Raw genomic sequence first — 144,179 nt, forward strand, 5'->3', positions numbered from 1 at the left:
TTTCATGAATTTTGAATTCAATTTATAAGGATTTATCTTCCAGTGTTTTATTTTTAGAAACTGCATTTGATGTCTAGAATGAACTTCATGAGCGGTTCTCCCAATCTAATGCATTGTGCATCTATCAAATCTAGTTTGATATAATTAACCACAAATAACATCAATCATCCATTGCCGTTTATTTTACGAAGCTCAAAGGGTTGTGGGATGAGTTAGCTTCATATATCCCATATCTGACTTGCGCTTGTAGAGCAATGAAGGCAGTTCAAGACATGCAACAAAGCGATTGATTTATACAATTTTTTATAGAGCTTAATGATAACTATAGCTCTATTCGAAACCGGATTCTCTTAATGGAATCAATTTCATTTGTCTTGAAGGCATATGCTATTATCATTCAAGAAGAGAGGCAAAGAGAGATGCGAGTACTTCCTTCGTAATCCAATGAACACGGCATATTGGCTGCCATAATTGAGCGTAAGGACGATAAAGGCATGAATCCAATGTTTTTTCAACCAAAACCACATCCAAATCGTCCAAGACCCAAATGTGTTCATTGCAGCAAATTGGGTCACATCAACGCTCGATGTTATCAACTTCATGGTTATCCAAATTCAACCAACAATGACAATACAAGTGCAAGGGTGAATCCGGCTACATCAAGTGAAGGGGTTGTCATACCTCAGATTACACATGAACAATACAAACATCTCATAACTCTTATATCACAAGGTAAACTTTAATCACAAGTCAACCTAGCAGGTAAAACTTTAGCCTATTTTTCTTGCTCTCCTTATTGGATAGTAGATATTGGGGCCACCGATCACATAGTTTCTAGTTTAAACTTGTTACATGACCCATTATTTGCCCACCAATAGGATTACCCACCGGATTATCTGTTACAGTCACCCACATTGGTAGTGCAAACATCAACTCACAAATATGCCTAATTGATGTCTTATGTGTCCCTAGCTTCAAACACAATTTGATATCCATTAGCAAATTGACAAAAGATTTACAATGTGATATTTTTTTCACCAATGAATCATGTATTTTTTAGGGCCGTCACTCAAAGCGGACGATTGGAGTGGGTAAAATGTGAAATGACCTTTATATGCTTGAAATCAAGAGTGGAGTTGCTCTCTCTAATTCCAGTTCTGCACATCTTTGGCATTATCATCTTGGACATACTTCGCATTCTCGTTTTTAGTGTCTTGTTGATTCTAATAAAGTAAATTCTTGCAAGTTCGATGAAATGTTTTCAATTTGTACTTTGGCTAAACAATCGTGTCTTCCATTTTCAAATAGTGTCATTAACTTTACATCAGTTTTTTAACTCATTCATATTGATTTATGAGGAGAATATCAAACTCCATTATTATCTGGTGCACATTACTTTCTAACAATTGTAGATGATTACTCTTGCTCAACTTGGGTTTACCTAATGCGTTATAAGTCTTAAACCTTTTTCCTTATCCAATTTTTTTTTGCCATGATCAAAACTCAATTTAAAATCCAAATCTAAAAGGTTAGGAGTGATAATGGGAGTGAATTTTTTCCAATGAAATGCATGCATATTTTCGCAGTCAGGGTATTTTTCATCAACATAGCTACGTGTATACCCCCAACAAAATGGAGTGGTCGAATGCAAAAAACAAGATCTTCTCTATATGGCTCAGGCCTTGCGTTTTCAAGCAAATCTCTCTATCAAATTTTAAAAGAATGTACCATAACTACCGCATATCTCGTAAACTGTGTCCCTAGCAAAGCCCTTAATGGACAAAGTCCTCATGATCTTTTGTTCCACAAAAGTCTTAAATTAAAACACCTCAAGGTTTTTTGGGTGTTTATGCTATGCTCACAATAAAAACAACTCTCACAAATTTGATAGTAGAGCGAGGAAGTGCATTTTCATTGGATATCTACATGGTCAAGCTGCATATCATTTGTATGACCTTGAGTCTCATGTTATCTTCACCATCAGAGACATGATATTTCATGAACATGTCTTTCCATTCCAACCTACTACGTATGCACTACCTAATGATGGAGATGTTGTTTTTACCCATTACTTTCTTTGATTCCACACCAAATGGTCCACTTTCAATCCAAGAAACTGATACTGCCACTTAGGACGTCATTACACCAGATTCTCTAAATCAAAGCATTTTGAGTTCACATGATTATCCCAATTCATATGAATCTATTCCTACCTTTCCAGTCAATCTAACTCCTTCTGGTTTGACCCAGTCAAAACCACCTATTTTCGTTCCAAGCAGATGATCCTCTAAAGAGAGAACTCAACCTACTCATTTCAAAGATTATAAATGCTACCCTGCATTTTTCTTACCCACATCGGACGCTTAGAGTGTCAACCAGAAAGGTACAAGGTATCCACTTACTCATTACCTCACATATAAAAAAATTTCTCCATCTCACCGTGCTTTCCTCTGAGCCATTAACAAAAACCCCGAACCTCAGACCTTTGCCCAAGCTATAGGTTATGCTCATTGGCAGAAAGCGATGGCAGCCAAAATTCTAGCCCTCAATGACAATCAAACTTGGTTGGGTACACGTCTTCCACTAGGTAAATGTCTTATCGATTAATAATGGGTTTACAAAGTTAAATACAAATCTGATGGGACCATTGAGCCTTATAAAACACGTTTTGTTGCAAAAGGATATATACAGAAAGTAGGCCTTGACTACCATGAAACTTTTGTCCCCATGAATAACTAGTCATTGTTTGGTGCCTATTAGCAATAGCCGTCGTCAAGAATTGGGTTATTTATCAATTTGATGTCAATAATGCATTTTTACATAGAGACCTTGATAAAGAAATTTACATAAATTTGCCTCCTAGTTTTTTCCGATAGGGAGAGCAGCGAGTTTGTCAGCTCAACAAATCCCTTTATGGCCTCAAATAGTCATCTCAAAATTGGTTTGCAATTTTTTTGAGTTTTCTTAAAGGGTTTGGTTTTACTCAGTCTAAAGTTGGCTATTTATTGTTTTCTTGCTTCACAAAGCATGAATGTATATTTGCTCTCGTATATGTCGATGATATTATCATTGCTGGAGACGCCAATGCTAAAAACGATCAACTAAAGGTCCTTCTAAATAATACATTTTGCATCAAGGACCTAAGAGTACTCAAATATATTTTGAGAATCGAAGTGGCAAGATCTAGCAAGGGCATTTTCTTATCACAACATAAATACACATTGGACATAATTAGAGATCATGGCTATTTGGGGGCCAAGCCATCGGATTTTCCCATGGAGCAACATATGAAACTCAATTCAGAGGAAGGGGAACCATTGAATAATCCAAGCTATTATCGTTGACTAGTGAGTCAGCTGAGATATCTTAGCATAACACAACTTGATATAGCCTATTGCGTCAATACCTTAAGCCAGTTTATGCATACACCAAGGAGGTCATATCTTGATATTGCACAAAGGCTTTTGCGGTATCGCAAGTTCACTCCTGGCTAAGGCATACTATCGTTATCCGACAACAAGCTCCAATTATACATTTGTTGTGAATTAGATTGAGCATCATGCTCAGAAACACCAAGATCTACCTTGGGTTATTAACACCATGTTGGGAAGGAGTCCAATATTTTGGAAACCAAAAAAGTAGACAACTGTATCAAGATCGTCAGCTGAGGCAGAATACAGATCGATAGCACTTGCTAGTTGTGAGTTAACGTGGTTGAAATATTTATTGACTGACTTAGGAATCAAGCATCCTCAACCCATGTTAATGTTTTGTCAAGCAGCATTACATATTGCAGCAAATTTGGTGTCCCACGAGTGTACTAAGCACATAGAGATTGACTTCCATGTCATAAGGGAAAAAATTCAGAGTGGCTCAATCAAAACTCAATTTGTTCCCACAAGCCTACAATGTGCAGCTATATATGTTTACCAAGCCTTTGGGACGAGATCAGTTCCTTCAGCTTAAGTGTAAGTTGAGCATCATTAATCCTCACGCTCCAACTTGATGGGGAGCATGTTAGAGATAAACCTAATCAGTGACATATGAGTTAGATGATCTTATCAAGATCTCACCGAATTGTTTAAGATCGGTTATGCATAAAGTTATGGATAAACCAAAAGTTCAGCAACAACGTGGTTGCCATTTTGGTTAAGATTCTAATATAAACCAAATTTGGAAATGTCAGCTAGATTTGTTTGTTGTAAAAGGAAAATGTAAAAATCGTTAATTGTGAGCTATCCCAAAATCATGGGATTTTTGATAAGCACAAACTAGTTTTCCTCTTGTATAAAACATTGTAAGATTCAATGTGCAAATATAATTTTTTCACTCACTGAAGTTTTATCTTTTTTTTGTCCTAAATTTCTAATTGTCATTTTAACATACGCAAGGACAACACATTCCCTTCTTAGAGGATTTGGATGGGCATCGTATGCATGATACCTCTAGTATCTTGCAGGCAGCCGCACGTTTTTTTTTTCAAGACCTCTTCACTCAACAATCGGTAGATCTCAATGATTTTCAAGGCATTGATAAGCCATCCATTACATTTCAAGAAAACTTACATCTATTGGCCTCTATAACTCCGGACGAAGTCTACCAGGCTATTTTTTATATCAATCCTCATAGTGCACCAAGTTCAAATGGTTTTAATGTTGCTTTCTTTCCGGCCTTCTGGGATATCTTGGCACCTAAGGTTAGTAATATACTCAAGCATATTAACACTACTCATATAGTGTTGGTACCTAAAGAAGATTATGCTTCTTGTTGATTTTTGACCCATTAATGTCATATACAAAATTATTTCTGGTTATGGTTGCTCACATGAGAGACATCCTACAACTATTTATATCACATATGAAAAATGATTGTATTGTACAACAAAAGACACGTTTTCTGAAATGCCTTGAAACTTTTCAAATCATCTGCTGTCTAAAATCGTAAATATTATTATTTTTATTTTAGCCTTCACACCTATCATTTTTTGTGTGAATTTCCTCCATTTGTGAATTTCTTTCGTAATCACCCAAAACACCTTAGCCACACATATTTTATGCGAATTTAGTAAATTTTTTATGCAAGGTAACTCAACTATTTGTGAGGTTTCTTGGTTTGACTTAAAAAAAATTTTACAGCATTTTTATGTGTATTTCTAAATTTTTTATGCAAAGTAACTCAGGTATTTGTTATATTTGCTATGTTTCTCAATTTGAGTTTAAAAGAAATTTTGCAGATATTTTATGCAAATTTAGGGATTTTTTTATGTGAAGTGTGAGCTAAAAACCCAATCGCCTACAATATATCAAAATTTTAACCCTCATAAAATCATATATTTATGTTACAAAAATACGATTCAGCAATCAACTTACTATTTTAACCACGCCCAACACATTCATGAGGTTAGATTTGGTCAAAACAATTTTCCACTTTGAGTTTCAACTAGGGGATTTCTTACCCACGAAGGTACCAAATGCTTTCTCATATATATATATATATATATACACACACACACACACACACATTTGGTCAAGTTGTTATTGCAAATAATTTTTTCTCATATGTTTACTTTTTTGTTATTTTTTCATGAAACTCACCTTACAAATGTGATATGCATGTTTAGGTCAGTGGGAATCAACTCTCTTAGTTTGTCCAATTATGATGTGCAGACACAATTTTGTGAGCCTTGAAAAATAACAACCTATAATATGTGATATTTTCTTGACTCATAAAATCATATTTTTTTATTGAAAAAAACATGATTCGAGAGTTGATATCTACTACTTGGATATATTTAAGATGTTTCGAGGTTAGAGTTTAAAAGAAAGTTTGCTTGCACTTATTTTATGCTAATTTCGTAAATTTTTATGTGAAGTAACTCAACTATTTGTGAGGTTTGTAAAGAAGAGTTTGTAGCACATTCTTTTTTATCAAAAGAGAATGACTTGAGTTTCTTTTCTTAAGTTACCTCACAAATATGTGAGAGATTTGAAAGTTTGAGTTTAAAAGAAAGTTCGCTCGCACATATTTTATGTGAATTTAGTAATTTTTTTATGCGAGGTAACTCAACTATTTCTGAGTTTTTGTGGTTCGAGTTTAAAATAAAGTTCCCTCACACTTATTTTATGTGAATTTCATAAATTTTTTATGCGAGTTAACTCAAGTATTTGTGAGGTTTGTCAGTTCGATTTAAAAAATAAATTTGCAGATTTTTTATGTGAGGTAACTTAAGCCAGGAAACTCAGATCATTTCCTTTTGACAAGAAATAATGCGCTACAAACTCTTCCCTACAAACCCCGCAAACACTTGAGTTACCTCGCATAAATTTTTTTTATGAAATTTACATAAAATAAGTGTGAGTGAACTTTCTTTTAAACTCGAACCTCCAAACATCGCAAATTCACTTAAAAAAAGTTTAAATTTGCATAAAAAATCTATGAAATTTATTTTAAACTTAAACTGAGAAGCATAGAAAATATCGTAAATACCTGAGTTACTTCGCATAAAAATTCCTAAATTTGCATAAAATATCTGCAAAATTTCTTTTAAACTCGAACCGAAAAACATAGCAAATACCTAAGTTACTTCACATAAAAAAGATGTGATTTTTTTTTTTAAACTCAAATAGAGAATCCTCACAAATAGTTGAGTTACCTCGCATAAAATTTTTACTAAATTCTCATAAAATATATATGGCTAAGGTGTTTCCGGTGAAAACAGAGAAAATTCGCATATGAAGAAAATTTGCACCAAAAATGATAAGTATGAAGGATAAAATGGTCCTAAAAATAACAGTATTTATGATTTTGGACAACAAACAAATTTGAAAAGATTGAAGGCATTTCAAGAAACGTGTCATTTTTATTATACACTACGATCATTTTTTTATCACATAATCAAAGAGTCTTTCTCAAAGGATGCAACATCCATGAAAGTATCCTTATTGCACATGAATTGGTTGACACCATGGAACATTCCTCGTCTCCTAGTTTTTTATTGAAAACAGATTTTTTGAAGGCCTACAACAAGATTGATTGGAGATTTTTGCAGAGGTCGATGGAATTTTTTGGCTTTCATCCTCTATGGATCCATAGAGTAATGTTGTGTGTGTTTACTGCTAGGTTTACTGTTTTGATTAATGGACAACCTGGCAAAATGTTCTCGTCCACCAGAGGCATTAGACAAGGTGATCATCATTCACTGTATCTTTTCTTAATTATGTTGGAAAGGCTTTCTAGTGAACTTCAACTCACATAAAGCTCCAAATACTTTGTTCCAGTAACCATTGGCTCATTTAAATGGAGTCATAGTTTTTTGTTTTTTATCAAGGATAACGGGCAGTCTGTATGCAATTTTGTTCAGATAATGTATGACTTTCAAGCTAAGCAAAGTCTAGACTTCAAGTTATCCATGCTAAATTGTTGATTCTTCCTTTTGAAGGTTGATAAGAAGAGGATTCAGATTTCCCATCAGCTTATCAATTGGGAGAATGGTATTATTTCTATTTGGTACCTCGGTGTACCTATTTTCACAAGTAAACTTTATTTTTCTCTTTGCTCTCCATTATTGGATAAATTTCAATCTGCACTATCATCCTGGAGTGGTAATCTCCTCTCTATGGCGGGTAGGATTATTCTCATTAAAGTGGTATTCATCTACTTGCATGGGACTTTGTGTGTAAACCTCACTCTAAAGGTGGGTTCACTCTTAAAAGACTACAAGATGTTAATATTGCCTTATTGGCTAAATTTGCCAGCAATCTTGCTACTGGTTTGGACAATCTCTGGTGTCATCTAATGCAAGTGAAATATTTGTCTCCCACATCTCTATGGGCTCCTACCACTCGGTTGCAATGCTCGCACATATGGCGCAACATTAAATCGGGCATCAACATCATTAAAACTCATGCCAAATGGCAAATTGGTCATGGTCATACTGTTGAATTATGGTTTGATCCTTGGCTTGGTGCTTACACATTGGTTGGTGTTTTAGACACTCCTTTATCATCTATTGGCTACAAGCATCTTCTTTTTATTTTTGTTTAAGAGGCAATTGCCACTTTGCCTCTTCTTAGACAACTTATTGAGAGATATAGAGAGAGGAACAAAGATTTGCATATAGTTTTTAATGATTTGGAGAAGGCATATGATAGAGTACCTAAGGACGTTCTCTGGTGGACAATGATGAAGAAAGGTGTTTCTCTCAAATACATTAGTATAATTAAAGATATGTATGAAGGAGTAGTAACCAATGTTCGCACTTGTAGAGGAGTGACAACCAATTTTCCTATAACGGTTGGGTTACATCAAGGATCTTCTTTAAGCCCTTTCCTATTTGCTATAGTGATAGATGAGCTTACGAGATCAATTCAAGAAAATGTGTTGTGGTGTATGTTGTTTGCTGATGATATTGTTTTGATTGATGAGTCTAGAGCTGGGGTTAATGCTAAGTTAGAATTATGGAGACAGACATTGGAAGCAAGAGGTTTTAAGTTGAGTAAGAGTAAGACAGAATACATGGAATGTCGATTTAGTAAGCAACGAAGTAGTGATGGGAGTGTAGTGAAGCTTGGTGAGCACGAAATACCGGTGGATGATTCTTTCAAATATTTGGGATCTATCATTCAAAAGTATGGAGAAATTGATGGAGATGTAAATCATAGGATAAAGGTTGGGTGGATGAAATGGAAAAGTGCAACTGAAGTGTTGTGCAATCATAGAATGCCATTGCGGTTGAAGGGAAAGTTTTATAGGACGACTATTAGGCCCGCTTTATTATATGGTACAGAATGTTGGGCTGCCAAGAGACATCATATTCAAAAAATGAGTGTAGCTGAGATGTGTATGATTAGATGGATGTGTGGAAATACAATAAAAGATAAGATTCAGAACGAAGAGATACGTAAGAAGGTAGGCGTTGCACCCATTGAAAATAAGATGAGAGAGAATCGTTTACGGTGGTTTGGACATATTCGGCGAAGGCCTAATGATGCTTCAGTTAGAAGGATAGAGAAATGGAAAAATATATTAGTTAAAAGAGGTCGGGGTAGGCCTAGGAAGACTTGGATGAAGATGATAGGAAAGGATGTGAATGCTTTGAACCTCACCGAGGACATGGCATTGAATATAAATGATTGGAGGAGAAGAATTCATGTGGAAGACCCAGAATGATTTTCTTTTTTGGTTCATATCGCCGACCCCAATTGTTTTGGGATGAAGGCGTAGTTGTTGTTGTTATTGTTGTTGAGGCAGTTGCCACTTTGCCTCAAAGTGTTCTAGACTTCCCTTACATTTCATTGCAGGACAGGATTAAGATCATCAATTCCATTCATCCAAACATTTCATTCTCCAACCAACCGGATGTGCTCAACTGGAAAGGCTCAATTCAGAACACTACTAAGCTAGCTTGGAATCAGGTGCGTGCTAAAGGAGACCATTTTGATTTCAGTTCTCTCATATGGCTCTCGGGACATAGTCCGTGTGCGGCGCTTACCCTCATGTTGACCTTAAGCAATAAGTTCGTAACTCGACATCGTCTTCAGTTAATTGGAATTGCCTTAGCAAACCTATGCTGCTTATGCCAATCTCAGGAAGAATCGCAAGACTATCTCTTTACATCCTATGTGATGGTTCCTCCTATTTAGTTCCAAATAGCTCAATTTTTTGGCAAACAATGGCATGATTCTCATGTTTCTTACTCATTTTAAGCAGTTGGTCCCGATACAAGTTTCATGAAAAGCACATATCTATGTGTTGGTTAATTTCTTTTCAAATAACTGTCAGATTTATTTGGGATTATCATAACAGTATTCTCTTTGATAATTGTCACTCTTCCTCTTTGAGGTTTCAGATTGATTCTTTAAATGCAGTCTGTGAGATAATCCTTTCCATTTTAGGCCACAACACAATGTTAATTTTTTCAGAGGTGGGTCTTTGCTAATCGATGGACTCCGCCTAACCCCAGATGGCTATCACTTTCCATTTACTCTTACTCTATGTCACTGACAGGTTAGGTTTGTTATTCGTGACTCCTCTGCACGATCTCTGCTAATAGGTTGGACAACTTCCTCAGGTCCTACTATTAAGGATGAATTACAAGCTTGGCCGTCAATTTTGCAGCACATTTCTCATTCTGAGCAAATCCTGTTAAGAGTTATCAAGTTTGGATAGGGTAAGTTTTATAAATTCGTTGCTTGAGGACCACTTCTCACTCTATCTTGCAGTGGGTTCTTTCGCCAATTCCATCCGGTCAAGAGGGTGAAGTGCAGATATGCATCTACATTGAGCAATTACACCTCTTATAGGTTGGCTAAGATGGCTTCCTCGGGTGTTAATAGGATTTGGAAGGACAAACCACCGGAGTGATTCCCGTATTAGCTTTTCATTTCTTTTGTACCTGGTCGGGCTCTGCCTAACCCCAGCTTGCTTATAAAAAAAATCAAATTCTAGTAGGTTGCTATGAAGATATAGCCAGCCACTCCTTCAAAGAAATATTTGTTTCATAGTTCTGTTGAAAGATCCAGCAAACAAAGCCAAATAGGTCATCAATGTTTCCTCTTGTTTCAACTCCATAACTGGTTGCTACAGAAAAACCAAGAGTGTGGCCAGCAACATGCCAAACGCTGGCATTTGCAAGTTCACACTGTTGAACCTTGCAAGAAGTGTTCAATCTGTGTGTGTGTGCGCACGAGAGAGAGAGAGAGAGAGAGAGAGAGAGAGAGAGAGAGAGAGAGAGAGAGAGAGAGAGAGAGAGAGAGACGAACTATAACCATCAACATTACGAAACGAAAACAGGTTCAACCAACATTGAACCTACCGGGAAACCAAACACGGGCCCAAGACATGCCAAGGAGCCCCAAAAAAGGAAAAAAAAGAAAAGGAGAGATGCAAGGAGAAAAGGAAGAAAGAAACAAGAAGCAAATACAGTTAGGCGACAAGCATCACCCAGGATCATGAATGGTCCCTGGAGGCAGATGGTGTTGCAGATCAGGGATGTTGATGCGGAGAATGGCGTATACGTCCGCCAAAATAAGGTTCACCATGTTGTTGAACACTGCCGGAATATGCCGAAAAATAGCGTTGTTGCGAGTCATTCATACGGCCCACCATGACGAGAGAAGCCAAGTTCGCCAAATAATACGCCATTTGTTGCAATGACGAACTGGTTGAGGACCCCACAACAAATCATTGGCGAACGATTCCTGACGTACGCTGACCCCCGGCTTATTCCAAGTCACCTTAAAGATGTTTTGAAAAACAGAGCACTCCCAAAAAAGGTGAAAGGCAGATTCTTCAGCCACCTCACACAACACACATTTACTCGGCAGATGAAATCCGATGGATTTGAGGAAGTTGTCAGTCTGCACCCGATTGTGTAAGATTAGCCAAGCCAGGAAACATGATCTCGGAGTGGGACCCTTGCCCCAGATCAGGTTCGTCGAAAACCGGTCCACCCCCGACAGAAGGAGAGCGAGGTAGCCTTCTTTAGAGCGGAAATATCCGTTCGGAGCAAGGTTACGACCAAAAAACAGAGACTGCGATTCAACATTTCCATTATGAGACAGAACTGCAGACCATGCTTGGATCCAGAGAGAGAGAGAGAGAGAGAGATTATTTGTATTGTTGGATTTGAAAACCAACCTCAACCATCACCTATCATATGAAAGACAAAAGTAGCTTTTTTCCCCAATAACTCCTTCCATTGATACTTGCTCAAATGCCATTCCGCTTCCACAAACACCAGCATGAGACTGCATGTCTAATTTTTACGATCTATTATTCTCGTATAATCATTGTGTAATATGACAAGGGCACCTTTTTTTCTTTTGTTTTTTTCTTCTCCCAAAATACACAACCTTTTTCTTTTGAAAATAGAAATAGGTTATTTCAAAGAACAGCATAAACCCAAAAGAAATAAAATCAGTTACAATGAACTAGTCAATATAAATTCAGGGTCAAACTACACGAGCCAATTATATAAATGCCACCTTTTTCTTATTAAACTTAAAAACAACACATTTTCTCTGATTCTAACTGCACAAGAACTCCATTATAAACCCATACCATCTCTTCCAAAATGTTAAAGTCACCAAATTTGAAATAGTCGTCATTCAAAACCACTCCCCGCTTCTCTATATATTCGCTCCACTCTTTCACATATCCATGCACAAAATTAGTTGTTTCAAGCAGTGTTGTGAGAGGCGTAAGCCTCAGTACCTGAAGCATACGCCTCAGAGGCGAAGCGCACGTTCAAGGTACTGAGGCATTACAGTGAGGCGTTTACCACTTTGTGCTTTTTGTAACATTCAGATTATTCGTGCATCATCCATATTTTCTTGTTAAAGCAAATATTTTTGCGATATGCACTTGCTGATGTACGAATAAGATGAAATAGCATAACATGGAGGAAATTCACGAGCTAGCTGATTTATGTATTGCATCTGTTCTTACAGCCAACAATCCTGTGAGTTCAGTTTAATTTTCCAGCTATTTTCTTTACACTTTGTAGTGGTACTGTGATTGTGAAATTGGTGTGACCTTTTTTATTGGCAGCAAACCATATTTTAAGAATTCTGCCATAACCTTTGCTGTTTGAATGATTTTAAATGTATTTTGAAATTATACACCTTCTTGCATTGACAATTTGCTTCAGAACCATGCATATCATGGATCTGTTGTAGTATTGAATGGGTGTCAGCAAGTATCACTTATTGTGAATGCCATCTTTCTGTTATAGAACACTTTTTACCTTGTATATCGTTTTTCTTTTCTCCTCACATGCCCTGCTTGTGCTTGTAATCATCTTTCTTGAGGTTTGGATGAGTTATATCTAGATACAGCCTTAACAGTTCATGTCCTATAATAGAAGGCCACTCTGCATGTTGGCGTAATGTTTCTTATCATCTCAATGTTTTCATTGAACCATCAGACATGGAATAAATAATTTGAACTGATTCTCTGTTGGGACTCTGATCAAAGCACTGCATCAGAGCCATAAGTAATCTAGATGATGAGAAACCCCAGAAAGGACAACCAATTACTCATGAATGGAGTTGTGCGTAGAAATGAGAGTTTGATTAATATGTTATTGTTGGAAGTCGATAAGATTGAAAAAGCTGGACTTAACAAAAAAATATTGCCAACTTAATCTTCATGCCAAATGACCTTATAGATCACCAATCGAGGTCGCGGAGCTATTGATGCCATGCACGCCAAGTGTTTGATGGTATGTGTGAGAGGACAGTGGTCTTGAAGCTTATTTTATTATTTTGATCATGAAGCTTACGCTCCAACCTTACGCTCCAACGCCTCGCATTTAACAACCTTGGTTTCAAGATCTCTCTCTCTCAAAGGTTGCACTAGGTATAATTATGGTAAAAAGTATTAAATGATAGTAACGTTAGACTTGCATTGCAGTTTTGCCAAAACTTGATGTGCTCAAGGAATTTAGCAGTCATGTCTACTTACAATCTGATACAAAAGCCCAACCATTTTCCCAAGCAACAGATCAAGGACCCACAAATCACTGTATAAGCATTTTGTTCTGTGACCAAGTTTTTAAGGTAACAGCCTTTCTTTTTTACGTGGAAATTCCTAGTACGCTTGCCCTCGCCTTGCCTCTCTTCCTTCTTGTTTGAGTGCAGCAAAACAGAAAGGAAAATGAAACAGAAGCAAGAATAAGCCGGAGTAAATATTTACACCTGAAGAGAAACACGATATGCCATTTTCCATTTAAATTTTGGGTGTTAGATTATACAATAGGATGTTCTGTTTGTAGCAAAATCCAGATATATGACAGATGTATTATCTTTGGTTCTCAAAGTTCTTGCTTCTCTCAACACTAATTTAGCTATCATCTCTGCTATATTCCCTTGATCTGCTACACCATACTTTTCTCTCCACTGCACACAGCACGCCAAAAAATTCCATTTAGATACAGTAACGGCACTTCAAAATTTTGAGGGAGATAACTTACCTCAAGAACAAGCTGATTTGCTTTCTTCATGCCAAGAACATCCCAAAGGCCATCACTGCAATTTTTTTCATATACATAAAACGGAAAAAATAGAATGAGACCATGACATTGATGAATGGGAGAACAATGCTTGCAGCCATTAACCAAACTTGAAACTGAAACATTGTACAGCAGACACATGGTGCAACTTGCTCTAATTGGGTCACACAAGTCCCTGATATTCCAAGTCGGACTTGGATGCATCAGGTCCTTTAGATGGACAAAACCAATGCTGTAAAACTGAAATCAACAGGAGTCGATGGCAAACTAATTCTTGTCAAATCAGCAAAAAAACTGTGGAAATCAGAGGGGATCAGTTTTACCTTATAAACAAGAAATTCAACGTCAGGGCATGGCATTTAACTTTCTAGAAAAGAAAAGTTTTGCAGTGTAGAAAACCACAGCAAATAACAATGAGGATTAGACGAAAACCATGAATGTTTAATCCCATATGTAATAAAATAAACCGATAAAGACATAGATGGCACTAGCTTTTGGGCACAATACCAAGATTGGCTGCAAATTAGAAAATATGATAAATCTCACCAATTGATTTTTTTCTTGATGGCTTTGCCTTTTTGTCGCCTGAAAAATTAGGTGCCTTAGCCAAAACCACTTTTCTAAGTTATCGCCTGAAAAAATCAGATGCCTTGATTGGAAAAATCAGATACTATGTAAGTTTTTGCCTGAAAAATCAGGCGCCATGTAAGTTCTCAACTAAAAAAATTAGGTGCCATGATTTCAAACACGGCGCTTGATTTTTCATGTGACAAAAGGGCAAAACTATCAAGAAAAAAGTAAATTGGACAGATGTGTCATTTTCTTGTTCACAGCCAGTTACGGTATTGTGCCAAAAGTTAATGCCATCTACGTCAATGTCCATAAAATAAACATTGAAACATCTCCTAGGAACAAACTGGTCTGTCTATGGAAAGGATTATCTATACTCTCTTTTTCTTATTAGCCCTTTAAGGAGGGCTCTAGGAGATGATTTGCCTCTTATATTTTAAACAGAGGGGTTTTTCTCCAGAACCATCACAGATTTCCGTTTTCCCATGTCCGTATGCTTCTTTCTTTCTGGAAACTGAGGGTGATAAAATATCTATAACTGTGAACCCTTTCAACATTTTGTATACTTATCTTTTTTATTATTTTATTAATTCAAGAAAATTGGTAAAATCAGGCAAGGTGGGACAATTTACTGGATCATAGTGATTTTCATAAAACCCGATAATTTAATTTAATTTAATTTAATTTAATTGGATCAGCTCTTATGACATACTAGATCAACTACATCATGCTGATCCAACTCAACTTTTACAATATTGGACAAAACGGAATATAGAACAAATTACACAAAACAAATCTAAGATGAAACTTAATGATGTGACCACATGCAATAATCACCTTGCTAAGAGGACAAAGGCCCTGCTCACTCTAGTTATGTGCACAACCTGACTTATGTATGGTGATGAACTAAAGCGCAAGTCTTGTTCTTTTAGAAACTTGTCTCCAAGCATCCGTGCTACATTTAGACCTGCAAACAAGTTGTGAAAAAGAAAAGGCAAAACTTAGAAAACCCACGAATTTAGAAATCATAACATAAAGATGAATAAGAGTCATCACCACAAAGCCGTGTTTCACCGTCTCTCAATGGGCCTCCCATTTTTGCCAAACGAATCCTTTCAGACTCACTTGTTACCCGGTGATCCTCTGTCATATGAACCTGCTTTCCGTCAATGCTGTCACATTGAAACAAATCAAAATTGGATATATGGCACCGAGGTTTCCCTAACTACAGTTATTGCAACAATCAAAGGATAAAAAGTTAACAAAAACAATAATGTACCAAAAAATGAGTCTAAAAGGAGAAAAAGTAATGTACCACAAGATAATATACTACCCACACATCTAATTGTATTCATATAAAATTTTACAATAAAATCCATCATATCTTCCTAAAACTAGTAATGTGCTGGAGCTTTGCACCAAACTAAGAGAGGGAGAGAAAGGGGGGGTCTCACTTATCATATTTGATTAACTTTTTTATTATTTTCTTATATGTGGACTTGATTTAATGTGATGTGCCAATTCACCAAGTCATCTTGCCTATGCCACCCAATCAAGTCTAACTGATTCAAGACAAAATTCTGAGGTTGCCAACTTTGTTGGTTCATCTTTAGTAGATCTCATCAATTTTGAGGGATACTTTGCTTTTATGACGGACTAAACTCATTCACACAATTTAAATTGCATGTGACAAAGTAAACATATATCAGCAAAAATTCTGTCACATGCAAGAACCCAGTGTGAATCACAATCACATAAAACAAGTTGTCACGATGAGGCTGAGATTTGTTAGGAGATTACTGCTTAGAGTTAAGGAGTTTTAATTGCAAATAGTTGAATATTAGGAAATTTACAAGTTGTTTAATGAAGTCAAGAATTTGGAGCATGCAAATTCCAACTTAATTGGCTGAAATTTTATGATTAAAAGAAAAGTAACACCTTTCTCATAAAAACCAAGTCTTGAGTGCATAAAATGATCTTAAATCTTCAAGAACATAAAGGACTCCACAGGAAATTTAAAACTTTATTTATTGATAAAATTAAATTAGCTGCATCCACAAACACTCTTCGATCAAATAAGAAACCTGGTGAATAAAGGAACTATAATCTCCTATTTCTTAATGAAGAAAATGGTACAACTTTAATTAACAATAGCAAAACTCAAATTGAACAACTACCAAAAAATATCATGTTACAACAAAAAATTTAAACTAAATATTCGACTCCTAATGTAATAGAATTTTATCACTCTGATATTCCTAAAAATTTGAACAAAACTCTTTGCATGGAAATTATTCCTAAGGCAGTCACTGAAATACAAATCTTTTTTTTTTAATTTCATACTACTGTTATGAACTTGAAAAGTGGCATCCAAGTGCACACTAGAAGATGTCATAAAATTTCCAAATGCTGGCAGTAACTGATACCATACCTTGGACTGGTTCTTCTTAGTTCTGCATTTCCATGGCTTGCTTGGATTAGGCTGTGGTATCCAGCCTTGCTGCCAACTCAGTCTTTGTGGTTTTTGACAATCAAATTAGCAAGCCTGGAACTGTTGCAACACACTTTGATAGCAATGGGTTCTTCAATGACCAGTTTAATAGCATGTCAATAGTAGTAGGGATAAGCCTGATGAATAAGCTGTTTGGTCCATACAAAATAACAACAGTGGTTCCAGTACATGCAGAAGAGTGCAGAGGGCAGCTGTGCATGTTGCTGACCCACATGTGCTATGGAGAGAGAGAGAGAGAGAGAGAGAGAGAGAGAGAGGCTTTAGGATGTGAAGGAGGTTGTTTTAAGAAGTGGCTTACATGGAAAATGGACAAAGATAGAGATAGCCCCATGTTATGGAGGTGGTTCTCTTAACAAGAAAAAGAACAATTTTAAGGGTTAGTACATGAGAAGAGGGGAAGAGAGAGAGAGAGAAGGGGTGAGGAGTTATGTAGTATGGGCTCTATTATTTGGTGAGAAAACTTGGTTTGGAACAAAGAAAAGAATCACCTAGACATCTTAGGTTTGGAGTCTGAACAAGATTATTGCTCCTTTCTATAGAGTAGAGATAAGTTTGATCAGGGATCAAAGATGTAGTTACCAAAGTTGGAAGGAAAGCAAGAATTGGAATCAGGCAGCCATGGATTTGAGTTAGAAGAAGATTCTGTGACGTGATGAGGAAGCAATGGTAAGAAGTTTTAGGATATGGACATCATAATCTGTAAGTTATAATAGGAAATCATTGGTTCATTTTGTTTGAAAGAATACATGGAAATGTATGTGCAACATTGAAACAATAATGCACAATATTTGAGAATAGCATTTAGGAGTAAAATGTGTTTAAAATAATAATAGAAACTTATGTGACAGTTATCACATATTCTGTAAGGCCTATTAACACATCTGAATAAACATGTAGAATATAGGTAATACTTTCTATTATTCATGAGTCTAATAAGTTATTACTTTAAGGTTGTTTTGAACAATGGTTACATGTAGATAATATTTTGTTGGATTATATGGATATGGATGCAGGAATGGGACATGATGTGAATACCATCAGTATGACATTGCAGATCTCAAAGATTAGGATACAGGGAAATAGCTTTGCACATACGTGTGTTTGTGTACCCTAAAGCAATAAAACATTAATATCATCTAAAGTGAAAACTCTTGAACATCATTCCTTTTTTTCTTGGATAACAGGGGAAAAACTGCCTCGCTCACCGAGTTCATTGGCATAAAACCCAAGGTCCACCTTGCCCACTAGGGAGCACACCCAGCTTTGATCTTGCATCAAAGGATGCACACCATGGGTTTCAAACTCATGATGACTGGTCAACTTGGTGACTTTCACGGGTTCCCCCTACCAAATGAGTGGAGCCCTCATGGGCACAATAATTCCAAATCACTACAATTGAAAACATCGAATAGCAAAACTATGTTGAAATTGAAATGTAATGTAATTGATGACAAATGTTAAAGAAAAGTAATGCAACTGAATGAAAAATAAGTAATCAATATTACAAAAGGAAATAGATAAAGTTAATGACACAATGTCGATTGTGTACAACACTAGTTTCACTGTGTCCATGAAGTGTCACGGTGTATCTGAGTGCAATGTCCTGACAACACGGGATACATATGCTAATAAGAAGCTCTCAGAGGAGCTAATGTTTCCTATTTCCAAAAATCAAGATTGATTAAATCCATTTCCCAAAAAATTGATTTGTTAAATCCAAAATCACTATTCTTAGGAATCACAATCACCAATGGCAAGAATCCTGATTCTTCATTGCTCCCTAGTCCCTACTCATTTTTGAGTGGGACATTTCTTGCTTTTAAATTGATTTTTATAGAAAGTATGATTCCCACCTATGTAAAATGGGTAATTCTACTAGCCCCTTGTACTTATGTTGTACCTGCATTGGTACTTGGGTACTTCAGTGATGGGTCAACTGAGTTTTGGACTTGGCTCAACCCATTTATCCATGTCATGATCCAATCAACATGTAGATAACACTGGGGTCAAAAGAAAACAATGTCAACTTTATATTTTTTATTATTAATTGTTAGTTAATTATATATCTTTAACATGTTTTATACCTTTAGTTCATATTCACAGTCTACAACTTCATGTATAGAGCATTTTGTAAAATATAAAACAGGTGTACAATTTGCTATGTTATATATATATATATATATATATATATATATATATATATATATATATATATATATATATATATATATATATATATATATATATATATATATATATATATATATATATAACCGTACCCCTGTACCCATCCTTTTAGAAAATCCTGTTTGTACACATGTCATGCCCTGTACCCGCAGCCGTACCTATGTGATATAGCTTCCCACAATATAAGCAATTCTGATAACAGTGATCAGGATATCAAAGTGACAGCTAAATCGAGGTACAAGTTACATTTAAAATGTAACGGAAAAAAAATTTGTTTTGATTCGGGTCGAATCCGGACCCGACCCAGACCACCGCCTCTCGCTGTCTTTTAAGACAGGGAGGCAGGCGGGAGGAGCGTTATGAAACCCCCTCTCGCCCTCTCGTCTCCTCCCGACTCTCTCTCTCGCTCATCCACCGTCACCGACGCCGGAGACTCTCGACAGCCCGTCGCCACCGACATCGGCGACCCCCCCTTTCTTTCTGGCGAGCTCCTCTTCGGCGAGCTTCCTCCGAAAACCCCCTGGTACGCCACTGTTTCCTCTTTTCCCTCTCAGTCTCTTCTCTCTCCCCCCCTCACCTCCCTGTGCCCCCTTTTAGCAGGGGAGGGGCACGACACCCCTCCCTGCTCTTCGTTATGGTAGGGGAGGGGGATGAGCCTCCTCCCTTCTTCCGTTACGGTAGGGGAGGGGCCGAGCCCCTCCTCCCTGTTCTCTGCTATGGCAGGGGAGGGGCCGAGCCCCTCCTCCCTACCCCTTTTAGTTGTGCCAGCAGGGGCCATCGGCCCTTGCCTTTCTGCAAGTAGGGGCCATCGTCCCCTGCCTTTTTGTTTGCCAGCAGGGGTCGATGACCCCCTGCCCTTTGTGCGCGAGCCTATATCCTTGGCCGACAGGCCCGAGAAATCTTTGGAAGCTACATCGTGATGGGGACAAATCATTACAATTGTTGGTCTCCAACGAGGAATTCCTAGTAAACGTGAGTCATCTGCTCGCATTGACTACATCCCTCTTTTTGGCAGCAAGGATCATTTGGCCTTGCCCCATCCCTTTTTTCGAGTCAATTGGGACGGTTGGCCCCAGCCCTATGTATCGAAGAAGTCGAGTCTTTGCCTTGCTTTTGCTTTTGTCTGTGTTTGCATGTTAATATCGGATATTTGCAGCTATGACGGATCACACTCGCGCTCCGCGACCAGAGCCGTCAATCGTGTACGTCAGCAAGCTCGTAACCCTCCAAGGTAGGGGAAGATTGCACGGAAGACTTGGATAATTGAATTAAGTTCAATTAAGCTAAAAATGATCATTGAATGAATATATATATACAAATATATATATTTATACGAGTATGCACTTCACTCAAAGATGCGGTTTCGCAATCCTTGCTCTTTACCTTCTATCAGTTTTTACTTGTCGTCACGCATCGCGTCGAGATTTAGCGTTGCACTTCTGCTTACTGCATTTACCTTGCAGTCGCGCTCTGCGCCTAGGCTCTTGCTTTTGCATATGTGTTGGTATTGCCTTGCTATTGCAGATGACGTGCAGGTTATTGCTCTTTGCGTATGCCTTAAAGGCATCCTCGTGGAGGATGCAAGGGGCATTTACCACTCTCCCTCTTGCGACAAGAGTTTAGTCGGGAGCGAGCGACACATCCTCGTCTAAGGAGAGGGATACCTCGCAAGGATCCTGGCTCTTAGTGTACGCAGTCCTGCAGAGTCGACTTGAGATTTAGGGAGTTGCGCAAAAGCATCAAAGACTGCTCCAAATCGAAGCATTTGGAAGGAAGTGACTGGCTGGTTCTGCTCGCCTTTTTGGCATATCTCGTGTGATCCCGAATTGGGGGTTCGAGCGAACTTCTTAGCGGGTATTCTGTTGAGAAACTTGTATCTCGTCTATCAAGACCGGTATCGAGTCATGCAATACATGTAGATGCCTCGATAGCGGATGTGATTCGAGATAATCACATGCATAATGTTGGCATAAGGTACTGTTGTTTCAAAAGATAAAGTAAAGTAGATAAACTTTACATCTTTGTGAAACACACCTGTTGAGGCTTCCATTGAGGAGTTATACCCCCTTTATCCTAGAGTACTTGTAGTCGTGCACGACACGTCTGGTACTGCGATGATCGGATGAGACGGTCGTGCGACCTCGAACAGTGCTAAATGCACAATGCTGTAATCACATAAATGGCCTCACATTCGCCTTCACAGGCAAGATGCTCGAGTGATTTGAAGACCACAACATAGGATGGGTCGTTAGTTAAGCAACCCCTAACGCACCCATTCGCTTCTGGTTGTTCTATCATGAGAGATGACAGAGCCGTACAAAAACTCCAATGGACAGGTTGTTAACAACCACCCTACGGGCAATGATCCGGCTTCCCCAGTCATTGGAGTTAGGGGAAAAGGGCTACAATAGTTAGCTTAACAATTCTACAGAAGTTGGATGCATCCGTGGCACTGCTTTTCAGCCTCTAGGGAATCCTCTCTCGGCTAAAGTCGTCCCCTTTAGAGCGGACTCAACTAGCTATTCGGGTTATTGAAAATACATAGAATAACAAACGCCCGAACTAGTCTCAGTTGTTTCTACGTTTTGCCTGCGCGTACCCGCATGCCAGTAATATTGGAACATGAAGTCTGTTCACATTGGTTGTTGGGTCGTGAGATTCGCTTGCACTACTGATTCGCTTGCACTACTGACTCGCTTGCACTACTGATTTGCTTGCACTACTGACTCGCTTGCACTACTGATTCGTTTGCACTACTGACTCGCTTACACTACTGATTCTCTTGGACTACTGACTCGCTTGCACTACTTATTCGCTTGCACTACTAGTTTTTCGCGAAACTAACCCATTCTATGGGTACAGGTGATGATCAGGTACACCACAGGCGATGGCGCGATGGCAAGATAGCTCCAAGACGTCCTTCTTCCTGCTCTTAGCTCGCGTCCTGTTGTTTGGGGTTTTGTAACGGATTTTCCTTGGGATATCCGAATTTTGTACTATTTGGAGAACTTAAATGAAAGTGGTTTTTTTTTTGCAAGTAGCATGGGTTGTGCGTTTTGGTTCTTTTAGCTAACGCACCCAAAGTTGTCAGCTTGCCTTTCTGAAATTAACAAAAGTATAGTCTTCCGCTGATTTCGTAAACCATCTCTGAGATGAAGAGTTTCCTTTTTAGTCTCTTGTCTGTTTTTTTGAAAGGTTTGCAATTTTGAAATTTTGGGGCGTTACAACTTGGTATCAGAGTTAAGGGAAGCAAGGATTCTTGACTATTGAGCATCTGCATCGCGCTGTGAGTATACTTTTCCTCTTGCTTAGTAGGTGCACTTTGCATTGTTAAGTTAAGTGGCTTGACACGTTTAGGTGCACTTTGCATTGTTAAGTTAAGTGGCTTGACACGTTTTGCTTATGTACCATCATTGCTGGGGTTACATAAACTACTCATGTTAAACATGAATAGTACTTATGTTTTTGCTTGTTTCGAGCTTCCTAAAATTTCTAATTATTGGTATTCCTTGTTTACTCCGAGGATGGCAAGGAACTCGAACGAAGGGTCTGCTGACGAATGGTCAGATCAGCGGGGATTGGTGATGGATTCCCTAGGTTCACTGGCAGCGGCTATGCGAGACCAGATTCGTTCCCAAAGGGAACCAGCGCCCGTTCTTGAGCCGATCCCGCATACCGCAGTGACGTATGAGAAATTTCTAAAGCTTGACCCCCCGACCTTCGACGGCAAGCCCGACCCAGACATGGCCGATAACTGGGTGAAGGAGGTGGAACGAGTGTTCGAGGTCTTGTCAGTGCCCGATGACAAGAAGACGCTATTCGGGACCTTCAGGCTGAAGGGGAATGCCCGCAGTTGGTGGGAAATGGCCCGGGGTGTGCAGTTTTCGGGAATTTCGCCCATTCCTTGGGAAGCTTTCAGAAAGGCTTTCTTGGAGAACTACTTCCCGCCTCACGCGAGGGAGAAAAAGAAGGTGGAGTTCTTAGAGCTCTGCCAGGGCAATTCGAGTTTGACGGATTACATCGCCAAATTCCAGAGTTTGAAACCCTACTGCCCCAACCTGTTTGCGGATGATTGTGAGCGAGCAGGAAAGTTTGTTCGGGGGCTGAAGGAGGGACTCATGCATCGGGTCCTAACGAGCATGCCCTCGACCTTCTTTGCGGCAGTTGCTGCCGCCACCATTCTGAGTGAAGTCTGGGAGCGCACTAAGAGTACTCAGAGCAGGAGGCCACCCGCTACGGGTGGTGAGCCGAAGACACCTTCCGACGACCCAGGCAAACGACTGTTCCTTCTTGTAAAGAGCGAAGGAGGAAGGAAACAATATCCTCCTTCGAAGCGTCAGCGGCCACAGGGCAACCCTCCAGCCAGGCAGCAGGCTGGCAACGTATGCCCCAGATGCCAGCGATCTCACTTTGGGCAGGCGTGCCCGCTCGATACAGGCGGATGCCTGTATTGTGGCAAGATGGGCCACTACGTCCGTGATTGCCGCAAAAAGGCGGCTGGCGATTCCAGGCAGACCAGCGGAGCACCTTTGCTCCCTCGGCCACCACAGCCGCAACAGCAGTATCAGACGCCACAACCGCAGGCAAGCGGTCAACGGAGGGCGCCGGGACGCGTCTACTCAGCCAAGGCTGAGCAGTTGACCAAGGGCGACCTAGTGCAAGGTACCCTTTTTGTCGCCAACCAAACGGCTTTTGTGCTTTTTGATTATGGTGCCACACACTCTTTTATTTCGGTAAATTTTGCCGAGTTTTTGCACATACCTGTAAAACCCTTGCATAATACCCTTGAAGTGTATAACCCGATTGAGAAAAACACCATTTGTGCGGCCTACGTACCAGAGTTGGACGTAGTCTTGACAGATCGGCATTTACGGGCTTGTGCTATCCTGCTAGTGATGACAGAATTTGACGTCATCCTAGGCATGGATTGGCTGCACAAGTATCATGCCAAGATTTTCTGCCGAGATAGCAGGATTGTCTTATCTCCACCAGGAATGCCCAAGATGGAATTCAAGATCGTGAAACCCGTTCGGGCGAGCAAGTTGATTTCGTCGCTGAAGGGGCGCAGAGCTACCTGAGGAAGGGATGCACTGCCTTTTTGGTCAGTGTCATCCAGTCTGAGCCGATGCGAGTCTCGATGGGAGACTTGGAGATTGTTCGAGATTTTCCAGACGTCTTCCCGGAGGAACTGCCAGGCCTTCCTCCACCTCGCGAGGTGCAGTTCAGCATCGAGTTGATGTCGGATACTGCGCCAATTTCTAAGGCTCCATATCGGATGGCGTCAGCCGAGCTCGGAGAGCTCAAGAAGCAGTTGCAGGAGTTGATGGATCAGGGATTCATTCGCCCCAGTGTCTCGCCCTAGGGAGCTCCCGTCTTATTCGTGAAAAAGAAGGACGGATCATTGCGGTTGTGCATCAATTATCGAATGCTTAACCAGGCGACAATAAAGAATAAGTACTCGTTGCCACACATCGAGGATTTGTTCGATCAGTTGCAAAGGGCCAAGATCTTCTCAAAGATCGACCTTAGATCTAGGTACCATCAACTCAGAATTAAGGGAGATGATATCTCCAAGACGGCCTTCCGGACCAGGTATGGGCATTACGAATTTACGGCCATTCCCTTTGGACTCACTAACGCTCCTGCAGTGTTCATGGATCTCATGAATAGGGTGTTCAAACCCTTCTTGGACACCTTTGTGATTGTGTTCATCGACGACATCTTGGTGTATTCAGATAGCTGGGAGCAACATCGTGAGCACTTGAGAGTTATTCTCGAAACCTTGCTAAAGAAGCGTTTGTTCGCTAAGTACTCTAAGTGCGAGTTTTGGCTCGAAGAGATCATGTTTTTGGGACATGTCATCTCCAAGGAAGGTGTGTCCGTGGATCCAGCGAAAGTCGAGGTTGTACTCAGTTGGCAACAGCCGAGGAATGTTCGCGACATTCGAAGTTTTCTTGGATTAGCTAGGTATTACCGAAGATTTATCCAGGACTTTTCTAAGATCTCTCTACCCTTGACGCAGCTCCTGAAGAAAGAAGCTAAGTTCGTGTGGGACGACATGTGCGAGAGCAGTTTTCAGATGTTGAAGGAACGTCTTACGACTGCTCCTATTTTGGCCTTACCTTCGGGTCAAGGCGGCTTCCTGATTTACACTGACGCTTCTGGGACAGGCTTGGGTTGCGTCTTAATGCAGAACGATAGAGTGATCGCCTATGCATCGCGCCAACTTAAAATACATGAAAAGAATTATCTGACTCATGATTTGGATTTAGCAGCGGTGGTTTTCGCATTGAAGATATGGCGGCACTATTTGTATGGGGAGCGGTTCGAGGCTTTTACAGATCATAAGAGCCTAAAATATTTGTTCTAGCAGAAGAAGCTGAATATGAGGCAACGACATTGGCTGAAATTCCTCAAAGATTACGACTTTACCTTGTCCTACCACCCAGGAAAAGTGAACGTTGTGGCCGACGCTCTGAGCCGCAAGTCTCCCAGCGTTTCCGTTAATTTGTTATTTGCGGGGTGGAAGCTGATCGAGGATCTGATATCGTGGGAACCGTTTGCGGTCACTCCAGTTTCGATCAGTCTTTCCAGCATGGTAGATCAACCTGAGCTATTGTCAAAGATCTTTGTTAGTCAGAAGATCGATGATCAGTACGAAAAGCTGAAGGCTCTAGCGCAACGGGCCGATACCTCCTTCCGACTGAGTGAGGAAGGAGGTGTATGGCGTAAGGATCGTCTCTGGGTGCCAGAAGATCCTATTTTGAGAGATGAGATTCTCGTTGAGGCCCACAAGTCCAAGTACACGATTCACCCGGGCGGCACAAAGATGTTCAAAGATTTGCAGCGTAGTTATTGGTGGAGTGGAATGAAGCGGGACATAGCCGAGTATGTTTCGAAGTGCTTGACTTGCCAACAGGTTAAGATCGAGCACCAGCGACCAGGCGGAGTGATGCAGCAGATGGCGATTCCACAATGGAAGTGGGAGGACATCACGATGAACTTCATCGTCGGTTTGACGAGGACGCGGAGGAAACACGATGCGATTTGGGTGATCGTGGATCGACTCACTAAATCGGCGCATTTCCTCCCTATACGGCTCAGTCAGTCACTGGACAGCTTGACAAACCTCTATGTCAGGGAGGTTGTGAGATTGCACGGTGTTCCTGTGTCAATCATCTCCGATCGTGACCCGAGGTTCACCTCCAGGTTTTGGGGGCAGCTGCAGTTGGCCTTAGGCACAAAGCTAAAATTCAGCATTGCCTTCCACCCTCAGACCGATGGACAATCTAAACGCACGATTCAGACTTTGGAGGACATGCTGCGAGCGTGCATGTTAGACTGGAATGGAGAATGGGACTCTCATACCGGGTTGGCAGAATTCGCGTACAATAATAGTTATCATGCGAGTATCGGTATGGCCTCGTACAAAGCCTTGTACGGGAAGCCATGTCGATCACCTGGTTACTGGGATGAGGTTGGTGAACGGATGCTAGATGCACCTATAGTGCTACAGCACTATACTCAGCAAGTGCAGATGATCAGGGAACGTCTACGTACCGCGTAAAGTCGGCAGAAGTGTTACGTCGATCGTCGATGTAGAGAGCTCGTGTTCTCAACGGGAGATATGGTTTTTGTTAAGGTATCTCCTACAAAGAGCGTTTTTCGGTTCGGGAAGAAGGGAAAACTGAGTCCGCGATTCGTCGGACATTTTGAGATGCAGGATTGGATCGGCGAGATGGCTTACCGCGTTGCGCTGCCTCCTCAGTACGCTCAGATCCACAACGTATTTCACGTATCTATGCTGAGAAGATACATTCACGACCCATCGCACATCATTCATTATGATGATGTGGATATCCAAAAAGACTTGACGTTCGAGGAAAGACCAGTGGCAATCGTTGATCGTCGAGACCAAGTGCTCAGATCGAAGACGATTTCTCTTGTAAAGGTACGTTGGCAATACCATGGAATTAATGAATGTACATGGGAGCCTGAGTCTGATATCAGGGATAAATACCCTGACTTGTATTTTGACCAATATATGCAATAGAAATTTCGCGAACGAAATTATTTTAAGGAGGGTAGGATGTAACGAAAAAAAAATTTGTTTTGATTCGGGTCGGATCCGGACCCGACCCAGACCACCGCCTATCGCTGTCTTTTAAGACAGGGAGGCAGGCGGGAGGAGGGTTACGAAACCCCCTCACCGCCTCTCGCCCTCTCGTCTCTTCCCGACTCACTCTCTCGCTCATCCACCGTCACCGACGCCGGCGACTCTCGACAGCCCACCGCCACCGACATCGGCGACCCCCCCTTTCTTTCCGACGAGCTCCTCTTCGGCGAGCTTCCTCCGAAAACCCCTTGGTACGCCACTGTTTCCTCTTTTCCCCTATTTTCCCTCTAAGTCTCTTCTCTCTCTCCCCCTCACCTCTTTGTGTGGCCACGGGAGGGGTCAAACCCCCTCCCTGTGCCCCCTTTTAGCAGGGGAGGGGCACGACACCCCTCCCTGCTCTCTGTTATGGTAGGGGAAGGGGTTGAGCCTCCTCACTTCTTCTGTTACGGTAGGGGAGGGGCTGATCCCCTCCACCCTGTTCTCCGCTATGGCAGGGGAGGGGCCGAGCCCCTCCTCCCTGCCCCTTTTAGTTGTGCCAGCAGGGGCCATCGGCCCCTGCCTTTTTATTTGCCAGCAGGGGCCGATGGCCCCCTGCCCTTTGTGCGCGAGCCTATACCCTTGGCCGACATGCCCGAGAAATCTTTGGAAGCTACATCGTGATGGGGACAGATCATTACAATCGTTGGTCTCCAACGAGGAATTCCTAGTAAACGTGAGTCATCTGCTCGCATTGACTACATCCCTCTTTTTGGCAGCAAGGGTCATTTGGCCCTGCCCCATCCCTTTTTTCGAGTCAATTGGGACGATTGGCCCCAGCCCTATGTATCGGAGAAGTCGAGTCTTTGCCTTGCTTTTGCTTTTGTCTGTGTTTGCATGTTAATATCACATATTTGCAGCTACGACGGATCCCACTCGCGCTCCGCGACCCGAGCCGTCAATCGTGTACGTCCGCAGACGTCAGCAAGCTCGTAACCCTCCAAGGTAGGGGAAGATTGCACGGAAGACTTGGATAATTGAATTAAGTTCAATTAAGCTAAAAAACGACCATTGAATGAATATATATATACAAATATATATATTTATACGAGTATGTACTTCACTCAAGGATGCGGTTTCGCAATCCTTGCTCTTTACATTCTATCAGTTTTTACTTGCCGTCACGCATTGCGTCGAGATTTAGCGTTGCACTTCTGCTTACTGCATTTACCTTGTCGTCGCGCTCTGCGCCTAGGCTCTTGCTTTTGCATATGTGTTGGTATTGCCTTGCTATTGCAGATGACGTGCAGGTTATTGCTCTTTGCGTATGCCTTAAAGGCATCCTCGTGGAGGATGCAAGGGGCATTTACCACTCTCCCTCTTGCGACAAGAGTTTAGTCGGGAGCGAGCGACACATCCTCGTCTAAGGCGAGGGATACCTCGCAAGGATCCTGGCTCTTAGTGTACGCAATCCTGCAGAGTCGACTTGAGATTTAGGGAGTTGCGCAAAAGCATCAAAGACTGCTCCAAATCGAAGCATTTGGAAGGAAGTGACTGGCTGGTTCTGCTCGCCTTTTTGGCATATCTCGTGTGATCCCGAATTGGGGGTTCGAGCGAACTTCTTAGCGGGTATTCTGTTGAGAAACTTGTATCTCGTCTATCAAGACCGGTATCGAGTCATGCAATACATGTAGATGCCTCGATAGCGGATGTGATTCGAGATAATCACATGCATAATGTTGGCATAAGGTACTGTTGTTTCAAAAGATAAAGTAAAGTAGATAAACTTTACATCTTTGTGAAACACACCTGTTGAGGCTTCCATTGAGGAGTTATACCCCCTTTATCCTAGAGTACTTGTAGTCGTGCACGACACGTCTGGTACTGCGATGATCGGATGAGACGGTCGTGCGACCTCGAACAGTGCTAAATGCACAATGCTGTAATCACATAAATGGCCTCACATTCGTCTTCACAGGCATGATGCTCAAGTGGTTTGAAGACCACAACATAGGATGGGTCGTTAGTTAAGCAACCCCTAACGCACCCATTCGCTTCTGGTTATTCTGTCAAGGGAGATGACAGAGGGATATAAAAACTCTAATAGACAGGTTGTTAACAACCACCCTACGGGCAATGATCCGACTTCCCCAGTCATTGGAGTTAGGGAAAAAGGGCTACAATAGTTAGCTCAACACTTCTGCAGAAGTTGGATGCATCCGTGGCACTACTTTTCAGCCTCTGGGGAATCCTCTCTCGGCTAAAGCTGTCCCCTTTGGAGCAGACTTAACTAGTTATTCGGGTTATTGAAAATACATAGAATAACAGACGCCCGAACTAGTCTCAGTTGTTTCTACGTTTTGCCTGCGCGTACCCGCAAGCCAGTAATATTGGAACATAAAGTCTGTTCACATTGGTTGTTGGGTCGTGAGATTCGCTTGCACTACCGATTCGCTTGCACTACTGACTCGCTTGCACTACTTATTCGCTTGCACTACTGATTCGCTTGCACTACTTATTCGCTTGCACTACTGACTCGCTTGCACTACTGATTCGCTTGCACTACTGACTTGCTTGCACTACTTATTCGCTTGCACTACTTGTTTGCTTGCAGTACTAGTTTTTCGCGAAACTAATACATTCTATGGGTACAGGTGATGATTAACTACACCACAGGCGATGGCAAGATGACTCCAAGACGTCCTTCTTCCTGCTCTTAGCTCGCGTCCTATCGTTTGGGGTTTTGTAACGGATTTTCCTTGGGATATCCGAATTTTGTACTATTTGGAGAACTTCTTAAATGAAAGTGGTTTTTTTTCCAAGTGTTTGCAAGTAGCATGGGTTGTGCGTTTTGGTTCTTTTAGCTAACGCGCCCAAAGTTGTCAGCTTGTCTTTCTGAAATTAACAAAAGTATAGTCTTCCGCTGATTTCGTAAACCATCTCTGAGATGAAGAGTTTCCTTCTTAGTCTCTTGTCTGTTTTTCTGAAAGGTTTGCAAGTTTGAAATTTTGGGGCATTACGTAAAAGGTTCACATTTATGACAGAAACCACTATATGCATATTATCTGATTAACATGGCCTTGTGACATCTCGTTGTAAACCAAAGGGTTAGGATTATTTTCTACCCCACATAAGTCACTATCATGACAAAATGCTAAATATGCCTATATTACCTTTAAGAAATAACAGCCATATATATTCCAAAACATCCCAAAATTTATTGGCCTATCTCAAGGATCATCATTCATCAAAGCATTACCAAAGAGAATTATCATGACCATCAAACAGATAAAAGAGGCCAAACCATTACAGAATGTCAATTGGGAATCAGCTATATAAGTCCTTGCACTAACTAACAATATGAAAACAGAACTGGCCAAAGAAAATGGATCACTTACTTGAACATGCAAGCTGAATCACCAACATTTGCACATTGTGCAAAGAAGCCTTCGTGTAAGTCAGACCAAACCAAGAGGACAGTTGCACAACAACCCTGCCAAAAGAAATCCCATAACAATTAGAAGGGTGTAAATTATACAGGACAACAAAATAAAAATAATTAGGGCAATAAGATTAAATAAGTTGAAGAGATTTTAAGAGAAAACCTTAAACATGATTTGATTTTTGGTACAAAAATAATGGATACTAATATATTTAACTGCACATGTCATTGAAAGGGTCTCCAGTACTAAAATCTACGGCACATCCTGATGACACTTTTACGAAAAGGCAATTTTGACAAGTTCATGTTTGAAAACAATTCACTTAAAATTTTAAGCTAAAATGTATATGAAATGGTGTTTGGATAACAAAAATCTTGCACCACTGTGGAGGAGAAAAAACCATGCTTTCCTGCAGTCACTTCTCTAGTAAACAGTTTTAGAAACCTATGTCACATGGGTGCATCAAGGGGCCTCACACACCCATGTTTGGTGTGGCAGGTGTGGGTGCTGGTAGGGGTGGGCATCGGCCCGGCCCGGGTCCATTTAGAGCTCAGTCTGCCGGGCTTTAAGTGTGGCCCGGCCCGGAGATGGCCTGGCCTGTTTATTAACGGGCTGGGTTTTGGCCAGTTTCTTAACGGGCTCAGTTTTGAAAAGCAGTCCATGGCCCAGCCCATTGGCCCAACGGAACAATGTGAAGCGGGTCGGATCCAGCCTGGCCTGACCCAAATTCATTTGTAAATAGCAGTAATTAACAAGTTCTCAACATTCCATGTACCCAACTAATTATCTTTCTAGTTTCCATAAAATTAATGCAACTAATTAGGTAAATAATAATAGTTATTGAGTTACTACTATGCAATAGTTAATTTTAAAAAAATTATATTATTAAAAAATAAAAAAAAATAAAAACTCAGGCCCATCGGGCCAGGCTGGTAGCCCGCAGGCTGGCCCCACATATATAACAGGCCCGGTTTCAGCCCAGTACCTAGTGGGCCCGGGCCTAAAATCTTGGCCCAAACCCAGCCCATTGCAGGCCGGGTAGGCTTGGCCCATCGCCTGGCCCGTTGCCCACCCCTGGTGCTGGTACCACCCACGCACCAGGTGTGAGGTGGGCCAGGTCTGGTCACGACCCAAACCAAAACTTTTTTTAAGTTTCTTACAGTTTTTTTCTTTCTTTCTGTTATTTCCTTCATTTCATATATATATATATATGGGGGAAGGAACCCTCTAGTTGGAACTCAGTGGGAAGTTGTTTTGACCAAATCTAACCCCATGGATGTGTTTAGCATGGCCAAAATAGTAGGAATCAAGTATAAAACATTAAGCATATAAGACACAAGGAAGAAAGGTCAATCATAAGATACATATACAAAATCAAGTGGTGTCTGGTTATCAAATATTAGATTGCTATGGGGGAGGACAGGGGTTAGGTGCTGCAACAAATGCACTTGATTAGCATAAAGATAAATAAGCCAAAATAACCTCATTAACTTAACTGCTTTATAGCAATAACTAAATAAAGGTTTTAAAGACATCTAAGCATTGGCTTTTTGAGAGCAAAAAGAAAAAAATGTTTAAAAGACCTTACTTTAATTAAGGTGGGACCACAAATGCACTACTTAAAAAGAGATGGTAGTACAAATATGAAAATATTGAAGAACCAACAACACAGTCTGACTAATGCACTAAAAGAGGAATTATGGCCATGCATCAGTAAGCCACGTTGTAATGAGAAAGCATGTGCCAAACTTTAGTCTAATCACTTTTTCTAAGCCTCTTGTCCAATCTTTCTCATCTGGTCTTTCTTCTTTAATAAAAGAGTTCTTCATACCAAAGTGAACATATGAATAAAGACAAGGAAACATAAAGTGCTCACCAATTATGGCCAGCAAGAAGATGTATCCACCATCAGAGAACATCCCTCATACAACTACTCAATCAAAAGTCATATTGTAGTCCTCACTCAAGTTAGAAATTGAGACCAAAGATGTCAGAATCTCCACAAATGTCAGTCAAGATGCTCATGTCAACAATAACATGCCAAAGGCATCATTTAACCAAGATTGATTACATTAACCCACAATACAAAGTTGATCGCAACTTTCTTCCATCAAATCAATGAATGAAGCACTACCATACACAATAGATTCCTCATGGATCCCTTTGTTTTTCATCACAGACCTCTTTATGAACATCCATTCCCATGGTTTGCTTCAGTTTGTTTCTACAGAACATTGATTTCTCATTTTCTGTACGCTTGCTTTCCAATGCACCGCTATCTTTTTTCATAACTTTGCTGCATATATATTTCTTGTGAGGCATCTAACTTGGGGTCAGACACCTAATTCTAAGATGAAGCAGCTTGGTTTTAAGATAAACTTCCATAGATGAATGGTTGGCCAGTAAAATTTTGTATGCTGTTAGCATGGTTCCCAAAGCTAGCTGCAGGATTAAATCAGTGTTGTATCATACGATATGGTACGATACGTATCGTTACTTTTGAGTTTTGCGATACAATACACACTCGTAACCCTATATTGTGATGTATCCTACGATACAGGGTGTATCGTACAATACACCTTTTGTGCACTTAAAAAAGGCCAAAAATTACTTTTTCATTTTGGATTTTAAATACCTTTTGAGGACCGACTTCTCCATTTGTCTAGAGGTCATTAGAAATGCATTTTCACCATTTTTCACTCAAATAAATGAGTTCAGGTAAACAAAAAAGTGCATTTTCACCATTTTTTCACTCAAGAAAATGGGTTAAGGTAAAAAATCTTTATTACAAGTAAAATTACAAAGCTACTATCCAAAAAGTTAGATCCACAAAAATTAAAGATTTATATCAAGGTAGAAATCAGGCTCCACACTCCTCCAACAAAGATGCTGTAAAACCCATGTTTTGAAAAGAAAAAAACCGGACCCGGGTCGGATCCAGATCCGACCCGGATCCAAACATGATACCCCCCTCCGTGCATATTTAAAGCACGGAGAGGGGAAGGGTTTCTCAATAGAAACCCTACCCCCTCTCCCGCAACTCTCTCTCTGCTCTCCTCTCACCTCGCCTGATCCTCTCTCCGGCTCTCACCTTCTTTCCGGCCAACAGACCTCTGGTGAGCTCCCTCCGGTGAGCTCCTGTTCGATGAACCCTCTCACCTGCAGTTCCCTCTCTCGTCTGCTGACACCGACGAGCTCGGTCCCTCTCGTTGGCCCCTTCAGGTAAACCCTAACCCCTCTCTTTCCCTCGGTGTCTTCTTCTTCTTCGTTCCCCTTTTCTCTTCTTCGGCAGGATGGCAGGGGTGACGCTCCCCTGTCGTTTGTATTAGGTCGGTCAGCAGGGGCTAAAGCCCCTGCCTGACATCTTTCGGCAAGCCGGCAGGGGTGATGACCCCTGTCACCTGCGTTTAGTCGGTCGACAGAGGTTTTAGCCCCTGCCTTTAGTATTCCAGCAGGTCGGCAGAAGCGACACCCCCTGCCGCCTATGATAAGGCCTGCTTTCTCAAGATATAGGGAGGGGCTCGGCCCCCTCCCTGTTTCCCTTTTTTCGCAAGGGACTGTCTCCCTGTTGTGCGAGATACAGGGGAGGGGCTCAGCTCCCTCCTTGTTTCCCTTTTTCGCCGGGGAGGGGTCGAGCCCCCTCCCTCTTTCCTTTTACGCCGGGGAGGGGCTGAGCCCCTCCCTGTCTCCTTATGGTATGGGTTGCGAGGGAGGGACTCGACCCCCTCCCTGTTTCTCCTTTTTGCAAGGGAGGGGTTGAGCCCTGCTCTTGTTAGGGCCCGGGGTCGGGTTCGGCTCATCAGCTGAGCCCACCCTTCACCTTTGGCCGTTGCAGGCAGGGTTGGGCCCGGTTTGACTGTCGAGCCCACCTGCTTTATCTTTCAAGTTGGTTTCATATATTTATGCTTTACTCTTTTGCAGCTTACACGATAAATCTCGCTCGCCCCCCGCGGCCCGAGCCCTTCGTTACATGCGCTCGAAGGCAGGCGCAACCCCGAGACTCCCCAAGGTAGGGAAAAGTTGCACAATGGACTTTGGATGAACTGAACTAAGCTAAAACATTTAAAAATAAAAATTAAAACAATTAAATATATATATAGATATATATTTATAGAAGTATGCTTTTTAACTCAAGGACACAGTTTTGCGATCCTTGTCTTTTCCATTATGACATTTACTTTGCCGTCGCGCTCTATTGCAAAGGCTACTGCTTTATGTCATTTACTTTGTTGTCGCGCTTTAGTGCACTGGCTACTGCTTTATGTCATTTACTTCACCACCGCGCTTTACTGCACAGGTTATTTGCTTTACACATTTACATGCTTACGCATTTATTTAGCCAAAGTACGATTTCGTACTTCGTGCATTGCTTACGCATTTTTGCACCTGATGCATAGTTTCGCACAACAAGGATTGCTTGCGTCTAGCATTCGCACTGGATTGTACTCAGGCTCACGTATTGCTGACTTGCACTTTCGTAAGTACAACCTTGAGTGTATTCCGTTTCACCCATTGTTTTAAAAGATACAAGTCACACTTATGCATTTCAATTATCTAAAAAGGGAATTCCTAGAGTGAGCCTGCTTTCCCAAATGCGTAGTTGCAAAGCAGACTTGAGAGTCTTTCCTGTCGCAGATAGCAACCAAGCATCTCAAATTGTTGTATTTGGGAGAAGTCTTTTTACTACGGTTGTGTATTAACCCCAATGAGGGGCATGAGCAAGTATTTGAACGGGATTCTGTCGAGAACCCAGTATCAAGCCATATGCAGTATATGGGTACTATGATAAATGGATGAGAGATTCACGACAATCTCGTACCGTGCGAATAGCACAAGAGTTGTATTTCTATTTCGAAAGATAAAATATGCCAAAAAAGAGTTTTTGGCATTGCATCACTTCTTTTACGAAATAATGTTGTTCTTTTGGAGAAACTCATACCCCTGTCTTCGTAGTCGTACTTTTAGACATGTACGATATGTTTGGACTACAATGAGTAAGGTGAGAGGTTTGTGGTCACCTCGATACGTGCATTGGCACATTATTGTAACTATGTAATGTTGATGTTCGCCTACACAGGCAAGAGGCTCATGTCGGTCTAAAGGACTTGAGCATGTCAAGTCAAACTAAATAATTGTTGCATCAAGTTGGGGTTTCTTCTGAGAAACCAATACCCCTTTCATCATAGTCGTGCTTTTAGACAGGCACGGCATGTTTATACTACGATGATTGGATGAGAGGTTCGTGTAACCTCAAAGCGAGCAAATGAAAATTTGTAGAAATCAGATACATAGTGATGTTTCGCCTTCACGGGCAAGATGCTCGTGTTGGTTTAAAGAACCAGAGCATGTTAAATGTAAATTAAAATGATTTCATCGTTTCTTTTACAACACATTAAAGTTAGGGTTTCTTTATGAGAAACATGTACCCCTCTCATCGTGGCTGAACTTTTTGACATGTAGGACACGGTAGTACTACGATGTTTGGATGAGACGGTTATGCGATCTCGAATTGTGCTACTGGCACAATGTTGCAATCACATAAATAGTGATGTTTCGCCTTTACAGGCAAGATGATTGTATTGGTCTAAAGGACGAGAGCATGTCAAATGTAAACTAGAATGATTACACCGTTTATTTTTGCATCCCATTAATGTTGGAGTTTCTATTGAGAAATTCGTACCCCTCTCATCGTAGTCATACTTTTAAACAGGTAATGGTTGTACTTTTGAACAGATATGTTGCATACTGCAATGAGTAGGATGAGAGGTCTATAATCACCTCGAACGTGCAATGGCACATGAATGAAATCACATAACGATGATATTTCGCCTTCACAGGCAAGATGCTCGAGTGGGTCGAAAGACCAGAGCATATAGAATAGGTCTTCAGTTAACTAACATCTGACGTAACTATTCAACCTGTTGTTTTCATCAAGAGAGAAGAGGGATTGGTACAAAACTTCGATGGACAGGTTGTTAACAACCACCCCTCGGGCAAATGACTCGGCGTCTCCAGTCATCGGAGTTAAGGGACAGGACTACCAAAAATTATCCTAGGTGGTAGATTCCATAGACTTCTTCAGAAGTAGGATGCATCCGTTGTCTACGTATGTCTTTGGGGAATCCTCTCTCGATCACTGGTTGTCCCCTTAGGAGCGGACTCAGCTAGCTACCCGGGGTATCTAAAATACATGGCATAATAAACCCTCGGATTAGACTCTGTTGTTTCTACGTGTCGTGCCTTGTACGTACCCGCAAGGCCAACTAATATCGAAACAAAAATTATGTGGTTCACATTACTTGTTGGTTGAGCACTGTGCGTTGATTATCTGTTAATGCTAGTTATAGCATTTCGCGTGCTCTGATTATCTGTTAATGCTAGTTGTAGCATTTTTCTGTGGTGATTAAACTGTTAATACTAGTTGTAGCTTTTCTCCTGTACTGATAAATTGTTAAATGCTATGTCACAGGGATTCGACTAGCAGGGTGCCGCACCCGCGTCGACGCGACTCGACGCGGGTGCGGGTGCGGTCAAATGATCCTGGGTGCGTTGACCGCACCCAGGATCATTTAAGTCCATTTTTTTTTGGATTTTTTTTTTAAAAAAAAATTGCCCTATCACCTATGCTGCGAATTTTTTTAAAAAAAAAAACTGTTGACAGCATCTGTCTGTCAGCTGGCTGACAGCAGCTGTCAGCTGCTATTCTTTTTTTTTAAAAGCAGCTCTGTCAGCTGGCTGACAGCAGCTGGATTCTTTTTTTTAAAAAGCAGCTCTGTCAGCTAGCTGACAGCAGCTGTCTGTCAGCTGCTGACAGCTGCTCTATTTTTTTAAAAAAAAAGCAGCAGACAGCTGCTTTTTTAAAAAAAAAATTGATTCGTAAGGGAGGGGAACCCCGATCCCCTATATATATATATATATATATATATATATATATATATATATATATATATATATATATATATATATATATATATATATATATATATATATTGACATTTTTGCCCCTGCCGCACCCCCGCACCCGCACCCGCACCCGCACCCGCGCCCGCACCCGCACCCATGTGACATAGGTTAAATGTTAGTTTTACCATTTCTCGTGCGTTGATTAATTGTTGATGCTAGTAGTAGTTTTTCACTTGTTTAAACTGCTAAGCATGATAGAATAAAATGTAAGTACTTAATTTTGTTCTATATTGTCTCACTTGTGCACCTACCATTTTTTCGTGAAACTGACCCATTTTATGGGCATTGGTGATGATTGGGTCTGTACATGATGCGATGGCATGATGAAATCAAGATGAGACTCTTTCCCTAACATTTCGCTCCTGAGGACGGTTTGATAAATTTGCAAAAAATGCATTTCAGAATCTATTTGGTTTATTAAATATACGGAGTTTCAAATCTGTTGCAAAAGAAAGTTTGCGCTGTAATGCGCCCATGGTCCATTGACTTGCTATTTCAAATACCATTTTTTCGGTGAATTACTATTTAAAAACTCTGATAAACGAATGATTACAAAGCTTTCAAACTTTTCATAAAAAGTTATAAGTCCTGGATTTTGGGGCGTTACAGATGGTATCAGATGATCCAGCATGGCAATGAGGCACTCAAGTAATGAGTGAAAACCGATTAAAAATCGAGTGCAATTATTGCCATAATATTTTGTTTATGTAATATGAAAGCATGAGTCTTGTGGCATGTTCTTAATTGCAAGATATTTAATATTTTGCATTGTTCTTGTGAAATAATTGTTGTTTCATGATGTCTTATGTAGCTCATAGAGACAAATGCTTCGTATGTGATTTTATGATTGTATTTTGTGCAATTCATCATTGTTTCATGTGATATAACTTATTTTGATTTTTTTTTTCTTGATCTTTTTGAAAAAAAATTACAAATTTATGATATTTTACTATACGATATAATACGGTCTTAATTTGGGCCCGACCAGTACGGGTAACAATACAATACTTACAACCTTGGATTAAATTATGCAACCAGTGTAGGAACAGAGGGAAAGCATGCAGTACTTATGATGTCATATAAATGGATTAAGAATACCATCCACCTCCATGAGTTAGAACAGCACCTTGCATAAAGGAGTTGAGCCTCAACATTCTGCATATCTCTGAGGTGAGTCCTTAAATGACCATTTGATTCAAGATTGGGGCTTTCATAGTAAATATCAGCTTAGGTTATGACTTTATGTCCCCTTGTCCATATTGTAAGAAAGAATAAAGTAATAATAGTAACAGATATTCTCCACTGCTACTCAAGGCCTTGATTTCCCATGTCTCCCTTCTCTGTACATACAGTCAGTATGTATTGATTCGTTGTTCAGTTTTCTGTTCATCATACTCATACTATGCTTTTCTACTTAGTTGATACAGGAGTGCCTCGTCAATGAGCCAATTCAATTTCCTTAGACATTTACAAGGACATAAGAATATCCTGATAGCCCCATGTTCATCAAAATCTAACAAACAGTTATTCCGACAGAACTCACACTTCTAAGTGAATTTTTTTTTAGAGAACACTCCTAAGTGAATTTATGTCCTACTTTAATATTGAAAAGGCATTAGAAATATGAAGTGAGAAAAAACCTCATATTGATGATCCATAGCAGCTTCTGTTTGATAAAATGCATCTCTAAGAACCTCTGAAGCATCATTGTAGGAAAGGACATGCTCTCTTCTTTCAGGAATTGCCAAAATGCTGGCAACCATCTTGGGTAGCATCCTGGAAAAGCACACTCGAATAATAACTGAAAATGGCTAACAATATCTGTTAAACCAAGGCATAAACCACACTAAGAAAGGCAAGAAAGTTACATATCAGTCAATAAGAAAAATGAAGAATGTTGCAAAAAGTATTGAGAAATAGAACTCCAAGATACACTTAATTGCTCAGCATGTTTCAAGAACGCACAAAAATTTCAGGTATAACACCAAAGTTTTGCAACCATTTCATTGGTAAACTTCCATTAATAAGCTCCAAGCCAATTTAAGATGCTATTTACACCCAAGTTTTGCAGCCACTCTTCATCTCTCCATTAATGGTCTAGGTTGAACCAAATCCAAGTAAATTATATTTACCACCTCCTCCAGAAAAGCTCATAAATTCCAAAAATTTTCCTTTTTAACATTGAGAGTGAATTTGTCCAGATATTTTTGAAGGGTGAATACGCCACTCAACATCTCATAGCACACTATGGGAACTTTGAGTTATCAACAAGTGCTTGTCATTCTTATTCAGATAATGTCAATAGTTTTTTATATCATGCCCACAAATTCTGCAATGTGGGAAATATGGATAACATTATATACGCTGACATTTCGGTAGGCAAAAGCCCACACCCGCAAAAAAATCTGATAAAACCATTAACTTGGGCTGAAGCCTTTACCACAATGTTTGCCTCAGAGTTACCAGTCGAGGAAGCGGGAGCGGAAAGCGATACGGGAAGCGAGGCACTTTCAAAATTTTAGGAAGCGGGAAGCGTGGGATGACTTAGAAGAAAATTATGAACCGTCTCGGAAGCGACCTAGGAAGCGAACCGGAAGAGAGGGGGAAGCGAAAAAAATAAAATAAATAAATAAATGGGGAAGCGTGGGGGAAGCGCATCCCATTTATGGGAAGCGTGCTTCCCTGCACGTTTTGGAAGTGCAATGTTTCGCGCTTCCCCATGCGCCTAGGCACTTTCGGTAGCTCTGGTTTGCATGTATTATTGTGACATCTTCTACGACCATGTGATTACCAATTAGACACATTCAGAACCTCATGGGATTCTCTATTACTATTGGTCTTATTTGATGGTCGAAGATGAAAAGAAGTCGTTATTGGGTCTTGGACCAAAGTCGGGTCTGTGTAGGACCAAACCCGACTTCTGTACTGGATCGGATCAAGATCCAAACATAGAGTGTTATAATTCTTATTGTTATTAGAGGGTATTTTTGTACCCTAAAATTATGTATTAGTTAAATACTCATACCCGAAAACACGTTGGACCCTTTTAATGTGTTATTTTTCTGCAGCCTCTTCTCCCAATATCATGTTTCTTCTTTCTTGCACAGGTGAACGTGGAGATCATCGTATTTTAACATGGTATCAGAGCAGTGTTAAAGTTGGGTCTGGGATTGTTTTTCCAGAAGGAATGACCAAGGAGATGATCTGAGTTTTTCAAGTCAAGAAAACATCTCCACTTCAACCCCGATTTTTGCGTCTTCTTCCTCCTTTTTGTTTCAGTTCTGGTAAGAACGTCATCTCCTTTTTTCTCTTCTTCGGATTTAATTAGACGTCAACATCTCCTTCTTCTCTTCTCTTATCTCTAAAAGTTCAGAATCAGCTAATCTATTCCAAAAAAAAAGTTGCCGCCTATCTAAACTCCTTTTCTTAACCAAAAGGGATTCTCGTTTTGGGTCTCTCAACGTGAAGAGATGTCGATCAGTTCTATACAGTCGACCCAAATACTCTACTTGCTGAAATTAATGTTTGTGGTATTTCAGTCTGCATAATCCTTTATCTCGAAATATTCATATTCCTGTTTTCACGTTTTTTACTTAATCTGGAACCAATTTTATGTTGATATTCAGTCTTCTATTGTCAATCTGAATATTCTACTCTCTGAAATTAATATTTCTATTGTCTCAGTCTGCATATCCTTTATCTCTGAAATTAATATTCGGTCTTGAAGTATTCATATTCATGTTTCACGTTTTTCACTTAATCTGGAACTTATTCAATGTTGATATTCAGTTTTTTGATAAGTTTTTTTTTTTCTGATCATACCCGAATATAATATATCTGTCATACTACCAAAAAAAAGAGAACAGAATATTCGAGTGACTGATTTCTTTGTGAGTTAAAATTTGGTCCAGAAATTTTTCTTTCTTCTTTCCTTTTCACAATCCTTTCAAATGGACTCAACTTTCCCACAGTCAGGCCTTTCTTCTAATTTTCTTAGCCAATTGGTCTCTGAAAAGCTGAATAATTCCAACTTCTTGACCTGGAAAGGCAGATTGTTCATTTTATAAGGAGTCAGGATCTCTCTGGTCATCTGGATTGATCAGTCTCACCCCCTCCAGAGTTCACTTCGCAGGAAAAGAAGGACGATAAAGGGGCGCAATCTATTATTTTTCTCAAAAATCCAGATTATGTTGCTTGGGTGAAAAGAGATCAAGCATTAGTGGCATACATCACTTCAACACTCTCACAGGAAGTTCTTGTAGCCATTCTCGATGATTGTTCAGCCAAAGAGCTATGGGACAAGCTAGTTCAGACATATTCGTAGATATCTGAAGCGAGAATCGTGTTTCTCAAGCGAGAATTTCAAATGTTGAAGAAAGATTCGAAGTCTATTATGGAGTACTTGAATAAAATGAAAGGAATCACAGATCAGCTGGCTATTGTGGGATGTCTCGTCAGTGATAAAGACAAGGTGCAATAGACCTTGAGTGGATTGGGGCCGGACTATCATGTTCTGGCGACGTCCTTGTTGTGTCGCACAAAGCTTCTAAAATTTGAAGATCTTCGTGCAAAGCTACTATAGTATGAAATGACCCTGAAAGGGTTTTCTGAGGACACCCATATGCATTCAGGAACTCAAGATGTGCTAGCCACGGGGCTAACTTATGGTAGAGGTAAAGGAAGAAATTCTTTTCGAGGAAGGGGAGGACAAGGGAGAAATGCTTTTGAGGGTCATGGTCTACTTCCGACGCACAATATACAGGGACAAAAGCCCATTCTTACTTGCTTCATATGCAATAAGAAAGGGCATATTAAAGCAAATTGTTGGTTCAACCCTCAAAATAAGGGGAAAACCTTATTAACAGAGGCTAAGAGGGATGGAGAAGTAAAGGAGTTGCTATTGGCAGCCTTGACAGGCTTGAATATGAAACAAAATGATAAAGGTATTTGGTACGTAGACTCCGGAGCAGCGACCCATGTCTCGGGTGATGCAGGTAAGCTCTTGAATCTTACTCCTTATGTTGGTAAGAATAGTATAGTCACAAGAGATGGTTCTCATCACTCCATCTCACATATTGGAAATGCCATTATACCCATGTCCAAGTCTCCTCTTAATCTTTCGAACGTTATTCATGCTCCTAATATTCAGAAGAACATTGTTTCTGTCTCAAAACGTGTTGATGATGTTAATGCCTCAGTTGAATTTACTATCGCTTCTGTTTATGTCAAGGATCTTCGCACAAGACATTCGCTGAGGGAAAGAGACGAGGCAATATGTACATCTTCCAAGAAGATCCCTCCTCTGTTCATTCTGCCTGTTCATCCTTGAAGCCTCATCAGCATCCATCATTTGTTTCTTCTGAATATGTCTTTGTCATTTCTGAATGTAATAATAAGCCAACTCTTTGGCATAGTCGTTTGGGTCATTGTGGTAATCATTTTATTGAAAAACTTATCTTGAATAATTTCATTCCTAAGTCCAGTCTGAGTCCAGAAGTCAGTGATATAAAGTGTCCTAGTTGTCATTTATGTAAGAGTCGTGTTTTGCCTTTCAATTCAATTAATAAGAGAACTTCAAGGCCCTTTGAGGTCATATGTTCTGATGTCTGGGGTCCTGCCCCAATTGCTTCTGTTTCTGGTAGTAAATATTACCATATTTTCATTGATAGTTATTCATGCTATACTTAGATATTTTTTATGAAACACAAATCAGAAGTTTTTGGATTGTTTCAAAATTTTCATTCATTTGTCAGAAATCATTTCTCTACAAACATTCTCAATTTTCAATGTGATGGAGGAGGTGAATTCTCTTCTAGTGGTTTTGTTAGTTTCCTTCAACATAATGGGATAAAGAGAATAGTGCATGGCCCACATACACATCAACAAAATGGGATTACTGAGAGGAAGCATCAAGATATTGTTGAGAGTGCAATGAGCATGATGCACGAAAGTAATCTCCCTATCACCCTATGGACAGAAGCTTTTCACTCCATAGTCCATGTGATAAATCGACTGCCCATGACCATTTTAGAAAATAGGTCACTATTTTTCTCCCTATTTGGCGTTCATCCCGACTATCATGAATTACGTGTGTTTGAATCTGTTTGCTATGTTCACGTTGACGGCTCATTGAGACATAAGTTTCAGGACAAAGCCTTAAAGTGCAGGTTTTTGGAATATGCTGAAGACTATAAGGGGTATAGGTGCTATGATCCATTGAGCAAATGTGTCAAAATTTCGAGAAATGTCATTTTTGACGAGATGAATTTTGACAATCAACCTGCTAATCCAAGTCTTCATGTTGCTAATCCAAGTCCCAGTGTTGAGGAGTACTATCCATGGCTAAATTCAGAACTCTTCTCCAATACTAGGGATGATTGACCTAAAGGTTGCAATCAGAAAGAGATATATGAGGAATCAGCAGATGCATCCCAACCAGAAGAGGTTACCACACAAAACTTGGAGACAGTAAGGTATAAGGGTGTTGTCTACACCCGGCGAGAGAAAGAGACCACATCCATCCCTTGCACAGATATTGGTCCTTCTACTTTTGCTCCACAAATGTTGGCCATCAGAAGATCCACCCGGACCCGACATCCGCTTGACAGGTGGGTAAGCTATAAAAATTTTTCCTTGGATTTTCAACTGTTCCTAACGTCCATAAATAAAGAGGATGAGCCTCTCACATTTTATCAAGCTGTGAGTTCTAGAAGATGGATCGAAGCGATGAATGAAGAAATGGAAGCCTTACATGAATGTGGTACATGAGAAGTTGTGCCTAGACTACTAAATAGAAATGTGGTTGAGTCGAAGTGGGTTAACAAGATAAAATATAAACCAGATGGAAGCATTGAAAGGTATAAAGCTAGACTTGTAGCCAAAGGGTTCACACAAGAACAAGGACAGGACTTTGATGAAACTTTCAGTCCTGTTGTTAAGATGGGGACCATTTGTATTGTGTTGAGTCTAACCATTGAACATGGATGGGCATTGAGCCAACTAGATGTAAAAAAATATTTTTTTACATGGAGACCTAAAAGAGAAAGTTTATATGGAACAACCCATTGGGTATGCACAACAAGATGCCAATCAGTATGTATGTAAGTTGAAAAGAACACTCTATGGTTTGAAACAAGCTTCTTGGTCATGGTTCGAGAGTTTTTCACTGGAAATACAGAAGCACGGTTTCTCTCGGTCTCTTCTAGATCACTCATTATTCATCCACAATGAACGAGATGTCACCACTCTTCTATTGATATACGTAGATGATATTATTATCACAAGGAACTGCAGATATCATATTGAGGAAGTAAAGAAGTTATTAAATCAGAGATTCAAAATGAAAAATCTGGGAGATCTGCGATATTTTCTTGGGGTGGAAGTTGATAAGACGTGTGATGCACTTACTTTTACTCAACACAAATACACAATGGATATTCTTAGTAGGGCATGCATGAAAGATTGTAAGCCATTGGCAACTCCAAGTATCATCCATCAGAAACTGAGTTCTAAAGAAGGGGATTTATATGGGGATCCCACTAGGTATTGTAGCATAGTTGGCATTTTGCAATACCTGATTTTTACTAGACCCGACATAGTGTATTCGGTTAATTAGGTATCTCAATTTATGCATGAACCTCATACACCGCACATGGAGGCAGTTAAGCAAATACTACGGTATCTAAAGGGTACAGTTGGCGATGGGCTGGTGTATAGGAAAAGTGAATCAAATCAAGGTGGTCATGAAATCATTATTTATGTTGATGCTGATTGGGCGGGGTGACCCAGATGAACGACGGTCAGTATCTGGTTATTGTAGTTTCATTGGATCGAACATGGTCTCTTTGAGTAGTAGAAAGCAAAAGGTGGTTGCTAAGTCGAGTACAGAGGCTGAATACAGATCGATGGTTGTTGCCACTGCTGAGGCTACATGGATAAGATATCTCCTAACAGAGATGGGAGAACTGATTGTTCGATCACTTCTGTTGTGTGATAATCAAAGTGCCATCAATATGTCCTTTAATCCCATCTATCATAGTCGAGCAAAGCATATTGAGATAGATCAGCATTTTGTCAAGAAAAAAGTTGATGAAAAGGAGATTGAGCCTATGTTTGTGTGAACTGATGAGCAAGTTGCGGATATTTTCACCAAAGGGCTGACAAAGGACAGATTCTGGTTTTTGAAAGGCAAGTTGTTCATGGTCCAAGACCATGCACAACTTGAGGGAGGCTGAAAAGAAGTCGTTATTGGGTCTTGGACTCAAGTCGGCTCTGTGTAGGACCAGACCCGACTTCTGTACTGGATCGGATTAAGATCCAAACATAGAGTGTTGTAATTTTGTTTGTTATTAGAGGGTATTTTTGTACCCTAAAATTATGTATTAGTTAAATACTCATACCCTAATACAATGAAAACACGTGGACCCTTTTAACGTGTTATTTTTCTGCAGCCTCTTCTCCCAATATTGTTTTTCTTCTTTCTTGCACAGGTGAACATGGAGATCATCGTATTTTAACAGAAGAAACATAGCTTCTAATGAAGAAGAATAGGATGTGAAACATCAAATGTGGGCAAAAATTCCTTCAACATGATGCATACTACAACTTTGTCGAACTCTAGATCATTAAGAACTATAGCCACTAGAACTGAATCAAGCACAAACGCACAGTATGTTCAACGACAACAAATTGTTTAGAGACAATAGTAATTCTGCCCAACTGATAATCAAACACATCATGTTGACCAATAAGGTTGTATCCTTGAGTAAAATGAATACTTTGTTTTTTTCCATGGAATGAAATAATAAGAGCCTAACTTACTTGGGATAAGTTGTGTGTTAAAATTTGTTGTATATATATATATATATATATATATCAGGGGTATTTTGGTTTTTCCATATGGTGTAATAGGCACAGCCCAGTAGGGGCTGAATAGTCTTTTATTTTCTTTTTTATATTTCTGTATTTTTTGTTTTTTTTTATTCCAGCCAATATGACTGTTGGAACCATCCAACTAGCTGTTGGACTGTTCCAATGGTCATAAATATAACCGTTGGAGGCAGTCCAACAACAAATTGGACTGCCTCCCTTAATGCCCATCTTGGCTCTATAAATAGAGCTCTTCTCCTCATTGTAAGATATGTTTTTTACAAGCATTTTGATGATTATATAAATCCTTTATTTTTATATTATGATCCTTGTGTGATCTATGATCTTGTGTTTGTCTCCTTAGTGAAATTGTATTTGACCCAATAGTGGTCTTTAGTGTGTTTGTGATCTCTTGTAGCCCTTAGTGGCATGTTATTGTGATTATTAATCATTTCATTTCACTGTGAACAAAAGAAGCCATTAAACCAGTAAAAGTTTGATAACTCAGGCTTTGTATAAAGATTATTGGAAGTAAAAACAAGTACGCCTAATTTAGTATTACGAAAAGAAAAGTCAAGAATCTGTGTTAGTAAGTTATGGATAAATGGGGTAGATATCAGATCTAATGCAACGGTCACGTCCACACTTGATACAATATTTAGGTTGTCAGAACTGAATTATAAAACAAGAGTTCCCTACAAAGAAATTAAATCAACTGGACTCTACTTAGTCAACCAATCCAAGTCTGACTCCACTAGTCCAACGTCTATGATCTTTAAAAGAATCCCCAAAGGAAGAGAACCAGAGTTGCAGATTATGGTATTTATAGCACAATAAAAAGCACAAATCAGAGCTGGACAAGAAAGAACTAACTGGCTTGCAGCTTTGCTTGCTGCTGATCCCCCGTGCCCATCAAAGATACCAAAAAGTCCAAACTGCATTGCTTAAAAATATAGTAAGTATATAGGCATAACATGAAGAAAATATCTAATATGGCATAAGCATACCTGCTCAACCCCGGGTAGAGGCCATTCACAATAGCTTACATCTTCCATGGAAAGCTTCTTTCCACCTCTTCGCAAAGCCATGGGATCAGATGCCATACCTACTCCAAAGGGAACAGGTTGCATGCTGTTTTCAGAAATACGAACCTGGCAACAGTAAAAGCGAATTAAAATCTTATGAAGCAATCATAAAACATTAAAATTGGTGTAAAAAAAAATCATATATTTAGGAACCAAGTAAAGAGCTAAGTACATCTAAATCACAACTCTTGCCAGGATAACATTGTTGTAATACAACCAGAAAAGGGATATCCAAACATCTAGGCCATAGTTGCCAAATAAGAAATCAGAATCAAGAACCAAGACAGGAAGTGGAAGAGAGAAGCCACAATTTTTTTAAGATCATAGAAAATGAGAAGTTTTTTATTGAGGATTTTCTAAATAAAAAATAAATTGAAATTGGATTTTTTTTTGAAAAAAGAGATTATCAAAAGTATCATGACAACGTCATGATGTTATTATTGTATCTTCATTTTCGAGTTTTTTCAATTTATCATGACAATTGAAACTTTTGGTTTTCGAAAAATAGTCTATGAAAATGTGATACATTAAAAAAAAGTGATTAAATTTGATAAAAAGAAAAAAAATCAACAAAAAAGAGAAAAAGATCATTCTGAAAATTAGCTAACATGAACATTGATAAATGTCTTGAGCTATGTAACATGGACTCTTCTAACAAGACACCGCACCCGCGTCGCACCCGCACCCATGCGAGTGTGACACTTGGACACAGCTTCCTTTGTGTCAAGTGAAGTCAACCACACTGAGGTCTATTGCTGTCCAAAAGTAGATTCAGTTAACCCTAACCAAGTCCAGTTTTATCTATATTACACACACACACACACACACACACACACATATATATATATATATACATATATATCCGCACTTCCGCACCAGTGGTGTTATTTTTTATTGATGAGGAATAGCAATTGTAGATTGTTAATTTGATTTATTGCATGAATTTACGCATGATGAATTGATGATATGATAATTGTTTTTATTTCATTAGTGTTAACTTAAAACTATTAAAAATTATATATATATACCCTCCTTTCACCCCCGCACCCAAGTTTTTCTAAAATACCGCATCTGCACCCGTATCCGCACCCGCACCTAATGTGACATAGGTCTTGATCTATTAAGTGCACTTACATGCTTACATTATAAAGCAGTATTGGATACCATATATGATGGAAATGTTGGGCATGGCAAAAGGGCTGCACCTTACAATGTTTTATGAGCTTGTTACTTGTATGGAATTATTGATCATATCGAAAGGGCATCCATAGGGAGGTATGCAACAAGAAGATTGCAAATAGAGCACAAAAGTTTTCTTTTCGAAAACTAACCAGCTTAGACAAAGAAGTTTAAGTTCTAAAGATGAGGTTGCATCTATCTTTCCTATCGTGCACAAATGGGTGGCTATTCATTACCATGCATTTATTAAGGTATTGTAAGAGATAATGGGGGTGAATTCATATCACACCATCTGACAAAGTATCTTAATCAACATGTGATTGAGCATCAAACTACTTGTCCCAATACTCAACCAAATGGGGTAACTAAAAGAAAAAATAGGCATTTGCTTGAAGTTGCTTGAACCCTGTTGATAGGAAAGAATGCTCCCAAGAATTATTGGAGTGATGCCCTTTTCACTGCAGTGTATCTTATTAATAAGTTTCCTAGCAATATTCTCCAATCTTTGACCAAAAGTCAAAAAATTTCATGTTGTCCCTAGGGTATTTGCTTGTACATGTTATGTTTACATCTTTCTCCAATTCAAGGACAAATTTGGCCCAAGAACAATTAAATGTATTTTCCTAGGGAATACTCCTAACTAAAAATGGTACAAGTGTTATGACCCAGTCAATAAAAAATGATATATCACTATATATGTGATCTTTTTTCAAGAGAAGACCCCATTTTCTTGGTGAGGGGAGTTAATTGAGGGGGAGGTTGAGTCTATTCCATGTTTGCCCTTGTTCCTGATGATACTAATGTGATGTTCCCAAAGAAATCTTTAGGGGAGCCTCATCTGAACCCACAGGAGTTCAACTTTGCCAGGATGGCATCATTAGACAAATTCTGACTCAATTATGCCTCAAAAAGAGGATTCTCATTGGTGTCTTGTTGTATGTGCAGTTCAAATGAGGAATCAACATGAAACTTGATGTGGTCTGTTCCACATTCACATATCAGTTGAACCCTGCTTGATCTGACTGGGACACAAGTTCTCGGAAAGTCACATTCATCAGACATGCTATAGTAGCCCCATGGGCAAAGCTTAAAGAGACGTGGGAATTGGTCTACATGTGGTGGCAATTCTTAAATTCATTAACCTCTATTATTTGTATTTATTTTGTTTTTTAGTGCTTCTTGCCTCTCTTTTTCCACAGTGACACCTCATCAGTCATCACTGTGTTTTTTTCTATTAATAAAATTTGATCTTCTCTTCAAAAATTAACAGTAAATCCAAGTTGAAAATTGATATGTAATAATAGACAAAGTTTAAAAGAAAAACCATGCAAGTAAACATAAAATAAACAGTTGAGATTATACAAAGAAATAGATGAAGTTAGGGACACAGTGTAGTGTGTGTGACTGTATCCATAAAGTATCATGCATAGTCACAAATATCGGTATCCGATATATTTCGGCGAAGCTATCTCTCACAATATTATAGGTTTGGTGATAAATCTAAAAAAAAACTCAGGGAAATCACAAAAATAAGTAAGAAAATATCATATGTTTAGATAATGAAATACATATATAATAAAAGAAATAAGTAAAAAAATGCAAAATAAAGAAGAAAAATAATTTAAGATGTAGAATATAAATAAAAACAGTAATTTTAATTGATAATGTCGTGATATATTGAAATTGGCAATATTTTCAAAATATTGCAATATTTTACCTATAATATCGTTCGCTGAAAATACAGTGATAATATTTTGAAAATATCGACGATATCTGTGACAGAAGTATCATGGTGTGTTCAATGTCATATTCAGTGTCGTCTCATGTCGATAGGGGAAACCATGCTAAGTGTTTGCGTGAAATAGCAGGCAATACTTTATATTAGTAAAAAAACGTAAGAGATGAGGCGGTTGATGTTCCATAGCATTCCTTGACCTTATTCTCTTCAGTGAACTTGAGGGAAATGCAATAAAAATTGTCCAAGTGGCTCATAGACCTAAGTTCTTAATGAAGGGAGTAATTTGACCTTTTCAAATCTCATAATTGGATGATATTATTTTTTCAAGGAGAAACTGATAAAGAAAGGAATTCATAGGGTTGAAATAGCAAAATTGCCCATGGATAAATGACAAGAAGGCAATCAAGTTGAGAGAGTAAGAAAATAGAAAATAGGCAGAAACTAGCAATACTAACATAAGTTTGAATGAGACAAACAAAGGGAGAAAGGTCACCTTTTTTTTAGTCAGTCAAAATGTCCGATCTTGAGACAGGTCTGACCGCTATTGGGGAAAGTTTGTTGTCAAAATGCAGATCAGACAAGTCCCACATCAGCCAAGGCTTGCTGATGTCAGCAACAGGGGGTCCGTTCTAGGACAAAACCACACATAAACTCAAAGATCTAATGAAGTTAAACAAGCAGATTTTAGAAAACAACATTGCTGACAAGCCTGACAACAACCTTTATGGTTGAAGGTGTTTACTCTTGATTCTAGACACAGATCTGTTCCCACTGAGGCCGAGTTTAATAAAAAAGAAAGGAACCAGTAAAAAACAAAGGAAAAGAGAAAAAAAAAAGACAATAAGAAAGATTAGGAAAGGAGATGATCAGATCTAATATCCCAGATCTGTTACCACTGAGTCTGAGTAACAAAGAAACAAAGGATCAAGAGAGAAAATAAAGAAAAGAGAGACAAGGAAAGAAGAGACAATCAGATCTGATGTTCCAGATATGTTATTATTGCTGGGGCTGAATTTAACAAAGAGAGGAAAGAAAGTAACAAGAAAGAAAAGAAATGAAGAAGAAAGAAGAGGAAAGAAGAATCAAGGGACTTATGTAGAAGATAAAAACACTAAGAAGATGTTTTAACAGTCGAGATAAAGGAAAAAATGACTAACAATAGACAAGGGATCTATCTCACAAGAATTACTCTGATCTAAGGCTCAGATGCCATCAAAGAAATAAAGAGAATAGAGAAAAATAAGCTCCATGCATATGGTGAAGGAAACAGCCATCTTACTCTAGATTAGAGATGGGATCCCATCTATTAGAGTATTTCTTCAATTAGGAAACATCACAAAATAATATACTCTTATGCTACAATCACAAACAGTTAATTTAAAGAACTTTCATTAATGAATACTCTAAAAAGACAATTATGCACCTGGAGATGCCACTTAAAGGAAATGAGAACCTCCAACAATGTTCTCCATGTCACCAAAGTGGATACACAAAAGAGCTATAATAAGATCCACTAAAACACCAAGATGAACACACAAAGAACCATAAATAGGCTCATACACAAAACCCACTCAATGGGCACACAAGGAACACTCACAAATAAAAAAATATTGTTTTATTCAAATGAAATCCATGCAAGAAGCATTACATTAGTAAGGAGGCTTCACCCCTTTATATACACATTCCAAAGCCGTTGGGCCCTCCCAACGTCCCTTAAGTTGACTAGTCAACCTTCGTTGACTAGTTGGAATCAAACCAAAAAAGGAAATAAAAGGTAAAAACTTAAACTAACCTAGTTACTTATTTATGTATAAGTACATATACATATATATACATATATTTTTAACTTCCCCTCAAACTCACAGATGGATAACTGAAAGTTTGTCTAAGAGAAAGTGAAATCTAGGAGCAGCGAGAGGTTTTGTAAAGAAATCCGTCAACTAATATTCGGAAGTAACATATAGAAGATCGATAGTGCCACGTAGATACTCCTCTCGAACATAGTGACAGTCCATCTCAATATGCTTGGTACGTTCATAAAAAGTCCAGTTGTTGGCAATGTAGATGAAACTTTTGTTGTCACAATACATTCTGGATGCCCTTTTAATCTGGACTCCCATGTCAGCCAGCAATCTTCTTAGTCAGACCACTTCTATAGTGGTTATAGTCATGGCTCGGTATTCAGATTTAGTTAAAAAAATAGAGATCTTTTGTTGATTCTTATATCTCCATGAAATCAACGAGTCACATAAAAGCACACAAAAACCAGTTGTTAAGTGTCGGTTGTTGGGATCACCTCCCCAATCAACATCAATATAAACAATTAAATCTAATAATGAAGAAGCAGACAAGAAAAGTCTTTAAAAAATAAAAGTTTTAATATATCTAATAATACGCAAAATTGCTCTCATATGAATAGTAGTGAGTGCATGTAAAATTGGCTGGATGTGTGAACTGCATGCGCAACGTCAGGTCTTATAATTGGGAGATATGACAATGCCCTGACAAGTCTGTATGATGTTAGATTTTCAAGTGGTTCTCCATCATCAATCTTTATTTTAACATTTATAACTTCAGGAGTGTCAACCTTCTTATCATCTGAAATACCCCGGCAATAATATCCAATGCAAATTTAGATTGAGTCAGCAAGTAACCTCTATTAGAATAAGCAATTTTTATACCAAGAAAAAAATTTAAAAGCCCCAAATCAGTCATTTCAAAATGTGTTTTGAGAAGTCTTTTAATGTTTTCAACTCTCTGTTTGTTGCCTCCTGTGATGATCATATCGTCCACATAAAGAAAGAGAATAATAACACCTACATCAAAAATCTTAACAAACAAGGTTTTGTCAATTAAACAAGATTGAAATCCAACATCAAGTATAATTTGACTAGACCTGTTATACCAAGCCATTGAAGCTTGTTTATGGTCATACAGAGCCTTATCTAAACGAAGAGTCTTTCCCTTAGGAATAAGTATATCATGCGGTGCCTCCATATAGACTTCTTCAACCAATTTTTCATTGAGAAATGCATTCTTAACATTCATTTGGTATATAGGTCATTTCTTCACAGAGGCAAGGGCTACTAAGGTCTAAATATGGTCATTCTACCAAAAGGAGCAAAGGTTTCCTCAATCTATTTCATACTCTTGTGAATATCCCTTGGCAACTAATATGGCTTTGTATCTTTCAAGAGTTTCATCACTCTTGGTTTTAACCTTATATACGCATCGACAATCTATAGGTTTCTTTCTTGGGGGAATGTCTTGGGCAATCCAAGTATTCGCCTTTTCTAAGGCATCTAATTTCACTCCTATAGCTTTTACACACTCAGGATATTATTTTGCTTCAGCATAGTTGGAAGGTTCTATATATGAATGTATTAATGCAATATAGGCTTGACCCTTAGGTGAAAATGACTCATAGGACACAAATTTTTCAGGGATTATTTATACTTCAAATGACCTTCTGGTTTGTATTCTATCAGTTTTTCATCATTGGTATATTTTTCAAGAGCACATGGATGTTCAGAATTACCACGCTTGGAATATTAAATACACTCTTGATCTTTATGAGATTGTTCTTCACTCATCACATCATTTTTAACTTCCTGATCTTCATCAAATTCACAATCACCAATCTTTGAAATTAAATCCAACAAAAAAATACTTAATTAGTTCCTTAGTTTTCTTATTTTCTAAAAAACTTTCTTTTTCTAAAAAAATATATTCATTGAAGCGTATAGCCTTTTAGTTTTAAAGTCAAAATATTTGTAGCCTTTTTTATTATTTGCATATCCTAAAAAGATATAAAGAATAGCACGAGGAGAGAGTTTGTCATTTTTGTCAGTAAAAACAAAACACTTACATCCAAAAACTCTCAATCTAGAGTAATCTGGGACTTGTTTAAAAAGTTTTTCAATACAAGATACGTTTTTTAAAGAAGAATATGGCATTTTATTAATAAGATAAATTGCAGTTAATGTGGCTTCAACCGAAAAATCTTTAGGTACTTGATTTGTAATAAGTAAAGTTCTTGTTGTTTATATAATATGCATATGCTTCCTTTTAGCTAAACCATTTTGTTGAGGGGTATAAAGACAAGATTTTTTATTTGTGATACTATATAGGTCTAGGTAATCTTTAAATTCTTTTGATAAAAACTCTCCCCCTGAATCAGTGCGAAAGATGAAAATATCATTCTTGAATTGGTTTTTGACTAAATTATGAAATATTTGAAAATGTGAGAAAACTTCATACTTATGTATAAGAAAATAAATCCAAGTGTATTTCGTGAAATCATCCACAAAGATTACATAATACATAAAAGCATTCTTTGATATAACAGGTGTGTTGGTCCTCATACATCTGAATGTATTAACTTAAGTGGTTGGAAAGAAACAAAGGTTCTTTCTTGAAATGGTAATCTCTTCATTTTACCAAGAATACAATTTTCACATGTAAAATTTTTAAAATTACAAAAAAAAAGTCATCTTTAGAAAAAACTGAATCTTTGATATAATAGGATGGCCAAGTTTCTTATACCATAGATCCAAATCCAATTTTTTAACATTGCAATAAAATATATTCTTGGGTATTTTCAAAAAATCCATGTACTACAAGCATCATTCTCTATGGTCTTCCCTAATCAATTTCCCTGACTAGCGATCCTGCACTCAACAACCACGAGAGGAAAAGAAAACATTACATCCATGCTGAGATAAATGAGAAACAGATAAAATGTTTAAGTTCAATTTAGGAATATATCTAATTTTTACAATACAAAATCGTTTTGAATTTTGAGATTTTTTTTCAAAATTTTCTATTCCTTTTATCTCAAAAGATGTTCCATCAACAGTGAAAACATTTGACCCACTTGAGTTATGACATTCGGATAGCATATCACCATTTGGTGTCATATGAAAAGAGGTATTTGAGTCAAAAAGCCAAAGAGATTTACCGGGATCAGAGAAACCAAAAGAAGAGACCGCGACTCTAGTAGATAAGGAAGGTCCTTTGAGTAGAGGTTGAAGAGCCTCCACTAATCATGTCAAGGACATGTTTCCAATAGATGGATCACTTGACTATTGTAGAGGTCCAACATATGGTTTCTTCAATTTTGGATAATATATTTTCACATATCCCGGTTCACGACAATAGTAGCAAATAACTTTCCTTCTTTCATACCCATAATCTTGCTTCTCATCATTTGGCCTTCTATAGTGTGGTGGTTTGTAGGTACAAACATAATTTTTTGGTTTAAATACGGCTAGAACAGAGTCATCATAACTTTTAGAGATATGCCATTTAAGCCTATTCTCCTCCATACTTAATTTTTCTATAGTATCTTCTATTGAAGGGACTTTCCCTCGACAAAGGAGAGCGGATTTGGTGGATTCAAACTCCGATCTCAACCCATTAACAAATTAGTAAAAATGTTTCGCGTCTATTTGATTTTGGTAGAGTTTTATGTCTTCCAGACAATGCCACTTTTGTTCAAGAAGAGCCAACTCCTCCCATAATTCAGGCAAACCATTATAGTATTTTTTAATGTTTTTGCCTCCTTGAATCATATTTTGTATCTTATCTTCCAAGTTGCACACATACGCAATATCCATAAAAAAATACATTCTCTTAAAATAATCTTATGCATTGTTTGCATGTTCGAATTTAGCAAGACTTGAACACTTCTTAATGTCGACTATACTAATGTAATATTGTGTGTTTTTCTACTATATTAAATTTTGAGATTTCAAAAAAATTAGCTAAGTGTTATAGTAAAATTAATAAATCCTTGATTTCAGGTGGCGTCAGTTGAGTCTGGATTTGGCCCAGGTCTAATTTACAAGACCTAAACAAGCTAATTAAGATGTGGTGAAACATTTTATTTTTGACCTTTAAAATCGAGCAAAATTCAGGTAATATATCATTAGATGTATCTCGAAATTCTGAAAACATTGATATTTTGTTTTTGTTTTTTTAATTCAAGCTACAGTTGGCCCAAAAATCGCATTTTTTCAAAAATGACCCGCCTTGATGTGACCGGTTCTGGATTGAATCGGATCTGATCCGTATGATCCAAGTTAATATGGATCTGAACTCAGTCCAAGACCCATATTAATTAGGATTGGGTCCAGACTGGGATCCATATGGGTATTGGATATAGATTTGGATCTTGGATCCGAATGCAAATCCAAAATCCAATTCCAACCAATTTAAAGTTTTAAATTTAATATAAAGGTTAAATTGAATGAAATTTGAAGTTAAAAAAACTCCCAGAGGGGTGAGAGACCCTATTAAACTTTTTGAAAATTTATTATTTAATAATTAATAATTAATTAATTGATTAATTATTAAAAATTAATTCATTCCCAAAATTTATTTTTGGTATGGCAGAGTTCTACATTTGTGGTACTCTAACTAATATGTAGGGATTCTAGAAGAGCCCACATGTAGTAAAACCAATAAAGTAATAAATTTGTTAAAAAGTGGAAAATAGGTTAGAGATAGAGTTCTACACCCGTAGAACTCTATTTCCAAGCCAAATGAGTGAGAAACTCGAGAAGGGACGTCACCCTCTCTCTAGAAGGCAAAATAAATAAATAAATAAATAAATAAAAATTATAAAAGGGTCTAACTCGACCCTCTCTAGATTTTGTTTTCTAGAGAGAGAGAGAGGGAGAGAGAGAGAAGAAAGAAAAAAAAAAAGAGAGGAAAATTAAATGAAAGAAAGAAGGAGATCTCCTTCCGTTCAGATCGTCCGACGTATACTTCCAGTTCTTTTCCGCTTCTCAACGAAGGTACGGGTTCCTCTCTTGATTCGAATGGGGAGAGAAATAGCCTAAATTAGGTTTATGTGATGTTTTTGGTGAAAAATTGATTCTTTTTATGAGTATATATATATATATATATATATATATATATATATCTTGAAATACACGATTTCGAGTATATATGTATAGGTATATACAGATTTATCTTTTTCCTAAAAGTGTGATTCTCATTATATATGCGTGGTGTTGGAAATCATTAATCTGGAGGTTTTTAAAAATCTATATGTGTTCTAATGTTATTGTTAAGTGCATCTACGGATTTCTCTCTAAGTCTTTACGGGAAAGACTAATTAAAAAACTGATTTATGTAAGGGTTTGAGGAAGAAGGGAAATCTGGTTGCAAAACAACATAGATAATGTTGATTTTATCATATTTATGTATTTATATATATGTAGATCGATTTTCCTATGTGCGCAAATCTGGAAATATATGTAAATATATTTTCAGATTTGTCTATACCCATGGTTTTAATTTTTTTTATTATGAAAAAAAAGTATATAATGAAAGAAGCATGTAAATAGATTTCTTTTTGGTACCTCGGTTATGTAGATGGGTATGAAATCTATCATTACCGAGTGTGTATATATATACACATGTGCACAGGTCTATGTCACATGGGTGCGGGTACGAGTACGGGTGCGACACGGGTACGGAGCAATTTCAAAAAATTTGGACACGAGGACACGGCTATAAATATGTATATATATTTTTTTTAATATATATATATATATATATAACAATAATAAGACTCGGTCAAAGTTGTGCCCATTAGGGGACACGACTATATATATAACAATAATAAGACTCAGCTATATATATATATATAGTTAAAAATATATATATAAAAAGATCAATTTTTTTTAGTTTTTATACGTCTTTTGCCCTAAAAATTGATAAAAATAGACTCGTTCAAAGTTGACCGAGTCCAAAATGTACCCTGGTGCATTGACAGAGTCCGACACTTGGTTGAACGTGTTTGCCCCGTGTCCGAAGCCGCACCCGTGTCGGGGCGTGTTGACGCGGGTGCGTCGACCTTATAGCCGAGTCTGTGTGACTTAAGCACAGGTTTATTTTATGAAGAATGATTTCCTCTTTGTATCAAAATCTGATTTTTCTCTTTGTATACCTATCGTTTTTTTTTGTATATGCATAGCAAGAGTACAAAATAAAGTTATGTACATGTTCTTAGGTTCGGATTTGCCACGTGTACATACGGACAGATCTAGACAGATTTTTCCGACAGTACCAGTGGACAGATCTGTCTGAATATACATATGGACAAATCTGCCGATTTTCACAGATGTGCAGATCTGGTCCAGATCTGCTGATTTTTAAACCGTTAGCATACTGCTTAAAACTGCCATCAAAATATTTTTTCTTTACACGCTGAAAATTGTTGGTTGTTGACAAATTGGGGTTCCGATTTTCTATAAAAATGTATATGCAGTTTCGGTTTAAAGAAGCATGTTCGGGTTTAATGAATATGCAGTTTTTGATGTTTATCATGTATCATTTCCATTAAGGAAACATGTTCACATTTGAATGCATATGCAGTTTCTGTTTAAGGGAGCAAGTTCGGATTTAAAACATATGCAATTTTGATGTTTATCATGTATCATTTCCATTAAGGAAACATGTTCAGATTTAAATGCATATGCAGTTTCTGTTTATCAGGTATCGTAAGCATGTTCAGATTTAATGCATATGCAGTTTCTGATTTTTATCATGTAATTTTTTTTAATATGTTCAGATCTGTCAAGCATTACATACATATACAGTATTGATTCAAACCTGCTCTATGCACATGCAGATCTGAACCTATCTGTCGTGTTGCACGTTGTGGACAGATCTGTCCAGGCCACTGCGGGCCTATTGATTATGTGAATCAGTTTAAAGAGAGAAAAAATGAGTTTGTGAGATCGAAGCTTGACTTGGCCATTACACTTATATGTGTAAGGCCTGTCCAGATGTTGGCATAATAGTGGTTCAGTTGGCTGTTATGCCGAGAATGGAAATAACCCAAAAGTCAGATTAGGCCATTAATGCCGATTTGATCAAGATCAGTGTCTTTTGGTCATAAACCGACCCCTGTGTGGGTCTAGAAGAGGCTATTCATGTTTGTTTTCCAGCAATGAGATGAATGTTATTAGGTTGTTCGAGGGTGTCCTATGGGCAGGCATCGAAACAATCTTGAAATTTTGATTTTTGATCTATGTTAGCATTATGTCAGAGAAATTTTTTGTATGTTGTCCTGATTAGACTGAATATTAATTTGTTCATATTGCTGTCATATGATCTATTATCATGTTGTTAAACGTGGTATATGAAGGGTTGTTGTAGGATAGGGTAGTGTTGCACACTTATGTGCAAGACTGTCCGCTGTCCACTGCTTTAGCTGCATGCTTATGCATGAGGAACATGTCAATATCATGCTAGTGTTGTCATGTGTATAGGGGCAGCATAACTTTGGCAAGGTAATTATGTTCTGGATCCCGAGTATGCTCGAATTGGCAAAAATGTTTATTGTTTACATATGCTCATGAAATTGAATATTATGTTCGCATAAATATGTATATCATGAACATGTAATTTTTGAAGTCATATTAATATTGCATTAACATGATCATGTGCATGTTTGGATATTATGCATGAGATGAATCATGAAAGAAAAATGCATGTTGCAAGCAAGTGTTCATATGCATACGCAAATTGCTTTACATTTACATTCTTGTTGTGTATGAATGAATGTGCATTGTGGACATGTTTGAATAATTGTGTGTGATAGAAATCGAGGTTCCCGGTTTCATACACAAGAGCAGACACCGAATGGGAGAGAGAAAAGAAAGCTGCAGAATTTTCCCAATAGCCGACTGTGGTATTGGGCTTCCCATTAAATACATGATGTTACAATTACTAGTGTACGAAAATACCCATCATACAACAAATGTAAATTACAATATGTCATTAGTGCCTTTAATGAACATGTGCTAATTAGAGTGTTAATTGGATGAACTCAAATTGGGTTTGGATAAGATCCAAACTCATTCGTGAATACACGCTTCTTTTCATCCTCCCTCAAGTTGTACATGGTTTTGAACCATGAACAACTTGCCTTTCAACATCCAGAATCGGTCCTTGATAAGCCCTTTGGTAAACAAGTCAGCAACTTGACCAGTAGTCCGAACAAATTCTGGTTCAATTTCCTTCTCTTCAACTTTTTGTCTTACAAAATGTTAATCAATTTCAATATGCTTGGCACGGTTGTGGTAGATAAGATTGAATGACATGTTGATGGCACTTTGATTGTCACATAGGAGAATACATTTAGATATTGATTCTCCTACTTCTGTCAACAAATGTCTAATCCATGTTACTTCAACTGTAGCAGCTTCCATTGATCTGTATTCAGCTTCTGTGTTTGATCTGGCAATATCCCTTTGTTTTCTACTGCTCCAAGAGACAAGATTTAGGCCAACGAAAATACAGTATCCTGACACTGACCTACGCTCATTTGGATCTCCCGCCCAGTCTGCATCTGTGTAAACAAGAAGTTCATGCATGTTATGTTCATTCATACTCTTTTTATACAAAAGATCATCCCCAATAGTTCCCTTCAAATATCGAAGAATACGTTTAACAGCTTCCATATGTCCAATCCGCGATTTATGCATGAACTGAGATACCTAATTGACTGAATAGACAATTTCAGGGCGAGTAAAAGTGAGATATTGAAGCATCCCCACTATCCTGCGATATCCTGTAGGATCCTCATACAAATCGCCATTTCTGGAACTGAGTTTCTGATGAAGTACACTGGGTGTGCTTAGAGATTTGCAATCTTTCATACCTGCTTTGCTGAGAACATCAATGGTATACTTATGTTGAGTAAGTGTCATGCCTTCAATAGTTCTGTCAACTTCTACTCCAAGAAAATATCGCAGTTTACCAAGGTCTTTCATCTTGAACCTGTGGTTCAGGAGTTCTTTGACCTGCTCAATGTGTTCAACAGAGTTACCTGTAATGATTATGTCATCTACATATATCAATAATAAGGTAATTGTGTTGTTACATTTGAATATGAAAAGTGAATGATCAAGAAGCGAACGACTAAAACCATATTTCTCTATTTCAAGAGAAAAACTGTCAAACCAAGATCGAGAGGCTTGCTTCAAACCATATATAGCTCTCTTTAATCGACACACATATTCTCTGGAGTTCCCTTCTGCATACCCAGTGGGTTGTTTCATGTACATTTCTTCCTTTAGAGTTCCATGTAAAAATGCATTTTTTACATCCAGTTGACTAATAATCCACTGATGTTCAATAGCCAATGATAGTATGATTCGAATAGTACTCATTTTCACAACCGGACTGAAGGTCTCATCGTAATCTTGTCCTTGCTCCTGGGTGAATCCCTTCGCAACTAACCTAGCCTTATATCACTCAATATTACCATCCGGCTTATACTTTATTTTGTACACCCACTTGGACCCAACTACATTTCGATCATGTGGTCTGGGAACAATCTCCCAAGTGCCACATTCATGAAGAGCCTCTATTTCTTCATTCATAGCTTTAATCCATCGCTTAGAATTTGCTACTTGATAGAAAGTCGTGGGCTGATCTTCCTTACCTAGAGAGGTTACGAAGAGTTGAAAATCCATAGTGAAATTCTCATAACTTACCCATCTATCAATAGGATGTCGGGGTCGAGTGGATCTTCTGGAAGCAGAAGAAGAATTCATCTCTTGATTAGAATTAGAAAGAATCTCCTTCTCACGTCGAGAGTAAACAATGCCTTTATACCTTTCGGGAGGCAAGAGTAGATCGGAAATGACACTTTCCTGAGTCGTATGTACAACATCAGACATGTTTCCCTCATCTCTTTTATTACATTCTGAAGGACAAACATCATTAACACTAGAGAAGAGGTCAGAGTTCAACCAGGGGTGATAAACTTTAATTTCAGGAAGGGTGTCAACCTTGTGATCAAAATTCAATTCATCAAATACAGCATTCCTGGATATTTTGATACGCTTGCTCACGGGATCATAGCATCTGTACCCTTTATAATCATCAGCATACCCCACAAATCTGCACTTCAAGGCCTTATCTTGAAATTTGTATCGCATTGAACTGTCAACATGAACATAACATACACACCCGAATACTCGCAAATCATGATAATTTGGATGAACACCATATAAGGAAAGGTAGGGTGATTTGTTTTTCAAGATATTCATGGGCAATCGATTTATGATATGAACGGTTGAATGAAAGGCCTCTGTCCAGAAGGTAACTGGAAGGTTACTATCATGCATCATGCTCATGACACTCTCGACAATATGGCGATGCTTGCGTTCAACAATCCCATTTTGTTGAGGTGTATGAGGACAAGACACCTACCTACGTATTCCATTTGTCTGGAGAAACTTAATAAAGTCATTTGAGGAGAATTCACCCCCTCCATCACATTGGAAACAAAGGATATTATCCGAGAATTGATTTTGAACAAAGAAATGAAAATTCTGAAATAACTTGAATGTTTCAGACTTACATTTCATAAAGAAGATCCATGTATACCGAGAATAGCTATCAACAAAAATGAGGTAATACCTGATGCCAGACATGGAGGAAACTGGAGCGGACCCCAGACATCAGAACAAACAATTTCAAAAGGCTTTGAAGTTCTTTTATTAATAGAATGAAATGGAAGGACATGACTCTTACATTGAAGACAACTAGAATATTTCTTATCATCGACATTTAAATTTAGACTTGACTTGGGAATAAGACTGCTAGAAACAAGCTTTTCAATAAAACGACTACTACATTGACCCAAACGACCATGCCAAAGATTTGGCTTATTACACTCAAAAAGGCTAAAAACATTTTTAGAAGATGATGATGTGAGCTTCAAAGTAGAAGGATTCTCTTGAAACACGTACATATTCCCTTGTCGCTTTCCTTCAGCGAACGTTTTCCTCGTGTGGAGATCCTTGACATGAACAGAAAAAGGAGTAAACCCAACTAAGGCATTGATGTCATCAACAAGCTTAGAGACAGAAACAATATTTTTCTTGATATTCGGAGCATAAATGACATTTGAAAGAGCAAGGGAAGAAGTAGACATAGGTATGAGTATGACAGAGTTTCCAATGTGAGAAATACGATGGTGAGACCCATCTCCAGTGACTATACTATTTTTACCAGCATAGGGAACACAAGTTAGGAGCCTACCAACATCACCAGTGACATGAGTGGTTGCACCAGAATCGACATACCAAGTGCCCTGATCATTTTGCTTTAAGTTCAATTCAGCTAGAGCAGAGAGTAACAACTCCTTGACTGCGTCATTGTTATTCAATTTATCTGACCCCTTGCTTGACTTTGGCCGTTTACCTTTATTTTGAGGATTGAACCAACAATTTACTTTGATATGCCCCATTTTATTGCATAGAAAACAGGTCGGTATTGGTCTTTGCCTTTGCCCACTGGGAGGAATATTAGGTGTAGGTAATATTCCACGACTTGTCAATTTCTTTCTTGACTCCCTCTATCTCGAAAATCATATCTACCACTTCCTCGCCCATATGCAACTCCTATATACAATTCTCGAAGAACTGAAAGATCTAGGAAAAATCCTTCTAGATTTATGTTTAAGGAAGTATATCCAACTATACCTTGAAAAATCATCCACATAAATAACATAATATGAAAAACCGCCCTTAGACACAACGGGTGCCGGTCCCCATACATCCGAATGCACAATTTCGAAAGGTTTGGTTGAAAACATAGTTCTTTGTCCAAAAGGTAAGCTTCTCATTTTACCAAGAATGCAATCATTACAATTGAAATTGTCTTTACATAAGGTTTTAGCAAAATGTAAATACGAAAGCTTGACAATATTTGGATGCCCAAGGCGTTTATGCCAAACATTTATATCCTTATGTTGGGCAACATTACAAAAAGAGGTTTTTGGAATTTGAAGAAACTCCATGAGATAAAGATCTCCCTTCCTAGAGCCTTCCCCAATCAACTTCCCGGACCGACGATCCTGTATCCAACATTTATTTGATGAAAATTTGATATCACACCCATGATCCGATAGTTGAGAGACGGAAAGCAAATTTAAATTTAGTTTTGGCATAAATCTAACTTTTGGAATAAAAAAACCTTGTCTTTCAAAATCACCAATTCATTTTATTTCAAGAGAAGCCCCATCCGCGGTGGAGACAAAAGAGGCTGACAAATTTTTTGAGTATTTAGAAAGTGAAAAAACATTTGGAGTCATATGAAAGGATGCACCCGAGTCTAAGAGCCAAAGAGTCTTACCGGGAGGAGAGAAGGTGGTCATGGCGGCTCCGGAAACGGATCCCTTGAGGAGTTGTTGAAGAGATTCTATGATTTGATTGAGAGCCAAAGTAGCATGATTGGAAGTAGAAGGACCTTCCTCCTTGGTTGATTGGAAAGTAGTAGACATAGCCACCATCTTCTTCCATTTAGAGCATACCGGTTTAATGTGACCCGGTTCTTTGCAAAAATGGCATATGATCTTACTATAATCTCTCCTTCCATAATGCCCACCATTTTCTCTTCCTCCTTGATTTTTGTTAAAATGAGGGGGTTTATAGATTTTAACATTATTCCCCGGTCTTGAGACGGCATAAGCACCCTCATCCTCATCTTTAGAGGGGACGGTCAACACACTTAGATTGGTTTTATTCATTCCCAATCTAGTTTCTTCTCCACTTAATTTGGTAAGCACATCTTCCAACGGAGGGGAAGAGAAAGAAGACAAGAGAGAGGATCTAGTTTGTTCAAACTCGGGTCTAAACCCATTTAAAAAATTGAAGAAATGATCTTCTAATTGTTTGGCTCTCAATTCAATAGCCTCACCACTCCATTTAGGTTCTTGGAGGGCAAGCTCATCCCAAATAGTGGATAACTCGGCGAAATACTCTCTAACGGACATTTCTCCTTGTTGAAGGGTTAAGGTCTTCTTTTGGAGATAGTATTTATGGGACAAATCTCTTGAAGTATACATTCTTTCAAGATATTCCCATACTTGACATGCCTTTTTGAACTTTAGAATATTGGCATTAATTTTGGTCTCAACCGAAGAGAAGAACCATGAGAGTATTTTGTAGTTTTTCATTTCCCATTCTTCATGCTTCTTATTGTAATCTTCAAAAGCCTTTTCTCTTTCTTCTCCCTCAAGAACCTTGATCTCCCCTTTGTCAAGGGTAGTAATTTTTGGTACGGGGTTCGGGAATAGTTCCTTGAACATATCCCCCCCAAAGACCCTTTCCTTTTATATGGGCCTCCATATTCCCGGCCCATACATGATAATTCGTTCCATTCAATTTGAAGCCAAGAGAGAAGTGAGAATCCTTTTCGCCCATTAGAGAGGATACAAAGAGAAATAAATGCGTACCACAATGCGAAATGAGTCCCTTCTTGATGTAGGAAGCTTCCAAAATATAGAATGAAGAGCCGAGTCTTCACTTCAACCACCACAACTTAATGGCACGCTTTACGAGGTATTCCAACGAAGAGAAAAAAGAGCACGATCTTCTTTTCCTTTAAGCCTAGCTCTGATACCATGTGAAAATATCTCAAAAAGAGATAAAGTGTACGATAAGCACAACACCACCAATGTGCACAAATGCACAAGAACACTTAGAACAAATGTACACAAAGGTACAATAAAGAAACTCAAATGCACAAAGGCATACAAAATATAAAGAATTTTATTGAGAAGCTTGGAGAACAAAAGCTCCAAGAAGTGAGTATTACAAAGGGGGAACTCCCCTATTTATAATGAGAAAGGAAGCCTTGGAGGGGCTCCACTAGCTGTTGGAGCCCCTCCAACGGTTAGAATTCTAACCGTTGGAGAGGCTCAACAGCTAGTGTTGAGCCCTCCAAGTTGACTTTGAGTCAACACAAAAAAAAGACAAAAAATGAAAAAGAAAAAAGAAAAAGAATAAAAGTGAAAAAGCAAAAAGAATTACAGCATATTTATAATTATGAATATGCGCAAAAGGTGAATGACTAAAATACCCTTGCGGGTTTTACAAGAAAAGAAAAGAAACAAAAAGAAACATACATATTTACATATATATATAAAGATAGATACATATACATATATACGTGACATATATATATATATATGTATCTCTCTTTATATATATATATGTAAATATTTACATAAAGAGAGATACATTTTAACAAACAGTGTGTGCTCCACCTTGAGAATGAGTATCTTCAAAAAATCCCTTTAGGGTCATCTCATACTGCAAAAACTTGGCACAAAGAACTTCAAAAGCAGGTAACTCTGACAAACACAATAAGGAAGTAACCATCATATGATAATCCGATCCCAGCCCATCAAAGTTTGTTGCACCATATCTTTGTCACTAATTGCGCATCCCACGATGGCCAGCCGATCTATAATGGTCTTCATTTTGTTCAAGTACTCCATGATGGTCATAGAGTCCTTTCTTAACATTTTAAACTCTTCAAAAATAATATTCTGGCCTGAGAAACTTGAGAATATGTCTGAACCAATCGATGTCATAATTGCATTGCAGAGCAGTCATCTGGAATTGCCACAAGCACTTCCTGTGATATAGGCAACCAGCGCCTGATCTCGCTTCATCCAGGATACGTATTCTGGATTTCTGACATAGGTAATAGAAAGATCTTCCTTACCATTCTTTGCTTGTGATATGAACTCTGGAGGAACAGGAACAGAGCCATCCAGATGTCCAGAAAGGTCCTGACTTCTTATGAATGAAATGATTTATCGCTTCCAAGTTAGAAAATTGGAATTGTTCAGTTTCTCAGACACGAGTTGACTAACAAAGTTTGAGGAAAGACCAGACTGAGAGTGAGGAAATGAGTCTATATTCTATCAAAACCAAAAATATAAGAAGAGATAAGAATTAAGAAAATGACTTTACGACAAGGACCCAATTGCGGTTGAAATCTAATGAAAATCAGAACAGAAACTTAATATCAGAAATTATGCTACCAGTTGTTTTTTTTTTTACTATTTAAATGATAAAACTGAGGCAGAAAACCAGAACTATGCACCAAGAACTTGGTCCGAATTAGAATTTGATCAAAGAGACACGTTACTTTAAAATTAACGTGTGTAATTTCAGAATATGAGGGAATATGGACTTATGACTCTGGGATATAAACAGACAGTGTGAAACAGAGAAGAAGATAGAGAAAGATCAACTAATGTAATATTAGTTAATCAGGACAGACCTGGGATCACTCTAAGATCTGAACATGATATGCAGTCAACTTGTAAAAAATATTTGATGTGACCCTATTGAAGCCTTCGAATCACACAAAGATCAAATGATGTGAATCCGATCTTGCGTGAGTATTTGTGTTGTTAACATATAAGATCACGTGCAGCGACAAGTCAAAAGGGAAACAAAAATATGATAACGTGAAGAAAATAGAGAGGAAACAGTGAAACAGAAATATGTAGAGAAACAGGTAGGCTAATGAGAGAAGGTTGTTCAGCAAACAGTGAAACAGAAATATGTAGAGAAACAGTTAGGCTAATAATAGAAGGAAGAATACTTTATTTTAAAGGATTTGATTGATTCGTTTTGAAGGTAGTAGAGATGATTTGAAGGCAAGAAAGTGGGAAGAGGCTTTACCGGATGAAGGAAGAAGATCCTTAAGCTTGGATCTATTGCTCTGATATCATGATAGAAATCGAGGTTCCCTGTTTCATACACAAGAGCAGACACCGAATGGGAGAGAGAAAAGAAAGCTGCAGAATTTTCCCAATAGCCGACTGTGGTATTGGGTTTCCCATTAAATACATGTTGTTACAATTACTAGGGTACGAAAATACCCATCATACAACAAATGTAAATTACAATATGCCATTAGTGCCTTTAATGAACGTGTGCTAATTAGAGTGCTAATTGGATGAACTCAAATTGGGTTTGGATCATGGTTGCCAGTTGAGGAAGCGGGAGCGGGAAGCGATACGGGAAGCGGGAGCGGGAAGCGAGGCACTTTCAAAATTTTAGGAAGCGGGGAAGCGTGGGACCACTTAGGAGCGATTCGGGAAGCGTCTCGGAAGCGACCTAGGAAGCGACCCAGGAAGCGTCTCGGAAGCGAGGGGGAAGCGAAAAAAATAAAAATAAAAAATAAAAAATACAAAAAAATTGAAAAAACAGGGGAAGCGAGGGGGAAGCGTGGGGGAAGCGTGGGGGAAGCGAGGGGGAAGCGTGGGGGAAGCGTTGGGGAAGCGTGGGGGAAGCGCGCTTCCCATTAAAGGGAAGCGCGTCCCCCATTAAAGGGAAACGCGTCCCCCATTAAAGGGAAGCGCGCTTCCCAAAAAAGGGGGACGCTTCCCCCACGCTTCGGAAGCGCGACGTTTCGCGCTTCCGAAGCGCGCTTCCCCTTTTAGCTAGGCGCTTCCGGTAACTCTGGTTTGGATGGGTTTGGATAAGATCCAAACCCATTCGTGAATACACACTTCTTTTCAGTGTGGTTATATGTTCACTGAGGATTTTTGCATGAGATGCATCGATGGTCAGATGTGAACCACTGTAGGCCATGTGAAACACAAGCATGTGTTGCTCTAAGATTTGTTATATGCATTGCAAAATTCATTTTGAAATTATTGGCCTTTTCAATTAATTACACTGTTAAATATTGTAATGGGCTAAGGTCCCGTGTAGTGTTTTGCATGTTGATTTGCAAAACGATTCTTTTGTAAAGAAATTGATTTTTGATAAAAGGATAAAAGAGATAAACAGTGTAATTAATGTTTTTCTTCCTGGATGTGCCTTACACAATGTGAGAATCCTGGATGACGGTTTTAAAGAAACTGTGCGGATACTAAAACTCTTTGTGTGATTCTATGTCACATGGGTGCGGGTGCGGGGATTCGGCACTTCCAAAAAACCCGAGTGCGGGGGTGCGGCAGGGGCAAAAATGTCAATATATATATAGGGGGTCGGGGTTCCCCTCCCTTACGAATCGATTTTTTTTTTAAAAAAGCAGTTGTCTGCTGCTTTTTTTAAAAAAAAATCAAGCGGCTGCTGTCAGCCAGCTGACAGAGCTGCTTTTTAAAAAAAAAGAATCGAGCAGCTGACAGCTGCTGTCACAGCTGTTGTCAACAGATATTTTTTTTAAAAAAAAAAGTCGCAGCATAGGGCAAAAATTTTTTAAAAAAAAAATCCAAAAAAAAAAAAATGGACTTAAATGATCCTGGGTGCGGTCAACGCACCCAGGATCGGGTTGACCGCACCCGGTACCGCACCCGCACCCGCGTCGAGTCGCGTCGACGCGGGTGCGGCACCCTGCTGACTGAATCCCTGTGACATAGGTGTGATTGTGCCCCTCAACCCGGTATGGTGGTTTGCCTCCCCGAACATAGTTTTAGAGAGTTTTTTGTCACTTTGTCTAGGGTTGCTATTGTAGACACGGCTCTTGTTATTGGTATACCAAGAAAGTGGCATCTGTGAATGTTGATTTTCCTAGTGACCCGACATTAGATGTTGATTTCTAATGTTCGGATGGATGGTGTTGATTCCTGATATCAGTCGAGAAACGAGTGTGGAACTCAGTAATAAAATACAACTTGTATGTAAGCTACAATTGAGAACTTATCTTGAACTTCGAGAATTTTTTGTGTCTGTTTTGAGTATCTGCGATTTTTAAAGAAAAGTAAAACTAAACTTATAATATTTAATAGGGACATGCATGCAAAAGAGAACTTTGATAATAACTTAATAAGTTGTTCATGCATGTGCATTGAAATCATGCATATTTACTATTATGCATTAGTTCATGCATTCTTACTTGTTCTATTTCATGTGAGATATTGTTATTGTATGATAGTTACTTTTAAATATGCTTGAATGGTAATTGAATTATGAGATTGTTGTAGTTATGTTCTTCTGAAAACTTGCATGAATTTGATTTATGTTTTTTCCTGCCTATTTGGATTTTTAGAAGAATTTATACAAAGAATCTTTGATTCTTACTCGGTACTTCTTATGTTTTTCACATGGTCTGAAACTCAATGATGAGGGCGACTGCTACAGGGAACCTATGAGACTGCATGACTATTCTGATATTTTTGGACAATGTGGCTCCATGGTTTTAGACATTAATTTAATTCTATTCTTAAACTTTAATTATTAATTAATAAAGTTAGTTAGCTGATTGTTGGTTCAATGTAGAGATCCTTTGTGGTTTGAAAGTTGTTAAGCCTGTGAGGCCCCGGATCCTTAGGTTTTGGTTTTCACAATTATTTTAAAAAAAATCACTTTTCAATGGGGATGAGTTAGGGTCGTTACAACTAATGAGCCAAGACATAATCTTGACATGTCTTATTCTCCATTTCTTCCACTTTTTCTCATAAGTGGTCATTGCCTTATTTTTCTCAACCTCCTTAAGAGGTACCTCTTTTTCACCTTCTACTTTAGTCAGGATTAGTTTGCATTTCGGATCGGTCTTATCTACTAATCCCCACAACCCTTTTTCCTATATGAGGTGCTTCATAATTGAAGCCTATGTTACATTGTTTGAATCATTGAGCTTGATGGGTTTTATGATGATATTTTCATTGTCATCCATTTTATAAGGGGTAAAGATTAAAAAAATAGAGAAGAGAGAAAATATAGAAGAGACAACAAGAACAATGATGGAAAACGCGAGCACTCAACCATGCAAAGGCCACTTATCAAGAGCACAAACACTCCTTTTCCACGTAAGCACCACCAACCTATTTCTTGAAAACAATCACAATTATACCTCACTTGAATAAAATTTGCAATAGAGATTCGACACTTTCAAATTTGGAGTGGCACACTTCCCAATGTAACAAAAACAATTTCAGCTTGATCACCAAGTTTTGATACCATGTAAGGAAATGAGAACCTCCAACAATGTTTTCCAAGTCACCAAAGTGGATACACAAAAGAGCTACAATAAGATCCACAAAAACACTAAGATGAACAAACAAAGAACCATAAATAGGCTCACACACAAAACCCACTCAATGGGCACACAAGAAACACTCGCAAATAAAAAAACATTGTTTTATTCAAATGGAATCCATGCAAGAAGCATTACATTAGTGAGGGGGCTTAACCCCTTTATATACACATTCCAAAGAGCCTCCAAAGAAATGTTGGGAGAGGCTTCCCAACATCCCTTAAGTTTGACTAGTCAACCTTTGTTTACTAGTTGGAATCAAAACAAAAAAGAAGAAAAAGGTAAAAACCTAAACTAACCTAGTTATATATATACATATATTTTTAACAGCCACTTCTCATCATCATGAGCTTCTAGGTTACTTGAAAAGCTTCCAACTCCAAGTTACTCTTTAACACAAAAGTGAACAAAGCTGATGGACTTTTCTTTTAAGGTTATCGCCGTTTGAATATTTTATAATAGATTATTATTAATGATAAATATTACTGCCCAGGATGACAAGAAAAAGAAACACCTTACATGTACATGAATCTACAAGGACTCATACAAGCAATCAGATAATATACATGGATCAAGTAGAATGTGCTTAAAGTAAGACCAGAACGGAACATCAAATCATATTAAGCAGAATAAAAACCAAGTGTTCAGATGGTCATGAAAATAAAAGAAAGAAAATGTGATCTTTATCATCAAAACATGGTAGGAGAACCTGGAACAAGAGTTTGGTAGCATGTCATTTCCATACAGTAAACTAATGGTATAAAAAAGGTCAAGGATTAAATGCTAATTTGCAAATTGTGGAATTGCCAAAAAGATCAACTCACAAGCAATTTTGATGTAGTGCCAAGAGTTATTACATCCCCATTTGCAAGTCCAACTGGTTCACTCCAATGCCTTAGTTCGGAATCTAGGACGTTGATAGCACATGAATTTAAGATTGTTCCATTCAGACTTCCCATATCTAATAGTTCCCATTTCGATTTCTGTCAGGCAGAATTCAGATGCAATTTAGGAAACTGAGCAACTAACTAATTCCCGAGGGATTTGAGCAGTTATTTATAGATATACAAGTTTACAAGGGCGCTCACATTTGAATTCCAGTTTATCCTTGCATGTTTGCCAGACACTTCTGAATCATCCAACAATAGATTACTTGGAGAGACTCGGCCAATGGTTAATGGCAATCTGGAATTATCTGCCGACTGCAGGGAGCAGCGAAGTCCATGTGACGGACCAGATATAACCTCCAAGGTGATGCTGCTTCCTGCACATCTAACAAAAAGATTGGATGACATGTTCTATAAAATCAGCCAGAATCATATTAGAACAAGTTAAAACACAATCTTGTTTAACCTACTATGCAATCAAACCATACAAAGTTAAGGAAACAAAGAGTACTTGGAATTGTAACATCCTTCATAAACGTAGACTGGTCTATCTCATCAACACAGGTGTTATCAGAATCAAGACTTGATTCTTCCTTTAGGACAAGTTTTCTCTTCTCAACAGACCAATTTGTGCGTTTAACTGTTTGACCAAATTGCAGGTCATCTAAAGGATAAGGAAGCACATCCAATATCAAACTTCCACCTAAAGAAAATTATGAAGCAGCAATCAGCAACAAGTCAACCAGGTACAGTTTGATGTACAAGACGAAAAAAAAGGATACTTATAAACACCAAGGAAGCCAAAAAAGACATGATATACCTGAGTTTACACCTGTCTCTGATGAAGGTAACTGCCTTCCAACATGTGCATATGGTCTGAGGGCTGTGAAGCTATCTTCGATAGGGGTGCTTGGTCCCTCTGAAGCATGAATTCTCACAGAATTTGTACTGTGGCTCTGAGGGGCATCCAGATCATCAGAAACAAGAGGCTTTTCCAGGTCATTAACCTGCAAAAAGTGGAAGGATTTTAAATGAAAAAAGAAAACAAAACAAAACAAAGGATCAGCCATTAAACTACATCTCCTGAGAAAAGAAGAAGATGCACATGCACACGCACCCATGCACAAAGGCACATGCAAAACCCAAAGCCTTGTTTATGCAGACAATATTACATTAAGTTAGCATATGAATGCACCTAATTTACCTATGCAATGGTTTAAGTTTCTGGTTTGTGTTTTATTGAACTGTAAAAGTGCACCACTTCATTCTTAGAGATTTAGTGTGGTTCCTGATGCTTGGCCCCCATACAGCTGCTGTTCTGCCTTCTGTTTGTACACGTGTGTGTGTATATATCATAGTCACAAATATCGGTATCGGCTATATCTCGCCAAGCTATTTCTTGAGATATTATAGGTTTGCTGATAAATCTTGGGGCTTAAAAAATATAAAAAAATAACAAAAATAAGTAAGAGAATATCATGTTTAGATAAAAAATATATAAATAATAAATGAAATAAGTAAAAACTATAAAACAAATAAGAAAAGCATATTAAAATGTAAAAAATAAATAAACAGTAAAACTAATTGATAATATCGTGATAATTTCGCAATATTTTAATGATATTATCATTTGCTGAATTTACAGTGATAATATCACGATATTTTCAAAATATCGCTGATATCTGTGACTATATGTATTCAGCATCACTAGAATATAAGAACTAGAAATATGAGAATTAATGTATGAACCGCTATTTTCCTGGATTTTTTGTTCTTTTTTCTTGAATCTAACCATATGGATGTGATCTACATGCTTGGTTTTATAAGAACCTGCTCTTGAATCATCTGATTTTGATGAATAAACATGATTTTTTTAAGGTTTTAAAATCAATGGCTCATAATCTTCATAAATATTCAAGCATTAAAAAATCACATTTTTTCATTGAAAATACATGATCCAATGGTTAATTCACCATGCAAAGCACATCCACATGGTTGGATTTGCAAAAAAAGTGTTGGAAATTTTCCAGTTCTTCTATTTTAGTTCTCATATTCTAATTACTCTCTTTATATATATATATATATATATATATATATATATATATATATATATATATATATATATATATATATGTGTATATATTGTTTCATATTGTACATATATACATATATATGTATATATATTCTATTTATCATGATGTAATAGGAATACCCTCTATGGGTATTTTTGTCATTTTATAAGTATTGCAATAAGAAGTGTCCATTAGTTAATACTTTACTTTATTCTCTCTCTTTTTCTTTTCTGTTTTTATAGGGACTATTTGTTCAAATACCAAATAAAGCTATTGGGTTCTTTTTTTACTAGTCAATAGAGCTCTTGGAACAATCAACAGCTATATTTATAGCTGTTGGAACAGTCCAACAGCTATATTGAGACACTGCTTCTTGTGTATAAATAGGGGCTTTGTCCCCTTCATTCTCTAATGCTTCTCTTAAGCATTCATGGTCAATAAAATGTATATTTTTTATATTCTTGTATTCTTCATTTTAATTCCTTAATGTCTTGTATGCACTTAGTGTTTGTTAGTATCTTAGTGCTCTTGTATTGTCCCTTAGTTTGACTTGTGTATGTGCATGTGCACTTTGTATTTATAATCATGTAAGCCCTTAGAGGCCTTTGTTTGTAATTCTGCATATTTTATTATATGGTATCAGAGCCAAGAAATCTTTCTTGATATTTTGCCTTTTCTGGGTCTTGGGATTCTTTGGTTAAGTTTGTGCTTTGTAAAGGTTCATGATTATTGTGTGGCTTGGATTCAAGGGAAAGCTTGACCCGGTATGTATCTTAAATCTTTAATGTTACTTGAATTATCTATCTCATGTATTATGCATGAGAAAACACTCATTTTTCTTATCTTTTGAAAAGTTATTTGTTATTTTTGTTAAAAAAAACTAAACTCTTTAAAAGCTTTTCAAAATTATTGTTGAGTTTATTTTTATAAGGTTTACAAAATTTGTTTGATCTTATGAAATACATGTGTATGCTTTTATGAGATCTAAGTTGAATCTTAGATTTTTTAACTTGATTTATTTAATATGTATGTATATTCTTGAGCATATGTTGTTGGCATTTAGATGCTTTATTTGAACACTTCATGATTATTAATGTCTAATCATGTTCGTATTTATTGTTATATTGAAATTTGTTTTGTTTTTTAAAATTTGTCAAATATTTTTAAATTATTTGAAATATTTATTTTTAAATGGTTTTGTGTATTATTTACAAGTATGATTTTATGAGGTTTTTGCTTAACTTGTGTTTGCTTTTTTTTCTTTCTTTTTGATGTATTTTTATGTGAAACATAAAATATTTTGTGAAGCATTAAAAATTATGTGGTTATGATCTTAGTGATCATGGACACCTTGTTATTTTTGAAATTTGAATAAATGATTTTTTATATTGATATATGATCTTGTGCACTTGTGATTGTCTTAGATACACATTGATGGATGAGATTGTCTATTAGTGCATAAGGTATTGAGCATGATCTCCTCTTATGGGAATTATTTACTTTTATGAATACATTTTAAAGTGATTAAAATTAGTTATGTTATTGTGAGTTTCTCTTGTTGACCTTTTTTGTGTGGCCCTTGTGATTGTACTATTTCTTAGTCTCATGGCTCTTTAATGAACATTATATTATATGTTTTTTTCATGGGATTTAAGTATTATGTTTTTTGCATACATATATTAATAAAATATTAATTCGAGAATTATGAGAGTCCTCTTTGTGTATACCCTTTGTGGGTGTTATAAGTGTTAAATTTCTTTTGCACACTTGTGATATTGAATGAACTACTATTTTTGTAATGTGTCTTCTTGTGTGTATTCCCTTTGTGGGTTTGTGAGGGAAAGCCATAGTGGGTTTCTTGTTGATGTTTGTCCACTTTTGTATTTATTTGGTAGACTTTGTTTGTGATTAAAGGTCTATTCATTCTAGGTTTTTCATCTACCTTTATTGGTTTTGATTTGAAGCTTTGCTTTTTTCAAATCGGCTCTTATATATGAACCCCATATTTGAAAATTGATTTTTATGTGCTTGTGTCGCCTTTTTATGACATTTGTCCTGTCCATCATAGAATTTTATATGATGCATCATTTCTCTTTGGACTTGTTGGGTCAAGGTTAGTCGTTAAGGTGAGTTATGTGTGCACCTCATGTCATCTTATCAATCTAGATTCTCAAGGGTTATGAGTGACGTGTTGTCACTTGTCTTGGGTCTGATTGATGGTTTATTGGTCTCTAAACTCATTGTTGTTGGTATTCCAAGTTAACCGTTGAGGTGAGTTATGTGTGCACCTCAAGTCATCTTATCAGTATGCAATTATCAAAGTTTGTGAGTGTCGTATTGACACTAGTCTTGGATCTGATTGATAGTTGATTGGCCTCTGGATTCATGTTGCTTTTGTTGAACCAGAGATGTTTGTTGGTGTGAGTTGTGCGCACCATGTTTTTCATCAGTTTAAATTGTTGGCTTATATTTCGGTTCTAAATGACGGTTGTTTGATCTTTGGTTTTATGAGTGTGTTGTATCACTCATTTGTTTATTTGGCTATTATTATTATGTTGAGTGCTTATAATTATGTTTATCTGTGATCGCTATCTATTTTTAAAACCATAGCATTTTGAAATATTGTCAAATTGATATCCTTATTCTTCTTGGTGACATTAGTTTTTTTTCATTACAAGCTCTCTTACCTCATGTGTTTTCTCTTATTATGCCTTTTATTTAAGTGTCATTTTATGTAGACAAGAGATGTTGCTTTTCAATATGATAAATACACTTGAATTTTGAGTGTCATTTTATGTAGACAAGAGATGTTGTTTTTCAATATGGTAAATACACTTGAATTTTGAGTATCATTTTATGTAGACAAGAAATATTGTTTTTCAATATGGTGACTTATGTGCACCGATTGGTTATTCACACTTTCTATGTGTTTGTTTAGCCCATAAGTGGCATTGTTATTTTGTTCTTATTCTAGTAGCTAATACACTTTAATTTTGAGGTTTGGAGGTCTAGTGAGGTGATTGCTCGTGGTGGTCAAACTATTGTTGAGATTTGTAAATATCATTTATTTTGTTATATCGGATTTTTAAATAATCTCTCCATGAAATTTCTAAACCTTTTTTCGACTTGTTTTTTCCTTGTATAGAAAAGTGTTTATTGATAAAATTTTGTGCATCTTATGTACATTATATATATATATATATGATTGTTGGTCCTTTGTGCTTAAACCTATTCTAGGTTTTGTGAGTGAATCCTAGTGGGTTGTGATTTATGAGATTTCTCCCATTCATTATTATGTGCATTAAACATGCTTTAATTGCATATACATATGTTTCGTATTGATTATATTGATCACATTATTGTATGCACAAATTTAATTAACTCCTCTTTTTTTAGGGTTCTTTTTTGAATTGTTATACTTTATATACATGTTGTTGATGATTTGTTTTATTTGAAGTGATTTTCTAAAACTTTGGGATATTATTAATGCATGATTGTTTATCTCTTCTTGATAATTTATATATTCTTTAGTAATTAAATTCTCTTGTGATCAATATTTATGTTTTCTTGAAAAATAAATTGATTTTGGGCTAATGATTGTCTAATGTTGATTTTATAAAAAATTATTTTTGAGGTATGCTCCTCTTATCGTGCTTGAATTAGTACTAATATTTCTAAAAAATTTAAAATTATTGCTATTTTGTTTAAAAATTCTACTTGTGTGTTATTCTTGTTTATAACCTTATAACTACTTAGTTAGAATATCTTTTTTGTGTAGTTAGAACCTTTGTTTTGTTCTCTCTACAAGTTCTTAAAGATGTGATGGATTGAGAAAGGATTATCTTCAATGCATCATACTATGAAGATGGAGATAGCTGATGAAGGTGTTTGGAGATGATCACCAATAAAGATATTTGAAGATTTTTATATGCAAAATTTTCTAATGCGTCATAAAGATGGAGATTTCAATTGAAGGCACTTGAAGACTTGGACCCTTCCCATTGATTCTTTTTTTGTATTTCCAAACTTTCGGTATATCACACCGTAAGTTTGAGGGGTAGTGTTAAGTTGTACATGTGTGTGTGTGTGTATATATATATATATATATATATATTTGTTACATATATACATATATATATTCAGGAAAATTGGTAGTTGTGAAATGCTTAGGTACTAAATCGGAGGTCAATCGAGTTGGTCGTCCATCATGCCCGTTGATGGACGGCCATGCACAAAAAAATAGCATCAAAATGATGAGTTTTTTCGCCAAAGGGGCATTAGCAACAACAAAATTGTTGTCGCTTATGCTCATTTTTCTGCCCAGAGCATTTGCGGCGACAATTTTTTCGTCGCTAATGCCCCTTTGGTGGAAAAACTCATCAAAAACGTGATTTTTTGTTTTGTTTTGCGCTAGCCGTCCATCAACGTGCGCGATGGACGGTCGAAACATTTCACCGCGGATTTAGTACCTATGGATTTCGTAGCTACCATATATATATATATATATATATATATATATATATATATATATATATATATATATATATATATATATATATATATATATATATATTCTATTTCTATTTCTATTTCTATTTCTAATGATGTAATAGGAAATACTTTCTAGGGGTATTTTCATCATTTCATAAGTATTATAATAAGAAGTGCCCATTAAGGGCACATTAATACTTTTACTTTATACTTTTTTTATGTTTTTATAGGGATTATTTGGTTAAATACCAAATACATTTGTTGGGTTCTTTTTTGACTAGTCAACATAGAGTTGACTAGTCAATAGAGTTGTTGGAACAGTCCAACAGCTTTATTGAGACGGTCATTTGCGTATAAATAGGAGCTTTGTCCCTTTCATTCTCTAATGCTTATCTTAAGCATTCATGGTCAATAAAATGTATATTTTTTATATTCTTGTGTTCTTTTTAATTCCTTAATGTCTTGTATGCACTTAGTGCTTGTGTAGTGCCTTAGTGTTCTTGTATTGTCTCTTAGTTGGACTTGTGTATGTGTACGTGCACTTTGTATTTATGATGATGTAAGCCCTTAGAGGCCTTTGTTTGTATTTGTAAATACATTACACCTACTTTTCTTTTGGACCTTTCCATTGTAATTGTAAAGTTAAATTTAGTCTCTGAAATATGTGGGAAGGAGCCACTTAAAGGATCTTTTGGAGCTTGGTGCAAAGGAGAGAGAATTTCCGAACCTGGATTGTTAATGGAGGAAGGAGAGCAAACAGAAAAGAAAAGAAACGAGTGCAGCTACACAGATGAAGCCTAACAAGGGAATCCCCTATAGGGTCCTCCACAGTCTTATTTATAAATGGAGACTACTTGGGCAGCAACATACATAATATCTCAACCTTTTTCAATGCTACTTCTCCCTATACAACATTAACTCTACTTTTCCCCAAAACAACATTTCCCTATACAATGTTAACTCTACTTATACTTTAGTACTTTACCCAATACCCATTAAGTACACCATAACTTGGGCTACAAGTTACAACAAATAAAAATTACAGTTCAACCACCACATGAGGAGCAAAACTCTACAATTAACCAAAATGCCCATGGTATGTTAAATGTCAAAAATGCTCCTGGTTCATCATCTCATCTAGCGTTATCAGTATCGTATACGGTGTATCACAGTATTGCTAGCCCATGTGATATGATATACCCCCTGAATCGGAAAATGCAATGTATCAGACTGTATTGTACAAAACGTGTCATGTTGTAGGCAACTTTTTCACTTTTTGTGTTGAAAACTTTTAAGTAATTTATGCTGGATCCTTTTTCACTTTTAGTAACTAACTTTTTACATAAATAAGACTTTAATAGAGACATGTTCACTTATTTTATAAGCTATGTGAACAAAAAATAGAAGTTTCTTCTTAATTTATTGTGATTAGTGAAGACAAGAAAGAAGAGACCAAGAGAAATATTATTATGGAAGAGCACACATTCTTCAACTTTTGTGCTTATTGCAATTAATGAAACTAATTAATGAAGAGATTATGCCACTTCTTTTTTTTAAAACTTACTACTTAGAAATGACATATTATTTTTTTTTAATTTCAGGCTCTTTTGATATATGTAATGGATACATTGTTATAACATCATATTTTCAGCTTCTATATTTCATAATTGTTAAATTTTTATTTCTGCTCAATTTTCATAATTAAGTTTACTTAATATTGTAGTTTGACTACTTAAATGTGTTTTAATTATCTTTGTGGTCATATTTTTTTTATAGTTATATTAAATTTTATTTTATTGTTGTATTAAGTGATTGTTATAATTTGTTCACTCAAAACTTTTTCCTTTTGTTTGTTATCTAATGTCTCTTTAATAGTAAACATTTTGTTTTGTTAGTTAGTTTGTTACAATGTCCTTTCACATGTTATAGTAATAGATATGTTACATGTGTATGTTTAATTGTTTATAATGCTTAAATTCGATTTTTTCTATTTTATTCTATGATTGTTTCCAATTTTTCTGATTTTTTGAAAATTTTCTGATTTTGTGTGTATTTTTTTATTTTTTGTGATTTTTAAAATGAAGCTTTTTCTGTATCTTACAATACGATATGATACAGTAAGATACACCATATCACCAGCCCTTCTGATACAGGTTCAGATATGATGATTACAACATTGATGTCATCTTTAATAACCCTCATCAAACCAAGCATGGTCAAGGACCATACAGACTTTGTGCTTCAGTATCGTGCATAAGAGAGGCTTCATCATAATATCGGCAAATGTGTGCTTGCAAACTTTGGCTCGATCGGTCTTTTCACATACAAAGTGCTTGTCTATTACCCTGTGCATTTTTTATTGTACTGCATTGGATTTAAGGATATGGAAATGACACTTTGATTATCATGAAGTGAGGAGGCCTCTAATCCATGTTATATCTAGTCACTGAGGTCATAATCCGATATTTGGCATTCTTACTACATCTTGCAACAGTTCTTTGCTTCTTGCTACTCTAAGTTACCAAATGTGGTCCTAAGAAAACACAGTTTTCAGACACTGAATGCCACATCTTGGAATCGCCTGCTCAGTCTACATTAGAATATGCGACAACTATCGCTCATGAAGGAATAGCACCAGATGATGTCATTCTTTTGTGTTAATCCTTCTATAGATGCGCCTTTCATATACCTCAAAATCCACTTAACAAAAGTGAGAAATTTTAGGCACATGCATGAATTGTGAATTCTGGTTAACAGCATAAACTATGTCTATCGAATAAATGTCAGCTATTGTAATGCCACAACTATACTCATGTACTCTGGTTTAGACAACAATTCTCCATCATCATGTATCTAAAGCCATGAGAATCTTCATAGGTTTACAATCAACCATACCTGTTCACTTGAGCAAGTCAGCACTCAACAGCATATTTATAGTGTCAGGGTCATCCAGTCCTTTTTATCAACTTTTATTCCAAGAAAATAGCACAGTAGCCCTAAATCTTTCATAAAACTTGTCTAGCAACAACCTTTTAACATGTGAAATGTGTCCTTGCTTCCAATGATCACAATATCATCAACATACAATACCATGTGACTACAAAGAGTGAGTAATCAACATTATTACAAACGAACCCATGTGATCTTACAACACAACAGCAGCTTTCAAACCACGCCTTGGAAGCTTGCTTCAATCCGTAAATGACCCTCTTTAGGTGCAACCCTTTATCTATAGGATCTCCCTAAGCATATCTATGTGGTTGTTCCATGTAAACCTTTTCTTTAAGGTGCCCATGAAAGACAGAATTCGTGACATCAAGTTGGAGTAGTTTTCATGCATGTGTTACCACTAGTAAAAGTACAGCTAGATGGTCCCCATGCACACCACAGGACTGAATGTTTAGTAATAATGTACTGTACTGGAGTATAACCTTTTGAAACTAATCATGCCTTAAGCCTTTCAATACTATCATCTGCCTTATACTTTATTTATAGATCCATTTGCTACCAACCACATTCTTGTCCTTGGAGCTATCAACAATATCTCATGTATCACTCATATAAGGCTTGCATTTTGTTAAATTATATCATGTATACATATATTTATATATAGAGAGAGGGATACATGTGCATATTATATATATATATATATATATATATATATATATTTGCCTTAGGGGCATTTTTGTCATTTTTTATTTTACGCATACTCACCCTTGTGAATGTGCATGTAACTTTTTTCTTTTTCTTTTTCTTTTTCTTTTTCTTTTTCTTTTTCTTTTTCTTTTTCTCTTTTCTTTCTTCTTTTTTCTTTCTTTTCTTTTTCACCTTTTTGACTAAAAGTCAAAGGAGGGGGAGACATTGGACCCCCCTCCAACGGTTAGATTTCTAACCGTTGGAGGGGCTCCAACGTCTAGTAGGAGCCCCTCCCTTTGGTCTCCTCTTGTATTATAAATAGGGGTGTGTCGCCTCTAATTGTATTCATTCTTTTGGGTGCTTTTGTGCTCACCTTTGCTCAATAGATTCAATCGTACCTTTGTGTACCTCTTTATTCAAGTGTTCTTGGTGTGTCTTTGTACACGTGCACATCTTTGAAGATATTTTTACATGGTATCAAAGCTTGGTTGGGAAAAAAGAAGATCGTGTGGTTTGTTCTCTCTATTGGGTGCCTCGAAAAGCATGCCATCAAGATTGGGTGATTGGGGTGAAGACTCGTTTCTTCATTCAATATTTTAGAAGCATCCTACCTCAAGTAGGACCTTATATCTCATTGTGGTACGCATCTCTTTCTCTTTTTCTTCTCTCTAATGGGTGAAAAGGACTCCCACTTCTCTCTAGGCTTTAAATTAAATGGATCTAATTATCATGTATGGGCCGGAAATATGGAGGCTCATATCAAAGCTAAGGGTCTTTGGGGATATGTTCAAGGAACTATTCCCGAAAATGAACCTAAAATTACTATCATTGAAAGAGGAGAGATTAAGGTCCTTGACGGTGAAGAAAGAGAAAAGGTGTTTGAAGAATACAATAAAAGGCATGAAGAGTGGGAGATGAAAAACTACAAAATTCTTTCGTGGTTTTTCTCTTCGGTAGAAACCAAGATTAATGCCAATATATTGAAATTCAAGAAGGCATATCAAGTATGGGAGTGTCTTGAACAAATGTATACGTCAAGAGACTTGTCCCATAAGTATTACCTCCAAAAGAAGGCTTTGACTCTACAACAAGGAGAGATGTCGGTTAGAGAATATTTTGCAGAATTATCCGTTATATGGGATGAACTTGCTATCCTCGAACATAAATGGAGTGGAGAGGCAATCGAACTAAGGCAAAAACAACTTGAAGAGGATTACTTTTTTAATTTCCTAAATGGGCTTAGACCCGAATTCGAACAATCTAGATCCTCTCTTTTATCTTCTTTTTCTTCTCCACATTTAGAAGATGTTCTTACCAAATTAAGTGGAGAAGAGACTAGATTGGGAATAAATAAAACCAATCAAAATGTGTTGGCAGTCCCCCTCTAAAAACGAGGATGAGGGAGCTGATGCTATATCTAGACCGGGAAGCAATGTTAAACCCTATAAACCTCCCTACTTCAACAAGAATCAAAGAGGAAGAGAAAATAACGGACAATATGGAAGAAGAGACTATAGTAAAATCGTGTGTCATTTTTTTAAAGAACCAAGGCACATAAAACCCGTGTGTCCCAAGTGGAAAAAGATGGTGGCAATGTTGACAACCTTCAGAGAAGAGACGCCGCCTTCCTCCAACAATGCCAATCTATTTATAAATCAAATTATTGAAGCTCTTCAACTACTCCTCAAGGGATCTATTTCTGGAGCCATTGCATCCTCTTTCTCTCCTCCAGGTAAAATTCTTTGGCTATTAGACTCAGGTGCATCCTTTCATATGACTCCAAATGCTTTTACACTGACCAACTATTCTAAAAAAAACTCACCATCCTTTGTCTCTACTGCGAATGGGGCTTCTCTTGAAATTAAAGGAATTGGAGATTTTGAAAAACCAGATTTTTTTGTTTCCAAAGTTAGATTTATTCCAAAATTAAATTTGAACTTGCTTTCCGTCTCTCAACTTTCGGATCTTGGATGTGATATAAAAGTCTCATCACATAAATGTTGGATACATGATCGTCAGTCCGGGAAGTTGATTGGGAAAGGCTCTAGGAAGAGTGACCTCTATTTTATGGAGTCTCGTCAAGTTCCAAAAACCTCTTTTTGTAACATTGCTCAACATAAAGATATAAATGTTTGGCATAAACGCCTTGGGCATCCAAATATTGACAAGCTTTCTCATATTCATTTTGCTAAAACATTGTGTAAAAAAAATTCAACTGAAATGATCGTATTATGGTGAAAATGAGAAGCTTACCTTTTGGCTCAAGATCTATGTTTTCAACTAAACCCTTTGAAATTTGTGCATTTGGATGTATGGGGACCCGCACCTGTAGTATCTAAGGGAGGGTTTTCATATTATGTTATTTATGTTGATGACTATTCAAGATACACTTGGATATACTTTCTAAAACATAAGCATGAAGTTTTTTCCACTTTTAAGAACTTTCATGTAATGATAGAAACTTAATTCAATAGAAAGTTACAAATCTTTATAACAGATTCGGGGGTGAATTCCTCTCAAATGAATTTAAAGACTATATAGAGAGTAATGGGATCATTCATCAAAGATTTTGCCCTAAAACTCCTTAACAAAACGGCTTAGCTGAACGAAAACATAGACATATTATTGAATTTCTCAAAAGATTCCAAAAAGATTTTAAGCCAAATATCTCATTTTGAAGTTTTATATCAAAAAGAACCTGATTGTAACAGATTACGAATCTTTGGCTGCAAATATTTTGTTCTCACTGATAAAAATGATAAGTTATCTCCTAAAGTCATTCCATGTGCTTTTCTTGGTTATTCAGAAACACAAAAAGGTTTTAGGTGTTATAAACTTCAGAATGATAAACTGTAGGTCTCAAGGAACGTCACCTTTTTGGAAAATGAAAGTGGTTTTGAGAAGGACTCAATCCTCCCCGATAATGTTGATTACTCCTTTTTATTTGAATTACTAAATAGGAATGAAGATTTCTTCAGTGATGATGAGACAAACAATGAAAATGTTGATAATGAAGCTCCCCTGTTTGTTCAACCAGTAGAAGAAGTTGTAAATGAACCAATTACATACTCACGTAGAGATAGAAATACGTTTAGAAGTGCGATAGAAATATATAGTGATTTTAGTGAGCCCTCTCAAGATAGCAACTTATGAAGAACTGAAAGACCTAGGAGAAATCTTTCTAGATTTATATCCTATGAATCATTTTCCCCAAAACATAGGGCTTGCCTTAGTGTCATTCACTCATACAAAGAAGCTAAAGAAAGATTAGAATGGAGAAATGCAATGGATAATGAACTTTATGCCCTTAACAGAGCCAAGACTTGGGAATTTCAAAATCTTCCTGAAGGAAAAAAGACAATAGGATGTAGATGGGTCTTTATGGTTAAGACCAAGAGTGATGGAACTCTTGAAAGATATAAGGCTTGACTGGTAGCTAAAGGTTATAGCCAGGAATATGGTATTCATTACGAAGAAACTTTTGCCCCTGTGGCAAGAATGGTTATTGTAAGATGTTTGATCACTACTGCATCTATTAAAAAATGGAATATATATCAAATGGATGTTAAAAATGCTTTTCTGAATGGGGACCTAAACGAAAAAGTCTACATGGAGGCTCACCTGGCATGGATATACCAAAGGGTAAAGTTCTTCATCTGAGAAAAGCTTCGTATGATTTAAAGCAAGCTCCAAAAGCTTGGTACGATCGATTTAATGAAGTAATGGTTGAAACTGAATTTAATTCTTGTTATATTGACACTGCTCTCTTTGTTAAAAAGTTTGATGCAGGAATTGTAATTTTGTTGTTATATGTTGATGATATGCTTGTTAAAATATGTGTACTCGTACACATATATTTTGAAATATAATTCTTAAATGTACATATATATATTTATATATATATATATATAAAGATATGTATACATATATATGTATATGTATCTCTATTTATATATATATATATATATAAATATATATATATATTTTATCTTCCTAAAATAACCTCAAGGGTATTCTTGTAATTTGACATTTTACGCATATTACAATTGGAATATGCATTGTAATTTTTCCTTTAAATTTTCTGTTTTTATTTTTTTATTTTTTGTTTTCATAAACCATTGGAGGTCTCCCAATAGAGACGTTGGGAGCCCCCAACGGTCACAAATGTGACTGTTGGGGGCTCTCCAACGTCTCCTTTGGGAGCCCCCAAGGTGGCTCCTTTTTGTGCTTATAAATAGGGGATTTCCCCTTTGTATTTCTAAAGACTAGGAGGAGCTCTTGCTCCATTGTAATGGGTTTTAACCCTCTTCTTCCATTTCTTCAATAATATTCAACTTATGACTTTAAGTCATATTTTTGCCCCTTTTGTGGGTTTATGTGTTAGCACATTATGTGCTTGTGTTGTCCCCTTTAATAGGTTTATTCGCACTTCATGTGCATATGTATGGGTTCATTATTGAACCTAATGTATTCAAAGCCACTTTCTAACATGGTATCAGAGCAAGGTCACGATGGGGTTGTCTCTTGGTGCAACGGAAAGCGTGGTGCTCAAGAAATGGTGAAGTATTCATTGTTCATCTCCTTTTTAGAAGCTTTCGGTATGCATCTCTTTTCTTAACATATTATGCATTATGAATCTATTTTTTCTTGCACATTTAGTGTTCCTTTTTTTTTATAGTTGAATCATTTCCTTTTAGTATATTTTAAAAATATCTCTTTTTAATTTTGGTAAACGTGTTTATTGTTCAAATATATAATTCTTGTTTATATAAGTTATCGATTCCTCATAACATATAATAGTAATTTATGTTTTTCAAAATTGAAATTACATATAATAGTAATTTATGTTTTTTAAAATTGTTTTCAATTATGTGAGATTTATGATTCTTCCATAAGAATTTCATGATTAACCTATAAGTTAACTTTTTATATATAATTTCTTGCTGAATTAATGATCTTTGCTTAAAAACTCTTGTGTATGGTTTTTAGTGATTTTTTGTGAAAAACAAATATATATATATATATATATTGATATAATGAGAATTTCTCGCATCTAAATATTTGTTGTTTATTTTAAAAATCTTCTCACACTCTATAGAGTGCACAGTGTATCTATTGCTTCCTTTGGTATAAAAGATTTTCATTATTTTGATTTTTCCTCTAAGGATGCCTACATTGGCCATAATATGGTCTTCCTTGTCTTAAATTGCATAATTAAAGCTTGAGAGTCTCAAGCATTTGTTTCTTTTTATGAAATACATGCTTTATTGCATGTTTGCCTTTATTACGCTTTTTGCGTATTTTGTTCAAGTGATTGTGAAAGTGTCTTTGTACACTTCTTTTATAAAATATTTATGCTTGTATGTGTATTGTTTATCCATAGACATTTTCACATAGTACTCTTTTTTCAATAAAGAGATGTTTTTATTGTCTTCTTTAGGGCTTGTGTTTGTTTTTATCCCTTAATGGACTTGTAAGATTGTTTATTTTATCGTTATAAATGCTTCTGTAATATCTTAGTACATGTTGTTCTAAATTTGCACGTTTAAGATTATTGTCATTTTGCATCTTGGTATACATATAAATTGCTAATTATAAAGGCTTGATTTGTTTCTTGGATTATTCCAAATCCTTTTTCCCACATGACATAGCTTAAATATTTCATATTGTGTTGATTAAGTCTTTTTATAATGATCATGATTAAACATAATTTCGTATATATACAACATTATTGTCATATGACATATTGTTGTGATTAATTATGTTGGACCTTTGAATCGGCCCTCTTTGTAAAATCATTTGGGAAATGTTTTCTCTAAAGAGTTCATTGCCTTTATATGGCAGTTATCTTCTATCCATCACATGTTATATGATGCATCAATCCTTTTTTTATGGCCTTATTGTTATATTAGAGATGGTTGTTGAGGTGAGTTATGGGCACCTTGTGTTATGTCATTCTAGATTGTTCACTTACCATATTATAGATGGTGGTTGAGGTGAGTTATGGGCACCTTGGGACTCTAGAATGATTTGGTATATGATCTCTAATTATGAGTGTGTCACTCGTTTGATTTTGGCCATTGATCTTATGAATGCTCTTATTTATATATAAATGTGATGGATGTATGATGTTTGCAACGTTAAATGTTTTAAGGTATATTAAAATCAAGGTTTTAGGGATTATTGCCCAACCTTTTATTGTTTATGAAAATTATGAGTGCATTTGCACATTTGTGATTTCGTACTTTTGTGCACAAGTGTTCCATATGTTCTTGGTGTGTGTATGTTCACACACTTTTTTCAAGAATATTGTTCTATCGGTTGTTGTATCTTGTTGAAGATACTTTTGCATTGTTTATTCCAAAATGTTATTTTTATGGGTATTCTTTTTTAAGAATATTGCTCTATTGATTCAAGGTTTGATTTATATATATGTTTGTCATTACAAGTTTTATTACCTCAAAAGTCTTCTCCTTTTATAACTCTTATCTAAGTGTCATTATATCTAGACAAGAATTTTATTACACCTTTGTGTGTTGGTAGCCCTTTGTTGGCTTTGTTTCTCTTGTTCTAGTAGCTAAACACACTTGTCTTGAGTGATATCATATGTAGACAAGGCACGTTGATTCACAACATGGTGTGTGATCTTTAGTCCATGTTGGCATTTGTGTCCTTGTTCTAGTCGCTGAGTTGTATGCCCATGGTTGGCTTCTTTCACTCAATTCAAGTGCCATTTTATGTAGACAAGAGATGAATTGTATTTTTCACCGATGGTTGACTTAATACTCTTGTTCTAGTAGCTGAACATACTTGGTCTTGAGTGTATTTTTACGTAGACAAGAGATGTTTTTTGTCCATGTTGGCGTGTATTCTCTTGTTCTTGTAGTTAATGCACTCATTTCAAGTATTATTATGTAGACAAGAGGTATTTTTACACACCTTAGTGTGTGTCATTTGGCCTTTAATGGCATTATAATATTCTTGATCTAGTAGCTTATACACTTGATTTACGGGTTTTCGAGGACTAATGAGGTAGTTGCTTGTAGTGGATGAACTACTTTTGAAAATTGCAAAATTTCTTGTGTTTTTAGATACAAGTGAATCATATCTATGATATGTTTTTAAATCAAATTGATATTTTAGCATATATTAAGTGCTTACAGTTTTTTTCGGCCACTTTTTTATTTGATATACAAAATAAGTCTTTTTTGTCTCAAATGATATTCATTTTTTAATCTAGGGTGAATGTTTTAATATACTTAGTCAAATCATGCTTCTTATTTATGACATTTGTTTGACATAGATCTTCTCCCTAAAAGATGTGAAAAACTCTATTATGCATGTTAATCTTTATAAAGCCCTCTTATTGAAGATCATATTTGTCATGCCTTTGGACATTTGTATCTGTGTTCTTTTAAAAATCTTTTGAACTCTTGGGTTCACTTTTTGACTAAAGTATGTTTGGAGCATGTTCATTAATGATTTCTTTAAGTATTAATTCATTTTATGATAGTAAATGCATATGCTCATTATGGCCCTTGATGCCCTCATTCAATAAAGCATATGTAGCTTATGCCTCTTCGTAGGCTTATTGTGGTGTCCCTTAGTAGACCTTTTTGTTATTCCCCATTATGGGGTTGTGTGTGTCCAATGTTGGACCTTATGAATACATTATGCATTCTTGCAATTCGTTTCCGCTGACTCTTTAACATGATATTTGTTTCTTTTTTAATTTTTGGTTTTCTAAATTTTCTTTTCTAGAGTAATTATCCTATTATGCATAAATTTTGCACCTTGTTAGGAATGTTCCATTTCAGTAAAGTGCAAAGATATTTTTTACTTGTTCTTTGTTGTTATTCCACAGGATCTTGGAGATAGGACAAAGAGAAGTACCCTGGATGGTTCGGGAAATAAGTTCCCTTTAGAAGACAATTGGAGGAAGGCATTTTCAAGTTTCAATTGCATCCTTGCCGAAACCTCTTGGAGTCTTCTCCTTTTTTCAATCTTTTCGTTTTCCCGCAAAGATTAAGGGGGGGTGTTAAAATATGTGTACTCGTACACATATATTTTGAAATATAATCCTTAAATGTACATATATATTTATATATATATAAAGATACGTATACATATATATATGTATACATATCTCTATTTATATATATATATATATAAATATATATTTTATCTTCCTAAAATACCCTCAAGGGTATTCTTGTAATTTGACATTTTACGCATATTCCAATTGGAATATGCATTGTAATTTTTCCTTTAAATTTTTTGTTTTTATTTTTTTATTTTTGGTTTTCATAAACCATTGGGGGTCTCCCAATAGAGACGTTGGGGGCTCTCCAACGTCTCCTTTGGGAGCCCCCAAGGTGGCTCCTTTTTGTGCTTATAAATAGGGGATTTCCCCTTTGTATTTCTAAAGACTTGGAGGAGCTCTTGCTCCATTGTAATGGGTTTTAACCTTCTTCTTCCATTTCTTCAATAATATTCAACTTATGACTTTAAGTCATATTTTTGCCCCTTTTGTGGGTTTATGTGTTAGCACATTATGTGCTTGTGTTGTCCCCTTTAATGGGTTTATTCGCACTTCATGTGCATATGTATGGGTTCATTATTGAACCTAATGTATTCAAAGCCACTTTCTAACAATGCTAATAACAAGCAGTGATATTAAGGGAATCAGAAATATCAAATCCACTCTAAAAGAAAGGTTTGAAATGTTAGACTTAGGGTATCTGACATATTTTTGGGGTATTGAGGTTGCTTACTCTCATAGAGGTTATTTTTTGTCTCAGACTAAACTGGCTTGCGAGATTCCTGACAGGTTTGGCATTACAGATGAAAAGATTTGCGAGACTCCTGAAGTTGTGGGCTCAAAAATGAAGAGTGATGATGGAATTTCTTTGGAAAATCCTACTCCCTATCAGCAGCTTGTGGGATCACTTATGTATCTTAGTATCACACGGCCAGACATATCTCATGTTGTGCATACTGTGAGTCAATTTCAACATGCCCCCACTTAAGTTCATATGAGTGTTGTACTTCGTATTGTCAGATACATAAAGGGCACAATAAACAAGAGAGCATTTCTTTCCTCGTCTTCAAATTTAGAATTGATTGCATATACTGACTCTGATTGGGGAGGTGACCCAAATAACCGTTACTCCACAACTGGTTTTTGTATTTTTTAGGTGAATCACTGATCTCATGGAGATGCAAGAAACAACAGAAGGTGTCTCTTTCATCAATACAAGCAGAATATCGAGCCATGGCCTCCACGACTATGGAGATTGTGTGGATTCATCAACTGTTGAAAGATATGGGAGTACTAATCCAAGGACCTACAAGACTTTGTTGTGATAATAAAAGTACAATCTATATTGCTAAAAATTACACCTTTCATGAACGTACCAAGCACATTGAGATGGATTGTCACTATGTCAGAGAAGCCTACTTGCAGAAAATCATAAACCTTCCTTATGTGACTTCAGAATACCAGTTGACAGACTTTTTCACAAAGGCGCTATGTTCCTCCAGATTTCATTTTCTTGGCAAATTTTTGGCCATCACGCCTTAAGTTTGAAGGGGGGTGTTAAATTATATCATGTATACATATATTTATATAGAGAGAGAGAGGGATACATATGCACATATATTATATACATATGCATATGTATCTACTTATATATATATATATATATGCCTTAGGAGCATTTTTTTCATTTCTCATTTTACGCATATTTACCCTTGTGAATGTGCATGTAACTTTTCTTCTTTTTCTTTTTCTTTTTCTTTTTCTTTTTCTTTTTCTTTTTCTTTCTTCCTTTTTCTTTCTTTTCTTTTTCACCTTTTTGACTAAAAGTCAAAGGAGGGGAGACGTTGGACCCCCCTCCAACGGTTAGATTTCTAACCGTTGGAGGGGCTCCAACATCTAGTAGGAGCCCCTCCTTTTGGTCTCCTCTTGTATTATAAATAGGGGTGTGTCCCCTCTAATTGTATTCATTCTTTTGGGAGCCTTTGTGCTCACCTTTGCTCAATAGATTCAATCTTTTGCATTTCAAGTGTTCTCTTTGTACCTTTGTGTACCTCTTTATTCAAGTGTGCTTGGTGTGTCTTCGTACACGTATCCCTTCGTGGAGCTTGTGCTTGTAGTGCACATCTTTGAAGATATTTTTACACATTTCACTATTTATGGTCTTAATCCACCTATCGTTCCTACAGTTGTCTCTTCATTATTGACAGCATGATGAATAAGAGTGAAATTCTACAGAAGAAGCTTTGTAGCTTACCCAAAAGTGTATTGAACGCTGCACTACCATTGATATCCTTACAAGCTCAACAACTGGAGTCATTTCCTTGTGAGAATCTAATATAACATCATGTTGTCTAGAAGCATCATTCGTGTGATCAACTACATCAACTTCCATAACATCATCACAAGCAACTTGAGCTCACCTACGATAAGTAATAGGCATATTATTTCACTGGGGTCGATTGGTTGTGTTTTATTTTATCCATGCTCGATAGAGGAGATGGCATCTGGCTGATGCAAAAAATCATCAAGAATAGGAGGTGGTTGCTGGCCTGAAGTAGGTTGAGTGCTTTCATTTTCCTGGCAGCCTGAATCTGAAACTTTCAATTTGAAATACTTTGTGGTTTTTACATTGCTCGATCCATAGGTTAGTTCATTGAAAACCCCATCTTGAAATGAGAATACAAAGTTTGTTATGATAGAATAGGATAGGAAGGATAAGCTGCCAAAATGATTCACGTCTATGAGTGTCAAATGATCCATTCAAGAGATCTAGATTCAAACAAGTTAAATGGTCTAGAAATAGGAACAAAATGGAATATTCCAGCTGCCAAAGGCCCCCAAAATGGGAGAGAACATAACCAAAAGGCAAGAGAAAAAAGGAAAGAATAATGTGATAACATCAGCTTGCTAATGTCAGGAATGAGGTGGATGGCAGAACCAGATTGCACCGGATCTGATGCAAGATCAATGGAAAGAAAAGAGATGAAGAAACAAATAAAGGAGGAAGAAGAAAAGAAAAGTGAAATAAGGATGGCTGCACATTGGGTGTGTTGTACATCTGATCAGATCTGGTTCAGATCTAGTTTGACGTGGATGGTTCTAACTTGATGGAGATCTGATCAGAGAAAGTTCAAGAGCAGATCTGGTTCAGGTTCTATGTAGAAGGAAGGAAGGTGTAAAACACAAATATATATATATATAGGTTCGGGTCGAATCCAGACCCGACCCGAGGCCACCGCCTCTCGCTGTCATTAAAGAGACAGCGAGGCAGGCAGGAGAAGGGTTACGAAACCCCCCTCACCGCCACTCGCTCTCTCGTCTCTCAGTCTCTGCACTCTCTCCCCCTCTGTCACTCTTTCATTCTCACTCATGCCCGACACCCTCTCTCCCGCTCGTCTGCCAACGCTGCCGCCGAGCTCCTCTCCGGCGACCCCCAGGTATGCTTCTTCCCCTTTTCTTTTCCTTTCGCCGCCTCCTCCTCCCCTTTTCTTTTCTTTCTCTTCCGTGCCCCCCCCCCCTTCTCCTGTTTTCTTTCCTTTTGCTAGCAGGGAGCCGCTCCATGTGTCGGCGCGATTTTTCGACAAGGGCGGAGCCATGCCTCTTGTTTTCACGGTAGGGGGTGAGCCCCCCTGCATTCTTTTTGTCTTCCGGCAGGGGGCTTCGCCCCCCTGCCCTCTTGTGTTTGTCGGCAGGGGGCGAGGCTCCCCCTACTTTTGTTATTTCCAGCAGGGGGCTTCGCCTCCCTGCCGCGTGTTTTCTCGGCAGGGAGCTTCGCCCCCCTGCCTTGTGTTTTTCGGCAAGGGGCGAGGCCCCTACCTTCCTGTGTTTATCAGCAGGGGGCTTCGCCCCTCTGCCTTTTGTTTTTCGGCAGGGGGCGAGGCCCATGCCTTCCTGTGTTTATCGGCAGGGGCGAAGCTCCCCCTGCATTCATGTGTTTTGCCAGCAGGGGGCGAGGCTCCCCCTACCTCCTTTGGTTTCCTAGCATGGGGCGAAGCCTCCCCTACCTTCTTCCTGATTTCGGGCAGGGGGTGAAGCCCCCCTGCATCTCATTTGTTTTCTGGCAGGGGGCTTCGTCCCCCTGCCTTGATCTTGTTGCCGACAGGGGCAGAACCCCTGCCTTTCTCGTTTTCAGCAGGGGGGGCTGCGCCCCCTGTCCTGTTGAGGCAGGTTCGGCAGGGAGCCTCTGCTCCCTCCCCTGCCTTTTTGGCAGGCAGGGAGCATGAGTGCTCCCTGCCTCTATGGTTTTTTGTCGGCAAGAGTGAGGCCCCTGCCTCCTGCACCCTTGCAGGCATGGTGCAGTGCCTTTGTCCCTGCCTCTGCAGCTCTGATGTCTGGGAGCAGACCTCCCTGCCTCTGCCACCGTTCGTCGCCCGCATCCAGCAGGCCCTGACAGGGGGCCTTTTACTGTTCCAGCTGCCTCTTCGTAGTCTGTTGATAGCAGGTCAGCAGGGGCTCGCAGCCCCTGCTTCTTGCGCTTATAGCAAGTGCGCAAGAGCACAATGCCCCTGCCTCTGCTTCCCTTACGTCAGGACGGCGACAGTGCCCCTGGCTACCTATTTTTGGTGTTAGCTTGCTAAGGTCGTCACTTTTGTAGCTCGTACGATGGATCTTGCTTGCGCTCCGCGACCCAAGATGTCTATCGTTTACACCCGCGGACACCAGCAAGCTTGCAACTCTCCAAGGTAAGGGAAGATTGCACGGAGGACTTGGATAATTGAATTAAGTTCAATTAAACTAAAACGACCATTAAATAAATATATATATATACAAATATATATATATATATTTATACGAGTATGCACTTAACTCAAGGACGTGGATTCGCAATCCTTGTCCTTTACTTTCTGATAGTCTTTACTTTGTCGTCGCGCATTGCGCAAAGGTTTTGCGTTGCACTCCTACTTACAATCTTTACTTTGTTGTCGCGCATTGCGCAAAGGTTTTACATTGCACTCCTACTTACAGTCTTTACTTTACTGTCGCGCATTACGCAAAGGTTCTGCGTTGCACTCCTGCTTACAGTCTTTTCTTTGTCATCGCGCTTTGCGCCCAGGCTCTTGCTTTTGCATATGTGTTGTTACTGCCTTGCTATTGTAGATGACGCTCAGGTTTTCGCTCATTGCATACGCGTTTGAGGCATCCTCGTGGAGGATGCAAGAGACATCTACTACTCTCCCTCCTACGACAAGAGTTCAGTCGGGAGCTAGCAATACATCATCGTCTAAGGAGAGGGATACCTCGTAAGGATCCTGGCTCTTCGTGTACGCAGTTCCTATTAGAATCCAGATCGGATATAGATCCAGTAAAGGATCCATACCCATATAGGCCAAGTGTATGTTATGTTATAATGTAATGTTCATTACTAACTAAGGGTAATCCCGTCATTGTAAAAAGGATTTGTAACCTATTTACCCTAATGATGATTAGTGTAGACACACAGAAAAAGAAAAGGAAGTGTGGCTGCCGATTCCAAGTATTCCCTCTCCTCTCTCCTCTCTCTCTCCTCTCTTCCTGCGCTCCTTCTTCTCGATATTCACAATAACATAGCACATTTAAGATGGTATCAGAGCAGCCGTTGATCTGGGCGTAAGAGTGGCCTCCATCAAAGAACGAGTAGCCTGTTTTCTCAGTTACGATCTGCCCATCTCCACCCACAACCCAGAACTGAGTCCGACCGTGCCTTCTCCACCCAGAATCAAGTCTGTTCCTTCATCAAGGAACGTAAAAGGGCCCATTCCTCAACCTATCACGCCTGCTCCACCTTCAGCCCTGCCTGCCATCATTCCTCTTCTGCCGTGATCACAGACAAGTCTTCCTTCAGCCGAGTACATCTCCAACAGCACCCCGTGTTCTCCAACAGCAGCAGCTCGTGTTCTCCAACATCAGGTCGATTCTTTCCATTTCTTATTCTTCGATTCTTTCCATTTCTTTATTCTTTACTGCTACTATTCAAAATCTGTTGCTATTTCCTTTGATTTCAATATATCTGCTGTTATTCCCTTTTGAAAAATCCATATTCAAAATCTGCTACCTACTGTTATTCCCTACCACTTCAAAGTCTGTTGTTATTCCCTACCACTTCAAAGTCAGTTGTTGTTTCTTTACGAGTTGAGTCCTTCTCATTCGTGGACTTGTCTTCTCTTCATTCTTTAATCCCAGCCGAATTCTTCCCATCCACTTGCACAAAGACTGCGAATGGATACCTCAGCTAATCAAGGTCTTTCCTCTAGCTTTCTGGGACAGCTAGTTTCTGAAAAGCTAAACACCAACAATTATTTGACTTGGAAGAGACAGATTGCTCCTTTTATTCGAAGTCAAGACCTTTCAGGCCACTTGGATGGCTCTATTCCAATGCCTCCAGAATTTATCATAGCCGAAACCAAAGAAGATGGAGGATTACCGAGTACTATTCGTAATCCTGCATTTGTTTCTTGGATGAAGCGCGATCAGGCACTTGTTGCATACATCACTTCCACACTATCTCAAGAGATATTGATTTCTATTCCTGATGACTGCACATCCAAACTCTTGTGGGAGGTTTTAGCTCAGACATATTCTCAGATATCAGAGGCTAAAGTGTTGTTTCTCAAACGCGAATTTCAAATGTTAAGAAAGGGGGCAATGAGTATTATTGAATTCTTAAATCAAGTCAAAAGCATTACAGACCAGCTAGCCATGGTTGGATGTCCAGTATCAGATAAAGAAAAGGTGCAACAGACACTGAATGCTCTGGGTTCAGAATATCATGTCCTTGTAACCTCTTTATTGTGCTTACCTACATTACTCAGTTTTGAGGAACTACATGCCAAACTCCTTCAGTACGAAATGACTCTGAAGAGCATGTCTGATGTTTCAGTTGGACAATCATCTGCACATGAGGTTCTTGCCACAGGGATGATAGTTGATCGTCCACGTGGAGGACGTGGCAGAGGCAGGGGATCTGCCATCCAGGGTGGACGTGGATTACAACCTACACCAAATTTCACAGCCAGCTTTTCAAGGAATGTTCCCACATGCTATCAGTGTAATAAACGGGGCCACATCAAAGCCAACTGTTGGTTCAATCCACAGAATCGAAACAGAGCACAGAATAATAGAAACATTGTTACACCAGGAACTGCAGGTACTTTTCGTGTCAATGATGATGCTAAGGATCTTCTCTTGTCTGCTATGGCTAACCTGAACCTGAAGCAGAATGATGATGGAATATGGTATGTAGACTCAGGGGCAGCGACTCATGTTACTGGGAATGCAGGTAAATTCTCTACTTTGGTTCCCTATTTTGGAAAATCTAATATTGTAACGGGAGACGGGACTCACCACCCTATATCAAACATAGGCAATGTTCTAATTCCTTTGTCTGAGTCATCTATTCCTTTATCTGATGTTGTTCATGCACCAAATATAAAGAAAAACATTGTCTCTGTATCTAAACTTGTTGATTCTACCAATTCATCTGTGGAATTTACTCCTACTTCTGTCTTTGTCAAGGATCTTCAAACGAAGGAGATGTTCGCTAAAGGAGAGCGACGCGAAAACATGTATGTCTTTAATGAAGATCCAGCCTCCAGTATCTTGAAGCTCAAGTCTGATCATGTCTCTGAAAACGTCCTAAGTTTATCCAAATGTAATAAGCCAGATCTCTGGCATTCTCGTCTTGGTCATTGTAGTCAAGTTTTTATTGAAAAGTTAGTGTCCAATGGTTTTCTTCCAGAGTCTGTTTCATTTTCATTAAAGAATAAAATGTGTCCCAGTTGTCAAGTTTGCAAGAGTCATGTACTTCCTTTTCATCAAATAAATAAAAGAGCTTCTATTCCTTTTGAGATAATATGTTCTGATATTTGGGGTCCAGCTCCCAATCCTTCGTCTTCTGGAAGTAAATATTACGTATCCTTTATTGATAGCTTTTCTCGTTTTACCTGGATATTCTTCATGAAACACAAATAAGAGGTCTTTCTTATTTTTCATCATTTTCATGCCTATGTTAAAAATCAATTCTCCCAAAATATTCAAATTCTCCAATGTGATGGAGGTGGTGAGTACTCCTCTAAAGAGTTTTTAGATTTCCTCCAAGATAATGGGATACATCGTAGAGTTTCTTGCCCTTATACCCCACAGCAAAATGGAATTGTTGAACGTAAACACAGACATATTGTTGAAAGTGCAATGAGTATGATGCATGATTGTAATGTGCCCATTAACCTTTGGACAGAAGCCTTTCACACTGCCACTCATGTGATAAATCGGCTCCCTATGCCTATCCTTGAAAATCAGTCTCCCTATTATGTTCTTTTTGGAATACAGCCTAATTATGATGAGTTGCGAGTATTTGGATGCACATGTTATGTCCATATTGATAAATCCATGAGAAACAAATTTCAAGACAAAGCCTCCATATGCCAATTTATAGGTTATGCAGATGAACACAAGGGGTACAGGTGTTATGACCCTATCAATAAGAAGATCAAAATTTCCAGAAACGTTGTCTTTGATGAAAATAGCTTTCTGGAAGATAAAGTCAGCAATGATCGTGAACATGGTGATATGGCTGATAATTGGTATGATCCATGGCTTAGTGCTGAGCTTATTTCACATGCTGCTGAATGTACCACTTTGGCTCCTGAAAACATACATGATGAGACAATTTCAGACAAGGTAGCAGAAACAGATTGTCAGAGATACAAAGGGAATGTCTACACTAGAAGACCCAGAGAGCAAACAGATGCCCCTGTTGGAGAACACATGACATTACCCAGTAACAGGGAGGCACCAAGAAGATCAAGCAGGATAAGGCATCCAATTGAAAAATGGGTAAGCTATGATAATTTCTCTATGGACTTTCAGGTCTTTCTATCTAAGATTGAAAAACATGAGGAACCACCTGGTTTTTGTCAAGCTGTTCAATCTCACAAATGGATTGAGGCGATGAATGAGGAGATAGAGGCACTTCATGAGTGCCGAACATGGGAGATAGTTGGTCGCCCCCCAGATAAAAATGTTGTTGGCTCATAATGGGTGTATAAGATTAAATACAAACCGGATGGGAGCATTGAACGATACAAGGCACGTCTTGTTGCCAAAGGTTTCACCCAAGAATATGGTGAAGACTATGATGAGACCTTTAGCCCAGTAGTGAAAATGGGCACCATTCGTATTATCCTTGGCCTGGCCATTGAACATGGGTGGAGCCTTAGTCAGCTTGATGTTAAAAATGCTTTTCTTCATGGGGATTTAAAGGAAGAGGTCTATATGGAACAACCTCAAGGTTATGCAGAGGGAGACCCAAGAGAATATGTATGTAAATTAACCAGAGCATTGTATGGTTTAAAGCAAGCCTCCAGGTTATGGTTTGAAAGCTTCTCATCAGAGATTCAGAACCACGGTTTTATTCGTTCCCAACTAGATCATTCTTTGTTTATATACAGGGATGGAACCACTGTGGTTTTCTTACTTATATATGTTGATGATATAGTGGTCACTGGTAATGCTCCAGAGCACATTCAACAAATCAAAAGTTTGTTGAGTATGCGATTCAAAATGAAAGATCTTGGGAGGCTAAGATATTTTCTTGGTGTCGAGGTAGACAAACATGATAGAGAAATGTCATTAACTCAGCACAAATGCACTCTTGATCTTTTGGCCAAAGCAGGAATGACAGATTGCAAACTTGTGCCTACACCCAGTGTTATCAATCAAAAACTCAGCATTTGTGATGGCGAATTATATCCTGACGCCAGCAAGTATCGCAGCTTAGTGGGCATGTTACAGTATCTTACCTTTACTAGACCAGACATTGTATATTCTGTAAATCAAGTATCTCAGTTTATGCATGAACCAAAGATAGGTCATATGGATGCCGTCAAACGTATTCTCTGATATCTAAAAGGCACGGTGGGTGATGGTCTCAAGTATGCTCAATCTTCATGGGCAACACCAAAACATGACATATTGGCCTATACAGATGCAGACTGGGCAGGGGACCCAGATGAAAGAAGGTTTGTTTCAGGATATTGTGTTTTCATTGGGAGTAATCTTATCTCATGGAGTAGCAGAAAACAGAAAGTTGTGGCAAGATCTAGCACAGAGGCAGAATATAGATCTATGGCAGCTACCACAGCAGAAGTAACCTGGATTAGGCATCTCCTTACAGAGATGGGAGAGAGTATCTCAAGTTCAGTCCTCATGTGTGACAATAAAAGTGCAATACAAATTGCGTTCAATCTTGTTCATCACGGTCGAACCAAACATATTGAGATTGACCAACACTTCATCAGACAAAAGGTAGCAGATAAAGAGATTGAACCGGTTTATGTGCCTTCAGAAGACCAAGTTGCTGATATGTTCACCAAAGGTCTCACAAGTAACCGCTTTTGGTATCTGAAGAACAAGTTGCACATGGTCCAATCCCATGCACAACTTGAGGGAGGGTATTAGAATCCAGATCGGATATAGATCCAGTAAAGGATCCATACCCATATAGGCCAAGTGTATGTTATGTTATAATGTAATGTTCATTACTAACTAAGGGTAATCCCGTCATTGTCAAAAGGATCTGTAACCTATTTACCCTAATGATGATTAGTGTAGACACACAGAAAAAGAAAAGGAAGTGTGGCTGCCGATTCCAAGTATTCCCTCTCCTCTCTCTCTCCTCTCTTCCTGCGCTCCTTCTTCTCGATATTCACAATAACAGAGCACATTTAAGAGTTCATGCATAGTAGACTTGAGATTTAGGGAGCTGCGCAAAATTATCAAAGACTGCCCAAATCAAAGCATTTGGAAGGATGTGATTGGCTGGTTCTGTTCGTCTATTCGGCATATCTCGGGTGATCCCGAATTGGGGTTCGAGCGAACTTCTTAGCGAGGGGTTCTGTTGAGAAACTCGTATCCCGTCTATCGAGGCCGGTATCGAGTCGTGCGAGTCATGTAGATACCTCGATAGCGGATGAGATTCTAGAAAATCACATGTCAAATGTTGGCACAAGTTGCTGGCTGTTTCAAAAGATAAAGAATGTCAAAGTATAGTTTAAGAAGCATTACATCTTTGTGAAACACTTCTGATGAGGCTCTTATTGAGGAGTTATACCTCTTTCATCCTAGAGTACTTATAGTCATGCACTACACGCTAGTACTGCGATGATCGGATGAGACGGTCGTGCAACCTCGAACAGTGTTGAATGCACAATGATGTAATCACATAAAATGGCCTCACATTCGCCTTCACAGGCAAGATGCTCGAGTGGTTTAAAGACCACAGCATAGAATGTGTCGTTAGTTAAGCAACCTCTAACGCACTCATTCGCTTCTTGTTGTCTTTTAAGAGAGAGGACAGAGCGGTACAAAACTCCAATGGACAGGTTGTTAACAACCTGTCCACGGGCAATGATCCGGCCTCCTCAGTCATTGGAGCTAGGGGAAAGGGGCTACAATAGCTAGCTCAATAGTTCTGCAGAAGTTGAATGCATCTGTGGCACTGCTTACTTGGCTTTGGGGAATCCTCTCTCGGCTAAAGCCGTCCCTTTAGGAGCGGACTCAACTAGCTATTCGGGCTATTGAAAATACATAGAATAACAGACGCCCGAACTAGTCTAGTTGTTTCTATATTTTGTCTGTGCATACCTGCAGGCCAGTAATATCGAAACATAAAGTCTGTTCACACTGATTGATTGCTCGTTTGCTCGATAGTTCAGTATGCTACTCGTTGAGCTATGCACGTCTGTCAAGGCGTTACTCTATTTGGTTAAACTGCTTACGCAGTTCTTTGCTGAGTAATAACTAGCTTCTCATACTAGTTAAGTGCTTATAATAATAGCATTATGTCAGTTGCTACATATTAGCATGTGACTTGCTTTACCCCTTGGTCGAACTGCTTGGTGCTTGTCGTAACGTAGCACTTGTTGGCTCGCTTCTCTTATGATTGATGTGATTGCATACAGCTCGTAATCTATGAACTGGTGGCAACTAGGATTGATGTGGACGCTTGTCTTATAAGCTGCCTACATATTGTGATATAACTGCTGCCATATGATTGCTTATCATGTATAGCTTATGAATGGCTTGTGATTAGAGACGTACCTGTGTTTTATGGGGCCTGAGGCGGAGGGAAAAAATGGGCCCCCTATTAATAGTAGGAGTTGGGGGGGGCAGCGCCTCCGAATTTTTTTTAAAGAATCAAAATAACAATAAAATTTGCATTCACATTAAATAAATATAATATTCCAAATATTTATATTATATTAAATAAAAATATATAAAATATTTATATAACATACCTAAACAACACTCATTGGCCTTAAAAATGGGCCCCTAAAATTTTTTTGGGCCTAGGGGCCCTGAGTCCCCAGCCTCATTGGCCTCTTTACAGGTCCGACTCTGCTTGTGATGCAATGGTTTATGACTTACGACTAATTTAATTACTTGCTGATGGACTGAGTCATTTGATGGTAATTGTATATATCGGGAGCATTGTTATGAGTGATTGTCTTATTCAGTTGTTTTGTTTGACTGTCGGATAGAGTTAGTTACTCTTCGCCTATAGAATCAACTGGACTGTCATATCTGTGTGTTCTCATGTGTCGTTTATGCATGCTTTGAGGTCCTATTTGAGGATTGCAATGTTCTTTGTGGCAATAATTCGATGTGTAATATTATATGCTTCTGTATGATAGGATTGATGTGCCACTTGATAAGAAATGTTGAGAGTGTGCGATAATATGTTCATGGCTCATGGAACCTTATTGAAGGAATGGGTGATCATGTGTTTTGTTTTACCATATGAAGTGATACGATGCATATTGTTGATATACATGTTTGTGCCCATATTGGTGGCTACTGACCCCAAGAGCGGTCGATGGTTCGGAGCAGTCGATTGTATTGATACATGTATCACTGAGTAGGGTGTCTGTTGAGGATCGGATCTTCAAAGGATTATCTGCGAGGGCGTGTATGATCAAGATCAGGTAACCGGCTAGAGTGGTAGATTCTCTGTGAGGATGTACACTATCTACGAACGGGTAGCCGCAAAGATGGTGAACTCCTCTGAGGAAGTGTATGGTCCAAGACCAGATATACCATCTAGGGCGGAATTCCTTGTGAGGTTATACATTCCCTAGACGAGGTGATCCGGCGTTAATCTTGTTGTTTATTATAGTGGCTATCGACCCTGAGAGCGGTCATTTGTGTTGATGTGTGTATCGCAATGATTTTCATTGGATATGGCATTTGTTGGGGATCGGGTTCCCAAAGGTTTCTCTGTGAAGGTATATATGATCAAGACCAGGTGACCCGGCTAGAGTGGTAGAATCTCTGTGAGGAGGTACACTGTCCAAGAGCAGGTAGCTGCAAAGACGGTAAACTCCTGTGAGGAAGTGTGTCGTCCAAGACCAGGTATACCCTCTAGGGCGGTAATTCCTTGTGAGGTTATACATTTCCCAGATCTGGTAATCCGGCTAAAGCGGTAGAATATCTGTGAGGAGGTACATTGTCCAAGAGCGGGTAGCCGCAAAGACGGTGAACTCCTGTGAGGAAGTGTGGCGTCCAAGACCAAGTATACCCTCTAGGGCGGTAATTCCTTGTCAAGTCGTACTTTTTCCCAGACCTAGCGATCCGACGTGGATCTTGTGATTTTGATTACCATAAAAGGTTATGGTGAGCTGTGATGATCTTCCGAGATTGTTTGGGATAGCCACTTATGAATCTATAGTTTTGGCTTTTTGTTTTAGTATGATTTCATGCAGGACTCAGATGTGAGAATCATATATTTATTTGATTTTAGATCATGTTTTGGACCTTCTATAGAAGGGTGGGCTTTTTCTGAAAAAGTATAACGCCTTAGTGAGTCATAACCGGTGATGGTTGGTTGCGCAAGGCCTTGATAGATGGGAATAGTTTAAGGAGGTTCAGGACAAAGAGTTTGTTAGAAGTAGTGAAAGGAACAAACGATGACCTGATAATGATTAGATGCAGAGACCTCGTTATAGGAACGAGAACAAGCTTGTTGTGTGGTAGTTCACAGCTTACGATCAAATGAATCGTCTTGCTACATTTTGACAGTTGCGTTGCTTACTTGCTTTGAACTGCTTGCACCGCTTACTCGCTTGCACTACTTACCCGTTTGCACTGCTTAACTGTTTAACTGCATATCTGCTTTAAACTACTTAGCATATTGAATTAAATGTACTTAATTCAGTTTTCTGTAGTCTCTTTTGTGCACCTACTAGTTTTTCGCAAAACTAATTCATTCTATGGGTACATGTGATGATTAGGTACACTACGAACGATGGCGCGATGACAAGATGGCTTCAAAACTTCTTTTTCCTGCTCTTAGCTCGCGTCCTGTACGTTTTGGGTTTGTAACGGATTTTCCTTGGGATATCCGAATTTTTTTGAGTTTTGCTTCTTTTAGCTAATGTGCCCAAAGTTGTCAGCTTGCCTTTGAATTAACAAAAGAATAGTCTTCTGCTGATTTTATGAACAAACTCTTGAGGAAAGAGATTTTTTTTAGTCTCTTACTTGTTTTCTGAAAGGTTTGCAAGTTTGAAATTTTGGGGCGTTACAGAAGGAATATAAAAAAGTAGAAGATTGAACAAGGAAAAGGGTGATAGTTGCACATTGGATTGAAAACAGAGATGAACAAGAAGGTAGATGGTTCGCATCTAACGAGATCTGATTGGAAATGGTTCAAGGACAGATATGGTTCAGGTTTGATGTAAGAACATAGAAGAAAAATAGAAAAAATAGAACGAGAAGATTGAACTTGAAGGGAAGGGAAGAGGATATAGAATTGGGGCAGAGATCTTGATCACAGCAGTCCATCAATGTGGTCTCCCACTCTGATACCATGTTAATTCATGTTAAAGAGACGGAGGAGAGAGAAAGAGAGAGAGTAAGGGGCAGCAACTCTTGGAGGTATCAGAACATAGGCCTAGCACTGCATGTATTGTTAATCTTAGGGATATGGCAAAATGCCAAACTTCCTTGCTATTACAGAGATTAAATAAAATTTTAGATTCTAACATCACAATACATGTCTAAGACATTGTCTGTTGGTCAGACGACAAGTGGAAGCAGTTGATGCTTCTGTTTACACCATAGTGTTATTTTGTGCTTCATGTCATGTGAGCAAATGAGGTTTTCGGCTAGAAGGGTAACACCAAGAATTTATAAAAGCTTGGCTATGGGTTCTCTCTCTCTCTCTCTCTCTCTCTCTCTCCATATATATATATATATAGTAACCTGTATCTTCAAACACATAAAGTGTTAGAAGATACATTGGATGAAGCATAGCCGCTGATCGCGCTCGATCAAACAGCCACGTTGCGTCCTTTTTTTTTGTGCACTCAGGAGATTTAGCGGTGGTCTTGACTGCCGCTAAATCTTTGGGCGGAAAACAAAGATTTAGAAGCATTAGAAAACCTCCTCTAAATCTTGTTTTTTCAAAGAAAAAGAATGCACATTCGAACGAGCTCGAAGGAAAACCGTTTGAAGATACGGGTTTTCCTATATATATAATGAAACTCAAGTGCACAAGAGGAATGCCACAAAGGGCTACAAAGAGCATGGTTTTAAAACTCGCCGAGTCAACTCGGTGACTCAGCTGACTCGGCTCGGCTCGGCCCTCCAACGAGTCAACTCGGCAAGCTAAACTCGTTCTGCGAAAACTCGGCCTGACTCGGGTTGACTCGGGCGAGTTTTGGGCACTTTTTCTTTTTTCATTTTTCAAAGGCTATGGGCATTTTTTTCATATGTAAGTGTTCATTTTTCAAAGAACGAATAGCATAATAACAATAGGCTTACCAACTTAATATAAAATCACAAAATTAGTAAAAGTCAATCAAATTTCACATGTCCATCATTCATTCCTTTTGGTAGCTCCAGGTAAGGAATCAAACCCAGTACCCCTCAATGAACATAGAGTGAATCCACTAATCCAGCTAACATAACTGATCCCTCATGCAACCATCTCTGAGACCTACACAATAGTTGGCAGCCCGCCTATTCAAAACCAACAGCATAAAATGCCCACATTTATCATTATAATACATATACATCACAGCATTCTCATTATCCAAAGCTTATATGCATTTATGTGCAGATATATAAGGCATGGTCCAATCAACTCTACATCAGAAACACACTTACAAATATCAAGATAAAGTTCAATGTTCCCAAAATTTTGCAAGGATTTTCTGAGGCCCTGCAACACAACAGCTATGTCCATATATTCAGGATGTAAACCATGATCGAGCATGGCTATTAAAGTTCTTGAAGCTAGTAATTAAGTCATTCTTTATATATTGTCTTGAAAGACTTGCTCCTAATTTATATATTGTCTTTGTTTTAAAATCAAAAGTTAACAAAACCCGGTCCGAGTCACCGAGTTGACCCGCCGAGTCACGAGTCGAGTTCCGAGTCACGGGTTTTAAAACCTTGACAAAGAGTGAACAAGATACAAGAAGCCACAAAGGGAAGCACAACACACACGCACAAAGGAGTTAAATATAAAAAATATTATATAAAGAATATACTAAGGCCTTAGTTAAGCGGAGCCCCTATTTATACAAAGTGAGGACCAAGGGGGGTGGTCATATTTATAACCATTGGGGATGCTCCCAACGACTCTATGGGTTAATGACCATAGAGCCCTTGGTCAATGAATAAAAAGAAAAAGAAGGAAAAATACAAAAAAAGACAGGATTGTCCCTAGTGGACAATTCTAATTACAAAGGTGTAAAAAGACAAAAATGTGTTTAGTGGCAATACAATTATTAATACAAATGAAATATATATATATATATATATATATATATATTACAAAATAACTAGAAGAGACCAGAGTTACCAGTCGAGGAAGCGGGAGCGGGAAGCAATACTTTCAAAAATTTAGGAAGCGGGAAAGCGTAGGACTACTTAGAAGAAAATTATGAACCGTCTCGGAAGCGAACCGGAAGCGACCTAGGAAGCGAACCGGAAGCGAGGGGGAAGTGAAAAAAATGGAAAAAATGGGGGAAGCGTGGGGGAAGCGCGCTTCCCAAAAAAGGGGGACGCTTCCCCTCACGCTTCGGAAGCGCGACGTTTCGCGCTTCCCCTTTTACCTAGGCGCTTCTGGTAACTCTGGAAGAGACATATATATACATAGTTATATATATATACATATTTGTTAACACTCTCCCTCAAACTAACGGTGAAATCACTAACAGTTTGCCCAAAAGGAAGGAGAATCGAGGAGATGGCAGAGATTTGGTGAAAAAATCTGCAAACTAATATTCTGAAGTGACATGGAAGTTCAATGGTAGTCCATCTCGATGTGCATGGTTCGTCCATGGAAGGTGTAGTTGCTAGCAATGTAAATTGTACTTTTGTTGTCACAATTCAGCTTCGAAGGAGTAGAGATGAAGACTCGCATATCTTTGAGCAGACTTCTCAACAAAACAATTTCGGTTGTAGTGGTTGTAACGCACCAAAATCCTAGACTTGTAACTTTTTAGGAAAATTTTGAAAGCTTTGTAATCATTCTTTTTTTTCAGAGTTTAAAATAGCAATTCAGCGAAAAATGGTGTTTGAAATAACAAGTCAACGAACCTTGGGCGCATTACAGGCGAAGTTTCCTTTACACAACGGATTTGTATTTCTGTACAATCATTGAAACCATATAGATTGAAAAATGAGGTTTTTAATAAGAAGGTTGATTACTTGTTGTTTATTTTGGTCTTATTGGTTATCTGGGTTCTTGTTTTTGGACCTTTTATTTTTAATTTCTCATTCTTGCTAGTGCCATTATGTCTTCCAACAACTCACCTTCACCTCTCTACTTATTTCTTCAATCAACTTGCCACCAAAAAACCTGACACATCCAATTTTATAATGAAAAAAGAACAAACAATCTCATTCATCAATAGTTTTTTTTTATGGGACACACCGTTGGATCCACATCCTTGCCTCTAAAATTCATTGTCCACTAAGAAGCTAGAAGGAGAAACTAGTCAAGGAACCCAGGTTAAGAAATCAAAGCACGTCACTTGAGAGAAGAACAATCAATAGTCATAACATTTATCACGGTCATTCTATCAAGTAAGGCCTTAATATAGGTTCCTGCGAGTGTTTCAACTAAAGAGTTAAGCCCTATTTGAGATGATGACATCACTATGAATGTTGTTAGAGGTCTGAAAAAGAGTTACCAGAAGCTTCTTAGATAGGTGGGAAGCTCACTTCCTGGAAATTCGCTTCGGAAGAGTGATACTCCTCACTTCCAAAACTTGATGAGAACCTCGATTCCCCCACGCTTGTCCTATACTTTCCACATACTTCTTATATGTTCTCTTACTCAACTTTTCATGTTTTTATGTGTTTTCTCTCACTCTTCTCACTCACTTCCATGTGCTCTCTAAATTGGTAGTCATCATTTTTAGATTTTGTTAGAAATTTAATTCTTACACTAAAAAATCATGAAATTTAATATTAGTCACTTTTATTTTAGTTTTTATTTGTGTTTCATTTTGATTGTCTTTCAATTCTTATATTTTTTTTTATTTCTCGCTTCCCGCTTCCTATACATTTTAAAATGCATCGCTTCTCGCTTACTCTTCCCGTATCGTTTCTCACTTTCGCTTCCTAGTTTGGCAACCTTGGTCTGGAACCATAATATGATATGTTTGTTGCCACATATGGCCATTGGGTACCACGACCCTTTTGATGAGTTGAAGACCATGTTGCTAGAATATGAGTCTATGTTTAATCTAGCATCAATGTCGAAGATAGAAGATTTGGTTCCAGACCATAAACTTGTGATTATATCAACCCTTGCTCCATCTTTTCGTGCCAGTATGACAGCTGATCAAAAGTGGAGGCAGAAGACAATTTCAGGCAGGGTCAACAAGGTCATGAGAATGGTTATCTTCTTGCACTCTTCTGCCTTATATTTTTTGGTACACCTAGAGCTACTGGAATTACATGTCAGATATACAATGGACATACTTATTCGAACTATTGTTAGAGATCTGTCTCCACTTACCAACCATCTACAATGACACCCATCGCATGTTTCAAAGCATTGACCACAATGGGACCAGCACCATATCTTTGTGTCCAAACACTGTTGACCAGCATTCCTACCTTTCCGTAAATGGTGTCCATATATGGCATCTTATGTGATCTCAAGATGTAGATGCATTAATCACCTCTTTTAACGAGCTTGGAGTACAACACAATCCTGCAGGCAATTCTTGGCAGCTATAAGTTCACAATCTTGACAGCATGTGCATTGTTCTTGTTCCTCTTCTTTTGAGCAATATGAGTCATTTTTTGGCTTTGGAGCAACACTTCATGTCACTGAAGATCCAAATAAACTTCTTAATTTTGTGCCTTATCATGGTTTGGAAAAGGTGGTCACTTATGAGGGAAAACATTAACACATTATTCAGATAAGGAGTGTTGCAATTTTTACCTATTTTAGCGTCATGGATCTTTCTAATATTTCTTTTGTTCCTAGTTTATGTGTTATCTTATTTCAGTTTTTTGATTGGTTGATCAAGCTAGTTCTCACATCTCCTTTGTTTTTGTGAAAGATCTTCCCATGAAGCAGTCGTTCATGAAGAAAGGAAATGTGAAAATCTCTACATTGTTGATGAAGCTCTTCCTGGTGTGCGGGCCACATCCATATCTACTACGAGTCCTATTGTAAGTTTTCTTCATTTGTTCAGCTTAGATGATTTGAATAAAGTTGTTGAATTATGGCATAGAAGATTGGGTCATTGTAGCTCAGCTTTGCTAGATATTCTTTATAATAAAGGATTTATTCTTTTACGAAGTAAAGCATCCAGTGTCTTTTTTCTCATTCTTTTTGTGAAATTTGCAAGTCATGACCTTACTTTCAGTTTATCTAATGAAAGAACTTCACCCTTTTGAGTTAGTATGGTCTAATGTTTGGGGATCAGCTCCACTTATGTCTATGACCAAATTTATATATTATGCAATCTTTGTGGATTATTATCCGCATTATAATTGGACCTTTTTTCTGAGTTCCAAATGTCAAGTCTTACCTACTTTTCAAAAGTTCAAATCCTATGTTGAAATGCAATTTTCTCAAAAAATCCTTACCCTATCAAGAAGTGGTAGTGAATACACCTCCAGCGACTATCCTCATGATAATGTCATAATCAAGTTTCCAAAAATTAGCACAAGCATCAGTGACATGTTGAGGTATTTCTTCCCCTCCATTGACATAAACATTGAACACATACAGATATCTTCGTTGACCTTCTTCCCTAATGTAAACCATAAGATAATATAAGTATTCAAGTGAAATAAGTGGAAGAACTCAATAATCGATGTGGATTGTTTCAACTTTCAACCTCAAGCAGCCATAGAATGTTTGACATGTTCCTCAATTTGAAATTTTGAACTAATCTAGAAGTAAAAACACCTCCAACCAAAAAGAACAATGGTGTTCAAATTTGAAGTTAAAATTGGCATAACAGTCTATAAAGCAATCCTTGATTTTTCTGGCATTAAAAAGGATGTTTCTGGATCTCTGGAATCCCAAAACATGCTTCCAAGGCATTTCCATTTCTCTTCTTTTACAATGTCAACTAACGACCTTGCTGACAAAGAAGAAGGGTTCTCTATTAATGCGTGCTGCAACAGCGCGAAGACATAATCATTCTGAGTACAATACTAGTTACAAGAATATATTGTTCGCGTGAAACCATATCTTTCGAAGGGTTTCCAGTCAAAATGCGTATGCTAAAAGAGGGATGAATTACTAAATACCGAAGGCAGTCCCTTTTTCCACATAGAACCTCGAACAAAAGAGAGGGAATGACAGAGTAATTCTAAGCCCTGCGATTGGGAAAAATTAAAAAACGACATGAAGAATAAATGTCTCGTCCAGAACCATGAAGGTGGTGTTTCGATGCAACCACTTATCCAAGATGAATGGGAAACGGTGGCATGTTCTATTAAAGATCATAATGCAATTTCCCAGCTTATCCCGTTTATCTGGGTAAGTGGGTGCACCCAAACACCCCTTAAAAATGCAACATTTCTTTTTCTTCCAAACAAAACGCAAACTTTTTCTTTCAAAAAAAATTTACAAATTAGGGAGGAGAATGCTCAGATCGGTCTCAAAGTTTCTCAGAAACATTAAACGAAGATCCCCAAAATCATAATCGATATTCACTATATGTTTTTCGCATTACGGAATTCATATCGTCGAGAAAGAGACGGAAACCCTAAGCAGGCACACCCATCCGTCCATCCAGCAAAATTCAATTGAAACAAGAACAAAATAACAAGACCCTCCTTCTTCAAAGAAAACGAAACAATTCTGAGAAGAAGTTAACGAGAGAATACGGTAAGGAACTGCATACCTTGGAGGAGCGATAGGGGAAGAAACGCCACGGCTTGCAGAAGAAGAGGAAGACGATGAAGAGGAGGGACAACACGAGAAGGATCGACACGATCAGGCTCTCCACCAGAGGTAGAGCCATGAACCCGAGAAGCCTCTTTGGTCGTAGGTTAGGGATCGATCGGAGGAACAAGACGAGCGTGTCGTTGTTGCAGTCGGACAGTGAAGGATCGCAGGGAGAGGAGGGACGACGAGTCGTCGTCGACGAAGCTTTGAAAGAGTCGCATCGGGTTGTTAGCTCCGTTTTGCTTTTCTGGTTCGGTTTGGTTATAAAGAGCCAAAGAGGTCCCCTAAAAATTATGAGAGAGTAATTAGTTACCATATACTAGCCCAAGGGGGTTTGGCGTTGCGGGGTGGAGCCTTGGCGTGTTCGATTCTCATAGTATCTTTCAGATCAGGGTGTAAAAATTCTAGCATCAGAGTTTTGGGTGGCAAAATCTGACCCGACCCGCCAACCCGCTTCTTAGCCAACCCGCCAACCTGTTTGACCCGTAATAAACGGGTTAGGCGGGCGGGTCAACCCGTTTAATTTTTTTATGTTTATCTTGATGATTGTAAGACAACTTGTTGGATATGTTTGTAGTATGGTTGTAACTTGTAAGACAATTATGTTGATGTTTTATGTTAATGTTGGTAGTATAATTTGATATTGCTATTTGCAAAAAAAAAAAGTATAATATGTAATTTTTTTTTGCGTTTCTAATTGTGTTATTCGGGTTAGACATGTTATTCGGGTCGGTTATTGTGTCTATGTTATCGAGTCGATCCGTTTAATAAACGGGTCATCGTGTCGTGTAATCGTGTCATGTCGACCCAACCCGTTTATTAAACAGGTTAACTGTATCATGTTGGGTTACCCGTTTAATAAATGGGTTGTGTTTGTGTTTGCCATATCCGACCCGTTTAATAAACGGGTCATGTTCGTGTTGAGGTATTTTGACCCGCCAACCCGTTAACCCAACCAATCAACCGGCCGACCCGATTGCCGCCCCTAACCAGCACTATGATCATAGGTATAACAGACTGAGTCAGCGCAACCATGTCTTAGTGTTGAGTATGGTTTCTTTGAATTATAAATTGGAAATATATATATATAATTGTTATCATATATTCATCGTAAAAACAAAAAGTTTTACCATATTAAGCTATGTCACAGAGGTACGTTTGTACGATCCAATATGTGACTCGAGTTCGACACACATGTTCAAAATCTTTTTCAAAAAAACAAGATACGGTGACAGAGTTTTTAACATTTTAATCAATAAAAAACTATTTTTTATGTTTTAATATATTAAAATTTATGTTTGCTGAAATATTAATAAAATAGTGAAATAATATCTAAAAATATTAAATTAATATTCATACATATCATAGACTTGTCAGCACGTCAGAGCATGTCCAACTGGTGTCACCCATGACATGCCCCTTAACTGGCGTGTCAATGTGACATAGCTGCTAAGCAGATAATATTTGCAGATTACATGATTTTTTTATTTTTGAAAGGCAACCCTACCAAAACAACAGCCGCCCTATGTAGCAGCAGAGGGATTCGATGCTGAGCCTTCAACTTGACACAGGACCCCGCTTACCACATGGGGGGTAATACAGGAATCTGAATATCGTGAGAAGGTTGTCACCAAGAAAGCGATTTGCTTTCCCAGGTAAAACTTTCTCATGTTTGCATAGCCCACCGGTGAGGCTAAGGGTGACGCTTGCTTTAGTCACAAGTGGGAGTTGTGATTGTTGGCCACAAAGGTCAGCATCATGACTAACTTTCACAAGATTCAAAAGCAGGAACAATCACGATCGCAACTTATTCTTTCTCATGCTTAGTTAATCTTGAGAAAGTGTTGTGGGTTAATCTTGAGAAAGTGTTGTGATTGTAATTTTGAATCACGTGATAAGGAGAAAATCCAAGAATCACAGGGCATTGTAAATATGCACACAGGCATGTGTCCAATGAATTAAGGACCCACAAGAGAGGCAGGTTTGGGATGCTTTCAAATAGAGTCGTTCAGAATCTATTATTTGCAAACAACAAAACAATCAGTCTGAACTCACAATAATTGAATCATGAGTTTTGTTAGAAAAAATGTGTGTTCTTTTAGTACAAAAAATATAGAATCACTAGAATATGAGAACTAATGTTGTGAACCGCAATTTTCATGGATTTTTTGTTCTTTTCTCTTGAATCTAACCTTTCAGATGTGATGCATGCTTCGTTTTATAAGAAATTGCTCTTGAATCATTCTATTTTGATGCATAAAAGAGATTTTTTTAGGGTTTTAAAATCAATGATTCATAATTTTCATAAATATTCTGGCATTCAAAATTGCATCTTTTCATCAAAAATACACTATCCAATGGTTGATTCCTAGCAAATTCACCATGTCAAACACATTCCATGCTATTGGATTTGCAAAAAGAGTGTTGGGAGTGCCCATATTTCTACTTCTCATATTCTAGTGACTCGGATATAGGCAAGTGACTGTCCTCAATAACTGACCTCAATAAGACTGTATTTAAAAATTAAGCTTGTCAAAGACTCAAAAATCAATTTTCCAGCCAGCTCCAGCGCTCCCAACCTAAATAGTTGTGCAAATGATTGGATATATCCAGGTATTTGATTCAAATCCATGCTATTTATGAATATAGATCCATAAGGTATAAGACCTGAATGAACATTTGAATGGGATTTAGATGTTTTTTTTTTTCTCTCAAACAGCACTGGAATTGATTTTGGATCAGTATTTTATGTTGGATATAGCTCAAGTTCAGACTAAAATCTGATTCAAGTCTATTTTTACCAGAACCAGTATTACTATGCATATTTTGGATATGGATTCAACCCTATCTCCTTGATATGATTAGTATCCCAACTCAAATTCAAATAAAGTATTTGTGTTTAAAATTCAGATTTGAATTGGGCATGATTTGGCTGTTAGTCGTAACTGATAGGTTTGCACACCTACTCTCAACTGCAATTGCTTAAGAAAGAACCACAAAGGCCATGAACATCATCAGAGTAGTTGGCATGCGGGCATGTTTCCAACGCTAGAATCTGAATCACATGAGAAAACTATGATTCACTCTCAGGCACAACTTTCGCGTGGGCCATGTAATTAAGACCCCTTTTGTTTGCAAAAAGAAAAGAAAAACCATTTTCTCATCCCAGCAATAATGGAATCATGAGCTTACAGAATTTGTTTGTGCATGTCTATATTATGTTGGTTATGTATTTATGCTTTTCAATAAACCAAAAATTTAAACTGTATTAAGAAAGGACTTACCAAAATCAATTTTCCAATAAGGTCCAATATTCTCAACCTAAACTTTTTAGAGCAACGGTGTTGGGTGCAAACGGATCATGCCAAATTTGAATCTAAATTCTAAATGCAAACAAAATTATTTGAATTTGGGTTTGGATATATCATATCCAAGGATGTAGGGTTAAATTTGGATCCGGAATATGGGTGATAATATAGATCTGGTAAAAACAAAGATGAAAAACAAACTATTCATATAGAAACAGGAATCGAATTGGATTTTGTTCCAAATTCGAACTACTGACCTAAAATGATTATCTGAATCCAATTTGAATGTGGTTAATAAAATAATCCAAATAAACAAACTTTAGATCCAATCCCAATATACATTCATATTTTATTTTATGAATATATATTGATAAATAACATTATTCCAATAAAATAAATAAGTATATCAAATCCATTTGCACCCCCAGTTAAGAGTGCAATTCCCTAAGAAAATGAGCCTTAGGGTCAAGCTTGTGACTCTTTTTTTCTCAAAAATATGAACTCTTTCCATGGTTATCAAAAGTTATTTTGAAATGTTTGCTTATTTGGAATTTCTTTTGCAAGCCATGAGATAAACGATTCAGAGATTTAACTCCCTTACCATGTGAAGCATGAATATACATCTGACATTTAATATGAAATTAAATTTTCAGTAGAGACACTAAATTTGATTCCTATAATAAATGCCATAGTTAACCTATTTTATTAAATAAAGATATAAATATTAAATGACTAACTTTTATGTAAACTTTTAAAGTGCAAATATTTTTTACCTTTCATAAACACAAAGACATTGTATTTTTTATTTCAAAAGGTAAACACAAAGACATTTTAGGTCATTCATTTGTAAAATTAAACACAAACGTTCAAAACATGTGTACGATCCTGTACATAATCTATATGTGTTTTATGTTAATATTTATCTATTATTTGAAGCTTGTTGGTTATTAGCTAAAATTTGTTCAAACCAGATTTAGAATTTTGATTATTTTTACAGTAAATTAATGATAGTCATAATACAACAACAAAAAAATGACCAATGAGTTTTATTTTAACTTATACTTTATATTTTCAAATGCAACAAGTTTATAATGGATGAATTAGTAGTATCATATAGTATTGTTTTGTTAAATTATGATAGTATTGCCGAATTCAAGTGGATATGCTAAAATCTCTCACATTTTTTAGTATTTTTATTTATACGCTAAATAAAACTTTTTTGAAAGCTTTTAACCACCTTTTGCTTTATAGTTCAAACTCTCAACCTCTCATTTATTGCTTCCACGTCTAACATTTGGGGATTCAAATGGGTCGGATTTGATGGAATATCTAATCCGACCAAAAGTAATTTGGGTGGATATCATTATTAAGAAAAATATTCATTTTTGAAATTTAGATTGGATACAAGTTAAACCCACCTCTCTCTCTCTCTCTCTCTCTCTCTCTCTCTCTCTCTCTCTCTCTCTCTCTCTCTCTCTCTCCATGCCTTGTTGTATTTGATAACTCATTCAGATGTCTTTAAAAATATAAGAACTAAAAGAACTACAACAACTAAGAATCATATTATCAAGAATAAAAATAATAAAGACTTTCTCATTATTGGATCATATTCAAGAATTTAACCTCAGCTACTTAGGAAAATTGGTGAACAAGATATTTAAAGTTGAAAGAATACAATTATTAAACAAGGAGAGGACCAAGGGAAAAAAAAGACAAAGGGTGGTGATATGAATTTCTTTGAATGGAAAATTATTGTATTGCCCTATAAAACAATATTTTTTCGAAATGCCATGTAATTTGCCGAAATCCTCCCCCTCTCCAAAATTTATGATTCTTGACTTTTTTAGGATTTTTGTACCCTTCACACAAGTGAACCTAACAATGTTCGCATGATAAATAGATATGTCGTCCGAAAGTCGCAACATCTCAATAACAAGGAGATTCACTTGAAAATTTTATGGACCTGATAAAATTCACATAAAAATTTGATGAACATGCTAACTTAAATCCCAACATAGTAGATTTGCATATGAAATGTATGGATCTTCTGAGATTCGCCAGCCCGATGTGAACCTTTTAGAATTTAAAAGTTTGAGTTCGGCAGGTTCACTCCATACATTTGTAAACGTCATGACTTTCACACAGATGTCATGTGAACCTCCAACTAAAAACTCATGTACAGTTTATAAAATCCAAGAATTTTTAGTAATTATTAAATAAATAAATAAGTGAAATTTTACCTCGATTAAGGTTGGCAATTTTTAATTAGATTGAGATTTTATTTAAAGTGGTAAATTTTTAATTGAGCATTTAATTGCTAATTTTTATTTAAACTAGCAATAGTAAATTAATTAATTCAATTGCAAATTTGAAAGGCAATTAAATAAAGTTTTAAGAATTAAAACAATTTTTAAATTTAATTAAGGTTTTAAGAAACTATCAAAATTGGTTTTAGATCAATTCAAATCATATTGGATCTTGTGGACCAACCCAATTCATGTTGAAATTGGATTGGATTGACCCACATGGGGTTTGTACCACTTAGATCCATCTAGAAGAACCTTGAGGTGGCATTTTTTTCATGTGACCATGTGACCAATCAAATGGTAAGCCATGTGGGACATATGGCAACCTTAGAGACGAAGAAGTTAGAAGTAGGACTCATGTGGAACATGTGGAAAAATCTAAGCGAATTAAGAAGTTAAGCAAGACATGTGGCAAGATTAGAGAGGGGAAATAGTTAGTGGAAAGTTAAGTGAACAATCCACTCAACCAAAGAGGCCAAACCATGTGAAAGAAAGGCTCTAGAACCCCTTGGTCGACTTTCTAGTGGGACCCACTCCCATGTGATTCCAAAAGAGGTTGGAAACAAGAAGTTTCTTCAAGCTTCTTGATCCATAAGTGACATCATCTTGGTCATTCAATGACTAGGCATCTCAACCTTTCACTTGTCAAAATAAGAGATAACACAAACAACCAATTTCATATCAACCCTCCACATATTTTCATCCTAAGTACTTCTACCAACCACCTTGGGCTATAAATAGCCCCCTATTCTTTCACTCTTCTCATTCTATTTTGAGAAGTAAAGACTCTCTCTCTCTCTCTCTCTCTCTCTCTCTCTCTCTCTCTCTCTCTCTCTCTCTCTCTCTCTCTCTCTCTCTTAGGTCAGTTTTTTAGGAAGGAGGCTCATCCCTCCTTGCATGGTTTTTGAGGTTGCTTATTTGAGAGGAAAAAGATGGAGCTATCTCCCTTCTCTTGTCCATTTTTGAGAAGCAAGAGGCTCTCTCTCTCTATTTCATTTAATTTTCAAGAATTCCCCCTAGGTGTTTTGGAGAATTCATCTTTTAAAAAAGTAAGAGTCTTGATCCATAAATTTATGTAGAGAATTTAAGCATTATACTATAGTAATTAGCAGTTTTCACTAATTTATAGCTACATTTTATAATAGAATGGTGTAACATGCTTAATTGAATTATTGTTTTATGTTTGATTAGTAATTAATGCAATGGATATGAAATTTATATATTATTTTTTAAAAAATTTCTAAATCACACTTTAATCCTTTATCAGAGTTGTAATTCATGTTTAGTTGCATTTTAAAATTCTAATTCATGTAATTGATATTCAATTCTTGTGGTGGATTTGAGAAATTTTCTCAATTTACACTCTAATCACATATTAGAATAGTTATTCATATTTAAATTGAATATTAAATGCATGCTAGATCATTAATTCAAGCAATTGGTATTCAATTCTTTATATTATGATTAGGGAGTTTTCCCTAATTTGTATTATAATGTCATATTAGAGTGTTTTATCATATTTATTTGAAATTGAAATGATAATTCATGCAATTAAGATTCAATTATTATGTTAGAATTAGAGTTTTTTCCTAATTTATATTTTAATCTCATAATAGAGTGTACTATCATGTTTAATTGAAATTGAGTTGCATTAATCATGCTTAATTTAAATTGAATTATATATTTAAATGATAATTCATGCAATTTAGAATTAATTATTATGTTAGAATTAGGGGGTTTTCCTAATTTATACTCTAATCTCATATTAAAGTGTTGTATCATGCTTAATTGAAATTGAATTGCACATATCATGCTTAATTAAAAATAAATTATAAATTAGAATGATAATTCATGCAATTTAGATTTAATTCTTATGTTAGAATTATAGGTTTTCCCTAATTTGCACTTTAATCTCATATTAGATGTTGTATCATACTTAAGTGAAATTGAATTGTATGTATCATGCTTAAATGAAAATGAATTGCATATTAGAATAATAATTCATGCAATTAAGATTCAATTCTTATGTTATAAGTAGGGTTTTTTCTAAACTTGTACTCTAATATTATATTAGAGTATTGTATCATGTTTAATTAAAATTGAATTGCATGTATCATACTTAATTGAAATTGAATTGCATGTTAGAATGATAATTCATAAAACTGATATTCAATTCTTATGTTAACATTAGTTTTTTTTTTTAATTTACACTATAATCCCAATCATGTTTAATTGAAATTTAATTGCATGTATCATGCTTAATTGAAAATAAATTAAATATTTAAATGATAATTCATGCAAATTGTATTCAATTCTTATATTATAATTAGGGGTTTTCTCTAATTTGCATTATAATTTCATATTAGAGTGTCTTATCATGTTCAATTGAAATTGAATTGAATGTATCATGCTTAATTAGAATTTAATTGCATGTGAAAATGATAATTCATGCACTTTAGATTCAATTCTTATGTTAAAATTAGGGGTTTGCCCTAATGTGCACTCTAATCCCATATCAGAGTATTGTATCATGCTTAATTGAAATTAAATTATATGTATCATACTTAATTAAATTAAATTACAAGTTGAAATGATAAGTCATGCAATTTAGATTCAATTCTTATATTAGAATTAAAGGTTTTTCTAAATTGATACTCTAATCACTTGATTGTTTATTTTATCATGCATAATAGAAATTGAATTGCATGAATCATGGTTAATTAAAATTAAATTAAATGTTGTAATAATAATTCATGCAATCTAGATTCAATTATTATGTTAGAATTAGGGAGTTTTCCTAATTTGCAGTATAATATCATATTAAAGTGTTGTATCATGCTTGATTGAAATTGAATTACATATATTATGCTGAATTAAAATTAAGTTGCATGTTGGAATGATAATTCTTATAATTTAAATTCAATTCTTATGTTAAAATTAGGAGTTTTCCAAATTTACACTCTAATAGTTTGTTAGTATATTGACTAATGCTTAATTAAATGTCAATAACATATTTTAATATGAATTCATGCAAATCATAATGGGTTCATGTATTAGAATTAGTAGTTTTTCTTAACTCACAATCTAATCACTTGTTAGAATATTGATTTATGCTTAATTAGATGTCAATAGCATGCTGTAATATTAATTCATGCAAATAATAATAGGTTCATGTATTAGAATTATGGATTTTTTGTAATTCACAATCTAATCATTTGTTAGAGTGTTTGTTCATGTATAATTGAAATGACAATAGCATGTTAGAATATTAATTTGCATGTTATAGACTTTGGGGTATTTTCCAAATCTGTATTATGGATACTTGTTTAGATCCAATCATGATATGCAATTTGAAATAAAGATGAGATGCAAAACTAGAAATTTGTGTGGACATGTAAGGCTTGTGTTTAAGACAAATTTGGATTTTTAAAGATGACCATGTGCATATAAAATCAAGATTTGTATTTATGATAAGTGTTATAACATGCGATAAGTGTTTGGTAAATAAGCACTACAAATTCCTTTTATGACATGGAATGATGATTATAAGCATAAAGTATATGCAATCATGGATGTGTGCAAGACATGCATGAATATATGATATTACATACAGTTGTTCAATAAGGTAGGCAAGGCATACATGAATATGATATTAGAATATGGTTTTGCAAAGTATGTAAGGCATGCATGAACTTGTGGTTCATGGAACCGTATGGAGCCCAAATGCTTATGGACGTGTGATATATGTTCGTATTGTAACACTTACATGTACATGTGATAGCTCGAGAATGAGCTTTGGAGGTTAATGGACCCATGGGGTCCAAAAAATGTATCATAATTAACACATACACACAAAACTTGTTGTTTTGCCTTCATAGGCAAGGTGCTCATTAGGTTAGTTTAAAGGCACCAGAGCACTGATGGATGTGTTATATAACATGTTAAACCCTCAATTAAAGAGACCTAATAACTCATCTATTCATCTAATTTACATTGGAGAGGGTAGTTGCTACAACCCCGAGTGACCATAATATATACAAATGTTAGTCATATATCTGTTTTTTATTATTTGTGAGAGCAAAGGCATTTCACTACTCATCAATCCTTGGGAGGACAAGAGTGTCTCACTGGTCATTTGTCTTTGACTATTTGTGAGAGCAAGGGCATCACACTCGTCATCATGTTGCATATCAACCCCATATAGTACTTATCAATTTGTGGGTATTACATCATGTTACATGTTACAAGTAGCACATTGATAACATGTAAACAAATTTTCCAATTACAAAAGAAAATACAATACTAACATATATCTAAATTCAATAGTTAAAAGATTTTAATGAGTGACAAGGTTCTTATTAGGAGATCTTGTCATTTCATATATCGCACATCATTAGGCAATTCAGGGTTCAACAACCTTAGTATCTGTAATATCTCATATTTTCACACTTAGTTAAATTTGAGATTTTTAAAAATTTGACTAAGTATAGAATAAAGATCAATAGATTCTCGATTTTAGGCCGATGCTTTGGAGTCTCGGCTTGGCCCAGGTCTCATTGTCAAGGCCTAAACGAGCCACTTAAAATGTGAGAAAGAGTTTTATTTTCAACCTTTAAATTCAAGTAAAATTTGAGCAAAATTTGGGTTATTTTCAGACGACATTCAAAGGTAAAATTTGAGTTATATGTCGTTGGATGCGTCTTAAAATTCTGAGCATAACGATATTTTATTTTCCTTCATTCGGGCTACGGTTGGCCCACAAATCACATTTTTCCAAAAAATGAGCAGTTTGTCAGTTCAGAACTAGATTTGGATAAGAGTGGATCTAATAGATTTGATCCAAATTAATATGGATTTGGACTCTATCCAAGACCCATATTAATCTAGTATTGATCTAGCCCAAGGCCCATTTGAATTTTTAGAGATAGATTTGGATCTTGGATCTGGATCCAAATCTAAATCCATGCCTAATGATTTTTTCAACTTTAAATTCATTAGAAACCTTTAAATTGAAGTTAATTAATGTTAAGAAGCCTCTCATGTTAATTTTGCAATTTTTTGAAGCTTCTAGAAATTTATTTATTATTTAACATTAAATAATTAATTAAGAGTCTATTTGAAATAACATTTTGAAAAAACAACTTAAGAGTCCAAAATTTTTGAAAAACCCAAGAGGGGGGGGGGGCGGGGGGCGGGCGTCACCCCCCTTAAGCCTATATAAACCTTAAAAAAAGAGAGAAAGAGAAGGAAAAAGAGAGGAAAGGAAAGAAAAAAGAGAGGACGTGGAAGAAGAATGGAGCTTCTTCTTCGATCATTTGGCATTTTTACCATTATTTTCTTATTCTTTTTTTATCCACGATCAAGGTACGAGTCTTTCTCTTCTTTTGGATGAGAAAAACAACATAGATTCAATTTTCATGCTATATTTTACTAAAGATCCATGAGGAAGGAGTACATCTAAATATTTACTCCAAGATCCATGGTTGAGATTAATGCATTTTCAGCATTTTGGAATTTATTCTGGAATATATAGGAATACATATATGTGTGTATATATATACACATATATGTGATGAGCGGCCAATCTAGTGTGCTATTTTATGTGCAAGTCTATTCATGTGTTAAAAAACAAAATTTTGTGCTTTGAATTCATGTTATAACAGTGTATTAAGTTGCATGTTTTTTTTAGTTCCATGCAAAGACACGCATAAACATGTTTTAGATTTAAAGATGTAAAGTCATGCATATTGGATTAGGAATTTTCATATGCTTGCCTATTCCACCTGTAGATTTGATATTAGTTATTTTTTCTTTTGCTTGGAATCTTGACTCGCACGACGTGGAAGGACTTGACCTTGCCTTGTCCAGCCCATCAGTTGGACTAGTACTTGCTGACAACACCATGCCAGGCCCAACCACGTGACTCGGCTGGCATGCTGTCAACAAAAAAAATACAGAAAAAAAAGCAACTAAACTTTTAGTTTAGTTTGCTGGGTTGGCTGACTGTCAGGCCCAGTCGATGGAGCCGGACCCGAGTCGACTGAGTCGGCTGGGTGATGGACTGTGTTGTAAAAAAAAAGGTATAAAGTTTTTTTTTGCGTTGACAGGTTGTTGCCGAACCAGGTTCAACTTGGTGGCAACATGGCCTGTCAGGCCCAACCAAACCAGGTTTGGTTGAGCAAGTTTTAAGGCTTGCCAGACCCAGCCGACTAGGCCAGTCGGGGTTGATTGGCCAAATGCAAAGCTAGCAGTATAATTTGTATATATTCTGATTCATTTTCTATTTCATTTTAATGAGTCATGTGTTTATGTAAATTCTGTTAAAAGGAAGCAACAAGGCTTGCCATCCTTTAACCAAATGATTTACGGATTGCTATATAATCAAATGTGTTAGTTAATGCTTATTGTATATACCGTGAAAACTGAATAGAAATCAGTTATGCATATAAATTTTCAGATTTGTTATATGTATTAGATTTGGTCTTTTGCATGCAAAAAGGATGAAATTATTCACATGCTTAAACTTGATAAACTATGCTTAATCAAAGTATTAATGCATAATTGTTCTTACGTGCATGTGCATATATGAGATAGATTAATTGCATGAGTGTTCACATGTCTGATTAAATTGATTCATGAATAGAAACATGCATTTGGTATGAACATGCGAATTAAATGAAAAGCATGTAATTTACATGATTATGTGAACTCATGCGCATGCATATGAATATTATTGTTTCATGCGCAACTCTAAATTTGCATATATGATTGTGCATAGAAAGATGTGTGGAATAAATGTATAATGGCATATGATTCATGATTTTGCATAAGAATGTATCGATGATCAAAATGGATCATCGTAGACCATGTGAGTCTTGAGCAGGTGTTGCTCTTTGTTTTAGTTATTTTATGCATTGCAAAAATGAAATATGATATTTTTGTTCTAATTGCACTATTCTATGTTGTTACGACCTGTGGTCCCGTGAAGAGCTACGCATGTTGATTTGCGAGCTTGTGTTATTTTTTTTTATGTTGAATTACAAATTAAAAGAGATGAATTAACAATAAGATGAATGAAATTAAAGAATAGTGTAATCTACGTTTCCTTGATGTTTCTTCTATAGTATGAGAATCTTGGACATTGTGGTTTTGGAAAACTGTGCGGATACTAAAACTCTGCATGTATTGTAGTTGCCCCTAAACTCGATATTGAGGTTCTTCTCTTGGTCACGATTTTAATTAGAGTCGGCAACTTTTCCTGGGTGTGGTGTATAGACATAACTCTTGTTTTAGTATACCAAAAAAGTAGCACTTGTAGATTTAGATGTCCCCGGTATCCCGACATTAGATTTGGATGTCTAATGTTTCAAAGGTTGTTTCGGTTGAGGATTAAGTTTGAAACCCAATAATAAAATACAACTTGTGTACTAAGTTACCTTGAAAACCCAACTTGACCTAAGCAATTCTTACTCGTTTGGAGTATTCGCATGCAATGATAATAAAACGAGAAACTTAAATTGTGTGCATTTAATAGGGACATGCATATGAAAAAAAAACTCTGATAAAATATAATAATTTTTAGAACCATTAGGAACAGATGTGGTCTTATCAAGCCTCGAGGAAAGGGCATGGTGCATAGATTTTTCACATAATATTTTGAATAGGGCTCATGCCTCATTCTCGCTCTTGAGCATAAACTTGCCCACACACGAAGAATCAATCATTTGCCTATCCTTCTCGATCAGGTCATCGTAAAAGTATTGCACCAGTTGCCAATGGGGCACCTGGTGGTGGGGGCAGTTCCGGAGAAGATATTTCATCATCTTCCAAGCCTCGTGAAACTGTTATCCCTCAATCTAAGAGAAGATGGTGATGGATTTTCGATATTGATTCGTCTTACCAATTCGAAAATACTTCTTGAGAAACTTACGCTACATGTGTTCCCAAGTGGTAATTTAAACCATATTTAAGGCCTTCAGCCAGTGCTTGACTTTGTCCTTTAAGTAGAACAGGAACAACGTTAACCTCAATGCGTCATTCCAAAAATTGTTGATCTGCATAGTGGAGCAGATCTCAAGAAACTCATCGAGATAACTGTAGGAGTTTTCGTTGCTGAGACCATAAAAAAATGAAAGCATTTGGATTATGCTAGCCTTTATCTCAAAATATAGAGCTCCTATAACAGGTCTAGTGATGCAGGAGGAATAAGTATATTCATTAAGAATGAAATACCGAATAAGATATTACTTAAACAAGAGCAGGGGTAAGAGACAACAGACTCAGCAGAGTTGACCCCAGTAGAGACAGCAGCAACAAGGGAAGGCACCATTGGTGTGTCGACGGTGCAACAAGAGCTATCCTCCGGGCTTTTGTACATGTTATATGTTACTTTAGATGATGAATTGTGATGATCGGATGAGTTGGTTGGGATAGCCACTTATCAATCTATGGATTTGGCTTTACTCCAAATGTTATATTATAATTACATGTTGAACTCAGATCGAATATAGATCATGATTGAAAAAAAAAGAAAAAAAATAAAGAAAAAGATATGTGGCGTGCGTACTGCTGACGAGTTCAGTGGGCCCCGTTGTCATGGCCACCATGTTGCCACCATCAAAACGAGTGCATTGGCAGTAGCAACCATCTCTCGAGATCCATGCACCTCAGAATATGTGCACCATGAAATTTATACACTTCAGGAATCGTGCATGGCCTCGAGCATTGTGCACCATCTTGAGAACTGTATCATCGCCTTCATCATTAGATTTGCACATGTTTTCATATCGAACATGAGGCTTGAGGCATACATTCTAGTCTTCACCACATTTAGACCATCGACAAGTGCTTTATATTGTGGAGCTTCACACATTTCAAAGTAGGGTAAATCTATTCTAACTATGGTGCTTATTCATTTCTAATGTATGTGAGTGTATGGTCCGTATGTTGGTCTTCTCGAATAATTATATAATATATAATTATATTCAATTTTTATATACATATATACACATACATATATAGTAATATATATGTGTGTGTGTGTGTGCAAAAAAAATGTGTGTGTGTGTGTTTATTTTATGCAAAAAAATGTGTGTGTGTGTTTATTTTATGCAAAAAATATAAGGGGTAAACATTTATGAGTTTTTCGAATAAATTATGAATTTTTACAAGCTTTTGAAATGTTCACAGACTTTTGCATGTTTAGAATAAATGTTTACTAGCTTTTTTAATAAATTATGAGCCTTTACAAGCTTTTGGAATGTTTACGAACTTTCACATGTTTAGAAAAAATGTTTACAAACTTTTTGAATAAATTATGAGCTTTTACAAGCTTTTGAAATGTTCACAAACTTTCACATGTTTAGAAGAAATGTTTATGAGCTCTTGTGAGCTTTTAAAATATTTACGAGCTCTTATATAATTATGAACTTTGGAAATGTTTATGATCTCTTGAAATATTTACGAGCTTTGAAATGATTACGAGCTCTAAAAATAATTATGAACTTTGAAAATAGTTATGAGCTTTTTACAAGCTTTGAAAATAATCATGAACTTTGGAAATATTTAAGAGTTTTGAAACTTTTATGAGCTTGTGAAATGTTACAAGCTTATGAAATGTTTACGAGCTTTGGAAAGAATTATGAACTTTGAAACTAGTTGAGAGCTTTTAAAATAATTACGAGCTTTAAAAATAGTTACGAGCTTTGAAATATTTATGAGATTTTCGCACATCTACGTGCTCTTGCATAATTATGAACTTTCACATGCCTACGAACTCTCGAATGAACTTTTACATGTTTACGAGTTTTCGCAGGTTTCACAAGCTTTAATGATGCATGCATAGTAGTTTTCATGATTGAAATCACACGTCATTTTATGAGGAAGATTATAATATTAATGCAATTGATAATGTACTTTTTAAAATGTCACGTGATGATATATGCATGCAATGAATGTTCAAACTTAAATATTGGAGCTATGGGTCAAAGAGTCCTGTTAGCTATGCTCGCATGTTGTAATGTTAAACAATGGTATTACAATGCATGTAATAATGTACTTTTTGAAATGCCACATGATGATGTATGCATGCAATGAATGTTCAACTCAAATATTAAAGCTATGGGTCACAGAGTCATGTTAGTTATGCTCTCATGTTGAAATGTTGACCATATTACAATGCATGTGATAATATACTTTTTGAATAACTATGGAACATGATATATGCATGACTCGTGATGCAGCTCGGGGTTCATGAAATCCTTTAGGACAGGTGAAACCGGATTTTATGTTTTTTTCTTTTTGACACATGAAATGACACATGATTTGCGCGTATGTTAGTTCATATTGGAGTCGAGGGTTCAAAAAAACTGTATAGTGTCATTGGGCATGTGGTGTGTATAACATGTGATATCTATGATGTAAAAATACTACATGATGCATGTGATAACTGCTTGTGGCTCGTGATAGATCTCAGGGTTCATGGAACCTGTCTCGACATATGGAGCATATTCTTATATTATTTTTTGTTACGCCACATGAAATGACACATGATTAGCATGAATAATGGCTCATATCGTAGCATGTGGTTCAAGGAACCCTTGTGGTGTCAATTGAGCACATATGTGTGTATGGCATATAAACTATATTGTATTGTAAAGTATAGAAAGTATGTGTTTACTGTGATCGCTCGTATACGAGCTTGGGTTTGATACAAATCCAGGAAGTGTGAAAGAGGCACCATATTATGAATGGTGCATGCATACACACACACTTAATTGGTTGGTTCTACTTAACATGTGAAGTTCTCATGTGGGCTAAAACTGCCCAAACAACATCTGAATGGGTTAGGTACCTACGAATGAATCATGATTACCTTAAAGGGTTACTAGGGTTATTGAACCCCAAATCGCCTAGTGATGTGAGGCAAAAGAAATGGCAAAATCCCCTAATAAGAACCCTATCACTCATTTGAATCTGTGAACTACTTGGAGAGGTAGGTGGTACAAACCTGAAATGACAATATTAGTTTCATGGGAACAAAGCATCCCAAATGGTCTCCAAACACTCGAAGGATAGGATATCAGGGCTATCAATGTGCTATAGGTGATAGATTTTCAACTACTGCAACTAGTTTAGAAGGCATCCTATTTCGTATATACAACATCACAGGTTTCTCCCGGTCACAAACCGCCTACTTTGGGTCTTGCTTAGTTTGGCATCCGCATAAAATACAACTCGTGAATAATATAATCCCAGAATATTGTGATTGTTTAAGGTGATCGTTATCTTGCATATACAAGGGAGATGTAATTAAGAGAAACAAAGACCTTCTTACGCACATAGTTTTGAAATAAAAATATGCCCTAATACTGCACAGTTATATTTTGAATAAAGTTGTATGTTTCTACATAGATGATAACTCTAAAATATATCATATTGTTCTGGTTAAACTATTCCCTGAATTGTATCATGACTCAAGAAACTAGATTATAATTATATCATACCATGATGAACTACAACATCTCATATTGAAATGTACCATGCATTGTTGAACTGTGATATCTCATATTGAAATTTACCATACGGTGAATGATAGCGATAATTTATATTATCATTAAACGTGTCATTGAGGTTTCATGTCCTTATCAACTATAGACCCTGGCAAGATATCACGATTGAATATGTCATATATGTTGGTAAATGATACATCACACCTATTTAGTTTCTTGTAAATGAATGCACTATGTTCTCCTGATTGATATATATCACATATATATACCATAATTAAAGTATATCATGGATATCTGATTGAATGAATTATGTTATCATCAATGTGATACTTGTATTAGCATTGTACGCTCACCATGTGTTCTGCTATAGACCTACCAGACTTTCATAAGTCTGACCCATTTTTTGAGCATACAGGTAATTACAGGTTTAGCTATGGAGTGGATACAGGATGTTGCGACTACGTCAATGAGCCAATATTTTCCTTTTCCGAGCATTGAATTTGTATACATATTACTATTGTATTGGCTTTTGTAATACTCTGTCCTTTTGGAATTGAAATACCTTAAATGAGTGTATGTGTGTTTATTATGCTATATTTTTTGAATTTTATGTAGGTCTAACTGCTCACGACAACCAAAGCAGGTGGTCCTTGACTAGGAAGAAACTCCGCAGATGCATAATTGTTTTGATGTATTTGCTAACTACTACAGTAGGCATAGGCGGAGCTAGGGGGAGGGGGGGCAGGACTGGGCTGTAGCCTAGTCCTGCCTCCCAAAACAGTTAATTTTTAATTTTTTTTTTGTAAAAGCCCAGTCGTAGCCTAGCCCAGCCCGGAATGCATCAAATAGTTTGATTTGTCCATATAAAATAGATTTTTATTAATAATTATAGCCATTTTTTATTTTATCTCAAATTTTTTTTCATGGGCGCTGCCCCCGAACCCCGACTATCAAACCAGTTTTTTTTTCCTACACCCCTGTTCCCCCCCCCCCCTCACATGAATTTTAGCTACGCCACTGACAGTAGGCATGGGATCTACCACCTAGACACATTGATAGTCCAGGTCCCCTAGTGTAATGCCCTAAGATTTTTAACCACTTAAAAAACACGTAAAAATTAAAACATTTTTTTATTTAATAATCATCAGCGAAAACCTTTTTAGACACTTTATTTGTGTGTTCTCATACATGTCATGTTTGTTTATAACTAATCTCTACTCCTTTTTTTGTGATTGGTGTCACACATATAAAGAGTCATTCAAGATAATTCTTACCTATTTGGATCATTTGATGAAGACACACTGAAAAACTCTAGGGGCTATTAATACTGATAAAAAAATTTGATTTAAGTATCTTTTATTATCTTTCTGTCAATACACCATTGACTTTTTAAATAGTATCCTCTAGATTTTATGGTAGAGGGTACATTCTTAAAAAAAAATACATGGGTATATTGCTATCGGTGCATAGTATTGATCCTTCTCGTGAAGTATTTTATGTAACACTTATAGTTGTAGATAAGAACTCCCAAAAGTCACGGGCAAGATTTCTGGAGTATCTGAAATAAAAACTCAAACACTATGATGAGTTTAGAAAGAAGAGAGTTGATAGTTATCTTATATAGGCATGTAGAGTTCTTTTATGTTGTCCCCCACACATAATGCAATTGTCATATCGGCTATTATATAAAGCTCTTGACATAGAACTTTGCAAGAAAATTTGGTGCACCACTCAGTGCCCTTTAGTGGAACACAGTTCAAGTGACCACACCACAATAGTGCATATATATATTTTTTTAAAAACTAGGAGCAAAATCAAGTCACACCACAATAATTGATCTTGAGAAAGGGAAGTATTCTTGGAATGTGTGTCTAGTGAGTGAGATTCTATGTGAGCATGCAATTTCATGCATTCTATATGAGAGCAAGCTATTAGAAGATTATTGCATCAAATACTTCAAAGTTGATTTATATATAGATGCATTATAATGTCCCACACAACCCTCTATTGACTCTTATTTTAGTTTGTCCACTAAAAGTGATGCGTAAACACGTGTTGGTTCTCTAAGAAAGAACGAGCCCCTTCTTTCATATTGTGGCATTCAACCATTTATTGTGAACAATGTTAAACAATTAATTTCTCTTAGTCGGTAGAAAAAATAGGTGGATTTTCGCTTTGAAGACTCAATGAGAAATATGGGGTAAGGTAAATGGTTTTTGTTTATTCTTTTTCTATTGTCATATCATTATTGTAATTCTGAATAAGTCTTTGTATAAATCTATACAGATGTTATATAATTGTTATATGTGATACATTTATGTTATATTTAAATGAGACTACCTACAAATATAATAAATAAACAAACAAACATGCAAACCTATCACTCATATCGCTGGCCAACAAAGTGTCCATGAAGAAATCATGCTTGATTAGCTATACAACTTTGGGTCAATGTGGTTAGTTGTTATCAACTTATTTTTATGGCCAATTGCAATTAAAGATAAATATATACACGTAGTACCACTAATTGTATGCACACATAGCTTGTTCAATTTTGCATCTTACCATAATTGGATCCTTTCATTACGAATTTGTGTTTAAAACGTTTCAACAATCATGCCCATGACTCTTTGGACCCCTTATCTATAACTGCAAACGTACTGAAAATATCTTACCACAAGGATCAATAATATGAGCCGACAATAATATAGTCATGTATTATCCTTTTAAGAATATGTAATCTACCATAAGAATTGGAGGTCGCCCTTTTAAAAAGTCATTTGTACATGAACGAAAAGATAAGAACATATACTTAAATTGATCTTTTCTATCAGTCTTAATAAATCTTACCATCATTGGGTTTCTCATCATTAAATGATCCAAATAGGCAGAAAGCTTGTTAAAAGAGTTTTCATATCAACCATATAGTTCTTCTTTCGTGCTTTCATGTACACGTTATTCTTGTTTATAACTAATCTCTACACCTTTACCGCAACTGATGTCATTGATAATTTCTCTTGGAATCATATTCAGGTTATCGTGCAGATGTTTATGAATAACACTTGAAATCCAAGTGACATTCACTTTTTTTACTCTAAGGTTGTCCAATGATCCACCACATATATGCATTCTTTTATACTTCTTCACTTAAAAGAATTATGTTTTGTGCACCTTTATGCAATAGATCTTACATAAAAAATTACTTATATTTTATAGGTTATTTCTTGTGCATACGACAATCGCTATATTACTATCGCGCCTCACGAATTTTGACTTATAATTATTCATGATCACATGATCTTTAAAAAACTCACGTCACTATTTTAGATCATTAAACATTTTCTTGATAACAATATCTTCATCATTTGAGTTTGTTGTTCATTGGAAAGTGTCATGAATATTAATTTTCTTTTTATACAACTCATCAATCAACTAAGATGTCTCTACTTTAATGATTTTTAATTATTCTTTATTTTATGAAAATTCATTAAACGATAACATATTTAACCATATCTCATTAATATAAAAACAAAAAATAATTTTACTGCCAATAAATGCTCATATAACTTTTACAACATATCAAGAGTTCGACTTTTCAATTGTCATTTATGTATCATTTGCATCCGCCATTAATTGTCTTATGTCATCAGTGTCATGGTCATCTCTTATCCTTTTTTAGTAATCCTCGTCTGATATGGTATAGTATAGTCATCATCATAATCTAATTTTTCATTGTCAACATGATCACTGTTATGACTAATCGATTGTTCAAATGCATAAACTAAATCAAAAGTCATTATATTTGTCACTTCATTGTTTTCATGCATGCAACATTCCAGAATTTATAAATTTTATGATTAACATAAAAATAATGTATTCATTATCACACCTACATCTCAAGCATAAATTATAAAGTCCAACAACTTGTACTTACATGTCATTTGCTTTGTAAGGCTGGATGTTATCAAAATTATTGTGGTGAAGATCAATAGCCCTGGTTTGCGAAAGTAGTTTCACATTCTCTATAGTAATCTTCTCATTATGTGCAACATCAATTATTCATGGATGTTCTTTATTGTCTACATGCCAAACATCTATATCTTTAATTGGTTCGAGCAACTTCATTCCCTCTGCGTGCATGTTAAGAACATCAATATTGTTCATTGTTTGAGACAATTGAATGTTCACCAAAGGACTAAGCTTAATAGATGGAATCTGAGATAGATGCATATTCTCCACAGAATTCTCATCATTTACATCATCAATTGTTTCTTTAGATAAAAAAACAACTAGCCTTGTTTAAATTTGCAAGCCTTCAATTAAACATCATCACTAAAAAAACAACAATTTTACATCATCGCCCAAAACATCTATCCATATTTGTTAGATGTCTATGTTTGAAAAATAATTATATTGGAGGCTTAATAACTCTACAACATATCCGATTTCAAGAGACATCAAAGACACAATTTTCTTAAAGCTATTATTTTTTTAAACTACTTTAGAACCCCAATTAGTATGATTAGTGCTATAATAGTATATTTTAACCCTTTTAGAGGTCATAATTAACTACCTACACCAACCACACAACATGCATAGTTGCAGGTAGTTTTGTTAATTGAATGACATTTTTATTACATGAAGAATACATGAAGAATATATGAATATATGACAGACCTATGCACGCTATTTTCATGCAGATCTACTTTAAGTACATTGTAACTTAAAGTTGAAAAATGGCATCCACAAATATGTTATGTGAACGTCTTAACCTTCGTAACTCTAAAATATGAACATACACAAATATGTGTTAATATTTACAAATATGGTTTCAAGTTCACAAATGTTTTGATTATATGTGAACCTCGTGTATGTTAAAAATGACTCATGCACACTCTGATGTGTGAATATCTTGATGTTTGTATACTCTAAAGTGTGAATGTCATCCAATTGATAAGGTTAAGTCCTCAATTGTAAATGCTCTGAGGTTCGCACATTATGATATATGAATGTTTTCCAACTGATAAGGTTGTCCTCAATTGAGAATGACTTGAGGTTCGCAACTCATATATGTGAATGTTCATGGTTTCACACACTTTGATATGTATTTACATATATACATTCATTCAAAAATAAATTTATTCATACATATATTCATTTTATTCATTAAAAAATAAATCAACTCAAACATATATTCATTTCATTTATTGAAAATTGAATATGCTCATATATATATTTATTTTATTCATTCAAAAATGAATCTTCTCATATATATATTCACACATCTACATATTCACAGTATATACATTCAAACAATGAAACAAAAGTTTATACAAACAAAATAATATACAAATTATATTTGTTTGTAAGTGTATCTATACAACGGAAACAAATATAGCCATTGGTATGGAGGTTGCAATGATTGCCCTCGTACTTTTATCTCCTCAATCTTTCTATTCTTGCTAGAGATCTCTCTATCCTTACTAAAGAGTAGTGTTGCCAGAGTTTGTGAAAACTCTCGTAGACAATATATAATGGTGTCTTTGTTAGAGAGCTCATTATCCTTTGTTTTAAGCAAATCCTACAGCCTATAAATATTAACTCTTGTAAGTGTCAAGTCTGCACTCTCTCCACTTGGATTGATTTGTTGCTGTTGTCTCCTCACCCCTATTTGCTCCTCGTCATTTTATTTGTAATCAAAGTATATATATAAGTGTATAAAGTAATCATACTAGTTTTCAAGTTTGAAAAAAAAATGAGGTAACTATTTGATATATCCTTCAAACAGGCTTACACACTTCTACTAGCGATGGGAGGGTGATAGGGTTGTTGAGCACACCCAAACTGTCGGATCAGTCTGTTAGCCATTTACTATTCCACTTCATTTATGTTGTGAAACTAAATTTAAACAACCACATCTTCCTCCCATGTTACTTAAAGAATGAAGTTTTATTCATAGTTAGTCCCATATTGAAATATTTATAAAAAATATAATTATTTTTTCAATGTATACTTACATGTGCTTTGATTAGCGCACATAATTTTTTCTCCCCTCTTCAACGTGTGATTTGATACATAGCAATACACAAATTTGCATGTGTGAAGGCCAAAAATATCTTTGAACATCAATGATTTTAATAAAGAAGGGTGTTTTATCAAATTACTAGGTATTTGGGGAAGCACACCATTTTGCAAGAACAATATAATTATTTTTTAATTTTCTTTTCTTTTTCTTTTTAGTTAACTGGAGATAACATATTCCTGAGGTATTCTTTGCAGGTGGAGAAAGAAATTGGCATAAGCCAGATTGAGAGGCCAACTCAAATATGTAGATTGAAGGGTTGTGCAACAAAAGCAGTACCAGTACAAATGGAGGGGCTCCGCTTGTCTAGTAGGAGCAGTTAGTGCAAGTCACCTTGTGTTGGGATGTTGCAAGTTTCAATCCCAATGGTACGGCCGTATAACTAGTAGGGGTCAGCCTAACCCCACCTTTCTGTCCAAAAAAACGGAAAAAAAATAATAAAAGCAGAAGCGGAAGATTCACTTGTTCTCCAGGAATTCAGTTCCAAAGCTGTTTGATTGTGACGTTATTATTGACAACCCCTCGAATAAACTCAAACGTAACCGTCTGAATATTGAGGGAGCGCCTTTTCTGTGCCTAGATGCTGCTTTTGTTCTATATTTGCTAAAGTTCAACACCATTTCCCTCTTGATTTTCGTCTTGCTGGATTAGCTAGCGAAATTTCCCGGATTTTCAACAAGAATATCATGGAACGTGCATCTTCAGTTCCTCAGTGATGGACTGACAATTTAATGCTCTTTTTGGTATATATAGTGCTCATTTTGATTCTTCAACCAAGTCGAAGAACTCCATCAAGCTCTACTATAGCAATTGACAGTTATCGGTAGTGATTGGATTTGTTTGTTTTTTCCTTTAGTTAATGCAGATTCTAAACAGGCAATTTTTGTCCGAAAGGACAGTTTATTTTTTATTTTAAAAACTAAAAACATTTTTCATTTTCACAAATAAAGGGAGGCAACTGAAAATCATGCCACTTTTTTCAACTGAAAATCACGGTCACTCAACCCTTTTTTGCCCATGCTTAGACCGAGTCCGCAGTTTGAGAGAGAGAGAGAGCAATTCATAACATTGGAGCGAAGTCGTTGTGCCACTTTTGCCACCAGGATTGTACATATAGAAATACACCAAAAAAAACCTGATCAGCTCAGCAACAATTACAACAAATGGTCCCTTCATGCAACAGCATTAGAAAGATGAGGCCGCAATATTCTATAGAAATAGTCATGAATCTGAGGGATCATGCGTTCAATTAGCTCTGCATGCCTGCAAAACAGTGGCGTAAATCTCATATTACATCGTTCTCTTTTAAAATGCATCCTCTTATGTTAACTAAAATTCTGAAAGGGATGTTTAGATGCACCCACTTTTACAAAAAAAGTGGAAAATGCAGGGATGTTGCATTGTGGAGCACGATGCAGTTTCCCAATTCCCATCTTATCCTGCTTTTCTGCAGCAATGGGTGCATCTGGACACTAGCAGCAGACTGGAGTCTTCAAAACATGTGCCAGTTTTCCCTCAGTGCATTGAGAAGATTAGTACAAAGAAACATTGTGATTCTTAAAAAGCTCAAAGCACTAAAATGATCAGGATAGTCAAGCTGATTTTTGTGGTAAACCATTCTTTAGAAAAATCCATTCCAACCACATAATTGTGCTTCAACATGTCTATGAAAAGAAAAATCAGGGCCTACCAAAAAAAATGCACTTCAACATCGACATTGAAACAAACCTTGCGGAGTATATAGAAAATCAACAGACTTGCCCTAAATTGGACGCAATGAACTCATCAAAGTCTGTCAAGTTGACTGTTTCTACTGTCTGATTTGTTTCAAGCTATTGCAAATAACATGACATAATATTTATTCAAATGAGCAGTGAAATAATTGACAATTATTAAAAGCCCCCAAAAATTGCAAGATTTACAGTTTCTTGTGAGCAAAGAATGAAATTAAAGGACCACCACTGGAAATATCAGTTCACGTGTGACATTACCTAGTGTATGTAAGTATATGGTGCTAAATAAGCCATTGCTTAAAAGCATAAGATCATATGGATAACATGATCTTTCCCTAGGCACCATATCAATCAACAGAAATGGCTCATAAGAAAGCCATTGTGAAGGCAATACAGTAAACCTCTGGAGCAGGACTCGAGATAGCAGTCTGTTGCAACCCAATACTAGTGCTCTAACCAAAATTCAACAACTAGATGTGCCTAAGATCGTGATTAGACCTTCATTCCATTCACAACCCATGGCAAATTTCCTAAAACAGGTTGCTGATCTGTTGCATTATGCAGTGATCACACATGCACAGAGTCCAACAACCAAATCAAGATATCGCGAGTCTTAATTGTACAGAACTATATATATATATATATATATATATATATATATATATATATATATATATATATATATATATATATATATATATCAACACATTCATCCACCATCAATAATCTTGCAGTTATTGTAAAGACTGTAAAGCTAATTCCTTATAAAACTTTTGGAATTCCAATAACCTGACTACTCAAAACCACAAATGTCACTTGGTATGGAACTATGTAAAAATGCAATTCCATACCAAAAACTACATTAAATTGGCTCTAAGAGTTCCTCTGTTCTCACTTTTCCATATTCCAAAGAAGTTGAGATATCTCATCAACACTCGATGTCATAGTTCTAAACCTAAATTTCCCTGCAATCTTCAAGTATATTGATTTCATCAACAGATACGGTATCTCTCTTATTATGTTTTTATCACAGTCCAAAGGAGTCTTGCTCTTAAGCAGGTTTTTTCATAAAAAATAATCTGATCCAAAGCATGACAACATGAAACACCGAAAACAAATTGGTCCATCCCCAACCAAATTAGGACCATATTGTATACATACATAAGTACGTAATTACATACATAAATACACCCATACATACAGAGGTAGGTAGATAGATAAGGTAGTAGGTAGTGTGTGTGCGGGAGAGAGAGAGAGACTGACCCGGTCCTAGTTCTCATCTGCTCATGCTGCTCCAAAACAAAAAGGATGCATGTGCTCCTTAAGGATATGGCATGGTAGGCCTCTGCAAGCTCATATATATTTGCAACACTCTCCACAGATATATCCTGATCAACAAGAGAAGATTGCTAATTTATCCATTATCAGATTCAGTAGTAAACATCTAACATCAAACTTTTTTCAGATATGCCATGTTTACCTGTGCAATTGCATATTCGCAAAGACGTTTAAGGCCCTCTAGGAGATACTGATCAGCTGCTCGAAGTAGGTCTTGTGCAATGTCTAAAGTCACATCTGCTGTGCCTGTGTATATGAATCTGTTGATGGACGTGGACACAACAACAATGTAAAGAACCAACTGAGAAGGTGCTCACAAATCCTCCACGGACAGTCATGAGAAGAAAGATAAAACTGGAGCTTCTGACCAGTACATGATTATCATTACCAAGCAAGACATTACCTCATCATCAGTTCAAAAGCATCCCATCTTATATTGGGGATTACAATATCTTTTGCATCCTTCTCCTGCAAGAAGTTTTGATGAACAGATAAAAACTAGTAGAGAAAGCTAAATAGCTACAAATCTTCCATTTAAATCTCATTTCACAAAACAACATTTCAACAATCAAAACAACTTTCATTAAAAACAAGTCAATTATAAAACTGGGTTTACAAAAGAAGAATACTGCATTAGAAATTCAGATGCAATATTTTAGGAACGTAAATATCCAACCAAATTTGAATCCAATTAGTCAAGTTCAGTAAAGCAAACACGATCTCGTCAATAACTGGATTCAGAACCGGTGATCACATATAAATATATCTAATTGGTTATTGAGATTTGGATTCAACATTATCTTGTCCCCATCCAACTATGAATTCGTATGCAATTGCGCTAGATGCAATAAGTCCGGATTTGGAAATGCCTAGATTTGACCAGAGTCCGACCCATTTACTTAATAAAATACTTGTTTTGCAGGCCACAAAAAATATTAGGAGCCAAAATCATGCCAACCTGATTAACTAGAAAACAGTCAACCTAAGTGCAAGCCTGGGAACTAGGAAGAGGTCTCCTAGCTGGCCAGCCTAGTTGATAGACTAAACTGCCGTAGTAATTGACTAAGTCAACTAGTTGACCTTTGGACCAGTACAACCAGTCTTGGTTTTTCAAAAATAACAATGATGATAAAGATGTCAAGGATCAAACCAACACCAATACTCAAAAACTTGCCAAGTTGTCTCTGACTGAAGTCAACCTAAATTGACCATTCACTAGGTTAACACCAGAGTTACCGGAAGCGCCTAGGCAAAAGGGGAAGCGCGCTTCCCCGAAGCGCGCTTCGGAAGCGCGAAACGTCGCGCTTCCGAAGCGTGAGGGGAAGCGTCCCCCTTTTTTGGGAAGCGCACTTCCCTTTTATGGGAAGCGCGTCCCCCTTTTATGGGAAACGCGCTTCCCATAAATGGGAAGCGCGCTTCCCCCACGCTTCCCCCACGTTTCCCCCACGCTTCCCCCTCGCTTCCCCATTTTTTCATTTTTTTTCGCTTCCCCTCGCTTCCGGTTCGCTTCCTAGGTCGCTTCCGGTTCGCTTCCTAGGTCGTTTCCGAGACGGTTCAGAATTTTCTTCTAAGTGGTCCCACGCTTCCCCGCTTCCTAAATTTTTGAAAGTGCCTCGCTTCCCACTCCCGCTTCCTTGACTGGTAACTCTGGTTAACACAATGAATGACTTGGCATCCACCAAGATTCAGTCAAGCCATAGGTTGACTTGATTGAGCTAGCTGAATGTTTGCATATGACTTGACAAGTCAATAAATGTGCACACAGACACAGGTGATGTGAAGTTATCCTATCATTCAGCGAAATCATAATTTCTATGTCGAAGTCAACAAAGATTTGCATGTGTAGCTAGAATACCAAGCTTGGTTGATCCAATCCACGTAATATCTTAGCCTGCCCACGTCTCCTTGGTATATAGTAAAATAAAGGGTGAATTCTCCTATAAATAAATTGCATATCCATCTCCTCTCCCTTTGAGAATTGATTGTTCCCTTCACTCTTTGTGTCATCAGGCCAAAAAAACTGTCACATCTAGATATTTTTCCATCTTCACCTCATATCCAAGCCCAGGAAAGAAATAAAATGTCTAATCAAAGTGATTTTCCATTCGGAGGGAACCAACCAGGCCAACCTGTATTCAAGAGGAATTTGAACGAATGACCCGCTTAGAGATTCCGAGCCAATTCTCAACTAGTCCCATTGCCTAGGCATTAGTAGGGATGGATTTGAGAGTATCCATGGATGTTATGGTATAGGAGAAAGAAACGAAAGTGGATAAAGGATTTTAGATTTTGGTTTGTCCTATGATATGATCTTAGCAAACACTTGGTTTAGGAAGAGGGAATCTCACCTAATAACATTTAAAAGTAGGGTTAATACGAGTCAGATCGATTTTTTTCCTATTTAGAAAGAGAGATATGGGTTGTTGCATCGATTGTAAGGTTATACCAGGAGAAAGTGTAGTTACACAACATAGTCTTAATTTTAGATCTTAGAATTAGACAATGCCGCAAAAGGGATAGCCATAGGATAGATCCTAGAATTAAGTGGTGGGCACTTAAAGGAGCTAAACAAGGAATGTTTGTAGAGCAGGTAGTTAAGGAAGTTGATTGGTGCCTCGAGGAAGATTCATAATCAATGGGGAATAAGATAGAGGGTGGCATGAGAAAGGTGGCTAAGGAGGTATTGGGTGAATCTAAAGGCAGTGCACCGCTAGGTAAGGATACATCATGGTGGAACGAGGATGTCAAATTAGCTATTAAGGTTAAAAGAGAGTGTTATAGAAATCTAAGTAAGAGTCGTGATAATGAGAATTTGGAGAAGTATATGATAGCAAAGAAGGAAGCTAAAAAAGTAGTTCGAAACGCGAAGGATAAAGTATATAAGGAGGTTTATGGCAAGTTGGATACCAAAGAGGGCGAGAAGGATATTTATAGGCTTGCTAAAATGAGAGATAGGAAATCGAGGGATCTGGGTATGGTTAGATGAATCAAAAATGAAACGCAAAGGGTTTTAGTCAAAGACATGGTTTTAAAACTCGCCGAGTAAACTCGTTGACTCGGCTGACTTGGCTCGGCCCTCCAACGAGTCAACCCGGCAAGGCAAACTCGGCCTAACAAGACTCGGCCTTGACTCGAGCCTGACTCGGTCTGACTCGGGCGAGTTCTGGGATGTTTGAAATTTGATTTTTTATTTGAGTTAAACAAACATGGGAAGAAGTACGGTTGTTACAGACAGAACATATGTTTTGTCTGTTATGTTCTAAGGGTTTGTCCAATCTTGGACAAGCAATCAAACAGACCCTTAGGGTCTCTTGTGAGTGTGTCCTTAGTGGTCCTTGTGTTGGCTGATTTGGTGGAGTGATGTGCTCATTGGATTTGTGGTATGTCGTATGTGTGCTCTTGGATCTTCCTTGTGTGTGTGTTAACTTCGTAACAGGTACTAAGTATCACTATCATAGCATAATCAACTATAATATTCATCATGTATTATCAAAAGCATAAAATTAAGGAACTAAGTATATGTTGGAAACTGGTAATTGGCCTTGTGGTAGCAAGTAGCTAGAAGTCACTCAAGAGAGGATTCATAATGTTTTCATAAATTTCTACCAATAAGACAAATGTCAACAGAGCTTCACATAAGTTCTTGATTGCTTGACAATGCACAGAACCATCAAAATACAAAAATCCCGCTAATTCATAAGAAACAACATTAGGAGCCAGTGTTCATAGGGAAAAGAGTTTTAGCTCTGTTTGGGAGTGAACAACCAGGATTTTATATGCTGCATCTCTTTCGAGAATTTTTGTCATGCCACTTAATTTCATATTTTTCAACTGACACCATAGTTATTCTTACTTACTCCATAGTCCTTTGTCTAAAAAAGAAATTTGAAGGCTATTTAGCAGGATATCCTAGAGTTTTTTGCTACAACATTAGTTGCTTTTAATGACCTTTGTTCATTTGTCAAGGATGTAAATTTATATATGGTCACATGGACAAAAAAAAGGACACATGGCATGCCATTGTTGTTCAATTTTTCATTAAGAATACTGTATAAGGGGGCATGACACAAGGGTAACTGGTAAGTTGGGAATATTCCTGTGAGATAGTCTGGCAGAGATCAGCCTATGCATTTTCAATGCTACTGCTCTCTATGAATGGTTTAACTAGAAAATGACAAACCCAAAAAGTAATACAAGCAAAAACCAAGCTAATTTAGTTGATGCCAATTGTTATCAGTTCAAAAGCAACCTAAGAAAGAGTCACATCTCTCTCCCAGTTTCAGTGATTACATGCCTTTACACAACCCAAGGATCTCTTGTTTACTGAAAAACATGGTTTGAGACAAATTATAAATTGTTTTTCTTTTAAAATCAAAAGTTAACAAAACCCGGTCTGAGTCACCGAGTTGACCCGCCGAGTCACGAGTCAATAAAGAACGAGTCGAGTCCCGAGTCACGGGTTTTAAAACCTTGGTCAAAGATGAGGAGATTAAAGAGAGATGGAAAGATTATTTTGATAAGCTATTTAATGGAAGTCATGCTCAGGATCTTGGAGACTTGTCCATTCCTTTTCATGAGTTGAATTATGACTTCATGCGCAAGATTCAAAAGAAAGAAATTGCAGAGGCTTTGAAGAAAATGAAATCAAGAAGGGCAGTTGGCCCAGATGGTATACCTATCGAGACTTGGAAATGCTTGGGAGAGAAAGGTTTAGAATGGTTGACAAATCTTTTTAACAAGATTTGCCGGACAAATAAGATGTCTAATGAGTGGAGGAAGAGTACTTTGGTGCCTCTATATAAGAATAAGGGTGATATACAAGATTGCACAAACTATCGTGGTATAAAACTCACGAGTCATACTATGAAACTTTGAGAGAGGGTGATTGAGTCTAGGTTGAAGAAGGTTGTCATGATATCGGAGAATCAATTTGGTTTTATGCCTGGAAGATCAACTATGGAAGCTATACATCTTCTTAGACAACTTATTGGGAGAAATAGAGAGAGGAACAAAGATTTGCATATGCTTTTTATTGATTTGGAGAAGACATACGATAGAGAAACTAGGAACGTTCTCTGGTGAACAATGATGAAGAAAGGTGTTTCTCTCAAGTACATTAGTATAATTAAAGATGTGTATGAAGGAGTAGTAACCAATGTCCGCACTTGTAGAGGGGTGACAACCAATTTTCCTATAACGGTTGGGTTACATCAAGGATCTGCTTTAAGCCCTTTCCTATTTGCTATAGTGATAGATGAGCTTACGAGATCAATTCAAGAAAATGTGGCGTGGTGTATGTTGTTTGCTGATGATATTGTTTTGATTGATGAGTCTAGAGCTGGGGTTAATGCTAAGTTAGAATTATGGAGACAGACATTGGAAGCAAGAGGTTTTAAGTTGAGTAAGAGTAAGACAGAATACATGGAATGTCGATTTAGTAAGCAACGATGTAGTGATGGGAGTGTAGTGAAGCTTGGTGAGCACGAAATACCGGTGGATGATTCTTTCAAATATTTGGGATCTATCATTCAAAAGTATGGAGAAATTGATGGAGATGTAAATCATAGGATAAAGGTTGGGTGGATGAAATGGAAAAGTGCAACTGAAGTGTTGTGCAATCATAGAATGCCATTGCGGTTGAAGGGAAAGTTTTATAGCACGACTATTAGGCCCGCTTTATTATATGGTACAGAATGTTGGGCTGCCAAGAGACATCATATTCAAAAAATGAGTGTAGCTGAGATGTGTATGATTAGATGGATGTGTGGAAATACAATAAAAGATAAGATTCAGAACGAAGAGATACGTAAGAAGGTAGGCGTTGCACCCATTGAAAATAAGATGAGAGAGAATCGTTTACGGTGGTTTAGACATATTCGACGAAGGCCTAATGAT

The 144,179-nt window shown here is 37.1% G+C and overlaps 2 protein-coding genes across 4 annotated transcripts in view; both read right to left on the reverse strand.

The window, feature by feature from the left end:
- Nucleotides 1-13,690: 13,690 nt before the first annotated feature.
- Nucleotides 13,691-112,216, reverse strand: LOC149837174 (protein phosphatase 2C 70-like). Of its 3 annotated transcripts, none has more exons than XM_090005867.1 (13): nt 111,964-112,216; nt 73,179-73,365; nt 72,870-73,061; nt 72,560-72,735; nt 72,296-72,454; nt 47,654-47,797; nt 47,520-47,581; nt 39,419-39,554; nt 30,771-30,865; nt 15,656-15,753; nt 15,419-15,548; nt 13,973-14,027; nt 13,691-13,898 (listed from the first exon to the last, which is right to left on the reverse strand). In XM_090005867.1, exons 1-13 carry the CDS (start codon nt 112,081-112,083, stop codon nt 13,743-13,745), a joined length of 1,710 nt encoding a protein of 569 aa, XP_089861993.1. In that variant the 5' UTR covers nt 112,084-112,216; the 3' UTR covers nt 13,691-13,742. The 3 variants fall into 3 exon arrangements, with proteins under 3 accessions (XP_089861993.1, XP_089861991.1, XP_089861994.1); XM_090005865.1 differs by having other exon boundaries at nt 15,638-15,753; XM_090005868.1 differs by lacking the exons at nt 39,419-39,554; nt 47,520-47,581 and having other exon boundaries at nt 15,638-15,753.
- Nucleotides 112,217-136,112: 23,896 nt separating this feature from the next.
- Nucleotides 136,113-144,179, reverse strand: part of LOC149837175 (ARM REPEAT PROTEIN INTERACTING WITH ABF2-like) — a 21,816-nt gene continuing 13,749 nt past the window's right edge. The window contains exons 16-19 of the mRNA XM_090005869.1: nt 138,688-138,752; nt 138,427-138,544; nt 138,210-138,334; nt 136,113-136,476 (exon numbers count right to left, since the gene is read on the reverse strand). Of these exons, the coding sequence (XP_089861995.1) occupies nt 136,386-136,476; nt 138,210-138,334; nt 138,427-138,544; nt 138,688-138,752 (399 nt within the window). The 3' untranslated portion in view covers nt 136,113-136,385. The remainder of the gene's footprint in view (nt 136,477-138,209; nt 138,335-138,426; nt 138,545-138,687; nt 138,753-144,179) is intronic.

Source organism: Nuphar pumila, chromosome 5 (assembly GCF_984573655.1).
Source record: "Nuphar pumila chromosome 5, dmNupPumi1.hap1.1, whole genome shotgun sequence".
In the NCBI taxonomy this organism is placed as follows: Eukaryota; Viridiplantae; Streptophyta; class Magnoliopsida; order Nymphaeales; family Nymphaeaceae; genus Nuphar; species Nuphar pumila.

Coding starts and splice junctions, on each gene's coding strand:
- LOC149837174 (XM_090005865.1), bottom strand. CDS start 112,083: ATGGCTCTACCTCTGGTGGAGAGCCTGATCGTGTCGATCCTTCTCGTG. Junction 72,455..72,559: donor GGATAAACTGGAATTCAAAT/GTGAGCGCCCTT, acceptor TCTGCCTGACAG/AAATCGAAATGGGAACTATT. Junction 30,866..39,418: donor CTATGGATCATCAATATGAG/GTTTTTTCTCAC, acceptor TTCTTTTGGCAG/GGTTGTTGTGCAACTGTCCT.